At 38.3% G+C, this 121,896-nt stretch overlaps 2 protein-coding genes across 3 annotated transcripts; one reads left to right on the top strand and one right to left on the bottom strand.

Annotated features, from left to right (window-relative positions):
* Positions 1 to 1,155: 1,155 nt before the first annotated feature.
* On the top strand, positions 1,156 to 23,586 carry TMEM207 (transmembrane protein 207). Of its 2 annotated transcripts, XM_026496510.3 has the most exons (5): positions 1,156 to 1,259; positions 3,154 to 3,191; positions 9,233 to 9,277; positions 10,075 to 10,217; positions 19,608 to 23,586. In XM_026496510.3, exons 1-5 carry the CDS (start codon positions 1,185 to 1,187, stop codon positions 19,742 to 19,744), a joined length of 438 nt encoding a protein of 145 aa, XP_026352295.1. In that variant the 5' UTR covers positions 1,156 to 1,184; the 3' UTR covers positions 19,745 to 23,586. The 2 variants fall into 2 exon arrangements, 1 of the variants encoding a protein (XP_026352295.1); XR_008957297.1 differs by lacking the exons at positions 3,154 to 3,191; positions 19,608 to 23,586 and having other exon boundaries at positions 10,075 to 10,210.
* Positions 23,587 to 38,387: 14,801 nt separating this feature from the next.
* Positions 38,388 to 60,638, bottom strand: CLDN16 (claudin 16). The gene is given in 6 exon segments (XM_026496519.4): positions 38,388 to 39,821; positions 40,545 to 40,736; positions 44,081 to 44,245; positions 48,132 to 48,234; positions 60,294 to 60,538; positions 60,541 to 60,638. Coding segments are annotated over 6 exon segments (921 nt in total). The 5' UTR covers positions 60,623 to 60,638; the 3' UTR covers positions 38,388 to 39,687.
* Between the last annotated feature and the right edge of the window lie 61,258 nt (positions 60,639 to 121,896).

The following is a 121,896-nucleotide window of genomic DNA, read 5'->3' as shown; positions in this document are numbered from 1 at the left end:
TCCTTTTGCATTTAAATAAACAGCCCCATCTTGACATATGTTGTTTCTAATATTTTATTACCAGCAATGCTTTGGTGAACATCATTGCATGTAATTATTTGTGCTATGTGTAGTAGTATCTGTAGGATTTATTCCTGAAAGGAGAATTCCTGACCAACAGATATATTCAGTTCTTAGGTTAATTGGTATTGCCTAATTGTCTTGAAAGAGGCTGTACAGTTTTCCCAACCATGTAAGAGAAGACTTATCTTCCCATAACTATCTCTTTTTATTATCAATTTTTTTAACTTGCCATTCTGATGATAACTGCAAGCAATATTTATCTGATTATGAATGTGGTTAAGCACCTTACAAACCATTTGCTCCATTCTTCCCACCTAACCACTCAGTTCTTCACCATTCCCCGAATAACATCTATTCCTCACTGGCTTGAAATGACAGCTGAAATCTTTGTTTACTTTAATCTGTTTCTGAATTCTCTTCTGTTATATTTATCTTATTGTTTACGTGCATCCATACTAATTTTTGTAAACTTCTATACTTTTCTAATAAGTCTTAATATAAAGTAACTTCATGCCTCTTTATTTTTCTTTTTCAGAACGTCCCTAGATATTTTTGCAAGCTTTTATTTATTTATTTATTTATTTGGCAGTCGTGTTGGAGTTGTTTCAACAAACATTGAAATATGCACTGTTTAAAAGTATGGCGTGATCATTACGAGACAAGGAAAGCTTTCTGCCCAAGGTTGAGTTAGACCTGGGACTGAAAATGATGTGTAGGAAAAGAAGAGCTAAAAGGACCACAAAGGGAAGAAAATTAAATGTTCTAAGTACCAGATTCTGTATAAATCCCAGAAACGTCCAGGAATAAAACATGCTCTTGAATGTCCAGAGTTATTTAAGCAGCCAGCTAGCTCTGCAGGTCAGCATGTATAACCCTTGTTTCTAAGGGCTTGACAAACAGTACCAGGGTTCTGACCTTACTCTGAAATTCCTTGAACTCTGAGTACCTGCGAGCACGCACCCAACAAGCCTGCCCCCCAGCATGTACATTACCAGTCACAAGGAACATCATTAATGAGCACTCTGGGGGGAAGCATAACTTAGAGGCTGGTAGGTTCTAGGGAAAGAGGGAGATCAACACGGAAGGCCAACCACTAGCTTCAAGCAGCTTGTTCCTTAAGTATGTTGAGATCCAGACCTTTTAGTTTTACCTCAGTGATCTCAAAAGCAGGAATCTCGTGTTTTCCACTATTCCAGGTAACTGTTTCTGTTTCTCGGAAAAGATTTTCAGAGGTACTCTAAGAACCTGATTTGTTCTCGATTTGTTCTTTCGGTAACTTAACTATTCTCACATTTAAAAGATTTCCTTTAAGAAAGTGTTACCAGCATCTTATGACTTCTTATATTTATTGGTCAGAAATACAGAAGACGAAATGGTCCATGTCATTAGTCTTCTTTCTTCTTTATTAGTTCTATTGCTATTGAAATAACACGACACAATGTAATCTTTGCTTAGCTTTGGTTGGCTGTACATTTTTTTTTTTAAATAAAAAATGCTACTGATATATCAAAATGCTGTGGCAGGATTAATTTAAGACACGTTTACTGTTGCCTGTAACTGTACTTGAGGCTTGCCCGTTTTTCAATGCAGAACAATGTAGACAGAACCATCTTAGAGTTTATTTTGGTTCCTCTGCTTTAGCCTCTCATCCGGACTAAAGCCTGCATCTCTGTATCTGTATCTGTGTTACTTGAATGCAACGTATCTGAACGATTTCAGTCTTGTGCGTCATTTCATGATAACCCTGAAGTCCATCAGCTGATACATCGGCAGTGAGGTGGGAATAAGGGGAGACCGTGGACTCCTTGCTAGGTAGGGTGCAGCACACAAGAAGATTAGGGAGTGACTTGAAAGTGAAATGCAGACTTTATTTGTTTATCTGTTAAGCTGGATCCCAAATGATTTCATCTATTCATAAATAAACTTTCTTTATGGACAAAATCTGAATGTTCATTTTCCTCTCAGTTAGTATGCAAATCTATTTGCAGCCTTCTCGCAAAAGAGAGCGCAACTCATTTTCTGTGCTTATAAATTGTTCATTACCATGCTCTCTGATGGCCAATTCATGGCTCCATCTGCAGCTCCACAAATCTCTTTGCCCAGATAAACTTGGTGGAGTAAATATAAGGTGCTTAAAAGGATGCATTCGGGATTAAAGGGGAAAAAAAGACGTATCTCCCAAAAATCCCCAAGCTTATCATTTTAAATTTTGTAACTTCTTACTTGTATTCCTATTTGCATGATATACTCCAGAAAAATAAATACTTCACTGATCTCATTAACCCAAGCTTAAGGACTACATATAAATGACATGTAAAGATATTTTCATTGGGCATGGAAAGAGTCTCAGTTCAAGGGAAAAACAAACTTACAAACAAAACCTCCAGAACAGAGTATTTTCTTTCCTCTGTGATGTGTTATTATAATCTGTAAGGCTCAACACAGAGAACTAGGATAATTATATTGAAATGCTGACGGTTTGGGTCTTTTAAAACAAAGCAATCAAGGTTATTACTTTTTCTCTCTTCTTTGATAAAGAGAGAAATGTAAATCTCAACAGGAATGTCATGTAATTTTAAATCGACCTTCCCCTTAGAGCTAGTTAAAGTCACTCCTTCATGCATATATTTAACACCCATTAATGCTAATGGGATGGACTTCTGTTTTCATGTGGGGAACTTGATTTCTTTGTGTGAAAGTAATACTCCACAAATAATGAACTTTCTTCCTCTGGCTAAAATGTGAAAACAAAGAAAAAATGCAAGGCGCAAGAAAGGTCTTTAGAGCAAGCAAAATCTGACTATAGAAAGAACAAAAGGCATTTCACATCCATCTCCATGGGTGTGTCGGATAAGAATCCGGCTCACAATGTATGTCTCCTGTCACGGCCGAGCTAGAGAATCTACCAGGGGATTTTTTTTTTTTTTTTCAATTAAAATTCTGTGCACCGATAATAGACTCTGCAACGGAGCTTTTAATTAAAAAAACAAACGAAATGATATAAACCCACATTGTCTCTAAGCGCTGTTTGTATTAAAGGATTAGACTGATGAGATGTTTGGATTTTATTGTTCTAAACATGTGTTTCAGTTGGTGCTCTCGGACCCACCATGTGAAGAAAATGAAATGTAAGTAAATAGCAAGAGGCTCCATGTTTTTATTTAGCATTTTCAACATTCGAAGAATAAAAAAAGGCTCAATTCATTTGAGAAGCCCCAAATGAGTCTCGAATGATGATTACAATCATGCAAGAAAAGTAACAGCAAATTGTTTTTAAACGCAAATGGCTCAATTTTTCTAAAAGCAGGAAAAAGATGCACTTCCATTATAATTAGCTTTGGTAAATATAAGGGGCCTCATTGATTTCTAGGTATTTTTGCTTACTGCATTCTCCACCATTGTGCTGTCAAGGGTTCTTCAGGTTCATGAAAGCATCAGGATGTCCTCTCCGGCTGCACCCCCACTCGTAAGTCGCAGGGAAGGTGGGCCGCCATTTTCTGGCTATTCAGTTTCAAATATAAGCAAACTGACAAAGATTCTCACCGGTATTATGAGTACGTTTCAAAGTGCGTTTGATATAAGTTACGTGAATAATTGACTCAATTTTCTCACTTTTGGGGCCGTAGACGTAATGGTTCCCAGAATTCTATTCGGAGATGGGGAGAAGGTGTCTTTAATAATGCTGCTGATGACTGATGAGAGCTGTAATGCACTGTGACTTTAGTGCAAGTGTCAGAAAACATGTGTGCCAAACACGGTCTTCTCCTGGGTGCGGCCCTGACGGCTAGCTGACTGTTTTCAATTATTATTATCTGTTACCCTCAAGGCCAGGGTCTCATGGCCTGGGCACTGCCTCCAGATGAAGGGGCCATACTATGTGGGATGGCTTCGTTGGCCCTGAACTATTCACCTGCTTTGGTGGGTCACCTCATTATTGATCACCCGTTCGTTGAGTCTGTGCTGTTTTTCCAGCTTTTGCATGGTTTTCCATTGCTCTCTTTGCATTGATTTTGGAGTCCGTTTTCTGTCTTCTGGTGTTTGTGACATGATGCAGTTTTTGATGACCGATGTATTTACCTAACTCTGGACCTCTTGGCTGCCTCATCCTGCCCAATCATCTTCTTTCTTTGATCCAGAATAACAGAATACAGAAATTCATAATTGGAAAGGATCATAAATGTTGAATCTAATTCTTCAATCAATATGACCATAAATATTGAATCTAATTCTTTGATCAATAGGACAGGAAAATATGCTATTGAGGACCTTGATAAGCTGGCTTCCCAGTCACTGAGGCTACTAGTCTCCTTTTCAGGTAAAGAAATTGAGACTCAAAGAAAGACAGCAGCAAATTAATGTAGGGCTTCAACTATACTTAAGGACACTTCTTTTTTTAGCTACCTCACTTTGCATGTAAGTGTCTGTTGTGTTTGTCATTAATACCATTGTTTTTGAATGAAAGGAAGAGACCACCTCAAATAAAATGCCAACTAGCAGAAAATAAAAACAGAAGGCAAGAGAGTAGCTGGTATTGCAGAGAGGTGGTATGAGGTAAGTATTTGTACTGAAGATAGATGCTATCCCAAATCTTATGCCACTACAAGGTATTCAAGAGATGATTAGTTCTATTTATAATTGTTTTCAAACCCAAACTATTTTGTCTGATCTAAACTATTCAGTTTATTTTTATGACAACATTTCATTAGTATGAACAATGCATGGCTAGGCTGTCTTTGTATGAAATTTAAATACTTTACGTAATTAAGTATATGAAAAAAACAAGATAGAGCCTCCCCATTACATCCCTAATCCTTCTCCCTCCCCAAATAAGCAAGTACACTGGTGTGCATGTATGTGCCTAAGTAGGGTAACATACAAACCATAAATATGATCATACACACACAGGATTCTGTGAATTAATTGCATTAATAGATTCTGAATATGTCACTTTCTTACCTGGCTTGAGGAAGTTAAGCATTTTGTTCAAGAGTAAGCAAGTAAAAAGCAGAGCGTGGATTTGGACCCAGGACTGACCTGTGAATCAGAATTTTATACTACAAAGTACGCATGTGTACCACGCATACATGTATGCTATTCGTGCTGCTGTCCAACTATTAGGTATTACAATTTTGTACTATCAAGCCATATTGCATGTCCAGTAGCAAATGAAAGTATACACTGGGTGAAATGCCTGGTTCATCTATTCTTCTAGGTACTATACAACTGACCCCGGGTTAATTAGGTCAAGCCACCAGTCCCCGGGTGATATGCTATAACACCCATCTCTCTCCCAGACTATTATAGATAAATTGCCCTTTAGCCTACGTTAAGGAATGATTTAAAAAAAAATCCATGAAATTTGTTATTGGATTTATTCTAAGAGCATATGAAAAACAGTGTCCCCATTGCCAACAGTATCCTCTTCGTAAAGCCCCATAGTTTGAATTCTTCTCTGGTGTCTACTCCAGAAATAGTTGTGCATCTGGTGAGTAATGCTACATGATTTTGTTAATTTTAGAGGATACTATATAACCAAATCTCTCTCTCCTCCTATTAACTACTAGAAAGCTTAAGCCAGATCTCGAGTTGGGTTAAATTCTACATATGGGGTTTACTATATTCAGTTTAAAAACTGATCTCACTCTTGGCTTATTCTCTTGGTGTGATACCCTCCATGCTCTCATTTCTATTACTTTTTGTATTTCTAATATTTTTTAAAGCATTTTGGAACACAGGACAGTGAATGCATTCAGGCAGTACTCCCTACAGTAATGGGAGGCCAGAGCTGGCTTTTACAGTTCCCAGCGGTGGGGCTGCATGGTGGTAAAAGACACAGACTCCACAGCCAGACCATTTGGGTGTGAAGCCCGACTCGACCACTTGCAGCTTTGTTATCCAAGCTACTTCATGCCTGAATTTTCCCAATTGTGCAATGAGGATTATAATATTGTGATCTTACCTCATAGCATTGTGAATCTGAATTCCCCTTGAAGTTACATAACTGGTTTAGAAGAATGCCTGGCACAGGAGTTCTGGGTGATCCTAGCAAAGGAACCACTGGCACAATTCTGCAGTTTTCTTCTTGAATTTATCAAATTATGGAATTTGTAGTTAGCCTTAGGTCCACAGGATCTCAGCACTGAGAAGAAAAATAAAGGTCAACTAGGCTAATCATCCCTGTAGAGGAAGAATCATTTCCACAGTATCCAAGTAAGGAGGGCAGTAGTCTTCCAGTGGAGTCAGAGAAAGTCCTTCAGCGACCATTTCCAGAGAATTCTGATGGTCGGGAATGTCTTCCTTAAGCATCATGGTTCTCATTTCTCCTGAAAGGTTTTCATTTTTGTCATCATCCCCATTTGACCAATCATATATAAATCTTTGAGGAATAACTTCATTTTAAAAAAATGTAACTTTTCCTACACTGAACATTTTGCATCTGAAATTCGAGCAATTAGAATATTGCTATTGTTCAGATACTGCTTTTTTAAGATTTTTATAAAGATCTGTTTAAGGAGCACCTGGCTGGCTCAGTCAGTAGAGCATGTGACTCCTGACCTCAGGGTTGTGAGTTCAAGCCCCACGTTGGGCGTGGAGTCCTACTTAAAAGAAAAGAAAAAAGAATTTTAAAAAATCGTTAAAAATTGACCTTGTGAAAGACATGGAAATAATGGTGGGGAGTGAGGCAAGCACACTGAGTCAGAAGACTTGTCATCTGGGGGGCCTGGGTGGTGCAGTCGTTAAGCATCTGCCTTCAGCTCAGGGCGTGATCCCAGGGTCCCGGGATCAAGCCCACATCAGGCTTCTCTGCTAGGAGCCTGCTTCTTCCTCTCCCACTCCCCCTGCTTGTGTTCCCTTTCTCACTCATTGTCTCTCTCTGTCAAATAAAGAAATAAAATCTTAAAAAAAAAAAAGAAGAAGAAGAAGAAGAAGAAGAAGAACAAGAAGAAGAAGAAGAAGACGACGACTTGTCATCTCGTTTAAATTCTTTGGCCAGCTAGCGATCGCCCCACCAACTTTGCTACTCTAGGTTTCAGCTGTAGAGTGTTTCCATTCCTGAGTGAATTAAATGATCCCAAAGGTGCCTGCAATTTGGAAATTACATGATCACTTTGCATTTGTCCAGCTAACTCCTTCTTGACAATTGTAGTTATTGCATATGAGAAACTCCACCAGGGAGTGCACAGGATCGGAAAGAGAAAGTGAAATAAGTCAATTTGGATAATTGTTATCACTGGCAAAAAAAAAATACTGAGTGTCTTAAAAATTAAAGAACTGAGAAACAAATCTTTAAATCTTTAAAATCGACATTTTGATACGGATATGGCCTATTTTTAAATGTAGAGAGGGTAGGCAGAGATTTGTAATGGAGGGAGCTGAAGCAATCCGCATCATGCCCTTACATTCCAAGATCCCAAATAGGAAACGTCTGCTTTTTTATTGGGCTAGGGCACCAAGGACATTTCTCTGTGTCTAAGGTGGGATACTATATGTTTAAGATTTATATATATATATTTTTTTATTTTAATGTTTTTTTATTATATTATGTTAGTCACCATACAGTACATCCCTGGTTTCCAATGTAAAGCTCGATGATTCATTAGTTGCGTATAACACCCAGTGCACCATGCAATATGTGCCCTCCTTACTACCCATCACCAATTTATATTTTTTAATATAATGTTTAAAATTTTTATGACCATGAAAGTGACGTATTATATATTCAAACAATACGGAAGTGTGGAGAAGATAAAGAGCCTCATGATACCAACTGTAAGGGCAGTAACCATTGTTAGTACCTCGGTGTATATGAGTATACTACTGTAAAATACCTATTTAGTGAAAACATTGTATTTATGTAAAAGAATATACAAAGTAGAACTGAGCCCTCTTCATTATTTACTTCACATGGCTTTTGATGATAAATATGAATCAACATTCTTTTTGATGACTGGATAACATTCCTTTATAAGGGTGTGTCATTATTTTTAAAACTCTTCATCGGTGATTTCTTGTCTTAGGATGTTTTTAAAGTTATACTTCGACTGCCATTTTTCCCCCAGCCATTTGTACCTGTGTCTTTAGGTGAATACACACACACACACACACACACACACACACTCACACACAAAGCCTACAACACAAAAAACGAAAAACTTGTTCGCTGGGTGATTAACTTTCCTCTTAAATGTTTGGGGTAAAATGTTTACGTTGACACTTCACATATGTTAAAAAGTCACTTTTTACTAGGATAATGATAAACATGACACACTGCCTCCTTGGAGATGCTGGGAGCAATAAATTAGCTGACAGTTATGAGTGTTCTCAAGCTGAAAAGTACAGAGTGTTATTTTAACCAAGGCTGAAGTCGCCATGATTAAGTACAGCTCCAACGCACAAGCTTATCGGGCTATGATGAACAGGTGTCCAGAATACTTCAACAATGGCTCCTGTGCCCAAGTATGAAAAAAGTCCATCAGCAAACCTACGTGCCCTGGGTGTGGCATAGTGACGACCTTCGCAAGGAACAGCCCGGAAGTGTCTACACCTAGGGAGCTAAACCTCCTGAAAATCACACTGTGAATTTTGTTTTCGTGTGAGGAAACTTTTTAAAACTTATCCCAGAAATGATTGCGTTATGCCTGGACACACCAATGGTTTGACGGTCCCAAATGAAGAAATCAACTTCTCACTCCTTGGTCAATGGCACGTGTGGCCACTTTCATTCATTTCCCCTTTCCCCAACTTCTTCCTCTAACCAGGTCTGCAGCCTTGCTACTCTCTACGAAGATATTAAAGGTTAACGGAGATTATAAACCTTCCCTGGTGAATCTGCATTCTAAAGAACCCTCATACCTAATATCTGTGACATGTTAGCCCTGAGAAGTTAGTCACCACCTTCTCAATACAGAGCTGTCTTTGTAGCTCTAAAATCAAACCTATGACAGTGCAAATATCTACATGGGACAGTTGCACATTTGCCTGTATCCTCAGTGTCCCGGATGACGGGGGCATACTATAAACATTTGCTTCTTTGTGCAGGAGGGTGGTGTGCAGTGAGTACATGATCGTTCTGGGGAAATAGGTATGGTCAGAGCAAATATTAGAGTCCAAGAGAATAGGCTTTGGCCATCTAGAGGTCCAGTATTAACTCTTCTTCTTTTACCACCAGGTGTATAAACTACAAAGATCAATACACAAACGGCTGGTTTATCTGGTAAGAACATCCTCAGTTTGTTATAAAACCCATTTCCCAAATAATTGAAATGGCACATAAAATCATACAGTCAAGGAAATTTCAGGGGTCATGTAATGTATGTGGAAACATCACTTTCTGATTATTGGCTAGTGTTTACTCATGTACTTCCCGTGACAGGGAACTTAACTGTTTTTAGGAATAATAGTTTATTCCCAAATTAAAGAAATTTAACAGTAAAATAGTTGTTCTTTCTTTTGAAATCTCCCTGAATGATTTCAAAAGTCTTAGAAGCCTTCCAAATAAGACTGCTGCCTTTTACAAGCTAGTCTTTCAGAAATTATAAGACAGTCATTAGACACCCCCTATAGCGTGACTTCTGTATTTTTTAAACTAAACGTTATTAGTTCTCTCAATTAGGTGGTTAGCTTCTATCTCATCTACCCTTAAATCTCCAACCCCACCCAACATCTAAAATCTGTTCAGTTGCTTAAATACTACTTGAATACATGGGTGGCTGGCTGAAAGGTAGGACTAATGGATGAATGAATGAAGAGACAAAGGAACTGCTCCTTGGAACAACTCTCCAATTTCCAGAGGAAATGATCATCAGCACCTGGCAAGATCGACCCACTCTTAGCGCAGCAAACATTCCAGGTTTCGTGAGAATGTATGAGTGGTGGTGGGGGATTGCTTAAGGAGTTTGGCCTCACAGATTTCTTGCATCCTGTCTCATGGAGCTCTTACCTACTTTCCAGAAAGTAGCAGGAGTTCTTAACCTCCTTGCACGCTCCACCTCACTCTTCTTCTGGCATCAGGTTCTTGCTGCTGATTTTCCTGGTGGCTTTTCTCTGTGGAGTCGTGTTCTTCTGCCTCCAGTGCTGGCTGAGGAGACGCCGAATTGGTTCCTCAAGACGCACTATGGCTGTTTTTGCTGTTGGAGACTTGGATACCATTTATGGTGAGCTGTCTGCACACTTCTAGACTTCCTGTTTGAAACCTAATGGTTTGTGGTGAATTGAAAAACTAACCTCTGGAAAGCAGATTTGTGAACTGAGAACAAGACATAGTTTATTGGAGACCCAAAGGCATGCCATGGGGAGAGTCTAGGTCAGAAAACTTCAGAAGAAAGGAGACCTCAAAAGAAAAACATGTGTCTTAGGGAAATGACCCATAGCTGAGTATGCGGATCGAACCCCAACATTTTGTTCAGTCAACATGTAAAAGAGAAGAGATATACAGGGCTGGTCACCAAGTGAGTGGTAGGGCATAAGGTACATAAGAACCTCTCTGAGCCTTTGATATCAGACTATCCGACCCAGTGTTCATAGTCCAAGATCTCCATGCCTCACTCACCTGCAGTAACATTGAACGATGCTTTCCAGATTGTCTGCTACCAATTCACAGCCTGAGATACTTTGACTTGGGCAGGTGGATGTCGATATTCATGTCACTTCTCCCCAGACACACAGGCAGCACCCGGATCCCGCCTGCTTCTAACCCCCACCCCCAAAACCACGCCCATCCTGTTATTTTCTAGTCTACATTAAAGAATAAGCAATGGAGGAAAGCCAGGTTTTAGAGTTATTTGTAACTTCCAACCTTAGCTGTAAGTAACAAAATTATCACTTCCTGATTTCCAGATCACAGATCATAGATTATTTCTTTGTGTTAAGCATTGTTCTCAACCAGACCATCTGTTCCGAAACTTTCCCTCTAAGGTACTGTCTTGCACACCATACGTAGTGGCCTCAAGAGGGCTTGGTAGAGATTAACAGCTGCCCTTCAGGAACTTGGGCCAACAGAAGATTTTCAATAGATGGAGTAGGGCATGCCCTGGGAAAACTAACAGCTAAATAAAAAGTGGGGTAAAAATAAGCTTAAATGTGTAAATATCAAAACTTGGTACTCTAAGATTTAGTGATTATATTTACTATTGGCTTTTTAAAAAGTCATTATTTAACAGAAGAAACACATGTCAATTTGAGGAATGGTTACTTGTGGAAGGATAATTAAAGTCTCCAATGAAAAAATAATCTTTCTCCTAAAATCGAACACTTTCTATTGAGCATAGGGGAAAATAGGGTCACTGACATTCTAATAAATTGTATTAGCCAAAGGAATCAACATGGTCACATTGGTCTATTTTTATTTATTTAACTTGAGGTATTTAACAAATAAATGTAATTATGATTCCTCCAACTTTACTTGAGTTTCTAAGGAGGAAAATCTACTCTGGTCTTCTTAGCCCTTTACTTACTCTGAAGAAGACTCTTTAACTAGATTATCTTGAATTTTTAAAAACTTCTTAATTGTAAGTAAGCTATCCAGTTATACTGTTACTGTTTTTAAGGCAGTGTATGTGGCACAGTTATATCCCCATTTATCTGAAGTTTTTATATTTCCTGCATGGTGATTTATACATATGCTTTTGAATTTGCCTGAACTTGCCTGAACAGGTATGACTGGGAGAGAAGGTGTCAAGCCTGATAGATGACTGCAATAATCCGCGTGTAATCATACCAAAGGCAGGGCATTAGAATCACATTCTCTATATTACCCGGAAGTCATTGTGGACAGGAAAAGAATATACTTGGAAATTATTTTAAAAAATATAGTCACAATTTATTTCACATCTACCAAGTGTTAGGCACGAGATTAGGGGCTTCTCAGATATTATTTCTAATTGTTAAATACCAACCTGGAAAAGTGGCTATTATTCCTGTCAGAGGATGCTATCTACTTTTCTCCCTATGCTGCATATACCACATATGCTGGATATACCACATAGATCTTTGCTGCGAGTCAACTAATAGACTTCAAATTGTCCATATTGAGGGTAGGGAGCCAGTGACAATTTGGGCAGGGCACTCATGGTTTAGTCTCTTCACCCCTTACTCTAAGTGCAGCCTTGTATCTCAAACCTCCTGGCATTTCCACTGGGTGATTCCTCAAAGGTAAGGATTGCTCTCCAGAATCCCCATGCCCTTTCTCATACTATAGGTTCCTTCCTAATTCCACTGGCATCGCTCTGAATCTTGTTTTGCTCAAGAAACATCGAAGCTCTCCACCAGCTTAAGTTATATTACAAAACTTTTTTCTTGCTTTCCATCTTAGGACCAGAGGCTCAGTTGCCCATTCCTATTTGTTTTGTTTTGTTTTTTTCCCCTTGCCTCGTTGGGTGTCAGGTTATTCCACCCATGACGCATCTCCTACCCTTTCTCAGGGAGGCTCAGAAGAGCGGTACAGACCGAGAACAGCCATTACATGGTCTTTGATGTGGATGTGTCTCCCAGAGTTGTGCTTCCTGGCATTCCTGGGTTTTTTTTCCCCTTCCAGACAAAATACAACAGAGTAATTGAGGAATGGTATTCTCTGTGATCTTTAGTGATATCTTCCTGACTAGCAATTTCTGGAAGTAAATTCCAGGGAGTCCATATTTTAAGGCAGTCTGAAAGCCGGACCGAGACTGGATTTCTTTTCCCCACTGGATCCCCATTATACTTTAATTTCTCCTGACAAATGATTCTTCCTGTCTAATATTTCTGTAAAAGGAGCTTTTCTCCAAAAGGGAAGTGAGGAAACCATGACAGGATCTTTTTATGGCCACAGGGGCGGTAAGAGCCAAACTCTCCACAGCACCTCAAAAATATGTGCTCATAGCTTCAAGTTGAGTCCAGTCACTGCCAGATTCACACCCACCCACCCTGCAGGTTGTGGGGTTGTACCTCAGGGTCTTCCGCATGGTCACAGTTCAGAGGGGAGAAGACAATGAGAACTCATTTGAAAGACACTGGTGACATTAGAATATGAAATAAGGGGGCACCTGGGTGGCTCTGCCTTTGGCTCAGGTCATGATCTCAGCATTCTGGGATCCAGCCCTGCATCTGGCTCCCTGCTCAGCAGGGAGCCTGCTTCTCTCTCTCCCATTCCCCCTGCTTGTGTTCCCTCTCTCACTGCCTCTCCCTCTGTCAACTAAATAAATAAAATCTTAAAAAAAAAAAAAAAGAATATGAAATAAGGTTTCTGGACTCCCTGCCATCCTTTGGGCACAAAGGGGAAAATAGGACATTCTCTCCTGAACACAGAATGTAGAATGGGTCATTTAAAGCATTTTAATGGAGAGACCAGATATGCTTTATTAACCTTGGGGTTCTTCCTAGACCTTTATTTTATTTCTTCAAAAATTATTTTATGCTATTGCCACTATTTGCTGAATCTATTATTTGAAATAGCTCTGCTTTTCTGACCTGTGGGTCCAAGGATTGACTCTCAGGATCCCATGGAAGTTGCCCTCACGTGATGAGCCAAGAGGACAATTTTGTTGGAATATGGGAAACTGGGATGGACTGAATTTTACTGCTGTTAAAATACATAAAATAGGAAATAGCTCCCACTAGCAATACCAGGCAATATTATTATGGCTCAGGTTGTCAATTATCTTGATTAGAAATATTCAAGAGAGAAAAGTGAACAATTGGTTTGGGATCCTCACCAATGGTGTGTAAGAAAGGCCTTGCCAGCCCAACACATCCAACGCATGATGAGATTTCTGTCTGGGAAAGGTCCTTGGGAATCTTACACAAACACCCAGGCCCCAGTTGCATCTCATGGGCCAGTAGTCATTCCTTTTCGCAGTCTCTGCTGATCCAGTGCTCAGATTTCTCAGTCTTCCTTCCCCTCTCATGGGATCTATGTTTCCATGTCCATAACATGTCACAATGAAGCTCTTCATACACCAAAAAGGGAAAAAGAATCCCTCCAATACCCCCATGGAGGGTAAGGAGGAAGAGGGGTTACTGCTAGAGAAGAGGAAAGGAGGGAGACCAGAAAGAAGTCAGGAAGGTGGAGGGAAAGGGGAAGGATGAAGAGCAAGAGGAGAAGGAATCTACAGTTGGAGATTGGAGGTATTATGAGGAATGAAATGAATAACTATTTATTTTATACAAATCCTAAAGTAATGTTACTTTTTTCTGCCTCAGTCCCACCTCCTCTTCCTGAATCCAGCCCTGGGGGCCTCCTAGATAGTCCCTTCTTCCTTTACCACTCTGCCCCTCCCCACCTCTACCTCATCTCCTGTATCCAGTTTTCCCTTAGCATCCCTGCAGTACCCCAGAAAGGACCTGTTCAGTGCCCTCCTTCTTCCTGAAGGGGTTGCCTGTGAAGTGGTCTCTGAGACCTCTGGCCCCTTCTCCCAGCCATCAGACTCTAACAGTTCTAGAATAACTCAGCACCTGTGTTAGGGGCAAACATTTCTTGTTTCAATGTTTTTATGGGCCTACCTTACCTTACCTATGCTTTTGGGATCCGTTTTATCTGAGAAGTCCACAGAAAACAGGAAATTTGCGGGGTATTTCCCCCTCCTCAAACATATAAATGGAGACAACACACTGGGCCAAAGAAAGTGACTTTTTAAAGGACTGTATGCAAATTTTTAGTAAAGGCGGGAAAAGAACAGCATCAAAATTCTCCATACCCATCTGTACCCCAAATCAGAATCAATGCCCTCACTTTGTAAAATCCAGGACTGGGAGACAGCATGAATAAGTAGAAAATACAAGTGACTTGAAGAAGTTTTGAGTTTGTTAGTTTAATGGTTTTGTTTATATGTTAAATCTATTTGAAAAAAAATAAGTAATGGCAAAGGAGTTGCAAAGTTAGCTATAAATAAAAAACATTTTGTTGATTTGCTGAAAATAAGCTTTCATTGAAAATAAGGTTGTGAAGCTGAATAAAACTCTTATTTATGAGAAAAGACATTTAAGGATAACGAAAAGAAAAAAAGTTTGGGGTCTGGTAGGTGAGACAAAAGGTCTGGGACAGAAGGTCTGGTAGGTGAGGACAAAAGGCTTGAGACAGAAAAAACAATCTAATGTTGATTAGAAAAGAGAGAATTTGAGAAAAATAGAGGAGAGAGCCCCACCGTTATCTGTCCATATTCCTTACTAAAAATAATAAATTACCGTAAAATCTACATTGACTCCTTTTCCATCCTAGGAAGATCAGAGCTGGGTCCTGTTAGCCCCAGCAGGGCAGCAACAGGTCCCATGCCATTCCTAAGAAGCCAGCGAGGTGAGTGCCCACGGAGAGACCCCTCCTGGGACCACTCATCTTGGGGGCTGATCTCCCTGATAATGCTGCCTTTTAGAGATCCAATCTTCCTGGCCCCATTTCTTCTGCAATTTCAGAGATAATCTTCCCTTTTTCTTACTTCAGGGTAAATAGAAATACTAATCTTTCACCAATGATGAAATGTGAGGGCTCTGAATCGGGCAGGGAAGGAGGGGTGAACAGGGACAGAGCAATAGCAGGCTTCGCATGCCAGCTCCTTTCTCCCACCCCTCTCCCGGATCCTATCTTATTTTAGGATCGTTTCTGAGTGTTACTTCTCCATACTTTATGTTCTTTAGGTAAAGTTCTGGGACTCGTTTCAGGTAAGGAAAGAGGGAGAATTTCATTTGCATATTTCCCCTCCAGGCCATGATAGTAATAACAGGTCACATTCATTGAGCACTTCCCATGTGCCATGCTGTGTTGCTAACCCCTGACATCTCTAGTCTCATTTTTTCTTCCCTACAATGCTATGAGGGGTTCATTTGTGCTCCTGGCAAGAGGATATTAAAACTGCTCTCTGCGGTAGGAAAATTTCATGTTACCACCTCACTACAAATTTGGCCAAAGATGAGGGAAACCAGGCACTTAGAAATTAAAGTTAACGCATGGTAGAACTGCGACTTCTATTCAGGCTCTGTTAACCACTCCCATAGAAGAGGAAGGAATGAGATAAAGAAACAAAAAGAAAAGAAAGAGGTGAAAGGGGCCTGTTCAAATAGGCAGGTCTATTGGACTGATCTTAATGATGTGGGAAATCTGAACTCTGGCTCTAAAAACTCAGCAGTGAGTATATTAGTTTTACAAAATTAAATAACAAACTCATCCCTTTGCCAACAGTTCCGTCAAAACTACAGAATTTTTGCAGGCATTTGAACTGAGTTCTTCCAGGTTGTTAATTTGTCAAAAGATAAAAATAACGTCTTCTCACCTCCCCCACGCCAGTCCTAGGATACAGGCTTCCCCGCTATCTGAAAGCAAGCCTCTCATCAGCTGCAATGGCAGAAAGTGGAGAACCAATTACCATTAATTTATACAGAAAAATTTTTGACTGGTCCCAGGCCTCAAAAATAACCTCTCTAGGGCTTTTCGGATTCCTTATCACACATCTTGCTGTTGGAGGACAAAGTAAGTCGCGGTAAAGCACAGATAGATGCTCGCAGACGCCCTGCAAAGCCACGGAGGCTTGATGCCCAGATGCCCACCTTAGCTCCGGGAAGGAGCTGGGCGGGGCCGCTCTCGCGCTCAGGTGCACGCTGCCTCTGTAATGGCTCACCGCAACACAGATAGGGAACGCCGGACGCTTTTCATCTGATTTTGTAAAAGCAAAATCCTCTTCGATTGTCTTTCGGTTAGCAAAAACAGGTGCTAATGCAGGTCTTTCATGAAAACGAAGTGGAGTGATGTGAACTTACCGAAAGTGGGGGATACTCGTATTGCATGTAAATCTGCTTTGAAACAAATTGAGAACTGATAGATGTTTGATTTCACGAAAACTTTCTGAACACATTGGCTTAGTTATGTTTACCAAATAAGTGCTCTGTGGTTTTCATAATAGGCTTAAGGCAATGGCCAAATTTGTAGTGAGATGGTAACATGAAACTTTCCTACGGCGGAGAGCAGTTGTTAATATCCTCTTGCCAGGAGCACAATATTGATACTGGCAGCAGTAGAAATAAATTCCAGCTCGTAATTGTGTCAAGTCAATCTGATCAACCGCTCCAGGCAGAGTGATAGCTAAATTACCATTGTCTTTGTACTGGATATACCAGGAGCAGTCCACCTAGGAAAGGGACAATGCCCAGTACCACTATCCACAATGAAGGGAAAGGCTGGGGTGAGTACTCTTTGCCCATATTAATTGTTTTATCAAGTGCCTCAGACTTAATTCATGTCATCCTAAACTTCCGAACTGCAAAAGGCTCTAACTCCACAAATTATTTTGTTTAATAATCTCTGTTGTGATGTTAATAATGATGATCAAATAATTATGTAGCCATTAAAATAGGATAAATTAGAAAATAATATTGTAAATAAAAGACAATGTATGCATATTCCTAGCATACAGTAGAGTTCTTGAAATATAGTTCCATTACTACTACTACAATAATAATAATAATTAGCTATTAAAGAGTAATTACTCTGTACCATGTTTTGTTTTAAGCTACATTCCTTTAGCTGTGTTTTTACAGACATAGATAATATCATTATCCTTTTATTGCATAGGAGAAAATTGGCGTATGAAATGTTATGTAATAGCCTAGGAATAGATTATTCAATTAAATAAATAATTCTTAAAAAAATGCTGAACCAAACTTCTATTCAAAATTCTCTCCCCTTAACAGATCATATTAATATTTGGTTTTTTATACTTAGGTCTTCCAGCTAGTGAATACAAATACAAATATATGAACATTCATGATTCTAAATAAACATCGTCCATTCCAAGATAACGATTCTGAGTAACCTACATATGGATTCCAGGGACGCAGCAACTGCCTTACATCTTACTGTTCCTTAAATTGTTTTAATAATTGTGCTATTTTCTTTGGGATCTCCTTGGTGTATCCAGTCTTAATCCTTCAAGAAGAAGTCAGCAAACTTTTTCTATTAAGGGCCAGATAGGAAATATGTTTGGTTTTGGAGGCCATTGGTCCCTGTGGGGGCTACTCCTCTCTGCCACTGTAGTGCAAAAAGTGACAATATGTATGGGGTGCCTGGGTGGCTCAGTCGTTAAGCATCTGCCTTCAGCTCAGGTCATGATCACGGGGTCCTGGGATCAAGCCCCGCATCGAGCCCCATGTTGAGCCCCGCATCAGGCTCCCTGCTCTGCTGGGAGCCTGCTTCTTCCTCTCCCACTCCCCCTGCTTGTGTTCCCTCTCTCGCTGGCTGTCTCTCTCTCTCTCTGTCAAATAAATAAATAAATTTTTTTACAAAAGTGATAACATGTAAATGAATGATATGGCTGTGTTCCAGTTAAATTTAATATACAAAAACAGTCACAGAGCTAGATTTAGTTCAAGGGCCTATTTTTCTTTAAAGGTGTATTTATTTCTATTTTTTTAAAGATTTATTTATTTATTTATTTGAGAGAGAGACAGAGAGAGAACATGTGAGCAGGGGGAGGAGCAGAAGGAGAGGAAAGAATCTCAGGTAGACTCCCCACTGAGTGCGGGACCCCCTAGAGGGGCTCCATTCTAGGACCCTGAGATCTTGACCTGAGCTGAAACCAAGAGTCAGAGGCTTAACCCAGTGAGCAACCAAGCATTCCTCTTTAAAGGTAAATTTAGAGTTATTAATAGAATTTATAGTTGTTATTGTTTTGAAAAGAAACAATCAAACCATTTCCCAGACAGCCAAAGACCAAGGTAGGAAAAAAAAAAAAAATATATATATATATATATATATATTTTTTATATATGTATATATTTTTTTATTTGTGTGTTTATATATATATATATATACACATATTTTTTTTTGAGTGAGAGGACTGTGGCTATGAAACATTACTGTTGGTTCCTGTTGTAACTCAAAAACAGTAACAGTCTTTCAAGGAAATACTAATAGGAGATTTCCAAAAGAGCTATGGGAATAAATACATAGTTTCTCAAAGTGATCAGTTTGAGGAAAAAAATGCTTGTTTTTGATATTTAGTGCCTTATGGTGTGCATAATCTGAAAGTCAAAATTTTGATTTCGAAGGATTTTTTAAAATTTGATCAGGCTTTTCCTTTATTGTGTGTGTGTACTTTAGATGCAAACTTTTCACAAGTTAACATTTTTACTATTTATCATAGAGAAAAGTTTAATTAATTACATTAGTTGTAGTTTGCAGAGCATAAATATAAAGTAATGAAGTTCAAACATTTTATTTAAATATTTCTATTGAAATTTGCATTTCTCATGATGGAAACATTAGCTAAAATACCATGAGCATTTACAGGAATCTTGTCTTCCAACCTACCGAAAAGGGCATTCCTCCTACTTTAAGCAGCTAAATTGTAAATGCTTCTTGATGGGTTAGTCAGTGATGATATAATCTGTTCATGAGAGCAAATTTTCTTGCTATACTAAGCTATCATTGCGGAGCGAGCAGGATGGTTGTAAATTTTTTCTCAAGGGTACAAATAATTTTCTGTTGCTCCAGTGATCCAAGAAATGCCAGATTTTATTAGGCAGTTCATGTACCTCTGTTTTATGCTGACTAGAAAGATTACAAGTCCCCGTTTTTCTCTTTCCAGGGGCAGAAGTGGTTGTGAATCCAAGTGTTGGAATTCACCTTCAAACTCAAAACCCTGAACTGTATCCTGCTCCATGTTTTGGCACTTTAGGCCCACCACCTCCATATGAAGAAATTCTGAAATCAAGCAGATTTTAGCTCTGGATCATCAACTGGAAACATTAGAAATATTTTTTAAATTCTAAATCACCAAATGTAGGAACAATTGTTTTATTTAGTGTGAACTTCCAGAAATCAATTAATATAGTCTGAAAAAGGACAAATAGACAAAAGAATGAATGTAGAGAAAGAATTTTGGTCAGGGAGATGTTTCAGTAGTAAATTACTGAACCTATAGTGTATCATTGCTGTGTTATATTTTGTGCTACCCAACCAAGTGAATGTTTCTCCATCAATACTCAAATGGACAGTAATTAATGCATAAAGTGGTCTCCATTAAGTTTGGGATTCCACTCCAAGTACGCATCACAGCTTTCTCTGCCTTATTAGCTCTGTTTTCACCGGCCTTTCTCCTAGTATGGAGTTAATAAGAATTATCATAACTTAACAATGGCCCAAGAGGAGATTCAGATGTGTCCAGACCCAAACCAGAAAGAGAATATTTGAATTAGGGTAAAAGGCAAGAGTAGGAACAAGGCGCACTCAGAGGTAAAGGGTGAAGGATGAATGAAGAGGATTAAAAGTCCTAGTTCAAAAAGTTGCCTGTCTCAGCCTGAGGAGAGAGAAAGTGTAGATAGAAGCTGAAGGAGACCCCAAAGTTATGGGGCGTGTGTAATGGCACAGTGTGGAGAAGGATGAGGCTTCTATTTTGTATGGGTAGATGTGGACTCAAGAGCCCACAGCCTTTCTCTGGTACCTGGAGACTTGGCATTTCTTGGAGAACCATGACAATAACCTTTGGCATAGATATCAATGTTCTTATTGAGAACTCTGACTAGAGAAGTAGCAATGGGACATTTTCATCATTTTTGCAGTGACCATGGGGGGGGCAGAAGAAGAAATCCATGCTAGACACCCAGTGGTCTTCAGCTGACAAATTTGTTGAACAAAACAATTGATATCTCCACTTGTTTATTTAAAATACCTCTTAAGTTGAACTTGACCAAATTTATCTCCTACTCTTTTCCCAAACTTGTTTATCCCAACTTTCCTCATCTCAGTTAATGGTAACAGCAACTTTCCAGTTGCTTAGACCAAACAACTTGGAGTCATTCTTGAGTCCTTGCTTTGTGTCACTTCCTATACCCATGTTGTCAGAAAATGGCTTGGCTCAGCTCTTAACTTCAAAGTAAGCCTAGATTCTAAACAGTTCTTATTACATTTCTGGTGTGAGCCACTCAGGACTAGTTCTTGCCTGGATGACGGTAATAGCATCTCAAGTGGTCCTTTTGCTCCCAACTTTGCCTTTCTATATATTCTATTTCCAACACAGTAGCTAGAGTAATGTTTCCAAAACACGAAGAGGATCATGTCCCTGAACTAAACTCCAATGACACTCTACATCACTCAGAAGAAATACTAAAGTCCTTGCCCTGGGCCCCTGTAGGGTCAATACCCTGCCCAGGTGTCCTTTCCTATGACTCTTGCCCTTACTTACTTGTCCCAGGAACAGTTATCAGACCAATTAGGTGTTAACCTTCCTGCATCTGTCCCTTAGGGCCCTAGTACTTGCTGTTTCTTTTGCCCACAACACTCTTCCCCAAATATCAACATTGTTTCACCCTTTTACTTCCTTTAATTCTTTGTCCCAATGTCACCTTCTTCATGAGACCCACCCTAATTACTCTACTTTAGATTGCAACCTGTCCCCACCCTGGCACTTCCACCTCTTTATCTTAGATACGTTTTTTCCATAGCACTTATCACCTACTCTCCTACATAGTTAAATTCTGTTTATAATCTGTTCACCTTTCCTTGCTAGAATGTAAATCCATGAGAGGACAGATCTTTGTGTCATTCACTAATTTATATCCAAGGGTCTAAAGGAGTCTGGTACTTATTCAAACAAATTGTGTAAGCCATGTTATGTAGTTCTGGAAAGTCCCAAAGATAAATGGATGAGATTTGATGGGGTAAGTCTTTATGACAGTGAGTGTGGGTAAGAGCCAGGAACAGATGGCTTAGTGCTGCTAAAATAATCTCATTAGTATCCACTGATGAAAGAAGCCCAGAGAAACTTGGGTTAATATACTCTAATAATCCCGGGTAGGTAAGCAGGATTTAGGGTATACAAACTGCTTTCAGATTTAATTCTCATGATAATTTTGTGACCTAGCTATTCTTAAGTTCAAGTTATACATGGTAGATTGAACATATCTCCTCCCTTCTGAGGTAAAAGAGGAAAAGATTACAGTAAAAGAGGAAAAATGTTTTCAATTCGCAAGAACAAAGAGAGTGGCAAGAAGATGACAAAGAAAATTAACAGCAAGATTTTAGTACACAGAGATATCTGAGATGGACGCAGATGGATAAATCATAATTCACTGGGGTTTCAAGTTTCTCCACTTGGCTAAGTGTCTTCAGCGACAACACTGAGAATAATCAAGCAAATTCATGCAGTAGCAATGCAGAAATTCCCCAAGATTTAGAGGTAGGAGAGGTGAAGAGAACTCTGGAAAGGATGATGAACGCAATCTAAAGGAAGACAGTATTAAGCAACCCATCAAAGAGCCAGTTCCAGTCAGAACATGACAACAAATAGCTGTAGGATATAAGAGGGATATTAAGAAAAAATGCGTAATAAAAATGTGGTGATAAATTAACGATCAGTAAATGGAAAGTGAAGGAACTGAAAAGACAAGGCAATTACAAATTTAGAAAAACAGAAGTTGGATTAACCCCCACCCCTGAAATGGTTAAGCTATGAATAATATAAGTAATACGTATTGAGTTTTACACTGGGCATTAGTCATATCGACAAGCTAGGCAGAGGGAGAAGTACATTTAAGGAAAGGTGGCAGGATTTAATAAGAAAACTAAATCCTAATCAGATTGTGGGAAGCCAATGAATAATATCTAAAATTAAAAGAAAAAATTTTAAAAATGGTTAAGTATATCATTTGGAAATTAGGTCTTTAGTATCTGAAGCAAAACACTAAAACAGTTGAAAATTATTGCCTCAAGAAATAAACTTGGAGATAATGCTGTGGGCGGTGGGTAGAGCCGAGATATGCTAGCTTTTATCATGAGCCTACGGTACTATTTGACTTTTTAAAACTAAATACATGTGTTACTTTAATTCTCCCTCAATCTCTCTTTCTAAATCTATCCTCTATCTATCTATCTATCTATCTATCTATCTATCTATCTATCTATCTATCACTGCCTTCATTTAACAGATTAGAAAATTTGGGTTCTGGAAGGGTAACTGACTTGCCCAACATGCATAGCTAATTAGCATGAGAGACAAAACTAGAGACTAGGCAGTTTGATCTTTCAATTCCTATTCCAGATATTTTCCCACAATGATCATCTAACATCAAAAGAGGTTACAAGGGGCACCTGGGTGGCTCAGTTGGTTGAGTGGTGGACTCTTGATTTTGGCTCAGGTCATGATCTCCAGGTCAGGAGATGGAGCCCCTAGTCTTGCTCTGTGCTCAGCAGGGAGTCTGCTTGAGATTCTCTTCCTCTCCCTCTGCTCCCGCCCCCAACATGTGTGCATGCATGCATGCGTGCTCCCTCTTTCTCTCTCTAAAATAATCTTTTTTAAAAAGTGGCTACAAACATCTAAGAATGTGGGTTATAATTAAGTGTACCTCAAGTAAGTAATGTTAAGGGGTTTTTGTTCGTATCCTATGAGCTATGTGTGTTAAAATTCATTCCAATTACAGAACAGGCAGTGGATACAATCAACACCTAGAAAAGTACAAGCTCATCCAGAAACAAGGCTAATGATTTAGCAGCTGGAGTTTCCCAAAGACATTAGTGAAAACACGGTTGAAGTGATCGGAATTTGTTTTTGTGACTTGAACTTATGTGTCAGGACATGCCCAACCAAATCGCATGCTTGGCATATGGTTGGTTGCTTGGTTGGTTGGTTTTGGGGAGTGGGAGAGGAAGTGTGGGGGTGTTGGCAGGTAAGTAGGGCTGGTAGAAAAAGTTTGTTTCCATAAAAACTTTTTCGACAAGGATGTCTTAATCAGATATCCCAGATTACATTTTCATTTAATTCTAAAAAATATGCACTAAATGATCATTATATGCTCATTTTTGTGTAAGATTCTGTATGTATTTCTCCACCAAACTTATTGAGTGTGATTTTTTAATGATATTAGAGTTTCCACTACTTTGCTCTGATCTCCAGACAGAGACTTAGAAGTTCTAGCAGATGCTCTTTATGGTCCACTGAAAACTACTGAAAATAATAAGACTATTTTGGATCATATGATTATTTTAACATTTAAAAAGGAAATTTAAAACTATAAAGCTGTACATTTCTGTCGTCTCATCTCTGAAAATCTTTAGTTCACCAATAAATTGTTAAAATTCTATTTAGCCTGGTGTTTCAGATTTTAATTCTAATAAGACTTGAGTTTTTTCTTCTAATGTTAAAGAGCATTCGTTTTTTAAATGAGGCTTTTCTAATTGTTGAGGAGTCAGCGTTTTCTTTGAGCATCCAGCAGAGGGCATGAAAGCCTACCTATGATTCTAGCCCAATGCTAGATTTGATTTAATGGCTAATGAAACCATGAAGCCGGGTTACTATTGGTATTAGACTTCTGACGGACCTGAGCAGAATGGAATGATAATGATGGTCAAGTTTGCAACGAGGAAATCTATTACCTTCGCTCATATCGCTCACAATGAAGCTGAGCATCAGGTAAGACACTCGCCATCAGAGATTCTAGAAAATCTGATATATCCTCTCACTTCTGAGGATGTGACCAGTGAGTTTGAGTTGCCCACAAAGGCAGGCTGATGCCTTCCAGGACGCTCACGTGGTAGGTACCGTCTACAGCCCCGACCCCACAGGTCTAGCCTATTTCTTTGCTACCTGGCCACAAGTTCCCCTTTCCTTTTCAGTTTTGTGTTCCAGAGTTGTTTCATTTGTGTTAGGGGCATAACTTTTATAAAAGACTACTTTAAAATTCAGTATCTTTCACGGAAATGAAATAGAGTTGGGTTAGAACGGAATAGCATTCATGTGGACAATGAAATGAAACTCCAGCAGAATATTATATCTAAGGCAAAATGTGAAATACGTCAGGATCCTGTAAGAGAAAATGAGACAATGAAAATGTGTTGGCTATGAGACCCTACTTTCGACAGAGAGCGATTTTTTAAAAAAATCAGAACAGCAACAAAAAAGAAAAATATAATATACATCCCAAAGGAATCTTTTACTTTTAAATTCATTTTGCTTTGTGATTTTGTGCAAAATAACTCTATACAGGCTATTTTTTTTCTTTCGTATTTAATACTGGATCCTGGAAAAGAGTATAATTGCTTTGTTATTTTTACTAAGTGTATTTCTAGGAAGAGGAAATAAGTGATATCCCTTTACAAAATGGAATCGTCTGGTGATAAAATGTAATTTAAAGTTGTGCATTTAGACTTTTCTTCTAAAATTATGTCGGTCTCTACCTAATTCATGAAGCAAATAATGTATGTCAATCAAGATGGAAGATTTTTATATTAATAAGGTGAGAAAAATGGTACTGTTCAGAAGCACTGAAATTATCAATAAACACAAGTTTCTTATTTTTATTATTTTGTTTATTAGGGGAAGGCTTCTTTTTTGGAAAAACCTACTTCGTGGGATGCAAAAAGCAAAACTAAGAGAATTTTTTTCTCTGGCAATTAATACCATTATGTCTGTCTTTATATTTAATAAGTAGTTTTTATTTTTCCCATTGCATGAAAACTGAAGGGTCAATTCAGATTATTTTTTCTTTTATATATCTAAATCTGGGTGAATTTATAATGTTATAGAGTCTTAGGTACCACTAACTAATTGCCTACCAGATTTAGCTTTTTTTTTTTTTTGAAGAGTAATGAAAGACACGAAAGAAGAAAGTCTAAGGGCATATTTTAAACAATCAGTGAATGATTGCACACTTACCTGATATAGTGGGGAATATTTGTCACCTGAGACTTGGCCAAAACAAAACAAAACCAAGAAGATCAATGCTCTATCAGGAGAGTTGAATGAGGGACAGGATAACAATCTCTTCAAGATCCCAAAGCCTTACTGGGGAAGGTTCTGATAAGCTGCTGAATGTAAAGGACAGCCACCTGTGGGACACACTCAAGTAATAAGAGATGGTCACTAAAAAGGGTGAAGAAACCCAGGGGTTTTGCCTTGTTGTTGGAAGAATACATGTTCCTTTCGATTCAGAACTAAACCGTGTAAAGCTTCAGAAGAGAGTTTGTTTACTTTAAAAATACATTTTCTTTTACTCTGATTTTATTGGCATAAGTAAAGGATTCCATAGAGAAAGCAACAAGAATTGACATATGCTCGGAACAGCCGATAGTGAAACATCAACTCCATGTGATTGTCTCCACTATGTCTCTAGCTCTTGATTTTTATTCTCCAGTAACGTATTCTTTTTCCTTAGTTCCCCTTATCTTTGTTTCTGACAAGGTTTGCGGACTGCTTCAGTTTCTGCTATATTAACCATATTAACTTCTCTTATTTTTATTTACTAACCTCAAAGCTTTTCCCTTCTCTAATAAAATAGAGTCCCCTCTGATTTCCTCTTCTAATCAATACTTCCCACGCAATAGCTTTAGAAAAGAAAGGCATGGTATAATGTTTGTTTTAATTTAGTAAGGGAGAAACTGTGATTTGCAGCTGGAGCAAATCTCAACTCCTTCCGCTAGTTCGCTGGGTTCTGTAGGCTTACCTTTGCATATAATAACGTAATTTACAAAACAGCAGAGACATTTGATGATTTCAACAACCCTCAGGGTTTTGCTTCCACATCCAGCCCCTCCTCCAGCAAACTCAGGAAGACAATTCAAGAGGCAGGTCTCTTGGCTTCATGTCCATTTATCTGTAGGAAGTGAAGCCTATATCACAAAAGCACCCGCTTTTCTTCTTTTAAACTTCCGATTTCCTTTTTGACTCCGGTTTTTCTTTTTCCGCGGCTAAGTATTATCAACAAACATTTATGCTGTCAGTTTTGTGGAAGCAGTCAAGTTTTTGCAAAGAAAACCATATAGTACTTCACATCTTTCAAAAGTCTCCTAAACCTCGATTCAAGTGGAGATTACAGAAATTAAAATCACGGTATTTTATTTGAGTCATATCAACAGCAAAGTGTGAAAAATGTTGGATTTGGAATTTGGGATCCAATTTAAAAAATATTTTTCAGAGAGTTGCAACAAAATAGACATTGGAAAAATTTATACTAAGGAGTTGTTAATTGTTAATGTTGACTGATAATGGTATTGTGGTTCTATTGATTAAAAAGTCTATCTGTTATGCATATGTAATGAATTATTTATGAGTGGAATAATACGATTTCTGAGATGCGTTTTAAATAACCAAAATAAATAAGTATTATTTTGTTATTTTGGGGGCTCTGGAAACATCCTATATATTGAAAAACCGCAGGCCCAAAATGGTGTCTCTTCGGCAGAGTTCCCAAACGGGGTCTTAATACCCAATCTGATTCCAGTTTCCGCCTCCTCAGACATGTAGCCTTGACAGGTCAGTCAGGAACTTTTTTCTCCATCAACACCAATAAGTCTGTCACCTGGGTTCTCTCCATCCCCCAAAGAGGAGATAATTAGCATGATAAGACAACTTGGAAACAGCCTCTTCTGGGACAATCCTTCCATTATGCTAATAACTTCCTTGTCCCTACCCCCCCCCCCCCCATTTATAAAAATCTTCCATTTTGTACAACTCCTCCGATTGCCTCTGTACCTGCCATTTGGGGTCCTGCGTCCTCATTCATGAATTGTTCAATAAAGCCAACTAGGTCTTCAAATTTACTTGGCTGAATTTTGTTATTTAACAGAGCATATGTCCATTGTTCATTTCCTAACTCTAATCCTAGCTTGTGGCTTTACTTTGCATGATCAGAGTATATTCTATTTTAAGACTACTACATTGATTAAACCATGGTATACCAAAATTCAGTCTCTCAAATATGGACTTTCTCATTTTTGATTACCCGAAAAGTGTTTTTAATTGTTTTTATTTAATTATTTTAAATCAACTCAGTTTCAAAGTTAAACGTATTTTATTTTATTTTTTTTTAAGATTTTATTTATTTATTTGACAGAGACAGCCAGCAAGAGAGGGAACACAAGCAGGGGGAGTGGGAGAGGAAGAAGCAGGCTTCCAGCGGAGGAACCTGATGTGGGGCTCGATCCCACAACGCTGGGATCACCCCCTGAGCCGAAGGCAGATGCTTAACAACTGCGCAACCCAGGCGCCCCTCAAAGTTAAATGTATTTTAAACGGAAACTTTAAATTGTATCATAAGTGGAAAATGTGCCTTTTCAAATCCATGTAAAAATAAATAGATGGCTATAAAATAAAAAGATTTAATGTACCATCGAAAAATTTTTCAAATACCATTGTTAGTAAGTTTGATACACTTTTAGAAGCTCGTCAATATATGCTTGAAATTTGGAATACTCCATAACAGGGGACTAAAAACAAACAAACAAAAACCTTATAATTTTTATCTGCAGAAATATTCAATTAGTGATTATTTAAAAAGTGATCACTGTGCTCAATTTAGTTAAATAAATGTAAATCAAAGCAGCAATATTATATCATTTTTTAATAGTATTAAACATTTTTAGCAGTATTAAAGATTGCTAACATCTTGCATTGGCAACACTGTGGGAAAACAAGTGCTTTTATATACGGCTGATGAAAGTGTAAGTCAGTACATTTTTTTGGAGGCCAATTTGGCTATAGGTATCAAAAATTTAATATATTCACATAAATTCAGCATTTCTACCTTTAGACATAGAAAGTAATGCTTTCATTATAATCCTATAAGAAGACAAAGATGTTTTTATTGTTTTTATTTTTTCATTTTTTTTTAAGATTTTATTTATTTATTTGACAGAGAGAGAGACAACCAGCGAGAGAGGGAACACAAGCAGGGGGAGTGGGAGAGGAAGAAGCAGGCTCCCAGCATAGGAGCCTGATGTGGGGCTCGATCCCAGAATGCTGGGATCACACCCTGAGCTGAAGGCAGATGCTTAATGACTGAGCCACCCAGGCACCCCAACAAAGGTGTTTTTAAAACAGTATTCATTGCCACATCACTTAAAATAGCAAAAATGAAGATGTTTAAAGGGGCAAATTAGATAAATAATGGTTCATATGAACAATGAACTATGAAGCCATTAAAGTGAATGAGGTGATATGAAAAAATGCCAATAAATATATTTAATTATTCATTTTATTTTTAAAGGGAAAATATCAAATAACAGTATGCCGTATACATTTTCAAAGGATCTATATATGCCATAAATTTTAATTTTTGTTTGTTTGTCTGAAAGGATACAAGAAATAGGGGAGAGGTACATCTCTTGGGAGAGACACTGTAAGGGAAGTCCCTGGAAGTGGGTAAGAGGGACGTTAATATTTACATTTCTGTACTGTTAATTTTTGAAAAATCATATGCATATATAATTTGCTCTACGTTAAATCTCTGTCAGGTGCTGGAATAATCATGGATTTTTTTTGTGTGTTTTCTTCCTTATCCTTTTTTATTTTAAACATATAAAATTTTTTCAATAAAAACTTTAGGTGACAAATCACCAGCTTTTTTTGAATGAAAACAGGGTAACCAATATTGGACTGTGCATTATGTTATTTTCAATTAATTACTGCATATCAGGGGCTAACGTTATTTACTTGGGAACAATTATTTCTGAGCTCAAAAGCGGCAGAACCTACTCCAAGAAGTATTTTTCTACCTAATTCTCAGTTTATCCCCTTAAAATAAGATTGGAACTATTCTCTCCAGTAGGACAACATTGAGACAAAGAAACAAAACCGAAAAAGTAAAATAATTGATTTGAAAGAAGTTTAAAGTGCAAAGGAGAGAATATGATGGGAAGGTTAACTGGGAATCAGAATTATGTCTGTGATGGTGAAAACTGGCTTAATAAGACTTTGCTGTATAGAGGATTCCTCAAAGAAGCTGGCTGCTTTAGGGAACCAGGATGGTCGCCATGCCAAATAAAGCCAGCACCTTCTGGATTCGGGTTGTATTTCTAACGATGGCATTGAGGGTTTTTAGCAAATATCTTCCCTTCAATTTTCCTATCTTGGAAGGAGGGAAAATCGTATCTCCTCGTATATTTTTCATTTTAAAATAATTTGTAAATATCAAAACCTCCTTCTCAGGGCGCCTGGGTGGCTCAGTCAGTTAAGCATCTGCCTTCACATCAGGTCATGGGATGGAGCCCCAGCTCTGGCTCAGTGCTCAATCTGGAGCCTGCTTCTCCCTTTCCCTCTTCAGTTCCCCCTGCTTGTGCTTGTGCTCTCTCTCTCTGTCAAATAAGTAATAAATAAAATCGTTAAAAAACAAAACAAAACACCCCCTTCTCCTAGTTATGCCCTAGGAACATGCAACTGCTTGTAATTTTTAGCACATTAGTTGCTTTCTCTTGATTCTTTCTCTGTGCATGTTGTACTCTGTATAGAATTCTTTCTCCTACCTTGTTTTCTTTGAAAATCTCCCTCCTCTGCAAAGCCTCCCCTAACTCTCAGGTGAAGCAATTGCTTTTCCTATGACATTGCATACATACCCACATTGTAGCAATTATTTTATTGCACACTAACTTCAGTTGTTTGTGTCTCTGTCCCCTCTATGCTTGAGGATGCTTGAAAACACACAGATGGTCTTTTAATAAAACTGCACAAATATATGCATGAATAATGTAAGAATAATCCAATCAACAAATCGATTGCGTGCAATGAATGCTTAGCTTTTGCAGCCACAGTATGATTGCCATTCATTCACTCATTTATTCACACATAGGTACTGAGGGCGGGCTATGCATCAGGCACTATGCAGGGTACTGGGAATAGAGCAGTACACAAAGTAAAATACGTTTAGCCCCTTTAGAGTTTGCAGTCTTGTTAATTATTATTAAGATTTATTTATTTATTTGAGAGAGAGAGAGCAGAGGGGAGGGGCAGAGGGAGAGGGAGAGGGAGAAGAGAGCTGAGCACAGCCACACAGGCCTCGATCTCATGACCCTGAAACCATCACCCGAGTCAAAAACAAGGCTCAGATGCCCAACCGACTATGCCCAGAATCATGTTAAAACTTTTGTTACTTTATTTTAGAAACAATAGGAAGACATTTAAGCAAAAGGAGAAACATGATTGGATATGGTAACTACCCAGACTCAGATGGGGAGACCAGGTTTATTTTATAGAGGAATTTCTACTGTTGTAAATAAAATATAATTAGAAAATCATCTTTCTACAAACCCTAACCAATTATTGATTCAGATAAGGATTATCAATTGTTAAAGGTGTTATTTTACAATTATTATTATGGTTAATGGAGAATGGAATATTCCTGCAGTTTCCAGAACACCATAATAATCACTCGTTTTTGTCACTAAAGGACAAATATATATAACTGAAGAATGGATGGATTAGATTGCCATCATCCTAATACAGTGAACAATTTTAGCGTAATTGAGGCTAAATCAACCAGATATAAAGTCTCCAGATATGCTGTCATATAACTTATAGTGTATCCTAGAATCTTTTGAACTCGATTACATCAAGTCTCTAGAATTAAATTTCAACTTACTGGAAATACAAGACATAGAGAAACAAGTCAATTGACACCAAAACAAAATCCAAAAGGTGGAACAAAATTTAAGAAAACTGGTTCCATTGTTTTGTTTTTTTTCAGGGTCAGTGAAAAAACATGTAGTTTGAATCAAAGAGACTTAACGGGCATAACAACCAAAGGATATGAAGATTCTGGTTTGGACAAACCAGCTGTCTTATACATTTTGAAAAACTTAGGGAAATTCCAATATGGATAGGAAACTAGATAAAAATGAAAATTTATTGCTATGAAAAAGGAGAGATATTATAGGGGGAAAAAGTAGCTTGCAAAACAACATATATGAAATGATTTCTTAAAAAGAAATACATGTATATGTGTGAGTGTCTTTGCATTTATGTGTATAAATGTAGACTATCTAGAAGGATATGCAGATACTCAGTGAGGTTTCAGGGATAGAGAGGCTCTCGGTGGAGAGAATATGGGGCCATATTATAAATATGGAAGATACGTTTTTGGTTATTTTTGTTCTCCAACATTCTACAATCCCATCCATATACAACATCTATAAAAACGAAAGTCTAATTTCTTTTTTTTTTTTTTAGATTTTATTTATTTATTTGACAGAGAGAGAGATAGCCAGCGAGAGAGGGAACACAAGCAGGGGGAGTGGGAGAGGAAGAAGCAGGCTCCTGTCAGAGCAGGGAGCCTGATGTGGGGCTCGATCCCAGGACCCTGGGATCACACCCTGAGCTGAAAGCAGACACTTAACAACTGAGCCCCCTAGGTGCCCCAAAAGGCTAATTTCAATTAAAATGTGATATTAGAAAGTGGAAGTTAATGAAGAGTTATAGGTAAATACAATTGTCCAATTTTTTAAAAATATTTTTTAAATTATATTTTTTTAGTCACCATACAGTACATCCCTGGTTTTTTATGTAAAGTTCGATGATTCATTAGTTGCGTATAACACCCAGTGCACATGCAATACGTGCCCTCCTTACTACCCATCACCAGCCTATCCCATTCCCCCACTCCCCTCCCCTCTGAAGCCTGCAGTTTGTTTCTCAGACTCCATAGTCTCTCATGCTTCATTCCCCCTTCTGATTACCCCCCCTTATTTATCCCTTTCTTCTCCTACCGATCTTCCTAGTTCTTATGTTCCATAGATGAGAGAAACCATATGATAATTGTTTTTCTCTGCTTGACTTATTTCACTTAGCATTATCTCCTCCAGTGCCGTCCATGTTGCAGCAAATGTTGAGAAATCTTTCTTTTTGATAGCTGAGTAATATTCCATTGTATATATGGACCACAACTTCTTAATCCAGTCATCTGTTGAAGGGCATCTCGGTTCCTTCCACTTTTTAGCTATTGTGGACAATGCTACTATGAACATTGGGGTGCATCTGGCCCTTCTCTTCACTACGTCTGTATCTTTGGGGTAAATACCCAGTAGTGCAATAGTTGGATCATAGGGTAGCTCAATTTTTAACTTTTTAAGGGACCTCCACACTGTTTTCCAAGGTGGCTGTACCAACTTGCATTCCCACCAACAATGTAGGAGGGATCCCCTTTCTCCACATCCTCTCCAACAATTATTGTTTCTTGCCTTGTCAATTTTTGCCATTCTAACTGGTGTAAGGTGGTATCTTAGTGTGGTTTTGATTTGAATTTCCCTGATGGCTAATGATTTTGAACATTTTTTCATGTGTCTGCTGGCCATTTGTATGTCTTCATTGGAAAAGTGTCTGTTCATATCTTCTGCCCATTTTATGATTTATTTGTTTCTCGTGTATTGAGTTTGAGAAGTTCTTTGTGGATCTTGGATACCAGTCTTTTATCTATAGTATCATTTACAAATATATTCTCCCATTCCGTGGGCTGCCTCTTAGTTTTTTTGACTATTTCCTTGGCTGTGCAGAAGCTTTTTATCTTGATGAAGTCCCACAAGTTCGTCTTATCTTTTGTTTTTCTTGCCTTTAGAGATGTGTCACGAAAGAGGTTGCTTTGGCCGATGTTGTAGAGGGTGTTGCCTATGTTCTCCTCTAGGATTTTGATGGATTCTTGTCTCACATCGAGGTCTTTCATCCATTTAGAGTTTATCTTTGTGCATGGTGTGAGAGAGTGGTCAAGTTTCATTCTTTTGCATGTAGCTGTCCAATTTTCCCAGCACCATTTCTTGAATAGACTGTCTTTTTTCCACTGGATATTTTTTCTTGCTTTGTCAAAAATTAGTTGCCCAAAGAGCCGAGGGTCCATTTCTGGGTTCTCTATTCTGTTCCATTGGTCTATGTATCTGTTTTTGTGCCAGTACCATGCTGTCTTTGTGATCACAGCTTTGTAGTACAGCTCGAAATCCGGCATTTGGATGCCCCCAGCTTTGTTTTTCCTTTTCAACAGTTCCTTGGCGATTCGGGGCCTTTTCTGGTTCCATACAAATTTAAGGACTATTTTTTCCAGTTCTTTGAAAAATGTCCTAGGTATTTTGATCGGTATAGCATTGAAAGTGTAGATTGCTCTGGGTAGCATGGACATTTTAACTATGTTAATTCTTCCGATCCATGAGCATGGAATATTTTTCATCTTTTAGTGTCTTCTTCAATGTCTTTCAAGAGTGATTTGTAGTTTCTAGAATATAGACCCTTTACGTCTCTGGTTAAGTTAATTCCAAGGTAACATATGATTTTTGGTGCTATTGTAAATGGGATGGATTCCCTAATTTCTCTTTCTTCAGTCTCATTATTCGTGTATAGAAATGCAACTAATTTCTGAGCATTGATTTTGTATCCCGCCACATTACTGAATTGCTCTATAACTTCTAATAGTTTGGGAGTGGATTCTTTTGGGTTTTCCATATAGAGTATCATGTCATCTGCGAAGAGAGACAGTTTGACTTCTTTGCCGATTTGGATATATTTTATCCCTTTTTGTTGTCTGATTGCTGTTGCAAGGACTTCTAGTACTATGTTGAATAATAATGGCGAGAGTGGGCATCCTTGTCGTGTTCCTGATCTTAAGGGAAAGGCTCCCAGCTTTTCCCCATTGAGAATGATATTTGCTGTAAGCTTTTCATAGATGGTTTTTATGAGATTGAGGAATGTACCCTCTATCCCTACACTCTGAAGGGTTTTATCAGGAAAGGATGCTGTATTTTGTCAAATGCTTTTTCTGCATCTATTGAGAGGATCATATGGTTCCTGAGTCTTTTCTTGATGATATGATGTATCACACTGACCGATTTGCGAATGTTGAACCACCCTTGCCTCCCAGGGATGAATCCCACTTGGTCATGATGGATAATCCTTTTAATGTACTGTTGGATTCTATTAGCCAGGATCTTGTTGAGAATTTTGATGTCCACATTCATTAGGGAAATTTGTCTGTAATTCTCCTTTTTGATGGGGTCTTTGTCTGGTTTGGGGATCAAGGTAATATTGGCCTTATAGAATGAGTTTGGTAGCTTTCCTTCTGTTTCTATTTTTTGAAATAGCTTTAGAAGAATAGATATTATTTCTTCTTTGAATGTTTGGTAGAATTCCCCAGGAAAACCATCCGGTCCTGGAGTTTTGTTTTTTGGAAGGTTTTTTTATCACTGTTTCAATCTCTTCATAATTAATTGGCCTATTTAAAAAATCAATTTCTTCCTGTTTCAGTCTTCGTAGCTTATAGGTTTCCAGGAACTCCTCCATCTCTTCCAGTTTGCTTAATTTATTGGCATAAATCTGTTGATAAAAGTTTCTAGTAATCCTTCCAATTTCATTGGTGTTGGTTTTGACCTCTCCCTTTTCATTCATAATTTTAATAATTTGGGTCCTTTCTCTATTCTTTTGGATAAGTCTTGCCAGTGGTCTGTCAATTTTATTTATTCTTTCAGAGAACCAGCTTCTAGTTCTGTTGATCTGCTCTACTGTACTCCTGGTTTCTAATTCATTGATTTCTGCTCTAATCTTGATCAACTGCTTTCTCGTGCGTGGATTAGGCCTGTCCCTCTGTTGCTGTTCTAGCTTCTTGAGGTGAGAATATAAAAACTGCATTTTAGATTTTTCTATTCTTTTGAATGAGGCTTGGATGGCTATGTATTTTCCCCTTAGGACTGCCTTTGCAGTATCCCATAGGTTTTGGACCATTGTGTTTTCATTCTCGTTGGACTCCATAAATTGTTTAAATTGATTTTTGATTTCCTGGTTTATCGAATCATTCTTGAGCAGGATGGTTCTTAGTCTCCAAGTGTTTGAGTTTCTTCCAAATTCTTCCTTGTGGTTGAGTTCCAATTTCAGAGCGTTGTGGTCTGAGAATATGCAGGGAATAATTTCAGTCTTTTGGTATCGGTTGAGACCTGTTTTGTGACCCAGAACATGGTCTATTCTTGAGAATGTTCCATGGGCATTAGAATAGAATGAGTATTCTTTGGTTCTGGGGTGTAGTGTTCTATATATATCTATGAGGTCCAACTCGTCGAGTACAGCATTCAAAGCTCTTGTTTGTTTTTTGATTTTCTGCTTAGGTGACCTGTCTATTGCTGATAGTGGAGTGTTGAGGTCCCCTACTATTAACGTATTTTTATCTATATGTCTCTTTATTCTGGTTAAGAGTTGGCTTGTGTATCTTGCTGCTCCCCTGTTGGGGGCATATATATTTATAATTGTCATATCCACTTGTTGGATACATCCTTTAAGAATAATATAGTGCCCTTCTGTGTCTCTAACTATAGTCTTTAGTTAAAATCCAATCTGTCTGATATGAGAATTGCTACCCCAGCTTTCTTTTGAGGTCCATTGGCGTGAAAGATGGTATTCCATCCCTTTACTTTCAGTCTGAATTTATCTTTAGGTTCAAAATGAGTCTCTTGTAGACAGCAAATGGATGGGTCATGTCTTTTTATCCAATCTGCAACCCTGTGGTGCTTTATGGGAGCATTTAGGCCATTTACATTGAGACTGATTATTGAGAGATATGATTTTAATGATGCCATGTTGCCTGTAAAGTCTTTGTTTCTATAGATTGTGACTTTCTGTTGTGTATCACTCTTGCGGGCTTTTTACTTTTATAGAACCCCCCTGAATATCCCCTGTAGGGCTGGTATCGTGGTTATGAAATTGGTCAATGACTACATATCATCTTGACCATTGTTACTCTGAACTCCATTTCTGATAATTTGGTTATATCCGTATCCATTAGTTCTGTGGCAGAGGCCACAGCCTCATTGTCTTTTCTTTGCTGGGGGGGATTTCTCCTTCTGGTCATTCTGATGAGGAGAGGTTGCAGGGTTGTCCAGAGCCCAAATTATTTACCAGGACCCAGGCCGTGCGCACTTGTTTTAATAGGGATCTTAGGGATGTGGGCTTGGTTTTTCAGCCTGCCTTCTGGGGGAGGGCCCTGCCGTGCCGATACTCAGGCAACCCTGTTTGGGTAGAGTCTCCGTGTCCCCTGCGAGGGGGGATGGGGATGGGCACGCTGTGAGCCGGTATTTCCAGGCTTTTGTTCTCTGGCGGCTTTCCCTGGCGGTTTGCTGTGCCTCTTCTGAGGGTCAGAGCAGCAGAGGCTGCATTGTCGCAGAACAGAGGGATCGCGGCCCGTTCTCCACTGATGTTCTGGCCACTTTAACTCTGTTTCTGTTGGTGCTGCTAAACCCTGCAGTGTCCCGGGATGTGCACCCCACACCCGGCGTCCCAGCCCTCACTTCCAGGGCCGGCGCCTCTCTGTCCTTTGTGTTTCTAATGCCGCCAGCCGCCCCGCGCGCTCCGGAAGCTCCCGGTCTCAGTCTGGATCCAGTGAGCGCACCGGAGCTCCGGTTGTCAGTCTGGTGGCGCGCATTCCCCGGCTCACGGTCTCAGTCTGCTGTTTCGCGGGTGCCGGTCCCCGAGTCCGCCCGCTCCCCCATGCAGGTGGCTACCGCTTCCCGGCGCCCGAATGCGGCGGCTCCCTCCCCCTTCCATTTATCTTCCGATATCTGTGCGCGGTTTTAGGGCTCCCCTCTTGGTACCTCAATACTCAGTGCTGGAGATGTTCATTTGTAGAGATCCAGATGCATCTTCCTGCGTCTCAGGCTGATTCAGTGGTTGTTTAGGCTGGTCTGGTACCTATCTAGTTCAACTCAGGGGACCGGCTAAAAAAGGGGTCCCCTACTCCTCCGCCATCTTAACTCCTCCCCCTCCTTAAGGTGCAATCCAGTTGTCCAATTTTATACATTTTATTTTGTTTTTGTTGCAAGTAACAGGCTATGACTAAATTTTAGTATCCAGAAGTTAGAGGGCTAGTTCAATATTTCAACCTAATAATCTTGTGTGTATACTTTGGGCTTCCCTTAATTTTTCTTTCTGGGCATGTAGAGTTGCCATAATGCCAATTATTACTTCTTCACTATTTAATATTTGTCTTGTCACTAGTTGGTATTCAAAATATATTCTTTGTCATGCTTTATTTTGGGAGGCTTCATTAAATAATAGTGAATGAGGAGTAAACATTCCCAAGGAAATTAAAAAAAAAAAAAAACAACCCTAATATCTCTCCCAGGATATACAGAACATTTTTATTAAGAAAAATTTCAAAACATTCATAGATGTCAGCCATCACCAGAATCTTCTGAAATATCTCCTTATACAAATGAAGTCTTTAAGGAGGGAAAAATTTGTATCTCTAAAATCTAATGAGTTATTTAATTAATTTTACCCTGCTTGTCCCAAAAAAGAATTTCAAGAGACTTAGAATATATAAAACATGACAGACAATATATCATAAAATAAAAGTAGGACTAAAAATTTTAAAAACCAAAGGAGTGAAAAAAGAACACAAAATAAGTCTTAAGCTGCATAAAATAATACCAATATAACAAGTAAACATGATCTACAAATAATTTTTAAATGTCAATTACATGGTTAGTAATATCCATGAAATAAAAGTGAATCAGTTGATTTTAATTCTAAGATTTGCTTAGAATTTCTCCTGAGAATACTGGTAAGGATATACCATGTGAAGTCATGAACACCATTCTCAACAACATAAATATATATATATATATATATATATATATATTAGGCTTTCATCATCTCATTTTCACCTGATTTTTAGCTTTTTAAATTTAAAACACTTTTTTGGGGGGTCTTCAGAAATTCACAACTGAATCTCCATTTTCCAAAGAACTAATTTCTAGGTCAGTGGATAGTCTGCTAAGGTACTGCAAGAGTATTAATGCTATTCATGTGATTTATAAGAAATCAGAAAACCTGAGATTAAATTATGTAACTTTTTAAAAAACCCTACCATTTAAAAAATTAAGATGATTACATTAGAATATGAATAAAACCCCATTAGCAATCATTCACTGATTTCTTTAAGTGTATAATTAAATATATAATTCTATTTTTTCAAATAAGTACACATTTTATGAGAAAAATCGATCTTATTTTCAGTAAAGAGTTGTGAGCCTTTATTTCTTCCAATCAATAACTATTTGTTTAATTTTATCACATGTCAGATACTTTGCTGGGCGCTGAGGATCCAGTGGTGTGAGGGCACCTGAATCAGTGAATTTTAATATAATGCTTTCTTAAAACATTTTTGGATGTCCAATCAATCAATGAATGAACTCTCCGGTTTAGCTATTGCTGCTGTGGTCTAACAGTTTGGCAATATATAAGCAAAATTACAGTAGTGATAAAATAATACACAGATCTCTTATGTTGTTAATGAGAAAGAAACTCACCACTGCTCTGGTATTAATTTAACATTTGCATTTGACATTCCAAGTGTGGAGGGGAAACTTCTTATCTTAAAGTTCAATCAGTAGCTGGTATATGAAGCTGCTGTTTTATTTTTTTCTATTTTAACAGAGTCAGAGTAATGGTAGGGTTTGATATACTAGTTTAAATTTCGAAGAATCATCTTCAAAGTTATCAAATAACTCATGTGGATGAGAACACAAAGAACAAACCAAAAGCCAGGAATTTTTGCTAAGAGGCTGTCAATCCCTTCAAAGATTAGAATCTCTGGCCTCTTTCAAAGGTTTCTTTCTAGTCTTGAAGTCTCATTTTACTTGAATATCACCATGTCACAATCTCTAATAGCAATATAGAAATCACAAACAAACATTTGTATATCCTAGCAACCTTATCTGAAAATACAGGGAAATTGTGTGTGGGCCTGTGAAAGAGGAGGGTAGAAAGGAGGAGGGAGAATATGAGAATAACAGAAAAAGAGTAGGGATAGGAGAATCAAACTTCTTGATTAAGCTGAGCAGTTAATTTGGTCGAACATACTGAGGTCTAAATATATGTTACTGGATTAACCCGACATACTGATTGATTACTTCAGGGACGTACACACAGACTGACGTGTGGCACTCTACACCCTTGTGTCCACAGCATACATTTTGGCAGTCTCTGTCCGAGGGGCTACGTATGACTTGGCCATGGAAATGGTTGCTGTTGAATAGGCTTTCCTCATGGAATATGGATAATTCCTCTCAGGTCCAACATCTGTTGGAAAGAGAAAAATGTCGTGATAAAAAAATAATTAAGACTCAGTAAGCTTTGGGGAGAAAATGTCATTTTACACATTCTTCTCATAAAGAGGCAAGAATATAAATATTCTAAGAAGGAATCATCCAAGAAGAACCTTAGAAGAAAATCGAAGATTTTCACCTGGAAATTTACTTTAAGATTCAAAACTTAGGTAATTTCCTTTTCTTTCTTTCTCTTTCTTTCTTTCTTCCTCAATCTCTCGCTCTCTCTCCTCTTTCTCTCTTTCTTTCTTACTGATGAGGTGATGGAATCTCTTGCTTTTTAACTGATATTTTTAAAAACCCAATAGTAGTACATTACATTTTTTAACAACAAATATTTGACTTGGCTCTGAGTCTACTTCTCCATTTAACTCTAGATATAAATTTAGTAGATTGGATGAAGTTATATAAGATTATGAACACATTGAAATCATCATTTTATATTTAGATATTGGATATAGTTATAGCTGTGGGTCTGTTATTTTTTTTTCACCCAATATACCACTAACCACGTAATAAGGCTTGAATATTGCAAATCAGTTGTCCTTGAATAACAGAAATTTTTAAAATGTCATTTTTTTATAATAGGTAGGGATCAAGTACACAACATTATTTTGTGCTGGTGAGATCTGTTTCCACCCAGCTTGGAGGACTGATACTAGAGGCAAGTAAGTATGCTATTTTATTTTGTTCTTACCTTTGAAGAGGCATAAGCAGCATGTCAGGACAGCACCAGCCAAAAAGCAACCCAGAGACCCAGCCATTCCAAGCCAACAAGACCAACCAAATTTATACTGGATGCCAAGAAATATATTGTGCAGAACCAGAGAAGAACGTTCCACATAAACATCGACAGCATACCACACTGAACCAATGATTCCTGGTGCACCTGAAAGAAAGAAAAATTGCTAAAAATAATGCAGGCCTCTCCAAATTTAAATTCAAGGAGATCTGACTGCTACCCAAAATGCATGGCATCACTTAGAAGGATAATAACGATGCTACGGATTCATGGACAAATCAAATTTTGGATATCTCTTCTATGTCTTCCTTTTGCTTTCTATTTTGTATTTCTTCTAAACCATATATCAGTTTATACATAAAGAGAAATACAAAGATTAAACAACGCAGTGTTCCTCTGTTTGTATAAACTTAAAATGATTATTGTGGTTTTGTTTAATTTCCCTCTTTCCAATGTTCTCTTAAGTGCAGTGTAAAATGAAATATGAAAAGCAAAAGAAAAAAAGAAAGAACACAAAATTGAAGACAAATAATATACAGCATATGTTCATTCTCTATTGTTTTTTTTAATTAAAAGTATATATCTTTAAGAATATTCTGTTGCTCCTCTGCCCCACCACTTGGACCCACAATTAAAACTATGTCAGCTACATAATCAACACCCATAAGGAAACCATGCTTTTGAAATCAATAATTTTAGTGTGTTGTGGTCAAAAACAAATAACTGGAATAAAAAATGTCTTTATTTTAAAATAAATTCTTATCTACAACCCCCACATTATGTAAGGATGAACTAACTATTTTTTTTTTTTAAGATTTATTTATTTGACAGAGAGAGAGAGACAGGAAGAGAGGGAACCCAAGCAGGGGGAGTGGGAGAGGGAGAAGCAGGTTTTCCACTGATCAGGGAGCCCAATGCAGGGCTCGAACCCAGGACCCTGGGATCATGACCTGAGCCGAAGGCAGACGGTTAACGACTGAGCTGCCCAGGCGCCCCCAGAAATTGTGCTCCTTTTAAACAAAATTTAATCCCCCAAATTAGTCTATCTGACAATTGGACTGGCTTGAAATGATGCCACTAGAGTTCTCTCACTTTAAAGGTATAAATTGCATGTCGTTGCTTAGAAGCAAGGAAAAAAGGTGAGCAACTATGGGAAAAAAGGCTATGTGAAAATGGAAAAAAAAAAAGAAGAAAGAAAATGGTGTTCACCATTTCATTGCATTCTTTTCCCAATTGTTTAATGCAAGAAGTTTAAGGACCAGATCATGAACATATCACCTTCAGATAATGGTTTAAATTACCACATATTTTCTACAATATTGTAACCTACAAGTTTAAGATGGAAATTCCTTTATGAAACTTTATATGTATATGTATATATATACATATATATACATACACACATTAATACATATATATGAAATATGTATATATTTCATTTCATATCATATGAAAGTAGTATGCCATAAATATTTATGTGTAACATATCATATGTATGGCATTAGTATCTTATACATAAAATTAGTTTTTTATATATAATACACATGGCATACTAATTTCAAATGATGGTTCCAAGCCTTTGGTCATCTCCAGAAATTTAATTTTGTCATTTCTTCATCCATCCCTGTAGGGATTTTTTTTCATCAATTTGTTATTTCTTTGTTTTTGTTTTTGTTTTAATTTAGTTTGTTTTGGTTTTTTATTAAAAAATGATGTATCTAGTGATATTGTAAAAAGTATTCTGGAGCAAAATTATATAGCATTAAATGATGTTTAAATTTGTTAAATAATACACATTGTTACATACAAAAACTATGTTATCACTAGGCTGGACATGGGAATAAATGCCTTAAAAAGGTAAACTTATTAAGTTCTTGTGACTTTTTAATACAACCTTAGGATCATCAGGCCTTGACTCAATGTGTGTGTAAAACTTCAGGGAGGCCCCAGCTTTTACTGCGTGACAGGTTAGGCTCTCTGCTATGGCCTTACTCTACCCACACTGGATCTTCACGACAGCAATTCAGAGTAGAGATGATTACTAGGGCTTCACCTTACTTTGCAGATCAAGAAAAGACGAGCAGTTAAAAAACTGGCGTAAGCTCACACGTCACATGTATATATCTTCAAGTATTTATTTTTTACTTTTTATTTTTTTAAGTAAACTCTACCACCACCATGGGGCTCCAACTCACCACTCCAAGATCAATATCTCATACTTTACCGACTGAGCCAGCGAGGTGCCCCTCCAAGCATTTTTAGTTCCAAAATCCCTATCCATTCATCTTGCACTGCCTGGTGAGGTTCCCACTTATATTTGCTTTGCTAACATTTGGCTGCTACCATAAAAAAATGATGGTTTCCTCTCTGAGGGATGTGCCCATTTATTTTCAATCTTCCTGCACTTTGCTTTCTTCGACAGTGTATTTTCTCCAGCTTGCATTAAGATCCTAAGAAGACATCACGTTGTGACAGAAGAAGACTAAAGTGAATTTAATGACAGACCTGCGTGAAATATCACTTTTGCTCTTTCATCAATAAACACTATGTAAAGTGCTTCTTGACTGTTTATTAGTCATGCTTGATTTATTAGCCTTCAGGACTCCATTTACTCATCTGCTTCGTAAGTGGAGATATAATCTGCTTATTGCTACATTTATGATCAAATGGCCTGGCACATGAGAAAAGTCTAACATAGGACTTGACACAATTTAGTTCATTGCTAAAAAGAATTTGGTTTGGGACTTACTTTAGGATTTAACATCAGGAATAATCAAAAAATAAATCATTTGAAAATTTTAAAGCATTATGTAACTTTTTATTTATTTTTATTTTTTATTTTTTAAAGATTTTATTTATTTATTCGACAGAGAGAGACAGCCAGCGAGAGAGGGAACACAAGCAGGGGGAGTGGGAGAGGAAGAAGCAGGCTCATAGCGGAAGAGCCTGATGTGGGGCTCAATCCCGTAACGCCGGGATCACGCCCTGAGCCGAAGGCAGACGCTTAACTGCTGTGCCACCCAGGCGCCCCGATTATGTAACTTTTTAAATGGTTAAAAAGTAGTTTGGGGTGCCTGGGTGGCTCAGTCGTTAAGCGTCTGCCTTCGGCTCAGGGCGTGATCCTGGCATTCTGGGATCGAGCCCCATGTCGGGCTCCTCTGCTGGAAGCCTGCGTCTTCCTCTCCCACTCCCCCTGCTTGTGTTCCCTCTCTCACTGGCTGTCTCTATCTCTGTCAAATAAATAAATAAGATCTTTGAAAAAAAAAAGTAGTTTGAGGACTTTGATAAACTTTGCTTTGGGATATCAACAAAAATTATCTTATTACACAGCTAAAGAAAGTAGGGTTGGTGGATGAGCTCTTTACTCTTTCAATCTAGAAAAGCAGGTCACATATGTTCCTAAAATGAACTGCATGGCAATAAGCACCCTTCTCCTTCATCTCAAGACCGTAGATGAGCGTCTCTACCCCGATCACTAGTACAGAGAGTACCTGCTATTAGTAATACTGTTCCGGCAACAAAGCAGATGCGGACTTTGATGTATGGCTCATCAGGGAGGAATTTCACACAGTCGAGACCAAGAAGCAGTGTGATAAATCCAAATCCAGCTAGAATATCTGCAGTAATCATCAATGCTCGAGTTACCACCAGCTTCACTGGAAGATCAGGGCATGTGGTTACATTGTGAACGGAAGAAGGAAACATGTTAAAGCACACAGGTGCACCCAAAACCAGATAATCACATGCATAAATACAGCCCACTTCAGGAATTAGACTTCAAGTTTGCATGAACATGGAATGTTTTCATAAAATGCAAGAATATCATAGATTATCGATATTATTATTTGTTTAAGCAGTGATTATTACTTAGTCTTGCTGGTCCCCTAGCTAAATGCTGGTCTTGCTGGTCCCCTAGCTAAATGCCTGGCGTAGAGTGTGAACTAAGTAACTATTTCCTTATTTGTTTCCTGTTTCGGAATGAGTCTTATTCACAAGTATTACAGTTGAATAATAAATTGAAAGTAGAGTATTCTGCATAAGTTACCCCAATAAATATTTAAGAAATTACTGATCACTGCATTTGTTTGAAGTTCTATTGAAAAATATACTTTTAATAAATAGTTAAAATTTGGTATAGGGGAGCAGGATAAAACACTTCAAGAAGTCATTTGCCAATTCAGGTTGATGGGAGCCATCAGCAGGTTTTTAGAAGGAGAAGGAGCTTCTGTTATTTAGTAGAAAACTGTATCTAGAACCCAGATCATATTCTTTTTCATTGCTTCTGGTGGTGACCCTTCTTGGCCAACATTCAAGATTAACCCTTTAACCTTGCACTGTCAACTGAGCAAAACTGAAAACTATAGCCACATGAGAATATCCAGGGAAGAGGATATCAGGTAAACAGAATGGAATAATAGCAGTCATCGTCTGCAATGGAAGCATCCTCAACTGTGAAACCTCTTGAGCTGTGAATCCTAGGTACAGTAAATCAAAAATAGGAAAATTTTGGGCACCCGAAAGGCTCAGTCAGTTAAGCATCTACTTTTGGCTCAGATCATGATCCCAGGGTCCCGGGATTGAGTCCCACGTTGGGCTCCCTACTCAGTGGGGAGTCTGCTTCTCCCTCTCCCTCTCCCTCTTGCTTGTGATCTCTCCCTCTCACACGCTCTCTCTCTCTCAAATAAATAAATAAAATCTTAAAAAAAATAAATTAAAAAAATAAAAATAGGAAAGATCTGTCACAAATGGAGGGTTAATTATTGAATGTCAAAGCTACTACTATTTTAGCCACTAGAGGAGTGATACAACTTATTCTTTTGATGGTACATTAATTATGTTTTATTTTCATAGTGATTGCAGTTTCCTTGCATTTTAGTTTTTCCTCAATGGTGAGATAAATTTAGGGCTTATTTAGTAATAGGTTGCTTATAAAATGTGGCCACTTTATTTAAAATAAAAAATACTTTTATGATCCATCTAAGAGAGGAAAACAATGCATAAAATCAGCTTCTACCTGATTTTTTTTTTTTTTTAAGTAGGCTCCACACCCAGCAAGGAGCCCATCATGGGGCTTGAACTCACAACCCTGAGATCAAGACCTGAGCTGAAATCAAGAGTCAGTCACTTAACTGACTGAGCCACCCTTACCTGATTAATAGATGAATATTTAAGGTCTTAAAATGTGGCATTATTTAAAAAAAAAAAGACTTAAATTTCTAATTTAGGCCAAATCAAAAGCCTTTTTTTCTCAAAATTCAGGAAAGAGAAAAATATTAACTAACTAGGTGATATCAGTTTTTACATTTCAACAATATTGAACCTCAAATAATATATATACAAGTGGGTCTCCTACTCAGCACCCCAAGCCAAGCAGTCTCACACTTTGGAGTGCTTTCCTTAAATATTGTTAATTCCCCTTTTGGAACCTGGGTCCAACAAGGCCAGGATTGCCATCTGGATGGGTTGCCCTAAAATCAGGGCCCCAATTTTCTCCTCTCCAACACTTGATCCCACACAGAGTGTGATTTCTTTCTTTTTTTTTTTTTTTAAGATTTATTTATTTATTTATTAGAGAGAGAGAGAGAGAGGGAGAGAACAGGGAGGGGCAGGAGGAGAGAGCAGCTTAGCAGACTCCTTGCTGAGCTCAGAGCCTGACGTGAGGCTCAATCCCAAGACCCTGAGATCAAAACCTGAGCCGAAACCAGGAGTCCAACCCTTTAACTGACTGCACCACCCAAAGGCCCCCAGAGTGTGATTTCTGATGCTCAGTGGAACTCCCAGACTCATGCCGATGGCGTCATCCAGTCGGCTCCATGGCCAGCCCAGTTCCAAGAGGGCAGCTTTGTAGGTAGATGGCTAATGCTAACCAGCCAGGAATTTCTTCCTGGGAATTTCTTCCTGGGAATTATCTGAGATTGGGCTGCTAGAATAATGTTAAATACTCTGATTTGGGGATGGGGTACTCAAGAGTCCTGAAAAAAATAGGTTCTGTAGACCCCAGGTCTACAGAACAATGGAAAAGGTTATCTAATTGTAATTCTATAAAAGATACCAAAAACTAAAAATAAAATCTCACAGGTAATATCTTAACTTAGAGGGTATAGTTATGTTATTTTCTTAGAATACATTTTCATGTTTGTTGTCGCTAAGCATATCCTAGAATTTTTTAAATAAAAGTAATTAATCTTCAGGATATGATTTGAAATTAATAGGTAAGAATATATTTAAAAAGGTAAGATAGTATAGGCAAATGATTTAAAAAAAGAAATATTAAAATATAAACAGCAAGTTTTCTTTGTGCAGAAGCTTATGAGTGATTTTCTGTTATTCTTGCATAAATGTACATAACAATATTTAGAAGTTTGAAATAGTTTATCTTTTTTTTTTTTTTTGTCTTGCTCTCACCATAGCACTACATTTCTGGAATAGTCTAGTGTCCACATACACTTACATTCTTATTGACCAAATCATGCTTCTTTGTAGGTAGAATTAGGTTAGCTCAAGGAGGGAAAAAGAGAAAGAATCAAGAGGCCTTAAAAAAAAAAATGAAATATGGGTCTTAGGAATTAGGTTAAAGAACACTCAAATCCTGAATAGCAGAAAAAGATATTTTCGATCACTGCTCCTTTTAAGTGCTTAACCCTGGACTGAAATAGACATTCAGGGGAAAAGTCACATACCGGAGTTTTGCTTTTCATTTATCTTGAGAAAAGAAGTTGCCGTTCCCTACTATCCCCATCCTCTACTTTGAAGGAAACCACAACCAATGAGCTTTAACAACAGCACCAGTATTTCTTAGCATGATTGGATGTTCTAAATAAATAAATAAATGTTATGCAGAAAAACTGAATCAATGATAACATTTTTAAATCTGTGAAATCTCTTTATTTCATTGGAACGTGGCCCTGGCTAACACATGATTAAAATATAAAGCTAAAGGTCAGGAAGATGAAGGAGCTGGTTTTACCACACCTGTTAACCATGTGTCATCACATATACTGATTTTTTTTCATTCCCTGCTCTCTGTGTGTTTCTCTTTCCTTATCTATCCCCATGTCTGTTTTTCTGTCTCTCTGTCTCTGCCCTTCTACTTCACCTTCTCTCTTACTCAGGAAATGTCCTGTTCAATTACTGAAAACTTCCTATTTGACTTAAGTCACAGCTAAAAGACATCTCTGAAATACTTTTCATCTAATCTGTGGATTCTAATCCTCAAATCGCAGCACCCTGAAGAATTCATTTCCTTTTAAAAAGTGTTTAAGTCTACTGCTTGTAAGACGCTCTGCCAGGCTCTTTGGGGAGCAGAGAAGAATAAGTTAATATTTTTACCCTAAAGGAATGTATAAATCCACGGAAAAAGATAAAATACGCTCAAAATGTTTCAATTCGTATTTCTGAAATAAACTAAATTTTTAATCGAAACATCTAAAATTAGACAGAATTGTCCTATAGACTGTGGAAAACAAAAATACACAATGGAAACCCAAGTTTAGTGTTGGTTGGTATCCCCTCCCTGGCAAGGGTTGTCTAAGGCATACTTACGGGGGTGTTCGGCAAGTATAGAATCGTACTCGTCACAGGTGCGGATCCCATCAAAAGCATTCGTGACACACTCCCACCAGAGGCCTCGGCATTTTGTGCTCACCTAGATGTTGGGGAAGACACCGTGTGAAACAACTCACGCAGACACACTTCAGCTCCCCTGGATCAAAGGAAGACCTTGGCTGTTGTGTGTTTGATAGTAAAGTACAGCGTTTGCAAGCGTGATCGGAATTTCATTTACAACAAACACAATGTGTTTTAGAGTATTTTCCCTTAAGCACTCACAGCTAAAGGCTTTCCCCACTGGGAAATGAATTCACTTCCTGATGGGGGAGGGGAGCTGAGCAAGAGGAGTGGTGCCCAACATAGATAAAATCACAATTACATATATGCAAACGTCTGTGGCTGGTTCCATCATGGAGTCCTAGTTTTACGTGGAGACAATTCATTTGGCTTTCCTGTGCTGACATTTGTTCATCAAAAAATCAAAATAAAAAAAATAAAAAAATCAATCTAACAATGTATGCTAACTGTTGACATCCTGAGTCTGTTAAGAATGTACATTAATTTTTGCTCACCATAAACACTGAGTTCCATGAAGAAAGGTGTTATTATGTATGGAGTTCATAAATTTACAATAATTGCCCAAAAAAGCTATACCTAAAGAAAACAATACATCAACTATGAAGACTCACACAACTTCTTCCTCCTTGCTCCACTGACACACTACAAATGTTCAAGCTATGAGATGGATGCGAACAAATTAAGCATTAACTTCATACAGTCTGACAGCTGTAAACCACTTTTACTTAGAAACTCTGTGCAGATGATTCTGTGTCCACCTCGAGCTAAAAGATACCAGTGCCCTGAGCCTTTCCCTACTTTATCTATAAGCCGCAAGTCACAATAGATTTCTTAAAATTGTAAACATGCCAACGGAAAATAGTTTCAAATATTCCTGACACCGCTCATGCATATGGAACAGAGCTAATACGATTGTTTGTCTTGATTCAATTACAGATTCACATTACCTGGGAATTCTGGGAATAGTTTAGTAAAATTTAACCAAAAATTATCTTGGAAAATAAAAACTTAAAATGGTTCCTTAAAGAAAGAATGAGCAACAAAGTGGAAAGAGAAATGCAAAAGCAGGGAGATCGTAACTGGTGTGAAGAAGGAAGGAAGGAACATAAAACACTTCGATCTGCAAAAGCAAAACCGTATCAGAGAATATTTGTGCTTTGAAACTCTGCTCCGTGTTTTTGTTTGTTTGTTTTTTTAAGATTTTACTTATTTATTTGACACAGAGAGACAGCCAGTGAGAGAGGGAACACAGCAGGGGGAGTGGGAGAGGAAGAAGCAGGCTCCCAGCGGAGGAGCCTGATGTGGGGCTCGATCCCATAACGCCGGGATCACGCCCTGAGCCAAAGGCAGATGCTTAACCGCTGTGCCACCCAGGCGCCCCTCTGCTCTGTGTTCTGCCTTGAAGCTGTGTCGTGAGCCAAGTAAAATTTCACTGTTTACCTCCACCACAAACTTCAATGTTGTGCTTCTATTATCACTTTATATGTAAACTGCTCTTAATTGGTAATAATTTAAAAATCTACGTCAAGTCTATGCTATGGAGCAGTTACTGCTTAAGTATATTATGATCTCCTTAATTTGTTAAAGGATCCTGTGAGATATCAGCTATTATTAGCTATTTTACAAATAAGGAAAATGAGGCACAGGAAAGGTAAGTGATAACCCCAAGAAAGCATAGTTAATAAGTGGAGGAGATGGGACTCAAATACAGCAGTCTGTGTGTTTGCTCTCAAGCACTGCTGTATACTTAAAAACCCATTTAAAAAAAATTCCAAACCCATTTCAGGCTTGCATTGGAAATTGAAAGACAGCTTGGAGTGAAGTGTTAAGCCTTAACTTTAATATCATCCTGTGGCTACTATTCTACAAAACCTCACTTCGGCTTACTCTTCCTAAGGTTAAATCTGAAGGGGTGTTTCGGAATTGGGGAATATTATCTGCCTAAGGAAACACAGGGACCAAAAATTTAACAAAGAGGGTCTACCTTGTGAAATTTAACATATCAATTTTTAAAGAAGGATGTGAATATCTCAAGTCAGATATGCATGCAAGTTAAGCTACTGTTAAAAAAGTATAGACTTTAAATCTCAGTTGATACTAATTAGGTGTGTTGTATCCTTGGGCAAGATCTTACCCTTTTTGAGCCGCAGTTTTCTTATTTGTATAAAGGAGATGGTGCGAAGATAGTTATATAAGAATTAAAAATTACACATAGTATAAATGATTTGTTCATAAGTGATCTTAGTAAAGTACTTCAGCATTGTAACAACCTGAATAGTGACTGTGTTCAGCATTACTAACTTACGGTAATAGAAGAAAGGTAGATATAATAGGGTTGAATGATGCCCCCCCCCCTCGAGAAAGACGTCCATGTCCTAAGCCCCAGAACGTATGGATGTGACCCTCGTTGGAAAAAGGGATTTACATATGCAGTGAAGGTGAGGATCTTGAGATAAGGAGATTGAATGATGCCCCCCCCCCTCGAGAAAGATGTCCATGTCCTAAGCCCCAGAACGTATGGATGTGACCCTCGTTGGAAAAAGGGATTTACATATGCAGTGAAGGTGAGGATCTTGAGATAAGGAGATCATCTCAGATGACCACGGTGGGCCCCAAATCTAATGACAGGTGTCTTGATGAGGGACACATAGAGCAGGAGGCAAGGTGACCACAGAGACAAAGATTAGAGGGATGTGGCCATAAATCCAAGAATGCTAAGAGCCCCCGGAAGCTGGAAGAGGCAAGGGATGGATTCTCCCCTAGAGCCTTCAGAAGGAGTCAGGCCCTGTCCACACCTTGATTTCAAACCTCTGGCCTCCAGAACTTGGAGAGAATAAATTTCTCTTGTGTGAAGCCACCAAATTGTGGTAATTTGTTACAGCAGTCCTAGGAAACAAATACGGTAGAGATGATTGGTAGGGAACGATTATACCGTAATAGAAAACAGGCCTCCTCATACCTATTGCTCTTCGGTCTCTCAGTTAACAGGAACATACTGCATCCAGTTTATTCCAACTTGAGCCAGGTTATGTGGATTTGAAGTCACTGCTCTACAATCAGACAGTGACTGCCCACAGTTCCTGCATCTAACAGCCAGTACATAAGTCAATCAACCCATAGTGGTATTTCTCATTATATATGAGCTTATTTAGAAAGGAACCTGAGATATATATACGAGAATACTCAATTTACACTAAAAAAAATTTTTTTTAAAAAAGAGTCTTGGCAAAATAATCCAGCAGTGGTGTCATTTTCAAGGCTATTGATCATTTACCTGCAATGACCATATTTAGAAAAGCAATGAGCTCATTAGAGGAAACAAAGAATCCAATTTCATTAGGTATTAATGCTCAGGGGCACACTATGAGATTGCTTGGTATTCACCCTTGGTTAAGGTACGTGAGAATAGTGGCTGTAATTAACTAAACTTCTGTGTTAATATAGCACTTACTGGAGACACCCTTAAAGGTGCCTTTGTGCACAAAAGACAAGGTTAAAAGATTTTGTTATTTATCACATTTAGGAAAGACCCTTCTTGTCTGTAATATATAATCTTCACTTACTTATCCGTGTGTTATACAACGGCTTATTAAGAACTTCTTAGAAGGCAAGTAAATCTAAATTCTTAAAAGTTTTAAGACAAGGTTCTGTTAAAAAGCACACTGAGGCTTAAAATATTGTGGTTAACCTTTCTTAAAGGGCAAAAATGCAGAATGTTAACTAATAATTCTTATCTTAGAGGGTCATTCAAAATAGAAGATTCCAAATTTAAGCTTCCTCTTTCAACATGCAATTTATACATTAATAAATATAATGTTACAAGACTAATTTCTACATTATTTCAATGAGTATCTATGAATCCTGAAGTGAGGAGCAGATTATCTCCTTAATGGGGAGAACTCAGTTTATCCAAGATGTAACAATAAAAGTACAAGTCACAAACTTGAGGCCAGCATAAATCTCTTAATGTTAATTAATTGCAATAGCAAAATATAGAGATCTTACAGAACAGTCCAGACTTCTGGCTTCTGTTGGAAACGTGGTCCTTCTGACCACCTGGACTCCTCAGTCCCACGTAACAATAATCAGTACCAGCGAGTGGCTGCTCCTATGAGATGGGGCTTGTGTGTACAAGTTCCTCACCCCCTTATCCAGTGTGTCTTTCTCATGGATGTTAACTACGCGGTTCCTAACAGCATGTAACTTTCCTGCTCCTGGGGTATAATAATGAGAATACCTCCCTCTGCCTTGAAACTGTCAAATTTCTAGAGCTAGAAATTTCTAGAACTTCCATGAAGTTCTCCCAGTTTTTCCAGCTGGAGTTAATTTCTTCTTAAATCATACCATAATTTGTCCATATTCTATAGTATTGACAATATTGCATTATTTTTATGTGAATTTATGTACATCTCTCTCCCACGTTTGCCATCATCTTTTAAACTTTATTCATTTAGTATCTGTCATGCGTCAGGCAACAGACTAACGGAATGCTGGGGATACAGCAGGGACCAAGACAGGTATGGCACCTTGTTTCAAAGAGCTTATAGACCCTCCTGCTTGGAACATAATAGATGCTCAATAGATGTTTATTGAGAAAAAAAAAAGTAGGTCAATTTTTCAAATCCATATACGTTAACTCTCATTTGAACTCTGGCTGATACACTATATGCATAGTCAATGCTTAATATGTGCTTTTGACTTGACTGAATAGACAAAACAGCTGAATCCGGGAGTCGAAGAACTACTGCTTAGACTACAGAGTTTATACTAATTTGCTGTCAGCCTGGACCCTATCTACTCAAGCAGCTCTGGGAAGTGTTTACCATAGGACTCAGGATGAGCAGGATACCATTCAGAAAAAGCTTTAGGAACTTGTATTGACCATGACTCTTCCCCCATTGAATTTATAGTATCCTAAATTAGTTCCTTAATCCCGGGATTTCTTATTCTGATCCCTTTTACAGCCTTCCATTAAGGCTTCTCTACACTAGTCTTTGCCAATTTTTCTCTCCTTAACCACTCCGGAAATATTTACAAGCAGCAACACACAATTTTGCCTACTTGTCTTGTTTCCTGTGGTTCTGGATGTGTTTGTCTTGCCTCTAAGTATTTTATCTATCTTTTGAGAATTAGAGAAACTTAAAAATGTTTAATTGATTGACATTTATTTTTCTCCAGCTACGTGGAAGAAATACACACACACACACACACACACACACACACACACACATTAGGCTTAGTAAATATTTATTGTGGGCTAACCACTATCAAATAGGATTTTTCTTTGCCAATATGCATTAGGTTATAAATGCATATGCAGTGGGATGTGTGTGTAAATATAATACATATAGGAGGAAGTATGCACAAACCAAAAGAACAGTAGAATAAGTCATGAAGATATATTATTTTAAAAACCACCTTGCATCCACGTACTAGAGGAATTTATATTTTTCATATCCCTGTGTCATTCTTGTACTAATGTACTTGAACACAGAAGACGAAACTTACCTCTTTCTAGTATTTAATTAAATATATTTATTAAGATGCAGAAGTTTTAATAATACTACAGTAAGTTGCATGTTTTACCACTAAGACTTGGAACAATTTCAATTTTAACATGAAAGGCATTTGAATTTTTATACTATGATTCTGAACATTTATTTGAATATTTTATATTATTTTTCTTACTATACCGGGTCTAAAAGAACACAAAACAGGTATTTATAATGATAAGGAAGCAAGATTCAAATAAGCATAATAGATGTTACCTTTCCTTTCCTCTCCATTCAGGTGCCATGAATTTATTTGCTAACCTACATTTGGTATAGTTCTGCCTCCTTATTTGTGGAGGACTGGCTAAAGGTGTAAATGGCAAGAATGAGATAATGCATACTTGTAGGTAAATGTAATTTTTGTAGCCTGTATGGTTATATGACCTAATTAATATATTTGAACTATTTAAATATTTCAATTTCAACATTGTTTAATTGCTGAAGTCACACGTTTAATCATTTTAGAACGCTTATGAGAGCACGGGTTTCACAACTTTGCGATGACTACTGCATTCGTTGTGACAGATCACAATGTACGTTGAGTGAATGGTAATAAAGTATTTGCTTACTTTTTTCTCTCTCCTTTCTTCATTTCTGTCTTTATTCGAAGCACCGCGTAGAAAAGCTTCATTCTCTGGGCCAGAATACACTCTTCACCAACCTTATTATACATTCCAGGGAATTAGATTTTTATTCCTATCTTATTAAAAAGAGGAACCAAACCCATATCTTGAAAAAGTTTTAATTGTAGTAAGATAAAAAAATCTTGCCTCGAAAATGTGGTGGTCTCCCTACAGAGATACTTCTCATTTATGGCTCAGGGTGTGATTTCCAAAGATCACTTCACATTATATTTCATTCATTTATTCATTCTTTTCGTAACTATGCCAAGTATCTTAATATGTGCACAATCAATTCATGTGAAACACAAGTTCCCATGATTTGGAAGTTGGTGCTAGGTGCGGTAGGAGATCATGAAACGAGCAAGAGAATATTTGTAGCCGCCAGTGTCTGCTGAAGGAGTTCCCAATGAGTTGAAAAGTAAAACTAGTATATAAAAAATCAGAGTACATGCTAGGCATAATAATTTTTATATTTATTTTATGTCTGAAAGAAGTACAGCGTCATTAGTGTAATTAGAAATCCCAGGCGAGAACCTGGTTATGGGGATGAAATAAATCCAAATATAAGAAACTTTCATTTGAGGTAATAAAATTTTAATCATAATAGTGTTTGGTATATAGCAAGTTCTCAGTAAATAATTAACACAAGATTAACTGAAAACGGATTAATCTTGTGAAAACATACTTTCCTTTTGATAATTGAAAGACCAGCAACTTAGTGAAGAAACTACTTTTTTATTTCAGTGTGGATAATGAAGAACTACCTATCTTCTAATTCAGTGAACATATTAACAATTTTATGAATTCACAATGTATTTTTCTTTTTAAAATGTACTCAGTGGGTAACTTACGCTATTTTGTCCCTGTTGTCTGCCTTATTCCCTGGTTAGACAAGAAGGGAGCAGTCCCAAGTATAAAAATGGGCAAACCACAGCTCAGAGAAGTAAACAAAATTTCTCCAAGAGAATCAATAGCGAAAACAGGAATAGAACTTAAATCTTATCTCTCTCCCTTCAGTGAACATTATACAAAATGTCATCTCCTCTTCCAGAACAAAAACAAAACAATAAACTGCAAATAGACAATAATATATCTCTTGTTTATTGACTGATTTGTATTTGCCTGGTACTGTGGTAAATGCTTTAGAGGCACAAGCTCATTTAATCCTCACAAGACACTTAGGATGTGCATATTATTATTCTTTTACAGAAGAGGAAATGTGCTTTATAGCAATTTAAATGTCTGCAATTTAAATGCATACAGGTATTGCCTGGCGCTGTGGGATTTAATCTCAGGTCCTCAAAGTCAAGTCCAACCAGTAAACCTCCTCACTATAAAGCGTTCTTTCCCGCCCCACTTGATATGCTGGATCATAATCTAAAGGAGGAAAAAGTAGTGGGATGGTCCAGGGACGTTGCTGCTTGGTGACTTCTGTATAGAGACTAGTTTTCCTCCATTTAATTGCTTGGGGCGGTAAGTAACTCTACCATTCCTCCAATTGCCTAAAAGCAGGAAAGTGGATTTCAGCCTCGACTTGTCCCCGGAATCAGCTCTTTTCTCCACTTGCAGTTATCAATCCTATTGACTGTAGTTGCTTAGAGCTTCTCATATCTTCACAAGTCTCGCTATGCTCGCTTCCTCAGTAGTCCAGACCACCATTGCTTCCTTTCTGTACTATGGCAAAGACCTCCCAATTAGTCTCCCTACACTTCATTTCACCCATTTTAATCATTCCCCACAAGTAGCCAGAATAATCGATCTTTGTGAAACACATGCATTTGCTTGTTTTCAGTGAAGCGCCTTTCCCTACTGAGTAAGATCTAGATTTTATGGAAACACAAAGACTTTGATGACCAAGCTCCTATATTCTCCTCCCTACATTGGAAATTCTTACTGTGCTGAGACAGTCCAAAGCCACAAATATGGCTCTCATACCTGGATATCTGCGCATACTCTTTCCTGTGCTTGGGATACTTTCTACTTCTCCCTCACCCACCTATTCTTCAAGTCCTAGTTTAGGTGTTTCTTCTTCTGGATTGGCGTATGAAGTTACTCATTATCTGAGATTGGGCAAACTGGCCACTCGGAGTTCGGTGCTGTGATGCCACTTGTCACACCATACTGTAACTATCAGTTTACTTGTCTGTCTCTCCCAGCAGCCTGGGGGTAACCTAAGCTAGATCCAGGTTGCATCTTCCTTCCTAAACTGTACCCACCACTGCACTGGGTGGCCAGAGGTATCAAACAGTATTTGTGGAATGAAGGGAGATAGAAAGAAAAGGAAAAAAGGGAGAGAGAAAGGGAAGGAAACAGAGATGAAAGAAAAAATGAATGGAAAGAAAAAGAATAAGTAAGGAGAGGAAGAGCATAAGGGATAGAAGAGAGAGGAAAGGAGACAGGAAAAAAGGAGGGAGGAGGAAGGGAAAAAAGAGCATGAAGGGAAGGACAGAAAGAAGAAATAAATAAGGAGACAAGAAGAATGGGAGAAAGGAAGGATGGGCATATGAAGTTACAGAGAAATAGAGAATGTACGCACTGGATTCCTTAGCGGAAGTTTCGGGGGGAGGCTGTAGACGCCATCGGTCCTTCAGTGACTGGCCATGTTTCTGGGATTACAGACAGTCATGGTCAAGGAGTCCTGGTGTTATTAAAGAATGTGGGAAGGACTGGGAAGGACCTTAACACAACGCAGTTTACTTTGTCTTATAGTTGAAGAAACTGAGCTGAAGACTGAGCCGAATCTTGCTCAACGGAAGACTGGTAAGATGCAAACCCAGGCTGGAATAACCTTAAAGCCCAAGTTCTGTCCACCATGTGGGTCTTCCCAGAGACACAGGGAAATCAGTAGTGAAGGAGCAGGAGGAGGGCTCAGGGCCACTGCTTCCCGGTTTGGGGCTGTGCACAGTGCCATTCCTGGGCCATTTCTTTTTTTCCTAACGTTTTTACTTCATGAAAAGAACTTCCCTCTTCAAGGGAAGTCTGAGGAAGGCAAAATACTATTTTATACTATTTTGAGTATTCTGTAGTAAGACAAAAGAATATATGAGCTCTTTCTGCCTCGTGGCCCTGGTTATTCACCTCGTTCATCTAACAAGCCCTGAGCTTTTTCCCGTTCTTTACTTTTACCTTGTGTCCTCTGGTCTGCAAGCCCCCTACTGCCATTTCTACCTTTTGAAATCCTTTGCGTCTTTTGGGCGCTTTGCTCAAATGCCTTTTCCTCCCCGAGGCCTGCTTCAACGCCCCCAACGGGAAATAATCATTCTGTCTTCTTTGCTCCAATGGTATATTGTTCATTGCGTCCTCAAATATGAACTGGCCTGTGCCTTTCATTATAGTTTCGTGTGTGTATCTTTTTTCCTCACTGAATGTCCACTCCTGGAAGGCAGGACCCACTCTGGCTTGATCTCTGCCTCCCCTGGTAGGACCGGCACAGTACCTTTTATATGACACACATTTTGTATTCGTTACTTTGAATTGAACTGTAGAATCTATTTTCCAACTCTGATGCCTACATCACCCTAGAAGATTAACAAATCTAATGCAGCTAAAAATTCATAACACTCCTTTTTGTTTGAATACTCCACAGGTAGGTTTTTCTTTTTCTTTTCTTCCTAAAGATTTCATTCATTTGACAGAGAGAGACACAGCGAGAGAGGGAACACAAGCAGGGGGAGTGGGAGAAGGAGAAGCAGGCTTCTCGTTGAGCAGGGAGCCCGACACGGGGCTCGATCCCAGGACCCTGGGATCAGGCCCTGGGCTGAAGGCAGATGCTTAACGAGCCACCCAGGCACCCCCACAGGTAGGTTTTTCTAAAGCACTTTTGTTGTGTCAACTTTTGTCCAACAGTTGTATAAAGTGATAATAGGGACCAAAGATGATAATCTATAAGGAAGGAAGCAAGGAGAGAGAACAGTTGAGTTGAGAATGTGAGTATCAGAACCCCCAAATTTGTGAATAATTGTGTGCCTTTATATATTGGCCAATTGAAGGAGCAATTATTACAAGAGATCCCTGTCCCTTTAAAAATATTGATAAATAAAGAGATTGTTGGAGAGAAGAGGCCTCATTTGTTTCAGGGTTTTTGTTTTAATAGTGGAGACTTCTTGGGAAATGTTCGTGTAATACATTTCAAGTATGAGAAATAAGAAAGAAGCTAAGAAATACTAACTCTTGTCCAAGGTTAGCAAGGATTTACTTGAGGTGAATAACCTGGGCTGCTCATTCCATTCATTTTAACTAGCTGCATTCTTGCACAGAGCAGATGGCAAATTGGTTGGATACTGAAATCAAAGCAAGAAGGCACTTTAAATGCCAGGACTCTCAATCTCTCTCAGCAAGGTCTGACCCTTTCTAAACTTCCATTTCTTACTGAGTGAAGTTAGTAATGCTGTCAGCCTGAGCAGGAAGAGATTTAAATTGTTTTAGAAAATGTTTTAAGAGTGCTTTTAGATGAGATTTTGCATATTTGTAAAAAAATACTTTTGAGTGTGTTTGAGTCCAACACATTTCTAAATTAATCTCCTGCTACTGCAATCCAGATTCCCGGGGAGCTAATGGCAGAGGACATTTTTATCTGTGCTTTTCTCTGAGCACTGTTCAAAGGGCATTCTGTTTCTCATTCACAACTTATATGTACAGCCAGATAAAATACATCACTGGACTTGCATATAGCAAACATCCTTTGCAGTGTTTCAATTCTATCACAATTTTCAGAAACATAATTTTCTGGCTCTAAAGAAGTATTTATAATGAACTCTGTTGGTTTTGAAATGCCATGTAGAAGCCAGAGGAAAATTAAAAGTAATAATAATAATAATAGTAATAAATGCAAAAATAATACACATCAAAGTAGAAAGATAATTACTTTCTGTTTCTAACTCCAACTTGAGAGTCTAGTAAATAAAATTAGGAGAAAAAATATATAAACTAGTTCTAGGGTATCTTTCCTAAACTTCACAGAGGTGACATTATAGCATTTGTTAGAACGAATTGTTCCCCTCAGGATGTACATAAGAGAGCAGACTGGGTTGCTATATAGTCTTTGAGTTCCTGATATATTGTTTCTTTTTCTTACCTACACTTTCTGAAGCCTTACTAATGAACAGTAGCTGATTCTGAAGATGAGATTTTTACTCAGTTCTACCTCTCTCAGATTCCTCTAGCCACAGGAAATTACTGCAAACTTCAAAATTGCTTCTTTCTGAGCTTCTCCAGTAAGAAAAATAAAATGCTTCAAATGTGAACCACTCACTCATTTCTTACATAACAGTTGGCTCCCAAGAGCAGCTTATTTTTGAGAGGGTTTTGTAAATCCATATCTGTCCCCGGTACTTCGAGACCCACTGGAAAGACTTGTTCTCCCTCAGAGTACTTGTTCCTACTTGGAAACTTCTTAAAATAACATTTTTTCTTGCATAGTAATTGGGTAAGTTTGCTATACCTTGAGTTTGATTACTCAATTTCTTACATTATCACTTCTTAAGAGAGGCTCTCATGCTACTCATATGCCATCATCAAGATTAAAAAGTGTTTGGTTGTGAGAAAGGATGTGCCTGGAATGTTATTCAATTTAATATATGCAGTGGTGGGAGAAGTGAGTTTCTGGAGGTCTCAGTGACAGGGAGTACGTGATTACCCTTGTGTGAATTCATCCTGACGAAAAGAGAGGGATTATTCAGTTACCTCATCTACAAAATGGGATAACAACAATACCTACCTCATAGATTGGCTGTGATGATTACATGAGCTAATAAGGCAAGACTCAGTAAGTAGTAAGTAAGGAGTAAATCCGTCCATGTTGGCTGTTACTCCTTTCATCAGTCCTAGTAAGTGTCCTGAGACAGTGGGACTGACAGAAAATGTGGACAGGCTTGGGTCAGAAAAAGAAGGTGCTGACTTCTTACCTCCAGGGAATCGTCAGCATTCACCATCCAACAGTCTGTCCAGGTGGCCACAACCAAGAACCCAGTAGAGAAAAAGGCAAAGAAGCAGGCGGTGTACTGAAGAAGATCCCTCATTGTAGCCAGCAGCCCGTCTGGAAGGGACACATGGGCGGCTGCCAGCCCCGGGCCCACTCAGGTGGCTGGAACGCTGTCAGGCTTCTGAGCTTCTGCCACCTGGGGATGTGAACACACCAGCCGTTTACTTGTCTCACACCCCACTGCAGACGTCTTAAGTTGTGGTCAGAGTCATGCGAACAGGCTGTGACCCACAGAGGGGTCCTGGAGGTCATTATCCAAAGCACCCAGCCTCCAATCAGAAGCCAGGGCAGGGAAAGGGCTGAGTGTGTTTGGGGTGGGGGGAGAAAAGGAGCCCTGGTAACGTTTTCTGCCCCGACTGTGGGCTGATGGGAGAGGATGGTCACCCGAGGCACGTGCTGGGGCCAAGATGGAGAGAAGGAAGAAGGGTCGCACCCCGCGCTGACGCCTGTAAGCTGATCTTTCTTAGGCCCTCCAGGGCAAGTGAGCTATTCTTCTCCCCCCTCCGCAAGGAGGCTCCACGGTTGACTGCGTGCTCTTTTATTATGAGGACTATTTTAATATGCGTTGACTACCTTAGACAGACAGGCCACTGGTGCAACTATGCTGAACAAGTGTTAGCTCCAGGGAGTTTGCATTCCACAGTGTGGGGCAGAACAGCCCCTTGAAGGGGTTCCAGCGCTGGGCCCCACGTGGAGCCACGGCTCCTCACGTCTGGGCCCCGCAGAGTGGGAAGGAGGGCTGCGTGTTTTCATCCGGTCAGCTCTGCGCTCAAATCCTGGCTCTGAAACGTAGAGGCTGAGGGTCCTTGGGTTGTGGTTTCTGTCATATTGGAGGTATGAATGCGATCTTCAGGAGAGGGTCGTGAGCATTAAATGATACCGTGTCTGTCTATCATTCAGAAGACAAAAGTAGCTAAATGGTAAACATTACCATGACCAAGAATTCCCTGTAGGATTACTTTTCTCCCATGGACCACTGTTTGACTATATGTCGCCCCCCCAAAAATTCCACTTGTTTATATGGGGAAAAAGGATTTTTAAAAACAGTTTTTGATAGAACCAGAGCAACTGGGGTTTGACCTGTACCCGATGGGTGGTCTTATTGGGTATAAATAGTCCATAAGCCGTACGTAGTCTCTTAAAAGTACTTAAAAGAGCATACATACACCATTTTACCATCATCAGGTAGACTGCTCTAAACTAAAACACAAAATTTGAGTGATAATAATAAAAACTATTTTGCATGGTTCTTAATGTGAGAGAGAGGGAGATAGATAAAGAAGGGGTCGGTGAGGAGCAGGAGAAGAATTACAAATAGGTCATTACTTTGGGAAGAATCAGCCTCTAAGATTTTAGGAACAGCGCAAGGAAGGATTACTTTTTTTTTCCACCTTAAAAATGATTGGGTTATCCTATTTAGGGTAAAAGACTAAAATCAGTATTGATACAACCCTTTGAGGGTATATTAAAACAATAAGCTTTTATGACTTCAACTTGTTATTTTCTCATTTTAATTCACTTGTATTCAAATATATAAAATGTAAAAGTTGATGTAAAACCATTACGTGGGGGCGCCTGGGTGGCACAGCGGTTAAGCGTCTGCCTTCGGCTCAGGGCGTGATCCCGGCGTTATGGAATCGAGCCCCACATCAGGCTCCTCCGCTAGGAGCCTGCTTCTTCCTCTCCCGCTCCCCCTGCTTGTGTTCCCTGTCTCGCTGGCTGTCTCTATCTCTGTTGAATAAATAAATAAAATCTTAAAAAAAAAAAACCATTACGTGGACTATAAGCCCAACTGTCACCGTAAACAAGGATATATGTGCTAACGGTAATCGTTTGTAAGGTGCATTAGAGATGGTTTCAATTTTACTTATTTTATTGAATTATTTTACTTAACAATTGGGAAAAATAATGTTTGTTTTTTAAAGTGCTCATTCAAAGAATGGAATTACCTACGGTGGAGGCAGCTATAATGCACACATGCTACTTTGGTGAGTCACAAATCTTTGCCTGTGCCCTAAAATCTAAAACGGTCTCGCTCTATTGATCTGGGAGAGGAAACCCATTCCAAAAGCACACAACCCATTACAGGAAAAGTCCCGGACTTAGCAGCTAGCTTTCCACCCAGGGACCTTTCACAATGAACTCTTCGTGCTAACAGTGAAGCCAGGGCAATGGGTCTAAAACTTCTGTGCGCCCTAGAATCTCCAAAGCCACTTGTTATAACTGCAGAAGTGGGAGCTCCACCCTCAAAGATTTGAATTCAGGAAACTGGGCATGGGGGGGAGCAGGCGTTCACATGCTATAAATGTCTTGTATAAAATTCTGATTCTGAAACAGATGACCATGCTATGAGGGACTAAGAAGAACAGAAGAAAGGCAGCATTAAAGCCAGCATACTATTTTTCATGGTCAAATACTAGAGATCACAAAGGTGTGGGAAGGAAGATGTTAGACTCATGTCTTTGGTGCCATCACTTCCCTCATGAGTACCAACAGCGGGTCCCAGGTCCACGTATCAGGACTTAATGGAGAGGACGAAGAGAGGGAGAAAACACTGAGCACATGTACCATTTGACATGGAAACACACCTGCACCCATGTATCTTGGGAAATCAGAGATTCTTCCTCAGGAAAGGTATAGACTGTAACTTAATTTATTTAATTCCCCAAGTTGTACTGGCTATTGTATAGGGTTGAAGTTTGGAGGTATTATTCCTGCAACTACAGAACTGTTCCAGAATCAAAAGTTTGGTACTTTTAGAGAATGACATAAGACAAATCAGGTTTCAATGTTATTTCTGGGTGTGAGGCCAGGAAAGGGGATCCAAGAAAGGAAAAGCCACACTGACTCACAGAGTAGGAAGGACTTCATGGTGGAATGTGTGTGCATTTGTAAGGAAGATTTCAGTGTGCAGGCAGCTGTGAGGTTGGAGGATGTAGAGGCAGAACAAATCACTCTCAAGCCTATGCAGTCCAACCCCTCCCGCTCTCTGCCCATGCTCTAGACTCCCATGATTAGCTTTATCAACTCAATCCCAGTTTCGTTCCGTTCCTTGCAGAACACATTTATGGAAAGCTCCTCTGACTTCAGTCCTAGACTAGGTTCTGGGGACACAGAAAACATGGAAGATGTTTTCTTCTCCTGGTCCCTGTCTTTGAGAAGCTTCAGTGAGTGGCCCGGAGCCAGGCTCACGTTGTGAAGTGAACTCCATTCAGCTAACTCTGAAATCAGCCTGAAGTTATAGTTGCACTTCCAAAACCAGTGCCCGGGCACATGAGTTAGAAACGTACCGGGCTTCCCAATGTAGTAGAAACACAAAGGACAATTATCACTGTGCATGTGGCACAACAGTATTTACAAAATATTTTCAACCACATTATCTCATCTGAGCTTCATGAAGACAGCTTTGTTTTGTTCACCAGCTCATCCCAAGTGCTGAAAATTCTGCCTGGCATGCAGTAGGTCTTAACAAATAGCAGCTGAATTGAATTGAATCCTCCCAGCTGCCACATTTTACAGAAGAGGAAGTAAGCTTGGGCTTGCTCTTTCTGAACCATCCAGGGTCCCCCAGGATCAATCCTAGGCTGACAGAAGTGGTGCTATGATCTTTGCAGCACGATCCCCAAGATATTTTGGTCCATTCATTTACACCGTGTTCCCTCAGGCCCACACTACTCCTGGTTGAAGTAGTTTCCTCAGGCCCACACTACTCCTGGTGAGGAGGTGAGTGGCAACCTCAGCCTAGTGGCTGGACTGCTGGTCAATGAAAGGAGCTCATTGTACCAACTGGAAAGACTGCAGTTCTCCTGTTGGCCTCTAGGTGGAAGCAGCTCTGCATTTTGGGTTGAGAGAGCCAGCAAGTGGTTTTCATGTTAACTCTGTTGCTTCTATTAGTGTCACAAACTGTCCTTTCTATCTGTACTCTTTATCATAATACAAGTCCTTAGAAGGAAGAGTTGATTTACACCACAACTTATGAATAAGCTCCTCACTCATTTTTAATTGCCCAGGGCCCATTGGAAAAACCTACACAGTAAAATCAGTTGCTGTGGGCAAAGGCCACGCTGACTATAACTCATAGCAAAATAAGTCAGTGGTTAAAAGCTTGGACCTCAGAGTCAGGCAAACCCGAGTTCAGGCTAAGCTACTTAACACATGTGAGCTCCTGGGCAAGCTGCTTAATTGCTTGCTCAATAAAATGAGAATTATGCATTCTGTCTAAGGTGGCTGTGAGAAATAAATAACATTCTTCAAGGTCTTAATACAGTGCCTGTAAAATAAGAAGCAATCGATGAATTATGATATCGGAGTAGATGAGTCAAAACCCCTTTCCCTAGGCATAGAGTGAGTTGTGGGAACTCTCACCCTTCTCCATGGTGACAGGGCACTGGGACTCGACACATACCACCAGCTGTATCCAAAAATATCTCCTAATAATTTATCTCCTTTCTTGCAGTTCACCTGGTATGGTGGTGGGAGTTGGGGGCTAGGCAGGCAGGACTGGGATAGCTGGGCCACTCAGAGTTGTGACACGGGTTCTAACACACCTCTTTTGCAACCTCTGCCTGGGGTCTCTTGCCTCAGTGTGGAATGTGGTATTTACCGTCTAGTGGCCTCAGCTGAAACTGAGAATAAAATGTATCCAATTGAAGAACTTATTATACAGGCTTATGTGATGTTAGACTGAATTCTAGTATTCATCCTGGCTAGATCATGCTTGGAATTGTTCTGCTGAGTTCTGAGGACCACCATTTAAGGTAAACTGGAGCCCATCTAGAGGAGAAGCTTCCAGTTAGTGAAGTTAGTGAGGAGATTCATAGGCATCTCATATTAGGTATGACTGAAGAACGTTAGGGTGAAGAGGGCATTTTAAATCTAAATAAAGGAGACAGTAAACACGATAGTGGGTTTTAAATAATAGGAGGATTGCCGTGTGGGAAAGAAATGATGATCTTTCTGGGAAGCTTCAGAGAATGTAACTAAAAAAATATTTAAGAGCATAGAAAGGCAGAATTGAATTCAATTAAGGGGAACATTTCCAACAATTAGAACTGACTGAAAGGAAGCGGTCTGGTCTGCTGGGTTTCTTGACATTGAAGATATTCAAATAGAGGAAGGATTACCATTGGTAGAGAGTTCATCAAACAGTTCACGATGGGATGCTTGACTCTCCAATCTGGAGAATGCTTGGGAGAGCATGAAGTCCTGCCAATTTTATGCTCTTAATTTATCTCTTACGTTACATAGAATGTGAGTCTTACTTAAGTCAAGTCTCAGAGATGACTCAGTGAATCATTCATCAGAGATCACACCTCAGTTCAGCAGCAGTGAATACATCACTACTCATTCTTTAACTCATTTCACCTGGAAAAACAAGACTCTCGTGGTGGTATAGTACAAGTCAGTCTTCAAGGGTGCTTTAGGTGAACCGTGTTGCAATAAACCTGATATCAAAGTTTAGCATTTTACTCCCTTTGAAGTTAACACGTAACTCTTAACACCATCCCAACATGAAACTTTTCTCCTGAATGGCCTACACCCCTGCATATATATCCTTATGTTCAGTATTAAATTGGTATTAAGTGAATCTTTCAGAATCAGGCTTGATCTCACAAGCTGAACTTTTTCCAATTGACTCAAGCACATTCAATTTGCCATTATTAATGTTTTCTCACCGTTTAACCTTTCATTCTTGTTTTCTCTCCACATATGTAAGTATTCACTTACAGTCAGTTTCAGCTCATCTTTTTAAATTACAAAGGCTGTGTGAATGGCGACTCTCCAGCGTATCCTTAATCCATGCTGGGCAAGGAAACACTGAAATCGTCAAGAAGCTGTGGGAGATGCTCTTATAAATGTCAGGCTGTGTCGTTATCAGCGCCCTTGTACCCACCCTTACAATCCAGTGGGCTCAATCAATGTACTCTCAGTTTAGCATTCCGGAATGACAATGGCACAAAGAAAGTTCCTATCAAGACTGGATTACTAACTTCCACTTCCATTCAATACACTGGTGCTAAATGACATCCGTGATAAAATAATGTTATCAAGGGCCTACAGGTAGGAGGGAAAAGTGTAAGATGAAGAAACAGTGAGTGCTCTGCTATATCCATGGTTTAGTGTGTGTTTAGGGCAGTAGAGAAAAATGAAGCAGGAGTGGAAGGTTATAGTTATATTGTTGAACATATTCAATTCCAGATTGAGGAGCGTGGATTAATGTGCTATTTGTTGAGTCAATGAAGGTTCTAGACAAGAAAGCAAGAGTGATCAAGTAGCAGAAAGACCAGGTAGCATCCCTTTTTACTGCTACCTGTAAACTTAATTCCTATCTGCCCTAATCCTTAGCCTTTAACCAGAGTGATCTCCTCCAACCAGGTATCCCAGGGAAACAAATATAAACAACGCCTAGTCAATTAATTATAGTTTAGAAAATTACCTTCACTCTCTCCCTTGCTGTTTGCCCCACATCACCTCATACCAGTGCTCTGTCTTCCAGTGGCTTCCTGGATTCAGACCCTTTGGAATTTATCTGTCATTTAAATCCCAGTACGTCCCTTGGACGTGCAAATTGACCAGATGCCCTAGTTTTTATCTTTGGTTGTCCCCAGGACACAGCTTTTACTCCCCCTCCTGGCCAGTCTGAATAACCTCCAGCCCATCCTGCTCAACTCTGGTCCCTGGGACCCCACCTTGTATCAATTAGTTTGTAAGACCTGTTTTCTTCTGCTCACCACGGAGAAACATCTCCACGCCTTGATTGGCCCTCTGATTCCTTAGCGTGTGACCTAAAACCCTACTCATTTAGAAACAAATCCATCAGCCTAGTTCTTTTTTTAATCTTCATAATTTATCTACACTTTATATGTCCAGCATTATTTTCATGGTCAGCCTTGAGCTGGAGAAGCATTAGAGAGTGAAAAGAGAACAGAAATGCAAGGACTTGATTGCTCAGGGGGAAGACAGTATGGTGGGGGCATTTTGCTATTTCCTCTCCATATGCTATGCTGTGCTCCATGTAAGTGACCATGACTGGAACCACAAATACCTGACCTTTTCCTAACTTGGTATCTTTGCTCCTTTTGCTTTGTCTTCAGGAATGATCCCCACTAAAACCCCAAATCTACTTATCCCAAACCTGTAAATCTTTCAGGATGCCTTTTTCAGAAAGCCTGTTATTAATAACATGGGACAAAATTTTTCTTTCCTGTTATTTTCTCTGTACATCTTGTGATGATTAACTTTGTGTTATCGACTTGAGTGGGTCACAGGGTGCCCAGATGTTTGGTCAAATATTACTCTGGATGTTTCTGTGAGGTGTTTGGGGTGAGATTAACATTTAAAGCAGTATACTAAGTAAAGTAGATTATCTTCCTTAACATGGGTGGGTCTCATCCAATCCTCTGAAGGCCTGATAGAACAAAGCTAAGCTCCCTCCCAGTAAGACAGAATTCTTCCCATCAGACTGACTATAAATTGGGACATTAGCTTTTCTCTTCCCTTCAGACTTGAACTGAAACATTTGCTCTTCCTTGGTCTGGAGACTGCCAGCCTTCAGAGGGGAACTATAGGTTCCAGAACCAAGAGAACCAAGGTTCTCAGACCTGCAGACTTTGGACCAGTTCTTCTGGGTCTCCATCTTAACCATTCATATGGCTGAACTATTCATTTTATATATGTATATATCCCATTAGCTCTGTTTCTTTGCAGGATCCTGATTATTAATATACCTCTCATGAGACAATTATATATTACCCCCTCTTTGCTCGTTCAGTCCTTATCAATGCAACTCCCATTCTAGTCGTTATGCAATTTTTTTCTTAACCTCTGGTTACTTCTGTCTCTGAATATATGTTTATGCTCTTCCTTCTGGCTGGGATGCTTTTTATTTTTTTGCCATTTATTATAATCCTAGTCATCATTAACTTCAGGAAGCCTGATTTGATATGGTTAGCTCACTCTCCTTTCTGTCCACTGGACTTGTAATCAATAACCACATAGTTAAGCATGTCATTATTTCAAGTTTTCTATATGTTAGTTTGATGTCTCCAGATGATGTTTAACAAAACAAAACTCTCCACTAGAAAGTGTTAGGCATAAAATTAAGCTTGATATCCCCAAATCAATAAAACATCATTCAAGAAGTTTGCAGTCAAATGGGAAAATAAATAGATGATAGATCGATCAATAGATGATAGATTGATTGATCTTGTGTTGAAATACATGTTTCTGAAAAATGTTTTAGGTACATAAATGATGGAGTGATTAATATCTCTACGCAATCATTAAGTGTTCAAGAAGGGATAATTGTTGATTTGGTACTTAAATGATAAGAATTCACTGAACCCAGAAGATGGAAAAATTGTGTTGCTGTCAAGGGAACAAAGGCACAGGGGCACATCACATTATTGAGGAATGAGTTTGTGATACCCACCCTATAAGCAAATGGACCAGGGATTTTTTTTTTTAATTTTGCCTGTGCTTTAAATGTTCAACAATGTAGGGCACCTGGGTGGCTCAGTTGGTTAAGGATCAGACTCTTGGTTTTGGCTCAGATCATGATCTCAGGGTCGTGAGTTCAAGCCCCACATCAGGCTCTGCTCCCCGTGCAGTCTGCTTGATTCTTTCCCTCTGCTCCTCCCCCTGCTCATGCTCTCTTTCTCAAATAAATAAATAAATAAATAAATAAATAAATAAATAAATAAAATCTTTTAAAAAATAAACAAAAATAAGTAAATGTTCAACAATGCTGAGTACAATGATTACATCATTATAGAATCTCACATGTCCGGGTTGTTTGTTGAAGAATACAAGCTTTGTGGAAACAGAAACTACCTAGTTTTATTGAATTCCAGGGTTGAATACATATATGTTGAGTGAATGAATAAATTAATAAATGAGTTCCACATGTCAGCACCAAATACCATGCAGGAAACCCATCAGAGAACAACATATTCCTGTGGGGGAAGGATATTCATAATATTTAGGCTCTTAATAGATATTTGCTCTTTGTCAGATAAAGATATAAGTTTACTGTGCACATTCTAAATAGATCCTTCTATAGTGGCACAGTAATAGTATAGTTTATTTGGAATATATTTTACATTTAAAAGGCAGGACATTTTAATAGAAAATACTGAGCTAGAATTCCATATGTTTGGTCTAGTCCAAAGTACACTTTAGATTTTCTTAGCTTTTATGATAATGAAGGAGTTTTAACAATTGTCCAGTAAATTTGATCCTTGTAGATAGTCAATTTATGTAACTGAGGTACAAAACAAAACAAAACTTCAAGTAAATTTCTTTACCTACGCTTCAAATGAATAAAAGTTCTATATACCGGTTTTTGAAGAATTAAGGAAAGAACTCTCTATCAACTTATCTTAGTTATATATAACTGATTTCATGAACATTTTCACTTACATTATTTCATTTTGTATTTAAGACATAATTAGAAAGGCATCATATCCCCATTTTGCAGATGAGGAAAATGAGGACCATTTGTCAAGTAACTTAACCAAACTGACAGAACTAGAAAGTGGCAGAATCCGAGCTTGGATCTCAGACAATCAAAGTGGAACACAGGCAAGCGTCCAATGGAAACTATGAAAGCCAGCATAGATGAGTCAGGGAAATGGAAGTCTTTCTGAGGAGATCAAGGCCCACTCACATCTGGCAAATATTCAGGGGTAGGCTTCTACTCCACCTGGTACCTGTCCAAAATCCTGACTCCATAAAATCCTAAAGCAGGATCCAGATGTAAGATCAATGTAAGATTGAATAGGATAGAATCACAGGGTCTGGCACTCAGAACATTTGGATTATCATCTTGGTACTACAAAAGCTCTCTACTGAAACTATGAAGCAAGTCACTTTACTCATTTGAATTTATCAGTGAAATAGTTTCAACCAATCTGCCCTCAGGGAGGCAGTGAATTGAGTGACATCACTCATGAAAGGTGGAAGGCTCTATTGTACTGTGTGTCCTGTTTTACACATACGTAGAAACATCGTAAAATTCTACCCTCCTTTAGAAGACCTTCTCCTGCCACTCTGGCCTCTTCCCTCTATCTCCCAAACCTACCCACTGCAATCCTCTTCCATCTTTAAGGAACTTCTCAAATGTTATCTTCTTATGAGTACACTGTGAGGTCCCCATTTGTATGTACTTTCTCCTTTGAATTAATATTAACTCTTGGCTTATAATAATAATATATATTAAATATAATGATAATTATTATTATCATTGCAAACATTTACTGAGGACTTATTACATGACACAGACTGAGCTCATTGCTTTTCAAATATCATGACTTTTCATTCTCCCAATGATCGGAAGAGGCCATTGCTATTATGAACACACACATTATAAACAGGTCACTAGAGTGATATTTTAACCTATCCCTGTTTTTACAATTAGTAGATAATGGAGCTGGTATCCTAGGTCAGACTGACCCCAGAGAACATGATGCTAATACCACTGTGTATTATAGACTTCTATCTTACATTTGCACCATAGTTTTTCCTACTGGATCACTGGAAACCTATGATTAAAACCAGAAGACTATCTTGGAGATAATCTTTTTAGCCATCTCATTTTACAGATGAAGAAAATGAGACTCCAGGTATGAATCTTACCCAAGGTGACACAACTATTAATGAGACAGATAGGACCCTTTTTTTTTCCATTTTTTCACTTTCCACCATGCTTGTAAGATTCAAAAGGGCATAGAGGGCACCTCGTCATCCTCTTACCACCTATAATATTGCACATGCACCTTCCTACAGAAAATGTCTAAAAGTTAAATTTTATTGGATTTTTTTTGTAATCAAAGATCACTAATTAGAACACACAGATATCAGAGTATATTATGGTTGTTAATGGCATACATTAAATGCAAACTATTAAGTGATGTTCTTGCATATGTAAGGAGATTTAAACAGATGATCAAAACATTGGTAGACAGTGTTTTGTTTATTTTGTTTGTTTGCTTTATTTTATTTTTTTTGTCAGAGATCAACTAAATTAATCAACCAAGTTCCACTAAGCCAAACTGATTTATAGGGATGAAACTAACTAAAAGCAAAAAGGCCAAAAATGGGGTCTAGGAGTGAAAATTCTTGCAGTTAGAAGGAGACTAATCATGTGACCTTCCATTTTAGTGAAATGTTCCAACCACAAAATTCAAACAATGAAATAAAATTCCTTGGGGATCAAATGCATTAGCAGCAATTCCTTGGTACCTCCTTTACCGCATTGTGATCCTCTACCCTTTTAAAGGTTCCCATTATTATCGAGAGAAAATACAAAGTATTATTGTGCAAACAAGATCTTTTCCAATCTGACCCTTGTCTACTTCTCTAGCTCCACCTACTATGAACCCCTAACATACATGCAGTTCCTTTGATCCAGTAACCCTCTCTGGCACCTAGACAAAGCCTTTTCCTCTGTCTGGAAGATCCCTGCCCTTCCCCTTTCCTCACCACTTAACTAACTCCTCCTCCTCCTTCTAGATGCAGGTTTCATTATTTCATAGGTGATTGACTTTTAAAACTGTGTGGTCATCAGAATTACCTGAGGAGTTGTTATCAAAAAACAGATACCCCACAGAGATTGTGATTCCCAGGCATCATGATTTCTTACAAGATCTTTGGGAGATTCTGGGAAATCACTGCCTTAGACTCCTCAGAGCCTATCCTTCCCAATGACCTCAGTTAACAGACTGTAATTGTGTCTCTCATTCCAACCAGGTTGGGAGCTCCTTATGGACAGAGATGTGCCTTCTATTTCTCTAATGCCAGCTAGCATTAGGTCATTAATCAAGGTTGCATGAATAAATGAAGCTGGCAGATCCTCAGCTTCTTTTCTCAAAATGTTTCCTATGCCTACTGTATAAGCATATTTATTCCTTTATTTTCTGATAAGCTTTTCAAATCCTCTTGGTTAAAGTTCATCTATACTTACTATATGTTATCATGGTAGATATATTTTAATTCAGTTAGCTAATTTATGGCAAATCATTAGTTTCAGATGTAGGGTTAATAATTTATCAGTGGTATATAACACCCAGTGCTCATCACATCATGTGTTCTCATGGTAGATATTTTTGTTTATTTTTCTTTTGCAACACTTTATAGCCTGACCTATATTTATGTATTTGGGCATCTCTCCCACTGAGTTTTGAGCTTCTGAAGTCAGAGTAAGTCTTTTCGGTTCTGTGATTCTTTCAGTAATCATCAACATACCCCATTCATACTTGTTGAATTAAAACAAAATGTTATGTTTCTATAATTTTCTAAATTTTCTAATCTTTCCTAACACTGAGATTCCCAGAATAAAATACTTCTGCCACATAAAACATAACATTCCACAAAAATACATCTAATAATCTTGAGTTGATCTCATATGTAAAGGCTTTTGATTCTCAAGCAAAAATCTAGGACCACACATGTGTGTGTGTGTGTGTGTGTGTGTGTGTGTATCCAACAGGAAGAGAGATGAGGTTTCAGAACGTGGGAGTAGAACATAATTAGCACAAGGACACAAGATTCTTCATCATAAATAAATCTGTAATTGGTTTCAGAAAAAAATTATTCTGAAGTCAATGATGTGGATTAGTTTGCAAATTGTGCCTCAGTCACCTCACTCACTCCAATGTCCCTTCAGTTCCAAGCTCTCTCCAGTAGGACTTGTCAGTAAAAGCAGTACACGAGAATGGGTGTGATGCTTGGCAAGGTGAAGGAGGTGGTTACTGGAATTATTGTTCCCAATGTGATGATCTGAAATCCCAATGCAGGGACAACAGAGACAAAAATGATCAGGGATCAGGGACAAGAAGAAGTAGTAGTAGTAGAAGAAGAAGAAGAAGAAGAAGAAGAAGAAGAAGAAGAAGAAAGGGGGGAAAAAAGGAAGAGCTAAGGCAGGGCAAGGGTGAAGAAATGGACAAGGATTAAGGAAGGTAAGCAACCAGAGGAAGATAACAATTAAGTTGGGAAAGTTAAATCTTTTAGAAATAGAAAACCTATTGAGTACTCATTTTGAATTAACCCACAAATACCTTCTTAGGTAGAGGAAAGACTCTTGAAATAAGTAAATTAGAATCAACTGTAAACGCTGCACACATAAATGATAAATGAACAAATGCATGGAAGAAAATCTGGATCAATTTATGTCTATAATTTTAAGTAGTATCATCATACTTTATTCATTCAACCCCCTGCTATCCTCTTTGGGCAGACAAGTCTAATTCTCTCAAACGTAACTGGGCTCCAGCACACACACACCCACCCACCCCCCCACACACACACACCTTGTTTCTTCCTTTATGAGACATCTAAAACATTCCCTCTTACTCTTGTCTTGTGGGTCTTTCAGCTGAGCCCCTGCAATAGCCAATGGCTTTCTCTAGTGGGACCCAACTCAGATCTATAATAAGGCTACACTCATAGCTCTGACATTCCAAAGAGCCCAGGAGTTGAAGCAAAATTAAATGCCAAGTCCATAAAACAAAATGAAACAGGCTAAATCCCCTTGGTCAGTTAACATTTGCAAAAATGCTGTCAGTAAGTTATTAAGCAAACACTATTTATTTGACCTTCATGAGTTGTATGTGAGAGGCAAAGGTAGGACTGCTTATCATTTATCCTAAAGTGTATTTCACTAGGTGGAGTTTGAGCATCCTTTCTGAATATATAAAAAAGACAAGGGTTAGGTGTAGGAAGGAAAGAAACAGAAATACAGTCCTTCACAATAAGACATAAGATATCCTCGAACGTTTTGTAAGCATATGCTCCTCTTTATAAATAAATGTACATATAGTCCAAAGACCTACAAATCTAATGCTATTGAAATTTATTTAACTATATCCTACTTTGTTACCTTCATTTTGAAGATGTCAAATGCTAAGATAGACCTAATCGATCTTTGCTTATATTCCTATTAATGATGCTTAAAATTAGAGCAAATGTAGTATTAGAACTCAGCATACAGTATATGTAAAATTAAAAAAAAAGTTTTTTAGATATTACATTTAAACCAAAAAAGACTTCCTCTTATTTATTTTAACAACTGCTATTGTTTGTTTGTTTGTTTGTTTGTTTAATAAGTGAGTGTCAACTGAAAATTTAAGTCTAATAAGTGATGTGCTTGGATCTAGCTAGATGAGTCAGTATCTGAATGTGGGAACGAATTCACAGATCTTGCATGCTGAACTCCATGTGCTGCATGAATTAGGTTCAACCACAAGAGGATTGTTTTCCAAACAGATGGCCAACAACGCATCCAGTCCTGCAGAGTGATGAAGAATGGAGTGTTTCGGGATGTTAGAAAGGTCAGGAGGAGAAGGAAGTAAACAGTCAGCTTGCCACTCCTTTAGACGGCATCTCCATAAGCTGCCAACTTTTTCTGAGCTAAAGCAATTCATTATACTTACGGATAATTTACACATTTGGCCTTGTACACATTAAAGATCTCTAACTCTGCCAAAGTGGAAACTACCAAAAAAAAAAAAAAAAAAAGCTATTTTCAGTGTTGGAGGGAAAATAAAGAAAGAAATCCCTATTACTGCTCCCAGTGATTCACGGCCCTACCCTTCACATGGTAGACCAGACTAGATTTTTGTTGTCTGGAGTTTTTTACTTGCTTTTTGATCTCTCTAGAACCTTTCTATGTCTGAGTTCCATAATTCTATGAGATATATTCTAACAAGCTCCAGTTTTACTGCCTAAAATCCCTACTCTTACATTCATCACCCATAAGGGAAGACAAGCAACTGAGACAGCCCCTGAGAAGTTTCTTCTTACAAAAAGAAAAGAAAAGGGGAAGTCAGGTGTTTCCTAACAAATGTTCTATGTCATGGATTGGTTCTGAAGAACCAGTAATATATTTTCTATATCACTCCTTGGTTCTGAAGAATTTATTCATAAAGAAAACATGTTGCCTGAGCACTGTACTAGATCTCGAACAACCAAAGACATCTGTCCTCTAGGGGCTCACAATCCACCCTGAGAACAATAGCTTTAGGGCAGTGTAAAGTAGTTACATACCAGGCATTATAACTATATTTGAGGCATATCTACTTCTCACATTTAAGAAATTCAGAAAAGGTAAGTCTCCCTTAGAAATTTATACTAAAAAACAGAATTAAGTCAACATTTCTCTCCTTAAGCTTGTCAAGCAGATTAGGAATCAGGGACCGTATTTCTTTCTCCTAAATAAGTAACTCTTAAAAATATAATACATTCTTAAGCCTGTATGCTTAATGGGATCGTTATTAAAATGTTTCTTTTATCATAAGTATGAAGTAAGAATTTGCTAGCTAATAGGCTCAGTGACATTCTAGAGATGGAGGTAGGTTATGGATGAGGAACAAGAAACAAGATGCATAAAGTCTCTCGAAGACCCAGGTTTTAGCCCCAACTCAGACATATGGTCATTATTTTAGGAAAAATATTTCACTACTTTTAGTCTTATTTTCAAAGCATGGGAAGGAAAGGAAGAGAGCTCCCAACGTCTTAAAAGTCTTATTTTAAATTGGATTTCCTAAACCCTCCAGATGCCAATCAGAGGGCACTGAGAAATAGAGTTGTTGGCCTGATAATGTCAGGGATGAAAGGGTAGACAAAACCAAGGGTTGCACTTTGAGATTCCTGCAGATACCAGCACGCACAGTAAGGTCTGAGATGGGGGTGGAAACACCAGTGGTAAGAAGGCTGATGCCAATACTCAGGAAGTAGGAACTGGCAGGATGAGGCAGGAGGCAGGCCCTGGCAAGCCCATCAGATATAAGCCACCTGAGTCAAGTAGACTTTGATACCTAAGGCAGACCTTTGCCAATCCCAGCCTTTATGTTTCTCTTTAAGAAAAACAATGGAGGAAAGCTAATTTGCAGATAATTGTTACGTGCCAAGGGCCATATTATGCACTTCCGCAAATGCTAGGTCTTTAATTCCACTTTGCTTTTGAGGAAACAGGTTCAGAGAATGTTGGTAAGTTGCTCCAGGTTTAGGGACCATGAAGGAGCTTGATGTCCATCCTGAAAGTGTCGGGTGATGAGCCCTTTGGCTGACAGTGAGCCTTGCCTCTTTTTGTAAAGTTTTTCAATTCTTTGGGTTGAAAAGGAAAAAAAAATGTGAGCTATGGAGAATTGAGGAAGGCTGAGATGTAGCACCTGGGACCTAGAGATGAGATGGATGCATTTCACACTAGAGCGGGTGCTCAGAGCCAAATGAAGCCCTGTAAGATGTTAGGGCAAACAGCTCCGGAGGTGGAACACAGAAACAAAAGACTGGTGACCACAGACAGGCAGCAGCCCAGACAGGTGGATGTTCAACCATCTGGGGCAGCAGGCATGTGGGCTCCAGTGTTATAGAGTCTGGAAGCTGGCAGCATAAACAACAAAGGAGAATGGCAGAAGGTTAATGGCAGATGCCTGTCATGGACCCAGGGTTCAGGAATAGGCAAAATCCCTGCTGCCACTTAAACTGGACAGAACTGCAGAGTGCTCTATCCAGTAATTAACAAATCAACAATTATATCTTTTGCACCTACAGAATTTGAGGCTCTGTCCCAGCCTAAGATTATATCAGTGAAAACAGCAGACAAAAATGCCTACCTTTGTAGAATTTACTTTCTATTAGAAGAGGGAAACCAGCTAGTAATTCAGGTACAAAGGGACAAGGCGAGACCATAATTTTAAGAACAGGTATTAGTAGGCAAATAGAGAACATCAAAGAGTCTGACTCAATTTTCTCTGCCTGAACTATTAGCTTATGATTTATAAGCTTTCTTACTAATGAGGAAACACTTAGTCTCAAAGCCTGGAGAGGCATTGAACTTACAAATTGTCTAGTTTGGAGGGGTAGAAGAGCAGAAGAGTCACTGATGGTGTCAGAGGATATATTAAGGAAATTATCATGGACAAACATAGCCCCCCCACATATATATGGCTTATTCATATCTACCTGATTGCCTATATGAGAATAGTCACGGTCACAACAGAAATTTATGCAGATTCCACATTACGCAAATCTTGTTTATCATTCAGATCACAGTCTTTGTGTATTATGTCTCTGCAAATAGTAGTGCACAACTTGAATGGCTATATCTAGCAGCCCTAAACTTTTACCAAGAACTGTAACGATTGATATTAACTTGGTAGTGGTGCTAACCAAGATGTTTGACACTAAAATCATTCACTAAAATTAGTTTGCAAAATACTAAGTCAAATTAACCCATTTAAATTAACTAGCATGTTCAAAAGTAAATAGCTAAAGATATAGCTAGAGAAAATTTCATAATCCTTCTTTCTCCTAGTGAAATGAGGAACTTTCAAATTAGATAAAAATAGCCAAACAAGCAAGACCTCCACATGACTCTCTGTGTTTTTTACAGGAGGAAAAAAAAAAAAAAAAAAAAACAAGCAAACCATCTTTCAATCTAATCTTAATGACTTATAAAATAACAGGGATTGAATATCTCTAAGAGATTTCTAAAAGAGAAAGAGACCTTCCCAAAGTTATGTAAGTACAAGTACAGCCCTAGATTTGGAAGCCATGTTTCCTGGAAGGTTCATTTACTGCTCTGTCCCTCTCCACCACACTGTCATGCCTTCATACAGAAGAATGTCAGCTGTGTAGGGTGAAGGGAGATGTTCTCTGCCTCTGGTTTTCTCAGGATATAAAATTTGCTTTGAAACTTTGTCCTAATTCTGACTCAGTTCATAGAATCTTTACAGGTTTCATCTACCCACACCTACTTTTATTTGAGCAAAGTAAAATAACATTTAGTTTTTCCTTCCAACATACAAGCCTCAACAAAGCCAAAGATGGCTTAGTCATTTTTCTAGCTATTCTTTCGTAAGTTTTTGTTTATCATAACAAGCCTGAGTCACCATTTTCCCTAAAGACAGGCAGAAAGAAAGGAATGATAGAATGATTATTATGACATAGAACTCAATAAGCAAATTAACATATTTATCTTTAGCAATAGGAAGAGACATTCATGATAAATTTTTAAATGATAAAAAGCTAATAAGTAGTAAAGACTCATTTTGTATATATAATTTTTATTAGAAAAAAGCTAGGATACTTCACATCAAAATTTAAATAGTCAAGAGTTTCCTCTGATGGATATATTTTAGATTATTTTAATAGAGAAAGTGGTTTACTTATATAGATTTTCTAATTTCTTTACAATAAATATTTATTGTATGATAAACATGATAGAACCATCAAATTATAGCAATTTTTCACCTCATGTTTCCTTATGAACATGTAAAAGTACAATTAAAGGGCACTTTTATGCATCCAATATCCATTTACTGAGCAACTATTATAAAAACCAGACCTAAACACAATTTTACTTGAACCTCATCATACCCTTGTGTGTCAGTTAAAAGATATGCTGGCACTGGGACCTTAGTGGTAATCACCAGAAAGAAAGCAAAGGTATGGTCAGGTAGAATGGGCCAGTAGAATTGGCCTGACTTTGAGACCGACTCCTCAAAGGCAATCAGTCTCTGGGGAGGGGTCGAAATTAGAGTGGCATATGGCAGCAGGATTTGCTACTCAGTACAGGCAACCTAAATGAGGAGAACAACAGTGTTATAAAAGAAGGGAGTTTATCTGTCAAGAAGCAAGACTCAAGATGGTATAATCTAGAGAAACGGTAAAGAGAATCAGGTTTCAAGATCTATGACCAGGTGCTTGAAATCTATAGAATCAAGGATATTTTATAAGACTGCTCTTGTGCTCTAATAATACAATATAAGCAAAGATGATTGTTATGATTTAAAGGCATAGTTTCTGCCTGTGGATACTCTGGGATTTTTTTTTTTTTTTGATAGCAAGTGACAGAACACTCAAATCAGGTTAGCTTAAACAGCAAAACGGTTTGGTTGGCTTGCATAAGTGAAAACATACAGAGGCTTCTGACTCTGTTCTCCACAATTCTTTATGTTCCACCCTCTTCAAGAATGGCAGCTTTGTCTTCCAACTGATTTTCCTCAACCTGACAGAATGGCTCTAACACTCACATACACACATTTCACCTCTAGGAGATAGGAGACAGTACGTATACTAAAATCCCCACTGAAAGTCCTGGAAGCTACTCTGAATGGACTCACTTAGGTCAAATGTCCTACTTTATTCCTATTACTATGGCAAAAAGAATGAAATGCACTGATTGTCTCAGTTTAAATTATTGCACTTGGTATCTACTGCTGTGTAATAAGTTATACCAAAACTTAGTAGCTTCAAACAACAAATGTTTGTTGTCAGGAACACAGGGTCAGCTTAGTTGGGTGGTTCTGACTCAGAATCTCTCATGAAGTCAAACCATTGATCAGAGCCACAGTCTCATGACATCACAACTTGGGGAGCAAGTGCTTCCACTCCACTGGTGTTGGCAGGCCCCAGTTCCTCGCTGGTTATTGGCTGATCCCTTTAGATCTTCATTATAGGGGCCTATATTACTATTGGCTGCCTGAGAGTCCTCATGACATGGCAGCTGGCTTCCCACAGACTGAGTGGTCAGAGAGACAGAGAGTACTCCCAAGAAAAAAAGCTGCAATCTTTTTTATAGCTGAATCTGAAAAATACCATTAATTCTGCCAAATTCTATTGGTCACACCAACCAATGCCAGTGAAAAGTGGGAAGGGACGACACAAGGTATGAATACAAGAAGAGCGAGATTTTGAGGATTAATTTGGAGGCTGGCTACCACAGCCCTGTTCACAGCTTTGCAGCCACCAGCTGTATTGGCTTCCGTCACACTGCATGAGACCCCGACATAAGTTAGATCCCACTGTGTTCCTATGGAACATTAATTCTAATGAATTATAAAAAGTTCCACAATAAAGTGGGTTCGAGGGCCAGAAAAGTTCAGGCAACAGAACAGAACTAAAAGGCTTCTTTTGGGGTAGTAAAATCCTTTCAAAACAAAGAATTTTGTAGGTCCTGTTTTCTGAGGAATACTCTGGTGTGTATTAATTGGGCATTTGAAGAAAATATTTGTCTTCATCCTCCTCCTATCCTAATGTTGACTCCTTGCTTAGTCCACAAGCATGCACTAAATGTCCCCACTGGAGAAATTCACACTGAAGTAGTAGTTTTGAGTCTCTGGTTCACTGGCCAAATTTCCTTATTCAATAGGTTTCATCTGGTGTGTGGTTAAATTTCTGAGGGAAGATAAGTTACGCTATAATTTCAAGTCTTAAGCATCACCAATTTTCTAAACGGTCACAGGATAGAAAGATTGTTTTATGGAAGTAATAATGATATATATTATCTTGCTTTCTATCACACTCTACAGTCTCACCATGCACTTTTATACCCATCATCAAATACAAACTTTTGCATTTATCAGGACAAAAAGTATTATTCTATCATAAAATACAAAAGAAAAAAACTTTTCTTTTGGAATGACAAATGAATCTTTCTACTCAAAAGGAAGCAGGATATGAAAGATAGTCTTCACTAAAGATAAGGGCTTTAAAATAACCCATGCTTTCAAATTTTGAGTTCAAATGATAATTGTGAATGTTTATATTTATCCTGTTTCTTGAACGCTCCCACATCCTGCCCTGGAACAATTATAAGACCTTGGCAACCGTCAGACATTCTTACTTTTAGAGGCTCCGGCTTACATCATATCAAATATAGGGGAAGCTGTGGTATGTTGTCCAAATCCCCTTGAAGAATAAGGCATTTATTCTCCCAAGTGTCTGGGAGTGCTGGATACTGGTGGATCACAGCTGAGATACTCTTCCAAGTACTGCTCTCAATTATAGGGAGCTTTCTGCCTAAGCATATACTCCCTCTTGGGAAGCAACTCGTATCTCAGAATGTAGAAAAACAAAGTCATGGCTCTCTTCCCCAATTTGGGACAACTCTGAAGGGTTATTCTAAATCAAAAGCTCTACATGGGATTGGCCAAATCTTTGTTGCAAGGACATCATAGTTCAACTTCTCTCTGTCTCCAATCTTGCCTCCTCGCCCTCTTACAGAGGTAAGATGTACTGAGCACTTCTGAGTAAGTCTGTTCCTAAATCTTCATCTCAGAATCTTTTCTCCAGGGAAGTTGACTTAAGACCATTGGTATCCAAAGTGGGCCTAAGAAACAGATTTTAAAATGGGAGTTTAGAAGTCAGATCATTTACCAGTGGAGTATTCATAGCCATTGATATGCTATATTATTGAAATTATTAAAAATTTCACTGATGAATAATTTGGCTGGAATAATGTTGGAATGGAGTATCCTGATGGTGCAATATGTCAGATAATAGGAAAAAAAAGAATGAAAGACCTAAGGTGATAGTTACCTTTTTAAATTATCAATTTAAGGTAAAACTGGCAGCATATAAAAGGATTCTTATCTACCATAACTGGAGAGCCAGTCAGGGCATTCCCAGGACTCAGGAGCTCTATAAAAAGCATTGAATTGCTACCTGGCATATCTGCTACAATGAGGTCAAAGCCCTGATAGAAAAGGAGTAATATCCTTCCATTTGCAATGAGAATAACTGGGTTGATGCATTTGAAAACTTTAACTCCTCAATCTAAATTCCCCCACTCCTCCAGATTAATGACTAGTCTTTCCCCCTTCTTTTGAACTATGTAGAGGCCTTGTCTTGCAAGACAACATATAGCCTCCCCACCCTTAAATATGTCTACACTTGTCCTCTAGATCAATAATTAGGGTTAATTAATAGTATAGCTTGACTCGGAAAAGCTGGGCCTGATAAGGAAGAAATTAACACTTGTTGAAGAAATTGCTAGACCTAGCCAAAATACAGTGGCAGGAGCTGGGAGAGTATGTAGAGGATTAGGACCTAAGAGTGTTACATGGAAGAAAGTGGGGAGGACTCAAAGCTGTGTAAGGACTGTTGATTGATATGGATCACTCTTCTGTGATACAAGATTTAATACTCAGTCAAGAACTCTGGTAGAGAGTATTAATAAGCTTCTAGGATGGCTCTTAGTAGCTCAAGGAAAGAGATGGCTCATATTAGGTGAAGTGGAAATACTAGAACTCTCATAGAGGATGGTAACAGGAGATATCAAAAGGCTCAAAGAAGTGAGCATGCCAGAATGGTTATTCCACCTAAGGCCAGAAGCCCACCAGCCAATTATTTTCTATGGAAGGGCCCAAAAGATGCTCCATTTACCAGCACAATAAAGAATCCACTGGTGAACGAGGTATCAGTATGGTTGAAAAGATCAGTCATGGCTATTATCAGTAGACCAAAGTGGATGGCAGGAGAGGCTGTTATAGAATAATGGGGATTCCCAAAAGAACATAGGCCTTGCTTCAGATGGCAATTTACCATCTGAGGGAAGGCCATGTAATTACTGTATAGGTCGATTGGCAGCTATGAGACATGAAAAATGTGCATACCTATAGATATAGTTAATAGATCATACTGTTCTCAGGCACCATACAGATGGACAGCAAAAAGAGTGTTGCTTAATTTATGCAATGGAAACAAATCAAAGGTGGATAAACAAGAGCCAGTGGGGTTAACTTTCCCAATAAAAGTCCTAGTTTCCAGATCTGAGCCAGTTTCCAAGACCTGAACCCATTGGTTAAAGGAGAAAAATTAGAGACAAAGTCTCAATGAAGAAAAAACCTAAAAACATTTGGAGAGCTGCCACATTAGTGGGGTTCTGAGGAATTCTGTGATGTGTGACTTACTAAGACTCCTCGCAAACAAATACTGAACAGGCCTCTCTAAAAGTGGCATATTTCACATTTGAGAATACTTTGACTTACTTACCAAGTGACATGCAAGGCTGCTAACTTTGAGTGGTCCCGGAACAATAAAGGGTTCTATAGCTAATCTAGCCTATCTTGCAGATAGCCTTGCCACCTAAGCCATATGACCAAGTAAATCCTAATGTTACCAAAAGTATGATTAAGTCCTAGTAAGAGAATCACAATTTAAATTCCTAGATTTATGAAGCAAGTTCTAGTGCAAAGCCATACATGTCATCTATATCACATAAGTAAACAACATTGGGAAAATAGTCCCTGGGGCCTGGTAGAGATGGAGTATCTATCCACGGGACAACAACAACAACAACAAACATCTGGCCAGAGCTATCCATCGTGAAATATATTCTATCAGAACCACAAAGTCATAAGATCAGGCATGTCCACAGTAATTGATTGTTAGATAGAAGAGGTACATTAATATGGCATAAACAGAGCCAGAATTATATAAACAGTCTGGACTCTCAAGTCATACTCGTCTGTACTACTGGTCCCTCTTAGCCAAAATCATGTTCATGTGGGGGCTTCACTATATTTGGTTCAGATGAAACAGGAACAAGAATAGACACACTTGGTTTATAGATAGTTTGGCTCAATGTGTGGTGAAAGCTAAAGATGGACAATTTCACAATACAGCCTCACTCAGGGCAGCACTAAAAACAGCAGTGAGGAAAAATCCTCCTACCAGTAAGAACTTCAGGTGGTACAACTGATCACTCACTGTGTGTGATAAGAGAAACAACTCTTTGTAAGAATATTCACAAACCCAAGGACAGTGACAAGCATTTGACCAGGAAAGATTCAATTTGGGAAAAAGAGGTCTAGGGAAAAGACATGTAGATAGGTCTATGGGGCTGGCACAAAGTGTGGTCTTTGGATCAGGTGTTAATGTCCAGCAGAGAGCATCCACTACTAAAGAAACACTAAACAGGGATGCCTGGGTGGCTCGGTTGGCTACATGTCTGCCTTCAGCTAAGGTCATGAACCCAGGACCCCGGGATCAAGCCCCTCATCGGGCTCCCTGCTCGCTGAGGAGCTTACTTCTCCCTCTGCCTCTGCCAATCCCCCAGCTTGTGTTCTCTCTCTCATTCACTCTCTCTCTCAAATAAATAAATAAAATCTTTTAAAAATTAAAAAATAAAGAAGCACTAACCAAATAAAAGTTGAAACCAACCGGTAAGTATAACTTATTTGCAGATGTAGCACCAGCTCAATTCAACTCGTAAAACAAATCTAAGTCATCACACCTTACCTTAATTGCCAGAGAGGAAAGAAACAAAACAAAAAGATTATACCTTGGTCTTCCCTGTTCTTTTTCATTCACAACATATGAAATATAAGTAAAAAACAATTTAAAAATATAAAACAGTCAATGAAGAAAAACTTGTGACTAATAATCAAAAGAATTTTGATTATTTACAATAATCAAATTTACAGAAGCAATTTACAGAAGCAATCCCACAAATGACCCAGACCTAATTATTGGAAATAGCAAAGACTTTAAAATAATAATTAGAAATATGGTAAAGCATTTATAGGTAAAGATAGATATAACAAGAGAAAGAGAAATACAAATTCTAAGAGGAACTAAATGGACAGTTTATAACAGAAAAAATATCTGAAATTATAGTATTAATTGGATGAGCTCAACAGGAAATGGGCCAGTAAAAGAAAAAAAATGATGAACTTTAAGATAAGTCAATGAAAGCACCTCAGACTGAAACAGAGAGAGAAAAAAGATAGGGGTGTGAGGATTAGTGACCTGTGGGTTAATATCAAGTGGTGTAACATGGTTGTAACTGGAGTCTCAGAAGGAAAGGAGAGAGAAATTGGAAGAAAAAAACACATTTTAAAATTATAGCTCAATTTTTTAAATAACATTTTTTATTATATTATGTTAGTCACCATACAATACATCCCCAGTTTTTGATGCAAAGTTCCATGATTCATTACTTGCGTATAACACCCAGTGCACCATGCAATACGTGAAAAATTGATTAAAAAGTATCCATGTACAAATCCAAAAATTCCAATAAAACAAGGCAGTAAAAACACAAATAAAAGCATACCTAGACACTTTTTAAATGAAAGCCAAAAATAAAGGGAAAACCTTGAAAGAAGACAGAGGCAAAGAAAAAAAATAAAGACAAAAACAGAAAACAACATCTAATGTTTCAGGAATCAGGGAATCAGAAATAGAAGAATAACTGATTTCTCATGAGAAACAATGAAAGTTTGAAGACAACAGAAGAATTCTTGAAAGAGTCAAAACAAAGGAAAACAAATCAAAACAAAAAGTCAACTTATAATTCTATACCCAATTAAAGTATCCTTCAAAACTGAAGTTAAAATAATGACTAAATGAGATAATGCATACTTAAGTACTTGATTAATAATGGATATTTCATAAATAATATAAAGACTATGAACTTTCATCGCCTATTAAGTAACTTGCACATAGTAGACACTCAGTAAATGTTGGCTGAATGGAAGAATGAAGTAATCTTATAAATTTAATTTAATGTCTGTGATTACAATAATAGATGTGTGCTCTTTATAAAAAAATAATAAAGTGAAACAAAGTTATTTCAGATCAACAAAAATTGAGGGAATTAGTTTCCCTCAGTAAACCCACACTAAGAATAATTCCTTAATTTTTTAAAAAGGATTCATTTAGGAAGGATTTGATTATTTAAAGCAAGAATAGTGACAATGTATTACATGGTTTATCACACTTGAAAATAGTGCAAAAAACAGGAGGGATAAAATATATTTTTGTAAAGGTCTTGTTTTACAAGTGAAGTGATATAAGATTATTCAAGGATAGACAATGATAATTTCAGAATACATATTTTAATCCCTAGTATAACCACTAAAAATAAATGAATAATAAAACAAAGGAGAGATAGTCAAAATGGCAAGAGGAAATTAAATTGAACTCTAAGGAAAAAAAATAGATTTATCTAAAGAAAGTAGAAAAGGTGGGACAAAGGAATGAAAAAACAGAGTGGGGAAAAATGAAAAAAAAAATAACAAGATAGTAGGCTTAATTCCAACCAAATCAATAATTACATTAAATGTAAATGAACTCAAAGCTCTAGCTGGACTTTGTTCTTACCTTACCTGTCCTCCCCATTTCCTCTTTCTTATTATACCAGTTCAGTTTCTTATCATCTCCATTTTAATGATTGAGAAGGCTTTGTAAAATTGTCTTCCTGCCTCGACTTCCTCACAAGACACACCAATACCAGATAAATCTTTGTAAAATCCAAATCAAACCTTATCACAGAACTTAGCTCATGTAATCTTTATTATTGCCTTACTGGTTCCTTTTCCACCTAGATGTAAGTTTCCAGATCTCTTATCTATAAAACAGGGCCTGGAGCTGAGTATTGGAACCCAAGGAAATGTCCCTATTGACATCCTTAGAAACAGCTTACACCAATTTAGAGAATTTTGCAGACCTTTTCCCTTGGACTAGATTTCTGACTCTTTGCTTTAGTTCTTTAAGCATCTATACTTGGTTTGCAAGGTTTCTTTGCCTCTTGTTTACTTTGTCCTAAATATTGTAGTCAGTTTCTTCTTTGCTCCACAACTTAAAGGCCAAGGTTCAGCCAAGCCTCAATCCTAGCTCAACTTAATCCAACACAGGCCAGCTCAGCCCAGTTAAGAATCTCAGCCTTTGTTACAGTTACTGGTTTGGCCAGCAGGAGTATTCAAATATTTTGCACTGTCAAAACTTGAGCATACAGTTTTCTTTTGGTTCCTGGGCCCAGTTCCAATGTGTGTGTGTGGAGGCTTCCCCACACCAACAAGTAATTCTCAGACACCAGCAGGTGTCAATTCAACTCAATTCTGACACTATCTAAGCAGAGTTATCATCAGATTCCTCAGGTAAAGTTCTCACAAGATGGCCTTCTATCTCAGATGCCAGTCACAAAACCAGGTTATCATCTGCACTTCTGACCAACTGGCTATAAATCAGAGGTTCCCACAATCCCCCCTTTGGTTTGATTAACTTGCTAGGAAGTCTCACAGAACTCAAGAAACCAGTTTACTCACTAGATTACTGATTTGTGACAAAGGATATTAAAGGCTATGAATCAATAGACAGATGAAGAGATGCATGCAGTGAGGTCCAGAACAAAGGAGCATCTGTTCCGTGGAGTTTGGGGACCAGCATGGTGACACATGGAAATGTTCTGTTTCCCCAACTGGGAAGTTCTCTGAGCCCACTGCTTTTGGGCTTTTATGTATGCTTCACTATGTAAACATAATTGATTAATTCATTGGTCACTGGACATTGATTCAACCTTTAGCCCCTCTCCCCTCCCTGGAAATTAGGTAGTAGGACTATAAGTTCCAACCCTCTATTCGAGGTTGGTTCCCCTGGCAACCAGCCCCCAACCTTATGTGCTTTACAAAAGTCACCTTGCTAACATAAAACCAGTAGTTGTGGAAAGGAGCTTGTTATGAAGAAAAGACACCTATTTCAACTTTATGGCTCTGAAGTGTCATCAGGAACTGAGGATAAAAGATCAAACATTATAACAAAAAATGTCCCCATTGCTCCTATAGTTCCCAAAATTCCAGGGATTTTGGAAGTTCTGAGCCAGGAACTGTGGATGAAACACGAATATATATAAGAAATATATTTTGTTTGAATGGCTAAATGCATATATTTCTTACAAATCACAGTATCGCAGATTACCTTCACATCAAGCCCCATAACTCCTTCCTAATCCATAAGTTACAGCTACCTCAAAATTTCAGAAATTTCCTAGACATACTCTTCTCTGTCATCTGTTGATATCTTTTTGCCCCCCTTCTTCTTCCTGAAATACCCTATTTTCTCTGCTTTCAGAACTCTTATTCATCCTCTAAAACCTGGTTCAAATCTCATACAGACTGTGAGAAATGTTTCCCAAGCAGAACTAGCCTGTCTCCTCTTCCTCAGTGCTCTCAGAATACTTTGAACCAGCACAGATCACAGTAAGTTGTAAATACTGTGTTGTCTGCCTGCTCTAACCATTTATCTGTGAGGAACAAGACTTTATCATTGGAAGAAAGTAGTCTTACTGAAATGGTGGCATAGGTTATTCCTGACTTTGTTCCCCTTCACAGGAAGAAAAACTAAAAACTGTTTAAGAACAAGACACCACTGAGAATCCTAAAACATGAGACTGAGGCTGAAGCATCCCCTGAACCTCAGAGACCAAGACAGACTGCATTAGAAGGGTAAGAGAAGTAGTTTCATGTTGATCACAGTGCCTCTCCCCAACGCCAGTACAGCTTCCCTGTCCTAAAGAGCACAGGGAAGAGGTTTCCCTAGTTTTTATAGAAAGGACAAACTGAGTGAAGGACACCCACAGTGTTAGGGTTGTTTAGTGAGAATCCCTATTCTGATCTTACATCATAGGAATTGCAGGGGAATCTGTAGAACTCAACCACTGAGAATCTGATCTTGATGGAGCAAGTGGGTAAAGCTTGCAACAACCAGGTCTTGTCAGACTGAGTTCATATGTGCAGTGCCCAAGTAATACCAATCAATGGTTTTATTCATTTGCAGGACCAAGTCAGGAGCATACTTGACCAGGAAATTCAGCAGGGTGCAGATCTGCCTAATTTGGATCCTCAAACAAGGAGTTCTGGTGGCCCTAGAATTTGGTTTGCTTGCCCACACCCAAGGCAAAAGCTGAAACATAGCCCCACCTGCTATGGAGAGTGTTTTCTAGTTCCATATGACCAGAAGGGCTGGCCACAACTCCTGGAAAGTGTGAGCCAGTGGTGCTTGAGCCAAGAGACAAGTAGACAAAGTAGATTGTCACCAGAGCAAATCCAGTACTGGGCATGGAGCATTCCCATGCTATGCACAGGTAGGGGAATTAATTCATAGCCAAAGCTGAGGCTAACTCCTGACACCTCCTAACCAGAGAGCCTGCTTGGAAAATTGAGAGTAGCCTATAGCAATCCTTTTCTATTCCACTTAGGCAAGGAAACTGGGAGATAGCTCCACTGTAACTGAACCATACAAGAGTTTGTCCATCCAGTGTGCAGCCAGCCAATGAAAAAAACTGACATTGAGCTTCTTCAGTGAAGAAAAATAGGCTAGTTTTTGGTGTAGTGCCACCTAAGAAAATAAAAAGCTAGAGCTCAAAGTCCTGAACTCCCCAGTGATTCACGAGTAGGGCAAAAATTATAGTTAGGGTCTCTGGGTAGAGTGACATTTAATAATTGGTGGAAATGAAATCATATTCTTAAGATGTTATCTTCTGTTATTTGACATTGAGCGTGTCTGCTTGTGAGGGGGTCTGTTCCACTTCAAAGACTGTAACTCTGCAAAATATCTCTATTCTTCATTAGTGAGTTAATAAAATATAATGTATTGGGTCAATACATCCTGTGATTCTCATCAATAGTAATTATTACATTTAAGTGATTGTGTAAGTATTCTCTAACTATTTATGACTACAGTTATGCTAAACATCATATACTTAAAATTCTACTGCAGTGATCAATGGTGGCCTGCATATAGTTTAACAAATCCAACCTGTGTTCTATTCTCCACTACTATTTTTCCCAGATAGTTTTGTCACCAGCTTTGAAGAGTGTTTTCTGGCCATATGTGACCAGAAGGGATGGAAATAAGCCCTGGATGCAGTATGACCCAGCATCTCAAGGGAAAATCCTATGGTAATTACACAAAAGAACACAATTAAGAATTAAAAGCATACTGATACCAAAAGACACCAAAACACACAAAGATAGCCGGATAAGAAACAAAAAGCAACAGATCTACAAAACATGCAGGAAACAATTAAAGTTTTCAAGATTGCAAAGCAGCATGAGAGCACTCCCAAACTCTCAGCATTATTCTGATAGCAAAACCTAGAAAGGATAATACTAGAAAAGAAAACTACAGCCAACATCCCTGACAAATATAGATGCACAAATGCTCAATAAAATATTAACTAACAACTCAGCAGCACATTAGAAAGATCATTCACCATGACCAAGTGTGATTTATCCCTGGAATGCAAAGATGGTTCAACATATGCAAACCAATGGATGTGATACATTACATTAATAGAATGAAAGAAAATACTCCTATGGTAATCTCAAAATATGCAGAAAAACATTTGACAAAATTCAACATCCATTTCTGATAAAAGCCAAATCATTCATGGAAGAAACATAGCTCAACATAATAATGACCACATATGACAAGCCCACAGATAATATCATACTCAATCGTGAAAGACTGAAAACTAATACTTTGAGATCAGAAATAAGACAAAGGAGCCCACTTTTACCACTCACTCCTATTCAACATAGTACTAGAAGTCCTAGGTGGAACAATCAGACAAGGAAAAGATATAAAAGATATCAGAATTTGAAAAAAAAAAAAAAGTGGTAAAATTATCTTTATTTGCAGGTGACATGATTTTATATATAGAAAATCCTAAAGATTCAACTAAAAAATTGTTAAATCTAATCAATGAATTCAATAAAGTTGCAGGATATAAAATTAACATACAACAATCAGTAGAGTTTCTATACTATAGCAATGAATATTCTGGAAAAGAAATAAAGAAATCCATCTCATTTAAAATGGCACCAAAAACAATAAAACACTTAGAATAAATTTAACCAAGGAGGTAAATGCATTACACTCTGAAAACTTCAAGACATTGATGAAAATAAACTGAAGAAGGTACAAATAAATGGAAAGGTATCCTGTGTTCATGGATTGGAAGAATTTATATTGTTAAAATGCCAGTACTACCAAAAGCCCTCTATAGATTCAATGCAATCTCTATAAAGATTCCAGTGGCATTTTTCATAGAAGTAGAAAAACATTTCTAAAATGTGTTTTGAACAACAAAAGACCCTAAATAGTCAAAGAAATCCTGAAAAAGAAGAAGAAAGCAACAGACATCACAAATACTGATTTCAAGCTATGTTATAAAGGGATAGTTATCAAAACAGTTTGGTACTGGCATTAAAAAAAAAAAAAAACAGACAAAAGGACCAATAGGACAGAATTAAGAGCGCAGAAATAAACCCAACCATATATGGTCAACTAATATTAGAAAAGGAAGTCATTAATACTCAGTAGAGAAAAGAAAACCTCTTCATTAAATGGTATTGGAATAATTAGATATTCTCATACAAGAGAATGAAACTGGACCCATAGCTTATACCACTAACAAAAATTGACTCAAAATGGATTAAGACTTAAATATAACACCTTAAAAGAAAACATAGGAATGGGTCATAGTAATGATTTTTTGAGTATAACATCTAAAGCACTAGGAATAAAATAAAAAATAAACAGGTGAGGCTACATCAAACTCAAAATCCTCCTCACAAACAAAAGAAACTGTCAACAAAATTAAAAGCCAATCTATAAAATGGGAACAATACTTGCAAATCACATATCTGATAAGGGGTTAATATACAAAATATATAAGGAACTTACGCAACTCAATAGCAAAAAACAAATGACCAGTTAAAAAATGGACAAAGGGTCTGGATGGACTCTTCTCCAAAGGAGATAAATGAAAAGCCAACAGATACATGAAAAGATGCTCAACATCACCAGTCATTACAGTAGTGCAAATTAAAACAAGAGATCACCTCATGCCTATTAGAATGGCCATCACCAAAAAGACAAGAGATAACAAATGCTGGCATGGATGTGGAGAAAAGGGAACTCTGTATACTGTTGGTGGGACTGTAATTGGTATAGTCACTACAGAAGACAGTATGGAGGATCCTCATATTAAAAATAGAACTACCATATGATCAAGCAATTCTACTTCCAGGAATATATCTAAAGGAAATAAAAACATTAACTTGAAAAGATGTCTCCCCCCCCCATGTTCATAGCAGCATCATTTATAATAGCTAAGACATGGAAACAACCTAAGTGTCCGTTGATGGATGAATGGATAAAGAAGTTGTGTTATATATATATATATAAATTTTATATATGTAATTGATATATGTTGAAATACATAAACTATATATATAATGGAATATTATTCAGCCATAAATATGAGTAAATCCTTTCATTTATGACAACATGCATGAAACTTGAATGCATTATTCTAAGTGAAATAAGTCAGAGAAAGATAAATACCATATGATTTTACTCATATGTGGACTTTAACAAAACAAAACAAACTCATAGAAAAAGAGGTCGGGGTGCCTGGGTGGCACAGTCGTTAAGTGTCTGCCTTCGGCTCAGGGCGTGATCCCGGTGTTATGGGATCGAACCCCACATCAGGCTCCTCCGCTATGAGCCTGCTTCTTCCACTCCCACTCCCCCTGCTTGTGTTCCCCTCTCGCTGGCTGTCTCTATCTCTGTCAAATAAATAAAATCTTTAAAAAAAAAAAAAAAGAAAAAGAAGTCAGACTTGGGAAAGAGGGAGTTGAGCGAAGGTGGTCAAAAGGTACAAACTTCCAGTTGTAAGATAAACAAGTACTAGGGGCATAATATACAACATGATGACTATAACACTGCCATGTGATTATATAGGAAAATTGTTGAGGGTAAATCATAAGAATTCTCATCACAAGGAGAACATTTTTTTCCTTTTTCCCGTCTTTTCTTTTTATTGCATCTATGTGGGAAGATAGATGTTAGCTGAACCTATTATGATTATAATTTCACACTATATGTATATCAAACCATCATGCTGTATACCTCAAATATACACAATGATGTATATCAATTATTTGTCAAGAGAACTGGGAAAAAGTGCCAATTAAATAAGAAAAGATCATTGTATCCTCTTTGCACTTAGTACTAATGCTGATATTTAAAAATTTTTAACTAAATGACATATTTAAGGAAACATAAGCTTCGTTATAATATACAGCAAGAAACCTATCAAAAAAAAAAAAAAAGAATGGAGAGCTATACCCCTCCACTGTTTAGAATCAACTATAGGATTATAATAAAGTTGCACTGGATTTACTCATTTAGTCCAATTGAAATTTACTGAGAACTTACATAGCATTAGAGATCAAGAGTACATGCAAAGAATTTATGGTTAATAATACTGAATAGGTAGAGGGAGGAAGTCAAATTTGAAGTCCTTCATGCAAGGTGGGTGAAGTTTGAACTTAAATGTTAGAGCTGTTTGTTCAGGAGCAAAAATTTTGATAATCTTTATTCAGCAAAATTTTTGCAGAGATAGGGCAAATTTCAGTACAAACAAGTTGGAGAGTAGTGCTCAAAACACTTGAATTACCAAATTCTAGCGCTTTACAAGTACGCAATTATATTCAGCAAATTGAGAGCTTGATTACACATCATACTTACTGTGATATAAGAAACGTTCCAAAAGGTTTCTATCCAACAAGTTTCTTAATTAACTTGAGTATGCATCAAAACAACAGAATATTAGAAAGTTAGCCCAGAATGAGACCATCTGCAATTTGTAAAATTTCATTCTTTAAAAAATAATAATAATAATTTAGTTCTCAGTAATGTCTTGAATCATAAATATTGCTCAAAGAAAGGGCCATAAGGTCTCTTATTTAGGCAAATTTACCCACTAAATTGAACTATAAATTTCAATAACTACTGAAGTAACTCCAAGAATGACAAATTGAAGAAAGAAAGATGATTTGCCACAGAATTGGATTTAATTAAAAGATTATGCCCATTGAATTTCAGTATAGACACACCAATACAATGGGTCAGGCCATCATCTGTTTTTTAATGCAATCTTAACTTATTGAAGGCCTAAGCAATGGATTCATGTTTGAATTTTTCAGGAAAAATTCACCATAAGGACAAATTATGACATGCTGAGAATAAGCAGCTAGCTCTCACTTCAAAATCCCACACAGTTTACAATCGTATTACAATACTACCATTGGAGATGCTCCTACTTTCCATCTTTTGTATGTTGTAGAGAATTTACAGGTGACTTTCTGTGCCTGACTGACCCATTTGTTTGTACTCAGGAGGGAGTTGCCAGATTTTGTTCTACCTTACATATTCAGCCCTATGTGACATTTGTACTTTGAAAGTTGATGAGCCAGAGAAATGAATACATTCATGGTTAGACATCCTTCTTACATTTTGAGAGAAAACGTGTTTTATAAATCATCCTTTATTTCTTGTTTATCTTTATGGCTCCTCTCCATGGCCCTTGTTATGATATAAAATTCACAGAACTACACTCTAGGCTTACAAAACAGGAATTTGACAAGAAGAAAATAATGTTTTCCCATATCACAAAAAAATTATTTGTAAGATCTTTTGTAGAAGAAATGTAAAGATGAAAGAATCCAAAAACAAAGTTCAAAATCTGATTCCCAACCGACAGTTTTCAGGCCTCTGTGCTGCTTCCTAAGACCTGGAGAAGATGCAAACTTAAAGTAAAATAAACAACCTACCCCTTTACCCCCAGGAATGAGAACCTTGTAGCAGAGAAGTAAACTAATACCAATATGAATTAAAGTTGAATAAGGACCATGCGACTAGTGTAAACTGTTGTAGGATCATGGAGATGGAAATGTAAGTGTCAGGGAGACTCAGACGGCTTTGAGCAGATGGAGATGTTTGAACTGGATTTTAAAGTTGAGGAATTACAAATGGCAAGAAAAGAGAGACTTACAATCTGGGCTGACGGAAAACCATGAGTAAAGCACCAATGTAGGAAAACTAAAAATGTCATTTACATACCAAGAAAAGTAAGTTCCAATCATATTTGTGAAGAACTTGGAGTGTAATGTGAAGAAATTGGACTTTAGCCTCCAGGAAATCAGAGGGCCTTGAAGTTCATGCTTGGAATTTTAAAAGATCCCTCTAGAACAGAGTGAAGTGTGGAAAAATAACTGGAATGAGAAAAGGAAAAAAAAAATGAGAGCAAGGAAAATAAGGGCTTGTTGTTTTAGTAAGCAAAGATGAAGAGCACTTGCATAGTGCTGGAAGTTCTAGCCAGAGAAAGTAGACAAGAAAAAATATAATAAAAGCCAACCAAATTGGAAGGATTCATCTCTGTTTGAAGATGATATGCCTTATATGTAGAAAACCTTGATCATTACACACACACACACACATACACACACACACACACACTGTTAGAACTAATAAGTGATTTCAGTAAAGTAGCAGGACACAAAGTCAACACACGAAAATTTTTTGAAATCAGAAGGGTGAGGCTTCCAGTTTTGTTCTTTTTCAAGATTGTTTGGTTATTTGGGGTCTCTTGAGATTCTATATGAATTGTAGGATTTTTTTGCTATTTATACAAAAAAATGTCACTGGGATTTTGGTGGGGATTGCATTGAATCTGCGATGACTTTAGGTAGTATTAACATTTTATAATGTTAAGTTTTCTATTCTATGAACATAGAATGTGTTTCCATTTATTTATGTCTTCTTTAATTTCTTTCAGCAATATTTTATAGTTTTCATTGTATAAGTCTTTCACCTTCTTGGTTAATTTCTAAATATTTCATTCTTTTTGATGCTGTCATAGATGGAATTGTTTTTGTAATTTCCTTTTTCAGATTGTTCATTTTGGATGTATAGAAATGTACCTCATTTTTGTGTTATTCGGAAATGGGCGAATGACCTGAATATACATTTCTCAAAAAAAAGATATGCAAATAACAAAGAAGCACATGAAAAGATGATCAACGTCCTAATTATTAGGGAAATGCAAATCAAAACTACAATGAGATACCACCTCATACCCATTAAATGGCTACTATTAAAAAATAGAAAACAAGTGTTATCAAGGATGTAGAAAAACTGGAGCCCTCGTGTACTATTGCTGGGAATGTAAAATGATGCAGCCACTGTGGAAAACAGTATGGACACACCTCAAAACATTAAAAATAGAATTACCATATGATCCAGCAATTTGACTCCTGGGTATGTGCCCAAAATAATTGGAAGTAGGATCTCGAAGAATATTTGTTCACCCATGTTCATAGCAGCATTATTCACAGTAGCTGAAATGTGGAAGCAATCCAAATGCCTACCAAGGAATGACTGGATAAGCAAAATGTAGTGTAATACATACAATGAAATATTATTCAACCTAAAAAAGGAAAAACAAATTGACACATGCTACAACATAAAGGAACCTTGAGGACATCATGCTGAATGTAACAAGCCGGTCTCAAAAAGACAGATCCTGTATGTGTGATAATAAAGTATGTACATATGGGTCTTCACCATTGCTGGTACAGGGCTCCTAGAACTGTCGTAAAATCCTAAGTGGTAAGAGCATTAGGAGCATCTCTTGTCTTAATGAGTTGACTCCAGGTGCTCCCCTGGATGGCTCCTGAATGGTCTGATTGTCACAAAGACAGTGTCATGACTAGAAGCTTGGAATTTTCAGCTCCACCCTCCACTCTCCAGAGACAGAAGAGGGGCCAAAAGTGCAATTAATAATGGATCACATCTACATGAGAAAGCCTCCATAAAATCTCAATAGTACAGGGCTCAGGGAGCTCCCAGGTGGGCAGACACATTCACCTCCCTGTGATGAGCACCAACTCAATGCCGACGGAAGCTCAAGCCCTGGGGACCCTCCTAAACCTTGCCCCAGGTGACACTTCATCTGGCTGTTCATCTCTTTCCTTTATCATAACTTCTAATAAATTGGTTTCCCTTAGTTCTGTAAGTTGTTCTAGCAAATTAATTAAACCCAAGGAGGGGGTCACTGGAATGTCCAATCTGTCTGGTTGGTCAGAAGCACACTTGATAAGCACAGGTATTTGAAGTGCATGTGTGTGTATGTTGGGGGAGGACGATGAGTGCTGTGGGACTCTGCCCTTAACCTGTGAGATCTGATGCCATCTCCAGGTAGATAGTCTCAGAATCGAGTTAAATTGTAGGACCCCCAGCTGAAGTCACAGCGAATTGTTTGGTGAATGTGCAGGAAAACTGTCCACCACCACCCACGACATTGTAATTGGAACCTTTACACAATGTGACTTCGCTTATGTGATGTAATTAGAGTAGTCAAAATCAGAGACAGAAAGGGAATGCTGATTGCTAGGGGCTGAGGGGAAGGGGACAAGAAGAGCTATTGTTTAGTGGGTATAGTTTCAGTTTTACAAGATGAAAAGAGGTCTGGAAATGGATCGCGGTGATGGTTGCACAATATTATCAATGTAGTTAATACTACTACAACATACATTTAAAAATGATTAAGATGGCAAATTGTATATTGCATGTATTTTACCACAATTAAAATGTTTTGTTTTGTTTTTTGTTTTGTTTTGTTTAAGATGAAGAGCACTTGAACCAAAGCATGGGCTGTGAGGATATACAAGAGGCAATGAATGTGAAAAAATTGTTTAGATACAGAATTCAGAGTTCTCAGTTAGGAAAGAGTATAGCTTAATGGTTAAGTAGAGTCAAGGTTATCTTGGTTCTAATCCCAGCTCTGCTACTGAGCTGCATTGTCTCAGAGAAGTTTCATGTCCTAGAAGTACATTTCCAGGATTCTGCCAGAATTTGATGTCAGGACATACTCCATGAAAGGATATTATTCACTCCATATGGCACATCCTCTGTAAAAACAGAAACAACTAATTTCTTTTTAAGTTAAAAAAAATGAGGATTATGATTAGGTGGATTCTCTTTAAAGTGGGTACATTAAAAATGACTGCAAATATTGGATAATAATCAGTAGGCATTTTTATGATATGAAACATTAATTTTTATCTTTTGAGAATATAAAATGTAAGACTGTGCATAATCTAGCATAGAGAATAATATACCAGCTATACTAATACCTTTGTAAATAAATCCAGACAGGATAAATTCTCAACTGGAATGCAATATTGTATAACATGCTCCATGATTGAATTATACAATATTTTCAGCCTAAATGATGAATGTTATATGCAATCATTAAAATTCAAAATTATATAAATGAACCATAATTATAATGATAATTATTGTTTTCTTTTGTAGCACTGAATATTTCAGCAAGACTTTGTAGTGCAAGAGAAAGTTATAACTATTTTCTTCAACTTAGAGAGCCATCTCAATACCACTTATTGAATATTATATCTGTACTGCTTTTAAATCCCAGCTTTGTAATGAAATAAATTATTTTATATGTTTAAGTATGAATAACACTGGGTTTTAGTGAGACTGGGGAAGAATTATCTAGTCATTTTGGATAAACATGCCTTTGGTTCACCACAGACACGTAATTTACTACAGTGTTGTTTGTGCATGGCAGGTCAAAAATTTCCACCAACAGGTACATTAGTCTGAAAACTTACAGATTCACAGACATGATGTAGCTAATGCTCCGTATATACAAACATTTTGTTATACAAATAGAATCATCTAGATTTGAAAGTTAGTATACCTTCAAGATCATAGTATATTTACAATAGCAGTATTTTATCAGCAATTAAAGGAGAAAAATCTGAAAAAAGGAAGAGACACATTCAAGCTTGTTGTTTATTTCATAAACTGCAGTTATAATAATAACTAAAGGTGTAGTTATTACTATATTGTTTGCACTTGTTTGATACAAGAACTTGTAAAGAAAAAAGATTTCACATACTTAACACACCAAGATGATGGTGGTTATTATTTTCTGCAAAAATCTTATTGGTTTTCCTCTTGATTTTTTTTAGTAATATTTTTTATTATATTATGTTAGTCACCATACAGTACATCCCTGGTTTTTGATGTAAAGTTTGGTAATTCATTAGTTGCGTATAACACCCAGTGCACCATGCAATACATGCCCTCCTTACTACCCATCACCAGCCTATCCCATTCCCCCACCCTCCTCCCCTCTGAAGCCCTCGGTTTGTTTCCCAGAGTCCTCTTGATTTCTTTTAGGGTCAGTTTAACTTTAATGAACTTGGAGGTCTTCATGTGAAAGACACTAAAAGATAAAAATTGAGGGACTCCAGATGTCCCTCAAATAGAAAAAGTAAAAAAAAAAAAAATATATATATATATGAATTGGAAATCCTACTATGGACCTGGATATTGTTCCACTCTTTTTTGTTTGTTTTCATACCTAAGCTACAGCAATGATTTGTTATACTGCAATTTTCCCTTTATATGGGTGATCTCCTGGCACTGATGATGTGAATGCCATTGGGATATTAGTGAATGTGAATGCTACATTAAAATGACCTCTATTGATTCCCACAGGATTGTGAGGAAAATTTTCTTTAAAAAAAATTATAACACTATATACATTTATTATGAGAATTACTGGATAATGATATGTAAAGCCCACAAATTACATGTTTTTCTAATAATCTGAGATCTGATGTGTTCTTTTAAATTCTTATTATTTTGGGGGCACCTGGGTAGCTCAGTCGGTTGAGCATCTGCCTTCAGCTCAGGTCATTATCCCAGGGTCCTGAGATCGAGCCCCACTTTGGGGTCCCTGCTCAGTGGAGGGCCTGCTTCTCCCTCTGCCTCTGCTACTCCCCCTGCTTGTGCTCTCTCTCTGTCACATAAATAAATAAAATCTTTTAAATAAACAAATAAATAAATATTAAATAAATAATTATTTTTAAATCACCCCAGAGAAAAGGTGTATAGCTTTCTATAAAATTATTTCTCAAGTAGTTTTATTAGAAATTTTTCAAAAAAAAGTAAGTAAACAGAAGCACATGAACACATTGCTCCTGCATCCCTAAGCCAAAAGTTTAAAGAGAAAGAATTAGGACTTGAAATTTTCAACAAGTCAATAAGTCCTTTAGTATTTGGCTGAATTTGGGTAAAGGAAGATCACAGAAATCAATTTGCTGGTAAAAGTAAAAATATAAAAACAACAAAATGAAAGGTATCAAGTCAAAAGCAAATGAGTCTAAGTCTAGCCATGGCAATCCCTATTTATCATAGACATATAATTACCTCTGAACATATAATGATGGTGTGAGAAAGTGAGGCCAGATTACTAGGGGTTTATTGTGTGGAAGAGTAAGGTTAACACAAAAGAGTTCTAAAAATAACCTCTTAATGTTTTGTACGTGTTTGAGCTTCTTTTAGTTTATTTTCTGCAGGTAAAAATAATAGTGTACCTCACCCCAAAATATATAAGACATTTAGAATAGTGTTTATTTCGTGAACACCTTCTGTGAACCAGTCTACTTGTTAGGTACCCCAGATGTGTTAAGCAGAACTCTGGAGAGTGTATAGAAATCCAACTGTCCAAGCCAAAGAGAGGATTTAATGAGCTGACGTGAAAAGGTAGGGATATCAGAAGGGGCAGGGATAGATCTAGTCTTCAGACATCCAAATCCTGGGTAATAAATCCTTGAAGATTTCCCACTTCTTCTCTCTGTTTCTCCCTATCTGTTGGCTTTATTCTTTAATGGCAGAAACTCCATAAGGCCTGACTCATTTCAAATAGTCCGAGGCTTACGGCCTCCACAATCTCATAATCAAAGAGGATAGAGTTGCTTTCTAATGGCATCATTTTTTAAAAGTAGAAAGGGCTCTCATTTTGTTTGTTTTTGAAGATGTCATTGGTTTTATTAAGCTATTCATGTATTGGGCAGCATCCTATCTAGCAAGTAGAGAGATGCTCCTGGTTTCCCGGTTTTAGCCACATGCCATCACCGACTATGGCCTCGGCATCAGGGTACAATGATTGGTCCACCAGTCTTGCCATCATGGGAACAAGAAGCCTGTGATGGTCAACACGAAACACACGGAGAAAGAATTGTTTCCCAAAGAAAAACATGTATTATTATCAGAAGTGAAGATGCCCACCACAATGGGGAAATGGGACAGTGATAAAATGTAGTAGCCTTGAGGCATGGCACAATCGAGTATTAAATTCAAAAAAAAAAACCAAACCACAATAATGTGATATGAGTGCTATACCAAAGGGATGTACAAAGACCTGTTGGACAAAGATGCGACAAATTTCAGCAATACTAAAAATGGTAGTTGGCTGGGAAGGATTTCTAAAGAGGTCAGAACTGGAGCTTGACTAATAAAAAGGAACTTAGCAAGTGAAGGGCAACAGGGCATTCTCAGTAAAGCTGTTGAACTAGTGTTTTAGAAAACATGGAATATAGAACTGTACATTTGGAGATCAGGGAGTATTCCAGCATTGTTTGAATAAATGGACCACAAAGATGGGAGGCGGATTGAGGGAGGGAGTTTGAAAAATAGGTTGAAATCACATTGTAGAGGTCCTTAAATGTCATGGTAATGATTTCAGGTACTGTGAGACCTGCCAGACATTCTAGCTTTCAGTCAACTAGTCAGATGTCACACATGTGGTAAGCCAAGTACCCTAAGATGAATAAATTGGGAGGTCCACAAGGCCAAGGGGTTGACAGTGGCACTTCCTCTCATTTATTCACATTGAGAATATAGCCACCTATTGCAGTGGGCATGTATCCATATCAGTGGATAACTCTGTCTAGTTTTAGTTACCCTGATTCTCACAAAAGTCTTTGCATTGCTATTCTATTAACTATTTTTTTGTTGTTTAACTAACAATGTACCACCAAAAGGTGGCTTAGAGCAACACCAGTTTATTGCTTATTATCTCATAGTTTTCACGGGTCAGGAGTCTGCTCATGGGTTAGATGGATCTTTTGCTCAAGTCTCAAATGGCTGCAAAGTGGGGACTGGGGCTTCCACCCCTTGGGAGCCTTGCTGTCTTCTTCCAAACTCATTCAAGTTGTTGGCAGAATTCAGTTCCTTTTATTTGTAGAACTCATGGCAGCTTCTGTCTCTTCAAGACGAGCAAGAGAAAAATCTCTCTCAAGCTTCAGAGCACTTACTCTTTAAGGGCGGCTGCCTGATTAAGTCAGGGCTATCCAGGTAGTCTTCCTTTTGATTAACTCAAAATAATCAGATTTGGGACCTTAACGGCAGCTTCAAAATCCATTTGCCATGTGGGGCGCCTGGGTGGCTCAGTCGGTTAAGCATGCCTTTGACTCAAGTCATGATCTCAGGGTCCTGGGATCAAGTTCCGCATTTGGGTTCCCGCTCAGTGGGGAGTCTGCTTCTCCCTCTCCCTCTTCCTCTGCCTCTGCCCCTCTACTCCTATTTTCTCTCTAATAAATAAATAAAATCTTTATAAAAAAATCCATTTGCCATGTGACGTAATAGAATCACTGGAATGAAATCCATCGCATCATAGTTCCACCCATACTCAAGAGGAGGGATTTATACCAGGCATGCACACCAGGGAGTGGGAATTTGGGGAGTCATTTCAGAATTCTTACCTACCAGGTCTTGTTAAACAGTCCTACGAAGAAACTGTGGTAGGCCAAGTAAGGCGCTCTCTCCCCACCCCCAAGATACCTATGTCCCAATCTTTGAAACCTGTGACTGTTCCCTTCTATGGCAAAAAAAAAGGGGGGGGGGACTTTGCAGCTGCGGTTAAATTAAGGATTTTGAGATAAGTAAAATAACTGGGATTATCAAGGCGGGCCCTGAATGCAGTCCCATGGATCCAAATAAAAGGGAGCAAGAGGAAAACTGGATACAGACAGAAGAGAAGCCAATGTCATCATGAAAGCAGAGAGTTTGTGATCAGGAACCAAATATTGCCGGCAGCCAGCAGAAGCTAGAAGAGGCAGGGAAAGGACTTGTCCTCCAGAGCATGCCTCCAGATGGGGGGCAGCCCTTGCCAACACCTTGATTCCAGCCCAGTGAAAACATTTCCAGACATCTGGCCTCCAGGATTGTGAGAACAGAAATTCATGCTGTGTTAAGCCACCACATCGGTGTTTTGTTGCGTCAGCCCTAGGAGACCAACACAGCAGGGCTGTCACTTTTCATACGCAAGCCAGCTCTTTGCCAGCAACTTTGTGCATTAAAATGATGATTGTAAGCAGGTCTGGTAGAGTCAGACCAAAAAGGAGGAAAAAAAAAAAAACATACCAAGAGAACTATTTGATATCTCAATTATTAAAATGGACTTTATCCTAAGTGTATATCGTGGCATGAATATTAAAACAGATCCACTATGATTAGCAAAACCTTTTTAAACTAGGGTTTATTTCATCCTGATCACAACTTTTTTTAAGATTATTTTTAGGTGTTTATAATGTAAGTACTTTATGACAACTTAGTGGTCCGTGGATATTACACATAAGTAGTTAAATATACATATTTCTGGGATGTGTACTTAATTTTTAATTTTCTATTTTTATTTTTTTTACCATTAGGAATTTGAAGGCCATATCTGTAAAAAATGAGAAGCTCCTGGAGGTCATTGGTGTCATGATAATGTTTAGATTTTAGAAAAATAACATGTAGTGTGGAAAATAGGGGTTGAAGATCGAAAGCAGGGAGACTTCCACAACGTCACTCAGACTGAATTATGGAAGAAGGTAGCACATCTTATGTTTAATATCATTAATAATATAATAATAAGCAACATAGAGGATGGCCAAGTGTGTGGTAATCTCTGTGGCTTTGTATGAATTATTGTAGTAATTCTCTGGGGTAGATACTGTGTTGATCTTATTTTATAAAGTCATATACTCAACAAATATTATTGAGCGTTTACTATGGGCTTAGTACTTTATTAAGCATTGAGGAGGAAATCAAGCTGAGGTCAGGGTCAAGGACACTTCCTAGGTCACACAACTTCGAGATGCTGACCCGGGACCACACTCACATCTATCTGACACGTATTTTTGAAGAGCAGAGAGAAGGGCAGAAGAAAGAGGAAAGCAAATCATGAAATAACAGCATTATCATAACAGCTTAAAACCAGTGATCTATCTATTGCCTGGAGGCAGTTGATATGAGAAAAACAACAAAGCCCGGATAAACTCTAGAAGATTCTCACTGGTGGTCCCAAACTATTCTGAAAGCAATAGCAGCATTTCAAGGTCCTTTGGATGTCCTGGAATTGTAGCTTTGACTTATACTAATGAGTTGAAGAAGAAGAAGAAGAAGAAGAAGAAGAAGAAGAAGAAGAAGAAGAGGAAGGAGGGGAAGGAGGAGGAGGAGGAGGAGGGAAAGAAAGAAAAGAAGAAAGAAAGAAAGAAAGAAAGAAAGAAAGAAAGAAAGAAAGAAAGAAAGAAAGAAAGAAAGAAAGAAAGAAAGAAAGAAAAGAGAAAGAAAGAAAGAAAGAAAGAAAGAAAGAAAGAAAGAAAGAAAGAAAAAGAAAGAAAGAAAGAAAGAAAGAAAAGGAAAAAGAAAGCCATCACATTCAAATACAGCAGTTTTTTGTGCAACTTTTCTCAACCATAGCTAATTTGATTTCTAATTATATGATTAGAAGCTAACCTGATTAGCTCTTTCTGGGATAAGTAATTTAAACAGCACTTTGCTACATAAAGTGGAATTTACTGTTGGATTAAACATTCCAAAATAGTGTCATAAATATTCCTAAAGCTGGAAATGACCTTGAATGTTCATCTTGTTCATCTTTCTACTTTCATCCTTCTACCTAGATCTGTAGGGTGGATCTGCATAAAGATTATCCCAATCCTAAAAAAAAAATAAAAAAAAATATTATCCCAATCCTGTACCCTATGTATGAAATATTCCAACATAATTAACTACAACATATTTATTGAGAATTGATGTGCTAGGCAAAATGTCTTAAAAAAGAAAAACTAAACTCCCTTGGTAATTCTTTCTTATTCTTTAAACGTATTTAATTATGTTTGACATTAGAAAGAAGTGATCCTGAACTCTTATTAATTTCCTTAAAAAAAAAAAAACCTCACTCCTTCAGTTGCCCTCCGTTTTCAGTTTCAGACAAATAGTGTTAAGTAAATCATGATCCCACGTTGTAATCACTATCAAATGAAGATCATTAATTACCTGTGTGCTCTCAACCTAAGCAAAATACAGAATGTATATAATTACTGGGATAATTCAAGCCAAGAAAAATATTTTGCTGCATTTGTGAGACCTCTCCCTGACACGCTGATTTATATTTGGGAGAAGATGGCCCAGTTTAACCTGAATGCTCTTGAATGTTTCCCTAATCAAAGAGAACTGAGTTTCCCCAGTGGCTCTGTAACACCAAAGCCAGGTTACTTCACCCTTCATCAAATACCACCTTTCACTTCAGATGGCTTCTAGGTAAAATAAACTGAGGTCGTGGTGATTTTTTTTTAACTATTCTATTTGCATTAATTGTGTATATAGTTTATTTCTTGGTTATTATTTCATTTTTCATTTATTTTGCATCTATTTCTTCCTAACAGGCAGTCCTCAGCCCAGGATCTTCTAATGCCTTGCATGTTTTTGACTCAAGCAACAACAACAAACCCTTAAGGAGTAATAATAATAACATCAATAATGAAAGGTTCCATTAATTTTCCTTTCAAAAAGCCCATCATTGTACAATTTTGCTTTAAATTCCTTGTTCATTTAAACCTTATTATAATCCTATGGAATAGGTTTACTTTTATTCATGAGGAGACTGAGACTCAGGGAGGCTAGGGTGTTATTTTGTGTCCTTAAGAAGCAGCTGCCAAGACAGTATTAAACGTGCAAAAAATTTATTAGAGAAAATATTTGCGTAGAAGAAAAGATAGAGGGAGATGAAGGAGGCAGATCGCATTACAAGTTAGACCCAGAATCAAGGAAGGGCGGGGTGGGTGTGGGGTTTGGGGGAAAGCATCCTAGACTCCGGAAGTCTAAGGAAGTTTTGGCAAAATTGTTGGGAGCCCTTGAGCCAAAGTCATTGACAAAGAGAATGGGTCAGCCAACTATGTCTGCCATGCTCAGTCATTGGCCTGAGCAGCTGTGGAAGGCATGGCCTCAACCTAAACACAGGAAAGGATTTCAAATCCAGTAGCCAGAGCCATTAGTTATGCTCCCTGCAGTTTCAGGAGGTGCGTTCTCATGGCAGCCACAGCTAAGTGAGCAGAGAAGCTGAAATTCAACCTGGTATATCCCTGACTCCAGACACCATCCCCTTTACTGTTGGGCTTATTATATTTTTCATGACCTTTGCATGTTCTCTCAATTTTGGTACTACTCTTCTCAACATTTAAAATTGAAATTAGCAATTCTTGGTTGTTTTTAAAAATATGCTTTGCCATTTTTCTTTTTTAACACTGAGTAAATCCAATATCTTGAGGACGGTAAGTAATTTAATAACGTAATCCAACATCTATAATGTAGTTTATTTGTCATCACAAATGATGATTCTTAAACCACGAGCACGGCTCTCATGTAGAAAAGCTTTATCATTTTACCCTGGACTTTGGGTCAATTTAGCAGGCTTTATACAGAGAATAAAATGAATCATGTCTCAAAAACATGTTCCTTTCTAAACTAAATCCACAGGTATTTCTACTGGACTCTTGGAACCTTTGTGAAATATTGGGATGTGGATGTGGAAGATGACCCCTGCTTTTTCCGTGCCCTTCCCTGACTCACCCATCAGTATCTCATTATCCTGCAGCTTGTTCAACCAGGTCACCCCCTTCAAAGACTGGTGAATCAGTAGCTATTGCAGGGTATCAAAACCACCCCAAAACTCAACAGTTTTAACACCAAACCTTTATTTTCTAACTTCTATGCTTGTGAGTTGACTGAGCTGATCTAGGATAACCTGGGTTCAGCTCATTTATAAACCTGCAGCTTAGCCAGGGGCCTCTGCTTTAGGGTAGGCCTGATGGGGCAGCATAGCAGGGCCATTGCACTCTCTGCATCTCTTTTCTTTCTTCCTGGGTCTAACTGGGGCATGTCTTTCTCAGGTGATGGCAGATGTGCAAGAGTGTAAGAAAAGACACACAAGCCCCTTGTTAAAGTTCTGCACTCAGAACTGGCACACTCTCACTTTAGCTCATGCCACTGGCCAAAGCTAGTCACACAGTCAAACAAACCCGGTGAAATTCAAAGGTTGGGAAATTACACTATATTACTTTCATGGAAAAAACTAGTTAAGTCACATAGCCAAGGATGTGGACTCAAGAAGAAAAATAAGAACCTGTGCCATTGATGAAAAATGCCACAAATGGGGGTCCTACCTTGTCTTTGTCCTACTATTGTCTTTCATCTATTTGAAATTAATGTGTTGAGTATTTATTGATGCAGTTTTGTGCAAGACACATTTTTTTTTTTTTGGCATTTGGGTGGGAAGCTTTCAATTTAATAGAGGAACATGAAAGCGTATTATATTCTACTTTATGGTCTGACCATCTCTTCTTCATGAAACTTATATAATGGTAGGTCTTTCTTTTGTCTCACTCTGATCTTTCTCCCCTCTCTCTGTGGGTGGTATCTTCCATTCTCATAGCTTTAAAAAAACAAAAATCTGATCATGTTCTTTCCAAAGATATGCACAGGCACATGCACACACACACACACACACACACACACACACACACCCCACACAGAGTTTTAAGGCTTCCTCCCGACTTGACATACTGGCCTCATCCTCTCCTATCTTCCCCCACTCCCTAGGTTCCCTGTGTTCCAGCTATGCTGGCCTTCTTTCTGTTCCTTGCAAACTACAAAGACATTCCTGCGTCTGGCTTTTGTACACTTAAAAATGAAGTCAGCTCCTATATATCACCTTCTCAGAGAAACTTACTCTTACCATCTAAACTGAAAGAGCTAATCTCTGCCAATCATTCTTTTTGATATTACCTGTTTTTATTGTCTACACATCACTTATCTCTGTTTAAAATTGTCTTATTTTTTTGTTGTTGTTTATTGTCTGTCTCCCCCATTAAGAATGGCATTTCCATAAGAGTAAGAACTTTACCTTTTGTCCTACTTGTGTCCTTGCTGCCTTAATGGTGACTACACATGGTAGGCACTCATAAATACCTGATAAATGATGAAGGAATAATTCAATTTTTTGATGATCTAGCCCAAACCTTCCTCTTGGGCTCTAGACTAATATATCCATCTATAATCAGATGTCCCATGGGTAACATATTCAACATTGACAACCCTGAGTCAATCTCTTGTCTCTTCAAACCCACCCTTTGACCAGTGGTCTCTCTGGTTGTAAGTGGTAGAATCCCCACTCAGTTGCTCATGTCAGAAACCTGTAGTTTTTCTTGACTCTTTCTTCTCATTTACCGTTCACATCAAATTTTTAACAAATGTCATTTGTCTTAATTTAAAAATATTTATCATGGGGCACCTGGGTGGTTCAGTTGGTTAAGCGTCCGACTCTTGATTATGTCAGGGTCATGGGATTGAGCCCTGAGTTGTGCTCTCCTCTCTGCCACCCACCTGCTTGTGCTCTCTCTCTTTTTCTCTCTCAAATAAGTAAATAGATCTTAAAAATATTTACCAGAATGATCCACATTTCCAGTCTCACTGCCATTACCATCATCACTCTGTAATAGTTTCCTTACTGATCTCCCTGTCTCCCACCTTGGTCACGTATTAACTTTGTGAATTTGTACATATTTCTTAACTTCACAGTGCTTCAGTTTCCTCATCTCTCAAATTGGGTTAACCTCTTACAGTTATTGTGGTAGCTTAAATAGAATCAATTCATATTGATTCAGAATCTCAGAATGGGATCATTTGGAAATAAAGTCTTTGCAGATGTAATCAAGTTAAGATCACATCACAGTAGATTAGCATGTGATTAGTACTTATTTATTTGTTTATTTTAAAAATATTTATGTATTTTGGGAGAGGTGGGGGAGAGAAAGAGAGAGAGGGAAAGAAGCAGACTCCCTACTGAGCATGGAGCCGGTGAGACTGGATTCCACCACCCTGAGATCAGAACCTGAGCCCAAACCAAGAGTCGAGGGCTCAACTGACAGAGCCACCCAGGTGCCTCAACAAGAGTAAAATTAAGACACAGAGATAGACAGAGGGAAGAAGATGTGAGACACATGAGAGAAGGCCATGTGAAGATGAAGACAGATATTGGATTCATGAGTCTACAAGTGAAGGAACACCAAGCATTGTCAAGAACTACTGAAAGATAGGAAGAGAAAGGAAGGTTTCTCCCCAGAGCCTGCAGAGAGAGAGAGAGCATGACCTTGTCAACATTTTTATTTCAGACTTCTAGCTCCAGAACTGTGAAAAAATCAATTTCTATTATTCTAAACCATTCATTTTGTGACGATTTGTTGCAGAAACCCTAGGAAACTAATATGGTTGTTTTGAGGATTAAGTCGGATAATTTATAGCTGTGCCTGCAGTAAGCATGCAGGAAACATTATTTTATTTGCATCATCACTGTGAATCTAGACTGAAACTCTGAAAATGTAGATATAAGCAGGGAACCTCCCTACTTAAAACTTTGCAGAGGTTCTTCATTGCTCACAGGATAGAGTCCAAAACCTTAAGATCATTCAAAATGCCCTGAACAAAATCTAACCATGTACCCACCTCTATTTACTTCTTGCTCTTATATTCTTTCTTCTCCAGTTATCCAGACTTTCTTTCAAATCCTTGTAATCTCTTGTCTCCAGGCATTCTAAGATGCTATTCCTCTGTCTGGAGTCTTCTTCCTTTCCCTTCCCAGGATACTCTCCTTTGGGTCTCTGTCTCTGTCCTTCAAGGGAAGCTTTCCTGATTAGGAGACACTCCTCTGTTTTGCATCCCTGAGTACCCTCTACTTGTATCTTCTGCTACTTTCATCACACTTGTGAATGTTCATTTGTATTCCTAGTTATACAGTAAGCTCTCAAAGGATTGGCCACAATTGTCCTGCTCTTTGTGCTTAGCCAGTGCCTGGCATACAGTCAGCCCTAGCTAAAGAAATATATATTACCTAAATAAATGAATCAGGTTATTTAAATACAATGTCACAAATATAATAAAAAACATACAACCATGACCCATAAAGGGAGAATAGACAGATCCGCTATCAGATCACCTGGACAAACTAAGAGTCTTAGAACTTTATAGATAAGAAAGATGCTAATGTGCATTTATTTCAGCCTCTTCATATATTTCATAAATGAGTAACCAGAAACTCAGAGAGGTAAAACATTTGCCCAAAGCTGAACAGCCACCAATGGCAAAACCAGAACCAGAATTCTTTTTCCTTTCCGAGTTGGTCCAGAGCATTTTGCTGCTTTCACTAAAGAGAAATGGGGCCTGGACGTTTAAAAAATAAATGAATGAGAGAGAACAGAACTGAAGGGATGGCCCCAGCGGGAACACTGGACTTGTTTGCAGAGGACAGGAATAGGGATAAGATGAGAATACGTTCAAAAGACTCCAGGATTGCCAAATAGGGCGATTAAAAAATGATAGGAAGTAACTCAAATTCCTTAAGTGCAGTGAGAGAATGTGTAACTAAGGGAGGAGAATTTACATTCCTGCAGTGCAGCGAGTATGTAATCTGGGGAGGAAGAGAAAAGAAATTCCCTAAACTGCAATCCACCACAGAAGGAGCAGAGAATTCTCGAAAGACCTATTATCTAGTAGTATCCACCCTGGGTGCCTGCAGAGTCCGTAGCAGAACAAGAGCCAGGAACTGACGGTGCAGATTCACACGGGTAACAGCAGCACTGTGTGTACCCAGCCAAGGAGGGATGCCTCTGGTCAGACCCTTTACCCACCAAATCCACAAATTCCAGGGTCAACATTGGTGTTAGGTTACCTTTTCCTCTGTTCCAGAATTCTGCCTATTTTTCCTATATTCTTTTCTGAGCAAAAGCCAGTCTTCCTATTCCCTCTACTTACAATTCTGGGTAAATAGAATTATATCCAGTCAACCAAACTGGAAAACTCAGTTACCTGGATTCTTGGCTATATTCAATCAGTCCCTAAATCCCAACTAAATTTCTAGCATGGACAAGAAGACCTTTTTCATAGTTTGTTTAGCTAACTTACAACCCTCTGTCCAGACCTTTATCCTCATACACACTATACCCTAGAGCCACACTGTTTTTGAAATCTTCAGGTATTTTTTGCATTTTCATACTTCTGTTTATTACTTATTTCTAGAGAAACAAAGGATAACCTAGTTATTAAATTCTGAATTTTGCTAAAATAAATATCTGGGCTAAAATGATATATTCATAAGCAATTTTTTAAAAAACATTTTATTTATTCATTTGAGACAGAGAGATACAGAGAGAGAGAGAGCATGAGCAGGGGGAGTGGGAGAGAGAGAGGGAGAAGCAGACTCCCCGCTGAACCAGGAGCCCTACATGGGGCTCCATCCCAGGACCCAGAGATCATGACCTGAGCTGAAGGCAGACGCTCAACCCTCTGAGCCACCCTGACGCCCCTGCAATTTCAATATATTATATAATTTTAATATATTTTTACCTATAGAGAATATATAATATATATAATATATATAATAAAGTCTACAGCATATGTAATTATGAAGTCTATATACATAACATATATTCATTACTCCACTATACTTATGTGAAATTTTAGAGTTAGCAATTATATGCACATTAAACTCATCAAATGCCAATGACTGTTTAAATAATATTTAAGAGCAACTTCTTTGTAATTCTTTAATAGCAGTAGTGATGATGATTAAGATAATTAAACGTAGCCTCTGGGAGATGAATGCCTAAAAATCCACGCATGGCTTTTGGGATAATTTTCAGAAGTTACTCAGACCTGTTTGGGTAATGTAGCAATTTTTTGAAGACATGTGTTTAGTTATAGAAATTAGGCAATTCTGTACTTTAAAGCATTAGAGTAATGGCTATTCCTTTTTATGTGCTTTTACAATCTCTTGCTTATAACTCTAGCACAATATTCACTTTGTTTTGCCTTTTTAAAAAAATTTTTATTTATTTATTTGAAAGAGAGAGTGAGATAGCAGGAGCACACAGGAGTAGGGGGAGGGGCAGAAGGAGAAAGAGAAATAGACTCCCCGCTGGGCAGGAAGCCAGATGCTGGGCTGGATCCCAGGACCCTGGGATCATGACCTGAGCCCAAGCCAGAAGCTTTACCAACTGAGCTACCAAGGTGCCCCAGTTTTGCCTTTTATAATAATTATCAAGATAGGCATGATTTTCTATTAAGACCACAAGCTTCTAGAGGGTAAGAGTAAAGTTATCTGTAGGAACGCAATTATTGTTTAATGAATTTATAAGACAGTATATGTGGTCTTAGTTCTCTCAGTAAGTGAAGACATATTTATCCTTAAACCAATTTTACTGCCTACCTATCTCTCAAATTTACCCCCAAAAGGCTATCTCCATGAATATTGAAGTTTAAACTGTTTCAGTTACTTTCTGAATTATTACAATAACCTATAACTTGCCTTTCTTACAATCTCTCCTCCATACTGCTGCCAGATTGATTTTTTTCTATGTAAATCTAATCAGATCACTCCCTGCTTGGTCTCACCTTATAAGCCAGGATTGTGACAGGAAATCGATGTCACAAAAATGGGGGAATTGAGAGGAATTAAATGAAGAGACTGTTTTCAAAGAGGTGAGCAAGATTAAAGTAACGGTAAAGACCCCAGGACTATCACCAGGAGAAAGCCACTATTATGAGGCATCCTAAAGAAAAAAGGGAAAGAGCCTTTACTGAACCCCAGCAAGAGGCTGCAGCTACAGGAAGTGACAGCCAGAGGAAACTGTGATCCTCAGCACAGGGACGCAGCCATCAGCATACCCAATTGATTTAGATCTGGTAGCCTAGAAGCAAAGGTAAGACAAGTAGTCTTGCGCAAGTGATTTATTAGGAAGTTCTGAATGGAAAGGGAGTAAGGAGAGCGAGAGAAGGCTAAGGGCAGAGTTTGTAAAAAGTGTGATCTCAGGACAGGTTTAGACTCAGTCTAATCCCATAGGAAACTGTAGAACATAGATTATAGCCAGAGGTTTTCTAGCCCGGAAAAAGGAGGGCTGCATTGTCACATGTGTGCATTAGTCAGTCATTAGCTATTGTTTGACCCAAGGGGGAGGAGACTATTTAACTTCTCAGGAATCTCTGGGTGTGGCAGCTTCCATCAGTCTTGGGCAACCCCCCAGAGTAATATGCCAGTTTGAGCAGTTCAGCTAAGACTTGAAGCCACTGGGGTGTGGGTGCACCAGCTCAGCAAAGGTCATCAGGAGAGGTCCCAGAGCCTCTGTTGCAGTCCAGCATTTGTATTCTCAGATCCATTTGCTTCTCACAATTAGCACTTCCCATCTCTTCTCAGCCTCTTCAGAGTTTGGGTTGGTCTCAATTTCTAGAAAAACTTATAAGAAGAGCATTAGCCGGATGGATTACTGCCTTCTTTGCTGGTATTAGTTTTAAGTTTGTTAGTGATACTCATCATCTCCTTCTCCTACCCTTCTCAATTCCTCTTATTCTCACCGAGAACTTCAGATGGCTTAAGGTGGCTTATTTGGTGAGATGACTCAGACTCTCACCCCTGAGAGTTGATGCCCTGGTTACCATTCTCTTACCATGATTGCTGTACTTTCATTTATAATTAAAGTTTGTCACGGAAGTACCAAGAGATATCCTGTAGTCCACCTGAGCACAAACATATCCCCCTTGTTAAGTAGCAGCCACCCTGCCTCCTTAAGATAATCAGGTTAAAATACCCCAGTGTGTATTAAAATACCCCAGTATACACAATTTTGTGCCAGTAGAGTAACTCCTTTCTTTGCTTGTTGGTTTATTTGTTGAACTCGAAGTGATCCGATATCAGCCATGACTTAAGTTTAGTGGCACGTCTGCCATGTCCTGAGTGGAAGCTTCCCTCCTCTTAGAAAAAGGATCTCTAGATCTGTAGGGTTTAAAAGTAGAGGAGACAGGAAATACAAATTTTTCCAGGTAACCCCTGGAGTGATGCTGAAGTAGGATTATGCCTTCCTCCATTTCTTTGTTTCTGGATTCATGTATTCTACCTCTTTGGGACACAGCACCATGTAATGGCCATTGGTTTGGGGAAAATGTAGTGCTCTCTGAAGACTAGTGTCCATATTACAGGGTATCATCTCCAAGCTGGTACTGAAAGCTGTGCCTTAAAATGGGCATTTCCGTGCTCTATCAAATCAGCAGCCTCCAAATGATTGACTATATGGTAGTACCAGAGGATTCCTTTGCCATGTTCCCACTACAATGCCTCTTTTGCAATAAAGGGGATGTCTTGGTCTGAGGTGATATTATGTGGAATCCCATCCAATAGATCACTCTGTGAGCTTTTCCATGGGATGCTGACTGAGATATTGCTGATAGGAAAGGTAAATACACACTCAGAATATGTGTCACTCTGTTCGTGACAAGTTAATGCCCTTGTCAGGGTGAGAAGTTTCCGGTATTATCAACTTGCCACCAAGTGTCTGCTTGAGTCCCTCAAAGGATGTTATCATATCAAAGGCTAACAATCAGAATTTGTTTCTGGATAGGTTCAACATTTAGCTGTGGCACTAGCTGGATCAGCTTCAGTGAGAAAATGGAGTCCATGCTATTGGGTCCATAGATAGTATCCATTTCTTTCACCATGGTTACTCCATTCATGGGTCCCTTGAGCAAGCACAGAGGTCGATTTATAATCTCTCAGACCCGTTATCCTCCATACCTGGTGGTTTTGTGTCTCTTCAACAGTGGATGCTCTCTGAACTGTTTTAACATATGGTGGTAAATTCCTCCTATTTTGTGCCTATTCCCATATGTCTATCTGCATTCTTCTTCCCTGGACCTCCATGTCCTGAATATGCCAGTTTTGCTCCTTACATACCTCCAACCAATGAACCAAGCCATTCACCACTGGTCATGAATCTGTGTATATGCTTATTTTGAGACATGTGTTGCTCAATAAAATTGGATGATGAGTAATACTGAACAAAACTCCATCCACTTTTTCCTCATCACTATTATCTTTCAAGGCTGCCCCTGAGTAGGGCTGTAGTGTAACAGCAGCTGATTTGGGTCCCACACTAAAATACAAAGCAGAACCATCTAGGTTTGTGTTCTTTTTCTATGAAGGATTCATCCAACAGGTCACAATTGTGAGCTACATGACTGGTATCTGTTGAGACTGTGTTAGGGGATGTGGGGCATTTGTTTGTCCAGCTTACTTAAGCCCTTGGGACCTGCTTAAGGCTCGTACAAGATGTAATCCTTCCATTTTAAGAATAATTTTGTGAGAGCTGCTAAAATGTATGTCTCCGTGAGCCTGACAGCTCACAATGAACAGCTCTGGTGTCGTGGTTACTTGATGTCCTTTGGTCAGATATTTAATCTCCCTGTGATCCCTATTACCAGGGGCAAATTGGACCACTACTCCACAATGGAGGTAAGGAAGAGTATGCCTGGAATACAGGAGATTTTTTAGGGCATCTCTTAATATTACCACACCTTGTGATTAAGGTCAATGGAAAATTACAAGCCATTCCAGGTAGGACTATTAATAGCCCAGATCCTTCAGGAATGAAGGTTTGGTCCACTCTGCCAGGTAAAGAACCAGGACCACCTGAGGTATTCGCTAAAGGCAAAGGGAATGCAGAATGGGTAGTAGAAGAAGGTAGTTATAAATACAAGTTATGACCATATGACCAGCATCAGAAACAAGGAGTATAACTGTCATGAGAATTTCCTCCTAATTTGTTATGAATAATTTTCTGTGTAGATAAACAAATAGTAAGCAAATATCTTTGTTTTCTTTCCTTTCATATTTCCTGTCATGTAACATAGAATTTATTGACTTTATATCAGTGTTTAAGTATTGTTAATTTTATTTCACAGTATTCCACTTATGGGATATGAGGAGAAGAGCATATATCACTCAAGGACTTTACCCCTCTTCTGGAGAAGAGATTCAGCATTTTCAGTTATACAGAATTGTTATATCATGTAAAATGGAATTATGACCTTGTTAATGTCTTTATTTGGAGATTAAGTATAGTTTAGGAAGATGCATACAAATGCCAAGTTGACAAGGGGTGGACTTGTCATGGTTAATTTTATGTGTCAATTTGACTGAGCTAAGGCGTGCCCAGATAGCTGGTAAAATATTATTTAATGGGTATGTCTGTGAGGATGCCTCTGGAAGAAATTAACATTTGATCAGTAAACTGAACACAGGCAAAAATCTCCCTCACCAATGCAAGGGGGGGCATCATCTAGTACACTGAAGACCTACATAAAACAAAATATCAAAGGAAGGGTGAATTTGTTCTATGCGCCTAGGACATTAGTGCTCCTGGCTCTATGGTCACTGAACTTGAACTGAATTATACCACTAGATTTGCTGGGTCACCAGCTTACATTTGGCAGATCATAGGGCTTATCTCCCATAATCGTGTGAGCCAATTCCTATTATAAATATAAATAAAATTCATATATTTTACTAATAAATATGTTTTATGTATTATTGGTTCTGTTTCTCTGAAGAACCTTCACTGGTACATCATGCCCAGTAGCATTTCAGCAGCTGCACTTTGAATGGTGTTCTCTACTGCAGAGGACATAACCTTGCTCCAGAATCTCAGTTGCTTGCTTTGAAACTCTCCTGTTAGGTCTTGCCAAAGACTCCACATACATCTTTATCTCCTACAGACAACTCTTACACCACTGAAGGATCTTCTGGATTGTATGACCCAAGTGGTAGGACTGGGTGTGCCCTTTTTTGCCCGGGGCTTCCACTGGAAACTGGCAGCTTCCCACATCACTCACCACATCATTCAATGATATATTCCTAAGTGTGGCATATGCTGCACTTTGCTTATTTTTAAGTGGTAGGATGGATAAGGTTCAATAATTTCTTTTTTTCCTTGGAGGGGTTGTCCCATTGTGCCTTACACCACTGGGTCCCTAAAAGTGTCACAGACGTGGCAGGCCACCCAACTTTTGTATGGCTTATGTCTCCCACTCTCTGAAGCACACTTGTCCTATCATGGCATCCGGACTCTTACCTAGGCTGTGAATTCAGCCTTCTCTGAAGTTCTCTCATTATCACAATTAAGTTCTGTGTCTGTTCACCAGCTCAGCATGCCCTCCAGCTCCAGATGATAAGAATCTGCCAAAGAGGACCTCCAACCTTCATAGTTAGTTTTAAATTGATGATTAGTTGTTTTTTCTTCTGAATGTACCAGTGAGCATCCATCAATTGCCATTCAATTCCACATTCCTTAATTTTATTCTTTTCCTGTATCTCTCAAATGCCAGAGACATTATACATGCTAATGTAGTTCCGTCATCTTAGTAATTGTACTGCTACAAGATCTAGGGAACTTTCAACACCTCACATCATTAGGGACAGGGTCTTCATAGCCATCCAGCTAGTGTATGATCCAACTCCGAACTTAAAATTCTAGAGTTTGCTTTACAAGACATTGTCTGGTACCAATTATCTTAATTTATGTTCCCTGGAAGCAGAGTTGGAGGCTGAGAATCTTATGCAAATGATTTATTTAGGAAATGCTCTTAGGATAAACCTTTAAAGGGGCAAGGGAAACAGGTTAGGACAAGAGCAGAAAGTAAACAAAGATGTAGTTTGAGGAGAAATTCATCCTCAGTCTGACCCGCGAAGAGCTCTGCAGTCTCAGGTGTTTACAGAGGATGTGCTCCCCAGACCCAAAGGTGCTGGGCTGTCTGGACCCTTGCATTAACCAACCACTGGTTACCAGCCACTCTTAAAGGGGACAGTTGCATAACTTCCTAGGCATCTCTTAGTAAAATAGCCCTCACTATCCAAGGGCTCTCCTCGCTGCTGTTAAAATATGTTGTTGGCAGCCAACACCAGCAGCAACTGGGGGATGAGTGTACCATCCCAACAAAGAAGATGGGGCAGGACACCAATTGCATCTGCCACACCAGTGCCACTCTTCTCCAGCTCTCTGATTTCCTAAAGCTGCTTCTCATTGGTCAAAGCCAGAGGGCAAGAGAGTCCACTGATGCAACTACAAAGATTCACCTCCTGGGACACAGAGCAGGGTGGAGATGATTGCAGAATGGATGTCCAGGAGTGCACAGAAAAGGTGCTGATACAGAAAATCATTCAGGATTTCCACATAACCTAACAGATAAAGCCCAAAGTCCTCAGCATGGCGGAATCTTCACAGTGTCTCTTTCTCACCTGCCCTGAGGCTTTCTATTTCCTGCCTCCTTACCTAATATAACATATGCTCTGGCCAAAATTTCCCTGATTTCTATTTCTGACAGAGTTTTATTCTTGCCTGATGTTCCCCTTCCCAATTTCAGTACACCGTCCTGCTACCTTACCTGCTACCCTACCACGGCTGTACCAAACACACACACACATAACTTCGTCCTAACAACAATCCTTTTGTACTGTAGTTCTTTAGAAATCTATTTCTTAGGTAGATTTTGAATTACTTGAGGAAAGGGATGGCTTTGTTTTTTTCCTTGTTTTGAGACAGAGCAGCAATGCGTGAATGGATGGAAGAAATAATGAACGATTTATTCATATTCATCAATATTCAGTTTGAAGTACCATCTTTTTAATGCCAACTCTTCCCTTTCCCTCCTGTATCAAGTTTCCAATGCCCATCCACTCTGTTTCCATAAACCTTTACCTACATTTTTCATAGAATTTACCATGTGACATTATAATGGTTTGGTCACGTGCCCATCACCCATACTACAATATGAGCCTTTCATCATTATACTTCTAGTGCCTGGGAAGTAACAGGTCCTTGAAAAATGTGAAAGATGAATAAATGGTTGAATGAGTGTAATAGTGAGAAACCACACCAGCTTCAGGAGAGGGAGCTTATTATTCTTTTTTAGAATCAGAGGAAGAATTGCAAGTTATAACGGGATTTTAATAAGTGTGGCATGTTCAGTGGGCTGCATAATATGTCCCAGAATATCACAGACAGATGATAGGTTATATAGAAAGAGAAATGTAGAAATAGGTGATAAGGATATAGTAGTTTTATCTAATTAATTTTCAATCCTTCTAGGGAAATTTTCCACTTGATAGTATAAGTAATTTTATCTATAGTCTTTGAATAAGGATACACTTCAGTTAGAGTGTTTTAAGGTACTCAACACTGGTTAATTTAATATATTCAGAGTGTCATTGGTGCAAAGATTTCCAAGAATCTAACTGATCTCTAGAATAAACATCCTTTGGACAAAATGGTTTTAAAATAACTTGATCTGAAAGTTGTGGTTCTTCAGGGTTCTCAAACCCAAAATGTATTTAATTCAAAAAGCACCTCCTTGCAGAATTTTATGGAAAAATGCCTTTATCTCATTCCTTGGGATGATCTTTCAGTGAGCACTTTGCATAACATACATGTTAATGCCTCTAGCACAGAGAGTCTCCGTTCTTTATGGACTTTGTTAAGTGCAAAAGTTTATTTGTGTAGTCTGATGGCGTTTGACAGAACTGTAACTCTTAGCAACAATATCCATCTTCTTTCCGAAACACCTGATTAAAATAAAGCAAGAAAATGAAAAGGTGTTTATACATCTTTCAGACTAATAATTAATGTCAGTCTAACCCAACTGGAAATTCAACTGTTCTTTCCTTTGGCGTTCCTCCTTCTAATCTTGGTTCTTAATAAAGCAGGGTGTACGCAATCACAGTTCCCAGGCTCAGGTTGACTATTCTTACCCAAATTCTTTACCTCCTGAGTCCTAATGTATCTCATCAGTAACAAAAATAAAAACATGCTCTGTTATCTCTGATTAAATCACCTCTGTTTAATTTGTCTGCACCTACCGTTTTGTTTTATTTTGAAGCAATATGAAGCAATTCTGCATTGCTCAATGTTGTGCTTTCTTACAGTCTTATCTTTGCTTCTACCTTAATTCGTAAGGGAAAATTCTAAGAGTTGGAAGGGACCTTACAGAGAGTTTTATCTGGTCTCCTTCTTTTATCTACATGAAAAACCTAAATCCAGACACATTGCACAGGTGAATAAGGAGGCTATGCTAGGAAGAGAACCTCAGTTTCCTGACTGATACTTTCTGAGTCTCCTTCATTTATTGCACACTACTTTTTAAGCTGCTATTAATTCCTTTACTCAGCATTCCTTCCTGAGAGCATATGTGTAAGCTCTTAGAATCTTGGACCTTAGTGTCTGGTGCCCACGACATCTATTAATATCTTATTTTTCTTGTAACTAACTATCATGTCATTAAATTATTTCATTATATGTAATCATAATTTTTGTTAAATCAGAAACATATAAATAATTATCTGTAATATATTTACATTGCTCTCTCTTTAAGGAAAATCACTGTGCTTTTCAAAACATTTAATCATCAAGGTAGGTAGAATAACAGCCTCTTCCAAAGATGTCTGTGCCTTAATTCCCCAGACCTGGGAGTAGGTCACATTAGCTGGCAAAATGAAAATTAAGGTTGCAGATGGAATTAAGGTTGCTAATCAACTGACTTGGAGATGTGGAGACTAACTTGCATTATCCCAGTGGGACCATGTTATCACTAGGATACTTGTAAGTGGCAGAAGAAGGCAAAAGAGAGGGAAGTCAAGAACTGTCAGTGAGAAAAGTACTTACTCCAATGTTGTTGACTTTGAAGACAGAGGAAGAGAGCCAAGGGATGCAGGTAGCCTCCAGAATCTGCAAAGAAAAGGAACAAAACCTCCAGAAAGGTAGAAAGCCCTGCTGACAACCTAACGTTAGCCCAGCGAGACCCAGTTCAATCTTCTGAACTACAGAACTGTAAGATAATAAATTCATTGTTTTAAGCCACTAACTTAGTGGTAATTTGTTATAGTAGCCATAGAAAAATAATTCATTTTTAGAGGGATATAAAAGCAACATTTTTGTAGGTGCAGAATCTGTGTTCTTTGTCAAATGGATTGCAGAACTGTGACCAGAACACTCCGAACAGTGCTAAACAATAGTAAAACCTGAGATGGTGGAATGTTCCACATCTGCAATTGTCCAGCGTGTGGCTGTTCACTATACTGAGCTCTTGGAATGTGGCAAGTACAACAGAGAAAATGAATTTTTAATTTTAATTTTAATTAGTTAAACTTTAAATAGACACGTGACCAGTGGCTATCACACTGGACAGCACAGTTATTATCTGAATTTTCATTAAATGCTTTTCCTCTCTCTCCTGCCAAGGGATCAAAAGACAGTTTTCACAGAATAATAATGGAGCAAATCAAAAACAAGTCTTTGCCAGTTCTAAGTACTGGATGGAGCCCTGTTTAGTAAACAATGTACTTAGTAAATATTTAACAGAGCTTGTGGGAACGTGGTGGCCACCACCCTTAACATTAAGGAGGAAGAGAAGACAGTTATTCAGGGAAAGATACCAACTTTTGCAGACAAATTCTGGCTGGCTAACCCTCTGCGGTTAAGGCCAGGAGTATCCAAGCAGCAAACTGCTCAAGTGGCCCTGACCCCACAAATGCATGTTACTGCAGGTCAAACAGGAAACCAGTTTCAAATTCACTCCCAACCGGGGGACTTTTGCAATGCCACATTCTTTGTCCTTCTCCATTTTCTCGTGTTTACTCACTGATTCTGCTTCCACCTGGTTTAACCTCTACCTTGTGCAACTTTCATAAAGTAATCTTTTCTAAGGCTTTCTCAGGTGGGGGAAAAATGGGATGGAAAAGAGGGCTGAAACAATGGCAGATTTTATTTTGAGATTTTAGTTTCTAATTTGAAGGTAAAAGTACGTACAGACACACGTGCCTTTGGAAATTAATTTCAGTTAGTTTTGATTTTTTTATATGGGTTATGGGATCTTAATTATTTACTTATACCTCATTTTATGGCACAATAAGACAGCTTCTTCCATTGCAAGATCTCTCACCTCCACCCCATTCTCCATCCTCACTGTTAGGTACTGGTTCAGATCCCGATCATCTTCCTCCCACATCACTATTTTTAGAGATAAGAGACTTATTGAACAGTTAACATGCAGCAGACCATTTTCTAAATGTGTTTCATGTAACATTGCTCTCCTTACCACCA

Source organism: Ursus arctos, unplaced genomic scaffold (assembly GCF_023065955.2).
Source record: "Ursus arctos isolate Adak ecotype North America unplaced genomic scaffold, UrsArc2.0 scaffold_4, whole genome shotgun sequence".
Classification (NCBI taxonomy): Eukaryota; Metazoa; Chordata; class Mammalia; order Carnivora; family Ursidae; genus Ursus; species Ursus arctos.
Note: the sequence above shows the minus strand (reverse complement) of the source record. Positions and strands in the feature narration are given on the sequence as shown.

Excerpts from the sequence above, each read along its gene's own strand:
- TMEM207 (XM_026496510.3), top strand. The coding sequence starts at position 1,185 with ATGTTGAGATCCAGACCTTTTAGTTTTACCTCAGTGATCTCAAAAGCA. Across the intron at positions 1,260-3,153 it reads CGTGTTTTCCACTATTCCAG|TTGGTGCTCTCGGACCCACC; the intron begins GTAACTGTTTCT and ends CATGTGTTTCAG. Across the intron at positions 3,192-9,232 it reads CCATGTGAAGAAAATGAAAT|GTGTATAAACTACAAAGATC; the intron begins GTAAGTAAATAG and ends TTTTACCACCAG.